Source organism: Pteronotus mesoamericanus, unplaced genomic scaffold (assembly GCF_021234165.1).
Source record: "Pteronotus mesoamericanus isolate MK-2021 breed Mesoamerican mustached bat unplaced genomic scaffold, CSHL_Meso_final scaffold_408, whole genome shotgun sequence".
NCBI lineage: Eukaryota > Metazoa > Chordata > Mammalia > Chiroptera > Mormoopidae > Pteronotus > Pteronotus mesoamericanus.
In genome coordinates this window covers 6,180,004-6,301,899 of record NW_026555315.1, presented here as the reverse complement: position 1 = coordinate 6,301,899, position 121,896 = coordinate 6,180,004, and the positions used below count along the sequence as shown (strand labels likewise).

At 47.6% G+C, this 121,896-nt stretch overlaps 5 protein-coding genes and 2 long non-coding RNA genes across 9 annotated transcripts; 4 read left to right on the top strand and 3 right to left on the bottom strand.

Annotated features, from left to right (window-relative positions):
- Positions 1-1,171: 1,171 nt before the first annotated feature.
- On the bottom strand, positions 1,172-32,496 carry HEATR6 (HEAT repeat containing 6). The gene is made up of 20 exons (XM_054592986.1): positions 32,265-32,496; positions 29,754-29,861; positions 26,895-27,035; positions 26,297-26,412; positions 25,378-25,492; positions 23,576-23,677; positions 22,554-22,691; positions 20,338-20,636; positions 19,422-19,599; positions 15,953-16,159; positions 15,508-15,607; positions 13,218-13,573; positions 11,560-11,682; positions 11,113-11,199; positions 8,525-8,659; positions 7,618-7,740; positions 6,453-6,577; positions 5,538-5,634; positions 4,287-4,491; positions 1,172-2,595 (listed from the first exon to the last, which is right to left on the bottom strand). Exons 1-20 carry the CDS (start codon positions 32,481-32,483, stop codon positions 2,054-2,056), a joined length of 3,516 nt encoding a protein of 1,171 aa, XP_054448961.1. The 5' UTR covers positions 32,484-32,496; the 3' UTR covers positions 1,172-2,053.
- Positions 32,497-34,433: 1,937 nt separating this feature from the next.
- Positions 34,434-38,383, bottom strand: LOC129086488 (uncharacterized). Its single transcript, XR_008530818.1, has 3 exons — positions 38,193-38,383; positions 35,619-35,719; positions 34,434-34,618 (listed from the first exon to the last, which is right to left on the bottom strand). It is a non-coding gene; the product is annotated as an uncharacterized LOC129086488 (long non-coding RNA).
- Positions 38,384-47,141: 8,758 nt separating this feature from the next.
- On the bottom strand, positions 47,142-48,482 carry LOC129086683 (C-C motif chemokine 4). Of its 2 annotated transcripts, none has more exons than XM_054593354.1 (3): positions 48,407-48,482; positions 47,807-47,921; positions 47,142-47,229 (listed from the first exon to the last, which is right to left on the bottom strand). In XM_054593354.1, exons 1-3 carry the CDS (start codon positions 48,480-48,482, stop codon positions 47,142-47,144), a joined length of 279 nt encoding a protein of 92 aa, XP_054449329.1. The 2 variants fall into 2 exon arrangements, with proteins under 2 accessions (XP_054449329.1, XP_054449330.1); XM_054593355.1 differs by having other exon boundaries at positions 47,142-47,214.
- A 12,357-nt stretch (positions 48,483-60,839) lies between these two features.
- Positions 60,840-62,195, top strand: LOC129086598 (C-C motif chemokine 3-like). Its single transcript, XM_054593213.1, has 3 exons — positions 60,840-60,915; positions 61,612-61,726; positions 62,105-62,195. The coding sequence occupies exons 1-3, from the start codon at positions 60,840-60,842 to the stop codon at positions 62,193-62,195; spliced, it is 282 nt and encodes a 93-aa protein (XP_054449188.1).
- Positions 62,196-78,639: 16,444 nt separating this feature from the next.
- Positions 78,640-80,642, top strand: LOC129086597 (C-C motif chemokine 3-like). Its single transcript, XM_054593212.1, has 3 exons — positions 78,640-79,001; positions 79,662-79,779; positions 80,200-80,642. The coding sequence occupies exons 1-3, from the start codon at positions 78,935-78,937 to the stop codon at positions 80,300-80,302; spliced, it is 288 nt and encodes a 95-aa protein (XP_054449187.1). The 5' UTR covers positions 78,640-78,934; the 3' UTR covers positions 80,303-80,642.
- A 13,407-nt stretch (positions 80,643-94,049) lies between these two features.
- Positions 94,050-104,694, top strand: LOC129086648 (C-C motif chemokine 15-like). Of its 2 annotated transcripts, none has more exons than XM_054593298.1 (4): positions 94,050-94,218; positions 96,660-96,704; positions 103,871-103,982; positions 104,377-104,694. In XM_054593298.1, exons 1-4 carry the CDS (start codon positions 94,137-94,139, stop codon positions 104,477-104,479), a joined length of 342 nt encoding a protein of 113 aa, XP_054449273.1. In that variant the 5' UTR covers positions 94,050-94,136; the 3' UTR covers positions 104,480-104,694. The 2 variants fall into 2 exon arrangements, with proteins under 2 accessions (XP_054449273.1, XP_054449272.1); XM_054593297.1 differs by lacking the exons at positions 94,050-94,218; positions 96,660-96,704 and adding exons at positions 100,005-100,184; positions 103,320-103,370.
- A 10,899-nt stretch (positions 104,695-115,593) lies between these two features.
- Positions 115,594-116,943, top strand: LOC129086417 (uncharacterized). Its single transcript, XR_008530812.1, has 3 exons — positions 115,594-115,661; positions 116,149-116,260; positions 116,655-116,943. It is a non-coding gene; the product is annotated as an uncharacterized LOC129086417 (long non-coding RNA).
- Positions 116,944-121,896: the final 4,953 nt, after the last annotated feature.

The window sequence follows — 121,896 nt, the reverse complement described above, 5'->3', positions numbered from 1 at the left end:
TGTTCTAAGAACTTTCCATGTATTTACAAATTTGTTATAACATCCTTAGGAGGTAGATACTATTATTCCCATTTTACTGATGAGAAGACTAAGGCACAAGAGAGGTTAAGTAATGCTCACATACTGCAGCAGAGCCAGGGTTAAGCCTAGACTCAGTCACTATGCCGTGCTAATGAAGTGAGGGCCGAGTGAGCCACAGTGACAACAGCTCACTTAGCTCTTGCTGGAGAGATGGTGAGGTTCCGCTCTGGTCTGGGTTCATGGACAAGGATCAAAATCAAGGACGTCTTGCCCAGGTGTTTGGTGGGACGTTCCTGTCTGCCCTGTAATAACCTTAGGACACCTGCTTTACCACCACCAAAAGAGGTTACAATGTGCACCTTTCTCAAGTTTTATTTTTTTCTTTTTAAGATTTTATTAATTTTTAGAGCGAGGGGAAGCAAGGGAGAAAGAGAGGGAGAGAAATGTCAATATGCGAGAGATACATGGATCGGTTGCCTCTCGCATGCCCCCAACTGGGGACCTGGCCCACAACCCAGGCATGTGCCCTTGACTGGGAACCGAACCAGGGACCTTCTGGTTCGCAGGCTGGCACTCAATCCACTGAGCAGCCAGGGCATCTTTCCCAAGTTCTGAAGGGAAGTGGCGTCTCATAATGCTGCCAGCCTAAGGAATTAGCCATCTGTGCCAGGGTGACCTCTCCACCAGGTTTTTTCTTTTAAATATCAAAAGAAAGTTGGGAATTTGGCATTCTGAGTTAGAATTCTGACTCAGAGCCAGATTCTTTACTGCTACTCATCAAAGTAGCTCTATTTCTTTATTCTCTGCACACTTCCTTCTACAATGGCAGCACTAAGGACGTACCAGCCAGGCATCTGAGAGGAGTTCCTGCCCAGGCGCACGCCCCCGACGCACGCCCCCACTCCCCACGCAGTGAGGAGACCCCAATACTCCATCAGGACTGGAGCCACACTCCACACCCGTGCAATCTGTACTGAAGTTTCTAGGGATGCTTACCCTTGGTCTTTCCCTGAATACAAACATAAACATGTTTTCAGAAACCTGGAAACCTTCACAGAAGCAAAAGGTTTAAAAAGAAAAAAAGTAGATTTTTATTCAAGATAAGCAAAGGATAAGAGTGATTCATCAAATGATACCATCCAAAGCCATTTCACAATTATTTTATCAAGAAACCCACTAGTAAAAGCCCAAAGAACTAGAAATAAGGTCTATATGCCACACTTCTACTTTTACAAAAATGACAAGAAAATAAGCCGCTCTCTTCAGAAGGCGTGGAGGGGCTCCCGGGGCAGCAGGTGTCCACCCTCCCATGAGGAGCTCATGGTGCTTCAGCAACCACGCAGCCGTGCCCGTGCAAACCGGCCGGACGTCCGCACTGCTCGCAGCTTTCCATAAACGCAGCCTTATAAAAACAGGAGGTTACGGGTACACGAGTTCTCACTAGTTTATTACAAAAGAAAAACAGTTCCCACAGGCAAAATTCCTAAATTCTTTTGCTGCTTTTTAAAACGATGAAAAAAAATTTATTGACTTTTAGAGAAAGAGAGGGAAGAACATCGACTTGTTTTTGAAGCTCCGCTTATTTATGGATTTGTTGGGTGATTCTTGCGTGTGCCCTGACAGGGGGCTGAACCTACCGCCTTGGGGCGTTGAGACGACACTAACCCACTGAGTGACCTGGCCAGGGCTGCCTTTTTTTTTTTTTTTAATTCTTCTGAGACTAAACAACCCTCACACCCCCACTCTGCTCAGCCCACACAACCCAACTCCTTGGCTCCTGGCTGCACGGGTCTGAGGTCCCAACAAGCCCGACCACGGCCAATGCCGCAGGACCACTCTCAAAAGTGGCTGAGCCCTGTTAGAAAAACTTACATAGCTGCTAATTTATTCTAAATAACTCGTGGGTGGATTACTTCTGCTCCTGAGATTAAACCACCCATATCTGATGCTCAGGCTTGGGTTTTCCTTTTACCGCTTGACTCCTGAAAAGTATGGTGGAACAGTCACTGATTTACTCAACCGAGGAGGGCACTTAGGACCCAAACGAGTCAAAGTAAATGGTCAGGGTATCTTGCAAGAAGCCCATGACAGCCCTTTTGGCTGCGTCGCCCCCAGGGGCCTGGACACTGCTCACGTGCTCCAGGGCCGTTCTGACCATCTGGTCTCTTTCCAGTGGGCTATGGGGGGCTCCGTTGTCATCGCCCTCTGCTCCCGATTTTAAAAACTGTAGAATATAGGACTGGACCATGTCTCCATTCAATTCCAAGCTTTCTTTGATGCACGGCAGGTCTGGGGCACTGGACAGGCTCAGGAGGTGAATCAGCGCCTGGCAGATTTGGGTCCGGAGGCTGGCACAGTACTTGAACTCCAGGAAGTCCATGGTGTCCTCGCTCTTCTGTAAGGCAGTGACCAGCGCGTTCCAGATCTGTGTGTACTGGCCGACAGGCCCATAGTGCTCTCTCCGGCCGGGCAGGGAGAGGGCGGCGGCAGATCTGATGCGCACTTTGAAGTTCTTGCATGATGTCACAACTGACGTCAGGGCATTGTAGGCCTGGGAGGTCCACGGGGCTATTCCTAGAAAGAATCCGGTCGTTAAAACGTATGAAGGCTTACAAATAAATACAGTGAGAGGGATGGGGCTGGTGGAAGGAAACATATAAATAAGAGCTCAAGTTACTCAGGTTATGTTTTAGTAAAAGGCAAAAGATTTATATGATCTGAAGCGAAACAAGGGCCAGGTTACGTTTTAATCCTCACAATAATCCTATAGCATCAGGGTGGTGAGTGACCGACTGTGGGATCCTAGGTAAGTGGCCAAGCCCTGACTTCCAAACCTCCTTCCTTCCATCGTGAGTCTGCTGCACACTCAGGGCCTCTGCTACCCAGATAAGGACTCTGGTAGTTTTGAAAGAGGCTTCCTCTCTGGGAGGGCACTGTCCTGAGTGGGTGAGGCTTGGTGGGAGGAGCCTGGACGGAACTGTAGCCCCACTGTCCTCTCAGCGGGCTGCTTCTGAGCGCCGCACAAGCTGTACAACTGTATGCCCAGACCTGTTCCTGCTGGAAAGAGTATTCTGTCTCCCAGATGAGCATCCAGACTCTGCTCTGGCCATAGCAGGTCACTCATTTTATCGCAAAATAAAAGAAAGTACTGGAGAACACAGAACTTAACTGAAGGCTCAGTTTTCTAATTCTCAGAAGATGAGGCCCAGGTTTCCCTCCTCTTTCCCTTCCTGTTTCCTGCCTTCCCATTCATCAGAGCCAACAATCCCACTGCCCTTTCCCATTTTGGGGGGTTCTCTCTCCTCCAGATGCGCAGCAGAGGAGAATGCAGCTTTCCCAACTCTCCCAGCCCTTCCAGCTCCTTCGCTGCCTCCAAAGACAGCCAAGTGACACCCTTCGAAAAGTCACCCTTGCCTCGTTCCTCAGAGGACAAAGCCCTAAGACCACTACTTCTCCACCAGCTCCTGGCTGCTTTGGTCTGCCTGGATGCACTGGGCAGTAACGGGGAGCAGAGCCAGGCTCCCCTAACTTGATGCATCCTCTGTTGGTCTGGAATGGGTCTTCCACTCCAGGAACACACCCTTATGTTTCAAATCCTGCCACAGAGACCAATATAGCAGGAAGACACTGGCAACCGAAGTGAATGGGAGTTGGAGGCTACGATCCGTACATCCGAGCAGCTGCTAACCACGGGCGATACATCGAGGTGCGTGGCACGTCATTACGCAGAGACAGACAGCCCCTCCTAGGAAGCACGCCACTTCAGTACCAAGGGCTCTCTATCCCCCAAGCCAGTTTCTTCCTTTATTTTTTCCTGCTTGTTAGAACAGTACCTGCTCGTCAATTAAAACTTAGAAAATGACAGCAGAAAATAACCCTACTCATCATCCCGTCCAGAGGCAGTCACTGTTAATAATGAGGGTGATTTCCTTCCAGTCTTTTTCTACCCATCTACTGAGATCACAGTGTAGAAACAAGGTCACTTCCTCATTTAGTTTGCTTAACATCAGAAATACTTTCCCAGATTATCAATAAAATTTTTGTAAGTGCAATTTTAAATGGCAACAAAATACCCCATTGAATATATATGCCATGATTTATCTCAGACTGTTCCCCTAAACTTGAATGCTCAGTACGTTTCCATCTTTTTCTAATAGTGTGATAAATAATATTGTGATGAACATCTTTAATAACAACGTAGACTGGTGAGTGCTGTCCAAGGAGGGAAACTCTGGACCCCAGAGAGCAGAGGAAAACCTTCTCACCCAGCGGAAGGGCAGGGTTTTTAAATGCGTTTCCCAGCGCGTAACAAGCGTTCCATCGGACCTTCATGGCAGCCTCGGTCAGGACGGCAGAAATTAGGGCCTGGATAGATTCCTCTATGATTTCAGCGAATCGGGGTTTTTCTATGTGAGACGGTTGTAGAAAATGAAGCAAATTTCCAAGGGCCCGGACTGCATTACTTTTTACCTAGAATAAAATGTTAAAGCATTAGAAATCTGTTTTGCCAAAGGCATGGTTCAGAAAGTCTAACTCAGCTTTAAAAAAACCCAGGAGGTCCTAGACGTCTTGAAGCAGAAAGCTAATGAAGAAGTGCAGCCTGTGAAGATGCACGTTTTCAAACCTCTGCAAGGTCGAGTCTGAGCCTGCAGAAAGGGGAGGTTCTACAGAGCTCCTTGCGCTGGTATTTTTAGTGTTCGACTGGACTTCAGAGATACCCATCCTCCTTGAGTTATGGAGATGGCAGGCGACGCCCAGGGGCAACCGGACATGGCTTGTTTGCGGCGCAGCTTGGAGGAGCGGCTGGTTTCATAACCCAGACCAATACTCTTCTGCCAGAGAAAAGCAGTTTTTTTCTTTGTAGCATACCAGAATCACCTGGGGAGCCTTCTTTTTAAAAACCAGTTCCCACACCCTAACCCCACAAACTCTGATTGAGTGAGTTGAAGGCAGGGCCCCCAGGTTCTCAGAGCCACTGCGCCAGATGAAGCCGGTACTGCGCGAGGTGCTTTAAGGTTAGGCACCTCAGCGTTTCATGAGGTATGTGTAACAATGCCCATGCTGAAATGAAGGAACTGACCTTCAGAGGAGTTAAATGATGCACCAAAGGGCACCTACCACCAAAGGGCAAGCCAGGATTTGAACTGTGTCTGCCCAACCGTAAAGCGCAGGGTAATGCTTTGTAAGCTTGTTAGTGTGATAGGGAATATTCAAAACCAGGGGCTGCTTGCTCATCTTTCTCACATGTCAATTCTACTTAAAGATTTTTTGGGAAAAACCCCAACTGATTAATATTAAAACAAACATGGACATATCAGGAGTATTACAAATGGCACTGATGTTTTTTATGAGATAGGAGGTAAGAAACAAACTGTACAAGTACGAATACGGATATGGATACACTTTATACGTTGTGTCCACTCCTACTCTCCGTTGAACAGAGATAAATCTGATGAATAAAACTCTAATATACTTAGCATCTACCTGACAAAGACTAGGTTTTGTTGTGGGTTTACCTTGTCTTTGTCCCTGGATGCTTCTATAGCTGATCGCAGCATCTTCAGGAGCAGGAGACCAGAGAACTCCTCCTGGAAACTGGGGTCTGGTGTATCCCTGTTCCACCAAGGCGGGCAAACACGTGAAAAGGTAATACCCATTGCAATGGATATACATACAAATATATTCGCTCAGTATAACTATGAAAACTTTAGGAAAACAGCTAAACAAATCGTTCAGCTTATACCAAAAACCTATAGTTTATACCGTTTGACCTAGTAGGTCCACATTTAGGAATATAACCAACAGAAACAACTCAAGTGGAGATTTCATGCACAAAAAGTGTTCACTGCACATAAAAGCCTAAAACAACATAGATGCCCAATAATAGGGAGATGATGAAATAATCATTGCATGGTGATGATTGTGGAACAGTAAATAATGACTTATGAGAAGCCAGTAGAATTCAGGAGAATGTTTACGTGTGTTACATGTTAGAGTTAAGCGGCAAAAAGCAGGACACTCGCATACGAGTGACCACAGTTGCCTCCGGGGATGGAAAGCAGGAGACTAAGTAAGAGAAAGGCTTTGCACTGAATTCCCCTTTGTGCTCTTAGGTATTTTCTACCCTGTGAGTATCTTACTCAAACACACGAATGGGATAGAGAAGAAGGGAGGCAACCATTACAAAGGTTTTGGATTTCCACTTTTGTGTTTCCTCATTTTTCTATCATGTGGATGTATTTCTTCTATCAGCATACTATGTTTATACATAAATATTAAGAACAGCTTACTAATCACATCACTTGAAGGAAGAGAAAACAAAACCAACCAGGAAGGCTGAGGACATAATATGGGGGTGTTACTGCCAATTCTTTCAGAGCAGGGACCTCAGCCTCAGAAGTCACCCTAGGGAAACGAGCTGGGTCACCTACATGTTGACAATCAGAGTGTCTGTCAGGTTGCCCAGGGACCAGGCTGCTTTGGCTCGGACGTTCAGAGACTTGTCTTGAAGCGACATCAATATTGCATTTGCTGTGTCCGCAACGAATATGACATCCTGTAAGATAAACAAAACAAAATGATGTAGTTACTTCAGAAATTCACACTGCTACCTGGGAAATTCTCAGTTTTTCAGACAAAGTGACAAGACTTTACCACAAATTTCTATTTGGAAATCAAAATTCATTCAGTCAGTCAATTTCCTGTTTTTATGTATTACAATCTGGACACTCATTAAAACCCCAGGGACAGGCCTCCCATGGTTCTGCTACGTGCCGCACACACCGGAGGAGCCTACAGACGTGCCCTTGTAAACGTCTCCTCCCCTGGCCTGTGGCACCTATCTGTGAAATCTGTGCTTGGACTGATTTCCACCTTGAGCAATGATGTTGACAGTGAATACATTGCTAAAACACATCCTAGTTAGGTACAGAGCTCTCAGTGAGATCGACGTCACAAGTAAGAGCGAAGGAGAAATTTACTTCCTTCTCAGTAAAAACTCCATCAACCTTCTAAACTAAACTATTACTATCGCATGGTAATGCCACATCTCATTTTTTCCATTATTCATTAGACAGACATTGGCACCTAGGGACACTCCCCAGGACCCTACGTGCCCAGTGTATGTTTAATGAATAATTGAAAAAAATTATTTTTTACTAATTAAAAATATTAATTCAAAATAAATACATAAGCCCTGACTGCCGTGGCTCAGTTGGTTGGGTGTCAGCCCACAAAGCAAAAAGTCGCCAGTTCAATTCCCGGTCAGTGCACCTGCTTGGGTTGTGGGTTCAGTCCCTGGTTGGGGCACGTACAGAGGCAACCGATCGATGTTTCTCTTTCACATCAATGTTCTCACCCTTTCTTTCTCCCTCCCTTCCCCTCTCTCTAAAAATAAATAAAATCTTAAAAAAATAATAAATGGACAATAGGCATTACCATAGTTTAGTAGCAATTAAGGAAATCAGATTACAAGCAATTTAATTTACTGTCCAACTCAAGAGCTCTATATCCACCAAAAAAAAAAAAAACCCCCAAAAAACAGGATGGGTAGGGACTAGGAGGAGGCACAAAGGAGCACGGCGGGCTCACTCGGACCTGTCTGAGGCAGGGAAAAAGCACGTAGACCCCAAGCGCCCGCGAGGCCGCAGCTTTCACCAAACGGTTCTTGCTGTCGTTCAGGCCGAGCAGCACCGTGATGCACAGGATCTGCCAGTCACTCTGCAGTGAGAGGGGGCGAGGGAAGGAAATGACTGTGAGTCGGCGTCTTTGACAAGTGACCATGACACATCTGTGTTTGAGTTCACGTGCAGCTCAGACCCTGAGGCTACCCGGACAGAAGACAAAGGTTCCCCTCAGACCCAGCTGCTACCGGGCGCCCCTTGGTGCGGGCACACACGGCGTCCATGGTCATTGACCTTCACAGCTGTGTGAGGGGGGCCGTTTTACTCTCCTCCTTCGGTAAGGCTGCCTTCACTATGAAAGCTGATTTGTTTAAGTAAAAACAGATGTAAATGTCACGGAAAACTGAAGGTAAGGGACAGTTTGGACGCCATATGTGTTGCTAAGTATTTTCATATACTTCACCATATACACCAGCTAAGTATTTTCATGTACTTCATGCTATTATGCACATTGTTCCCATTTTATAGGTGATAAAATACACTTTTAGAGAAGATAATCAAAAAGCCAGAAAGTGGGAGAGCTTGGATTTAAACCCAGGTCTTTCTAACGTCTGGGTTTGAATTCTTTCTGAAATCTCTCTGACTTCAAAGCCTCTACTGCCCCCGCTTCCCCCGCCGCCCTCCAAGCACGGGGAGGAGAGCTCCCCTGAGACCTCGAGATTTGCAGTTTTCCCACTGCCCTCACCCCGCACTCAAGTGGAATAAGCAGCCCCCTGAGAGATGGTGCTGAACACTAGCTCAGAACGAAAAGACTCAGGATCCCACGCGAGCTGTGAGGCTCAGAGACACCCGGGAAGGGGGAGACAGCACGTCGGGGTTACCGGCAGGTTCCGGAAGGCGTCGGGCAAGATGGAAGACAGGGCGTCACACGCGCTCGCCTGCAGAGTCGGGTGCTCCGAGTTCTGCAGGGCTCTGGGTAAAGGGCCGCTCAGCATCATGGTCCAGAACAGCACCACCTGCAACAGGACAGAGTGACGACTGCAGCCCGAGAGCACAGCGGGACCAGGCCGACCCTACGGCCGCCACGCGTGGCCGCAGCCATGAGCTTTTTCCCCTCCAGCGGCGGCTGCTGATAAATGCTCTCACGAGGTCTTCCACAGCGATGAAAGGGCTTTGGAAAACTACTGGGTCAATCCCCCCATTTTATTGATTAGGAAACCAGAGCCTGCTAGAGTTAAGTGACCGCAGAGATGATAACGAGAGGGAGGGTGAAGGTGATGCCAGTGACAAGCCACGGTGCCAGCTCACATTCTCTGGAGGGTTCATGGTGCGGACATTGTCCTGAGTCCTTCACATACACCAACTCATCTAACCCTCAGCACGACTAGACAAAGTATCGTTATCTCCTATTCGCACAAGGCAAGGGACGCACAAAGAGATGATGCATCTCGCTGGCGGGCAGCAGAGCTGGCCCGACCTCCAGGTCGCTGGTGCCCAGCTAGGGCTCCTTCAATCTGGTTCTTCACGGTCGCAGAGCTCAGGGCCCCAGACTGAGCTGGGGCTGAGTCCTTCAGCTGCGGCTTCCTCTCCGTGCAACCCTGGGCGAGTCATGAAACCCAAGCTTCGGTTCCTCATCAGTAAAACAGGGCAAAGACATCTCCTCGGCAGAGTCTGTGTGATAATCAAACATAATGCTGTGTGCGAAGTTCCCAGCGGCGGGCTTGCTGCGCAGTGGATTCTTAAATTGAGTGGTAGGCTCTGTCTTAAGCACTTTGAAGAATCATCTACTTCAAAGCCCCTCAAGGCGGACATCTGAAGGGCACCTCTCTAGTTTCCTGCCCAAGCTTTGTAAAAACCCTGGGATTTCAGTTTGCAAGTCTGTCTGGGGGTTTCAGTGTCTCACTTTCTGCCTCATGGGTAGAGTCCTGAGCATGGCCATGGACCCCCGTGCCAGCTCTGTCCTCCCCACAATCCTAGCTCCTGGAAAGCCGGCTGGGCCCTCCCCACCTGAACCGGAAGCACTTGGGCGCGGTGGCTGCCGACCTCCAAGGTGGCCCACATGGACACCCGCCTCCTAGAGCTTCAGAGGCGACCGCACTGACTGGGGCTGGCCTATGTAACCAGAAGGATGGTGTGGCAATGACACTGGGACACTTCTGAAGCTAGGCCATAAAACCCTGCGTCTCTCCATCTCTCTCTCTCTCAGATTCACTTGCTGTGGGGGAAGCCGGCTTCCACTTCAAAAAAATGCTCAAGCAGCCGCCTGGACAGGTCCGCTGGGGGAGGAAGCGAGGCCAGCTGCCAACAGCGAGTGCCGGCGTGGGAGGCATGGCAGGGGCCGCCTCGCGAGGAGGTCCTCTGAGCCTGTCAGGCTCTGCTGACTGGGGCCCCACGCCACCATCCTGACCGCCAGCTTCAGGACAGGGCCCGAGCCAGAGCCACGCGGCGGAGCTGCTCTCAATTCCTGACCCAGAGAGAATCCATGTATATTGTTTTAAGCTGCTAAATGATTAGAATAATCATTACTCAACAACAGATGATGCAGAAAGTGTATCCCATTTTTACAGATGAAATAATATTTGAGTGTGAACAGTTAAGAGTCTGCCCAAAGTTACTGATGAGCAAGGGGAAAAGTCTGGATTCAATCCCAGGTCTGTTGGACAGCAAAGCTCAACTCAGCTCCCTGCAAACGCTGACATTCTAATTTTCGGAGCAGACGAAGGGAGGGACCGGGGCTAGGCATTCTTAATTCACTGCAAGGATGATGGAAATTGTGAAGGAAAAAGAACAAGCAGGAGGAGGACGGCAGAGGCAGAAAGCTGTTGGTCGGTTTTGCTTCTGGCGCCAAGTAGAAGCCTTTTGTGGCGAGGTCACATGTCCCTCCCCCAAGGAAGCCTGGCACAGGGTGGGGGCGTCACACAGCCTTGGATCACGAGAGCTTAGCAGGAACCACGGGAGGGGGTGCGGCAGTGGGGGGGGTGAGTGGTTAACGTTCACTGGGTGCTGCTGTTTGTCAGTGACGCTACATTTCATTCAGCCTCCCAACGGCCTGTGAGGTAAGGATTTTCGTTCCTCTTGACAATGAAGAAACTATGCTCGCAAGCGTGGAGCATGAGGTGGGGCTCCCGAGACCCGCCCCCTGGCCTTCGGGTTCCAATCTGTGACTCTCGCCCCACCACCCTAGTCCGCCTCTTGGGCAGGCTGAGCAACCTGACTAGGTTTTATGCAAAAGAAATAATTAATTGGTGTTTGCATTGCTGGCTGTATGTTCCATATAATCCTACCACATACTGAACTGCAAATAACTGAAATGTGAATAAAACCTGCAAACTAGTATATCATTATCCAAGATAATAAACCATAATTTTTGACACTGAAAGAAACCATACTGTCGACTCCGCTTTATCACTCAAAATACATTCACTGAAGCACTAAGAAAAGAGACGCCCAGGAACTGACATTTACTCACCAAGGTGACTGGCACCCTCTGATCGGGTGCTAGGGCAGAGTCTGGCTTGTACTGCTGTATCACACCTGTCCCCAGCTCTTCCAGAAGCTGTGAAGATGGAGGAAATAGAGTATCAGAGTAGAGCATTGGAACTATGGAGGGGAGAGACTACTTCAGTTTGGGGATTCCCTCAAATCAAGGGAGAAAATAATTTCCAACTGATTTTCTTTCTTTTCTATATAACTTCCATGTCAAAGGGATTCTTTCCAGGAGCAAAATCACCAGCTATATGCAGTGCTGTTAATTTCTTACTAAATCAGTTCTTTGGGTTTATATGCAGAGCTGAAAATAGAGGAATGCATGACTTCCCCACCTGGAACTTCTTGAAGAAACCTCGGAACTGATGAACATATAATATAAAAGGTGGGAGGGGGTGGGGGAAAGCATGTGGTTTTTAATGAGAATTACCTTTGCTCCATGAAGCTGAATAGATGGATCTGCTTCCCCCATGCACTTGCAAATCACCTCTCCAAGCTCCATCAGGTAGACCTGAGCCACTGAAAAATAGCCCCTTGCCAGATGGGCCAATACCTGCAAAGAGCACAGAGCATTAACCTCATGACCTCAATGCAGGGCTGCAATATCTAGGAAAGTATTTCAGTATTTCAGAAATTTCTCACACTTAACAAAGAGCTGAAATATGATGTTGAATGAAATGAAGAACAAGCATAATCTGTAATTTTATGGCTAAAATCAATTAGCTATAATATAATTTTGTGGTGCCTTATAATTTATGAAATATGTTTCATTAAGATTATCAATAGTATCTCATTTAAGTTAGCCTGGGTACAATTTCTTGAGGTAGGTCTTAATTAAATATTTCAGCCAAAGAAACTAAGGCTCAAAAAATTAAAGGTTAAAGAGGTTAAAGGACACGTTTAATGTTAAGCAGATAATTAGTAGCAGACCCCAGGACCAAACCCATGTCTTAGATAATACTTGAGTACAGAAAAAGCAAATACTTTAATCTAGGGCTGACTTCTTCCTTTGAAGAAACAATTGTATTTTGTTGTCTCTAAGCAGAGAGAAGACCAAAGAAAAGTTTATAGAGAATTAAATTTTTATTTAAGTTGCAGGAATCAAAGATTAACTACACAATTTCTTTCAGAATTACTTGAGGTCTGTCCAGAAATAGCCCAGCCATTGTTAATATAAGGAGAACAGTTTGTGTGACATCAATGTAACCTGGGAGCTAAGGAGAGTGGACTGGAATGCACATGCGTGAACAATGATGACTTCACTGTACTAGTTAGTGGGGGTGGTAGACGCTGTAGAGTGAGCATGTGTACTGTGTGGCTGTTGCATTTAAAATGACTGAGCGAACAGAGCAATGCATCTGCATCAAATTTTGCATTAAGCTTGACCATTCATCTACAGAGAATATTTGGATCGTTCAGAAAGCTACAGCTCTGGGCAAATGGTGACTGGCAGCTTCATCATGACCATGTGCCCGCTTATGCATCACATCTCCTACAGAGTATTTTGGCAAAACATCAAATCACCCAGGTGACTCAGTCCCCAAGAGCCCAGATTTGGCACCCTGCCACTTCTGGCTTTTCCCAAAACTAAAATCACTTTTGAAAGGGAAGAGATTTCAGACCCTCAACAAGGGTCATGAAAATACGATGGCGCAGCTCATGGTGACTGGCAGAACTGTGTGAGGTCCCAAGGTGCCTACTCTGAAGGGGACTGAGGCATCACTGTCCTATGTACACAGTGTATCTTGTATCTTCTTCAAAAAATGTCTCTGCTGTTCATATTACATGGCTGGATACCTTCTGGACAGACCTCGTATAATCATCACACCCACCTGTCATGATAACTGAGGCGAGTAAACTGGCTTGCATGGAAAAGGAATGAACCTGCCATTTCACAACCAAAGCCCCCGCCATCACCAGAAGAAAACAGCAGCGACAAACAAGGCACTCGCACCCACAATACAATGCCCGCTGCACCACTGGCATGTGGCTCACTTTTACATTATTTTCACAGATTCACTCCTCACCAACACCCTGTGAAGGAAGAATGATTTCCTATATCAGAGATGAGGAAGTGAAGCCTGCTACCTGTAAGGCCTCCAGTCGCATGGGGGATGGCACATAGGCGCCGCCTGCCGCACAGCCAGCATCGACGCCTGCGCAGGAATCCTCCCTGGGCAGCACAACCGTGGAGATGCAGAGTCGGATGAGCCAGCAGGGCTCGGAAGGCCCCTTTGGTGAGCCAGCCGATGCTTCTTCCAGGAAAGGTCCCGAGGGGGCTTTCTTCCACCAGTCAGGGTGGCTGAGGTGAGGGGTTGCTGGATTGCTGTTGCTGAGTCCGGAAGAACAGGGCTGTTGCAGAAGCAGCTGCACTTCAGGTAAAGGTGCGTGAGTGGACACTATGGCTCCCAAGAGTGTGAGGCTTGACACACGAACGTTAACATCTGTCAAGGAACCAGTAAAAACCTGTCACCATGGGAAGAGCTGTTAGGGGGACCACAGTTATCCCTGCAGGCATTAAGAATCTGGATCCTGTTAAAATCTGAACCTAATTAAGACTCTAGATCTGTTTTCTAGTTTATAGGAACTTCATGGGACAGAAATATAAGTTAAACAACGTTATGAAGAAAGTATCAGGCAAACTGAGAATGTGAGACATTCTATAGGACAGCTGGCTTGGACTTTTCCAAAACTCAGTCTTGTGAAAGAAAAAAGGGTGCGGGGCTGTTCTAAATTTAAAAAGGCTAAAGTGACATAAAAATTAAATGCAATATGTGAAACTCGAATGAACATAGGTTTTAAAAAAGCCGTAAAAGACTTTCTGGGACACTGGGGAAATACGAATGCAGACAAGATATTAGACAATATTATGGAATTGATATAAATTTCTTAGGTGCAAAAATGGGTTTGTGTTTTTGAGGTCATCTTTATTCTTAGGACATGCGTGCTGAGGTAGTTAGGACAAAATATGCTCTAATTTACTTTCAAATGGTTCAAGGAAAAAAGTCTATATAATTTTAGGCACATACACAAAAATATACATATATACACATATATATATACAAAGATACTCAGACGTAGTGAGACAGAGAAAGCAAATATGACAAATATGAACAACTTAAGTTAAGTCTAAGTAGAGGTATACAGATGCTCAGTTTATTATTCTTTCAGATTTTCTGTGGGCTTGAACATTTTAATAATGAAAAGCTGATGGAGACACTTGAGAGGGACCCCTGAGACATGGCCCAGTCCCCTCAGTGAGCAGATGGAGAAAAGCTGGTGTAGGGACTCAGCGAGGAGCCCTGGGCTGTTTTGATCTTACTTCTGCCCCTAGACAACGGCTTCTACCGCCCCCACTGACTAGTACAGTGAAGGTGTCATTGTTCACACATGTGCATTCCAGTCCACTCTCCCTGGCTGCCAGATTATATCGATTTATGTTTCAGGGTCCCATTTTGCACATTGGTAAAGGGGTAAATTTGTCTTAGTTTCCACATCCTCATCTCAGTTAAGCCTCATGGAAGTCTTATGAGGCCGGCATGATTCCCCCGGTTAGGAGAGGAGAGGTCCATGACCAGAAGACGGCGGAAATTCCAGGACCCCTCCCTCAATGTCACAAGAAACACCCGCACCTCCACCAACTCCTGTAATTCTGAATCAAACACTCGACCTATCAGGATGTGGTGTGATCATAAAGCTTGCAAACAAAAGAAAAACAAATGTTTTAAAGGCAAGTGTTTACGGCACATATACAGGGATGTCCAAAAGTAGGTTTACAGTTGTTTGTATGGAAAAATAATACAGTAATTAATAAATAAATGTTTTGTATACTTACACCTATTAACCTACTTTCCCCCATCTCTGTATATTATATGTGGGAGTAAGTCAGGAAATACCAAGAAATAAGACTCTGGAGTTAGTGGGGATTTGAGGTTCTGAAATTTATCTGATTTTCAGAGGAAATAATGTTAAAGAAGTTAGGTTTTATATTCCATTTTTTCTTTCCAAAAAGATGATGTCTACCTGATTGACCACCCAGCCTCTGCTAGGACTAAAGGGCACAAACTATCATACACTAAAGGGGATCCCTTGCACTGGGCTCCATCTAAAAGGCAACTCTGATTACTGCACAAACTACCAAAGAGGCACTGAACTTTACAATGAATTTTCCAGCTCACTTCCGTCCAATGGGGCTTCAGGGTCAAAAAAAAAAAAAAAAAAAAAAAAGGTGAATTTCTAACAATATCTGATTATCCTGAAAATTTGAGGAGAACAAATAGAGATATTTTAGAGCCATACAAATGCTGTGAACATTTTTTAATTAATAATCTTGATTTGACTGATATAAAGAAGCAAATAGTTTTAAACTACTACCAACCTTTGTGGCGGATATAAGGCTTTATTTGGTTCCAGACTTTGGTCAGCAGGCTGAGTTTCAGACGGTTATAAGGTGAATTGGATACTAAATTTGCAAGGCACTGCAAAGCACAAGAATAGTTTGTCAATGGGCCTAGTTAAGCCATAACATAAAGACAAAATTCTACAGCATTTAATTTAAAATGAAAAGTTTTCACATTTATTTGAAAATCATTCTGCTTTTCTGCCTTTTTTTGTGGGGGGTGCGGGGAGGGCATTTGTTTTTTCATGGTACAACTTTAAAAACAAAGGAGTATTTTTTAGTAAATCTACTAAATCTTTTACGAGTAGGTACAAAAAGGTATCTTTAAATAAAATTACTATTTAGTTATATCCTTCAGTCAAGTTTACCTTTCAACAATGGAAACCATTATCCAAAATTGAAGTAGGCAGCTTGGCACACATACCTTGATGATCTGAGTAAGGGTCTGCGAGGATGACTCAGCCACCAGAGCTAACAAAAGACATCTGTGCAGCTCCCTGATGCTGGACGCGATCATGACAGAGAAAGGGGTAAAAGCCCTTCTGTGGTCACTGGTATCTTCAGCCACAGAAAGAAACTGCTTTGAGCCTTCCAAGATGGCAGACAGAACTTGCAGAGCACAGGCACGTGTCTGGAATTTCAGGATGAGTCACATTCGTTAAAAATCAGGAGTCGAATCCCCTTCTTCCTATACACGTTTTTAATTTTCAAAGGTTTTAGGACCTTTTGTTTTTTTTTAAGATTTTATTTATTCATTTTTAGAGAGAGGGAGAGGGAAGGAGAAAGAGGAGAGAAACATAAATGTGTGAGAGATAAATCGTTCGGTGGCCTCTCACACGCCCTGGCCTGCAGCCCAGGCATGTGCTCTCACTGGGAAGTGAACTGGTGACTTTTTGGTTCACAGGCCAGCACTCAGTACACTGAGCCACACCAGCCAGGACTAGGACCATTTTAATTAGAATAAAAGCAATGGGATTATCTATCAGGTCCTGAAAATAGCCGTGAACTAGGCCACTTGTACCCCACACTTAATTTAAAAATAAAAACCTTGAGTCATACAGGTTTTCTTACAGTGAGGAATAAGCCTAAGCTGCACCGCAGTACACAAACCTGGTCATGTACACAAACCTGGTCATGAGCATGAGAATAACTTAAAAATTAGAGGCTTCGTTTACTCAAGCATAAAACCAACTGAGGAGAACAGCCTATGAGGTAAGAAAAAATACCTATGTCTAGAGTGTTTCACATCCAAGTCCCTGAGGACATTTCTGGTTTACATTCTCTCTGGAAGCATCTTTATGGGTGATTGATGTTGATTAAATAGGGCATTAGGAACTGTGTGAATTCAGTTTGGCAGGCACCATTAGTGATCCAAATTTTTACATACATTCTTAGGTGCAGGAAATAACAATGCCTGCAGTGAGAGTATTTGATAATCAAAGAAAAAAACAAACCCACTGAATATCGCCTCATGGATGGAAGGGACATATGCCCTTGTCAGTGAACTGCTGTGTCTGTTAGGATAAGTGTCATTGCATTAATGTATCTTCTTTAGAAAGCTAGAGGGTTACTTTCAATTGATACTGTGATGATTTTGCAGCATTAAAAATCAGAAAAGAAAAAAAAAAAAGGAAATGAAATCCAATTTAACCAAAATGAAACATTAAGTGAAAAATGCAGGACTAGTAATATGGAATAATACTGTACCCTCCGTGGCCGGCTCACACAAAAATGCCAATTAAACACCTTCTGTCAGATTTCTTAAAAGCTGAGAATCAACATTGTAACTCCAGGATCTAATGTAAGTATTTACTCAATATGAAGTGTGTCTGAATTTGGTGTGAAAAGATTTTCCAGGAAACCTTCCACTCTGTTATCTCCAAGTAACCGAGGACTGCAGGCAGCTTGCAGACGTGTGCGCCTCGCCTCACTGCTGACAACAATCACTCTTACTTACGCCCTTGTAAACTTGCTACCTGCTAAAAACCTATTGCGTATAATCATGCCACTTGTCATCACATTGCACTGATTATTTTTAATCGTTATCTTGATCTTCTAAAAGTCCTCTTCAAGAATGTTGACTGGGCTCCCATTTCTCCAGGACCTCCTGAGGCTTTTGTACTGGACTCACGACGTCTCCCACGGGGAAGTCCCGTGTTTTGCTTACTCATCACATTTCTTGCATTCATTGAAATTAAACAGCAAGACCATATCTAAAAGGTACCCAAATCAAAGAGGTCCACTTTGAAATATGTAAAATTTCTCTTGGCACCCTAAGTCAAATGTCAATTTCTTTTTTAAGAGAGAGGGGAAGGGAGGGAGAGAAACATCGATGTGAGAAACAGCAGCTGGCTGTCTTCTGTACACACCCCGACTAGGGACTGAACCCATAACCCAGGCGTGTGCCTTTCAGTCTCCAGGACAACACCCAACCAACTGAGCCACACCAGGTGGGCTCAAATGTAAATATCTTAAAAATAGAGAGATATAAACATCGTGAAAATTATTTGTCTGCTTTGATCAGATATGACCTCATAACCTCTCTCACATGTCCCATACCCCCTTAGCTCTAGTGCAGGTGGTTTCGTTGGCTTGCTACTTGCTCTGTGGCACCATCTCCTTGGCTACCCATGGCTGCTACCCTCAGCTGGAGGGTCTTTGAAGATAAATTTAAAACATATGTGTGTATGTGTATAATTATAACCTTTATAGCAGTTTCCCTTTCAATTACTAGAATGGCTTCATTACTAATTTATTTGCCACCATTCACTTTCCTTTTTCCCCAGGTTCATTCACTGTTGATTCAGTCAATTTGAACATTTCTACTGGTTTAAATACTTAGGATACTGGGTATTTCAAATATCCTACAAGGCATTTTTTTTTAATGTGTGTATAACAGGGTTAGTTTATTTTTCCTTACACTATAAAAGCTTCTGAAGGATCATTTAGAAATTTTCTTATATGGGAATTTGATATTTAAGGAGATAATCACAGGTAGTTCCAGTGGATTGTGAATTGCTAGCCCTTCTCCTTATTTTAAAGGTAAAATCTTAAAAAATAGGAGAACGGAGTAATAACACTGGCTTAATTAAAGCTCTGCACTTTAAGAGGACAGGTAGTAACCTGACACCCCAATGCCACTCAGCGTGACTTTTAATGTTCATCATTATAAGGGGAATAGAAACAGCAGACTGTATTCCTTAGTTGGGTAAGAGGCTACCTCCTGGTGAGGGGTTAGTATATCCAAGAGAAAGCAAATATGTGATCAGCCACGCACAGCGACGCTGCTGCAGTTACCCATGACTGCCAAGTTACTTTTTCTTCTTTTTAAAAAAATTTAAGTTTTTCTCATTAAACTATGTAAATATTTATTACAGGTGATTTGAAAAATATTGAAAAGTTAAAAGAAATAAAGCCATTTTGGGGATCAGGGAGTTCTATATTCTGTACTTTCATAAAGCATCGCAAGCATTTTTCTAACCCTTACACGGCCTTCATAACCACTGCTCAGGTCAGAACCAGTATGACCTTCCACTGAGCATTTACGGGGTTTTTAATGTTTTCCATGTAATGTTTCACAAATACATGGATCGTGAGCAGCCTTTTCACAAAGGGGAGAAAGCAGAGCTGCTTCGGTGCAGCTCCAGGGCCTGTGGCAGCAGCTCGGGCTCAGGCTCCCGCAGGCCCTGGGGCAGCAGGCGACCTCCGCGGCACCCCTGGCCTGCGGTCACACAAGCCCATTTCCTGACCTCCTGCCACCTCGGGGTCTCAGTCAGGACCTGGGTGGGTGTTAGTGAGGGGTGCGTTGGGATAAGGCTGAGTAGGGCAGGGAAGACAACAAAGACTTTTAAATTTTTCTTCTCTCTGTAACATTAGCATCTACATCCGCCTACCTTTGGGGAAGGGTCTTTTAACGTGAGTGTCATCAAGGAAACAGACTGCGGGCTCCCGAGCTCAGGCGTGTCAGAAACGAAGGCCGACCAGTAGCCATAAAGCACTTTTTTTTCTATTGATTTTATAGTAGAAAGGAAACAAGCTAATGCTCCTTGGCGAACTTTGGCTTGGTAGGACCTTAAATAACAAGCGGAGAAAAAGAAGTCTTTTAATAGTTTTTTCAAAATAAAAACATGAAATACTATTTATTCCAGCTAACGCAAATCATACATTGAGAACTTCAACATTCTAAGTCCTAAAGATGTCAACATGATATTAAAAATTATTTTTCAAAATACAATTAAAACACGTTAAAGTAATTTGTTTCTATAACACGTTAATAAAGTCAACAATTAAAAAAATACAACTAAGTAGAGAATACGAGGGTGGCATTTTGATATTAGGAAACTAGTGTTAAATATGAGACACTGCAGAGTATCCATGCATCCGACAAACCTGCACTCAGCATCCACGTGTTTGTGCCAGATGTAAACTAACCCCCTGCCACCGACCAACTCATTTCTGGCAGAGACACAGTTGAAGAGATAACTATATATCACCCATTGTTATTGACGCTAATGCAGAGATAGGTAAAAGGGTCACACAGCAAAGGTACCTAAGCCAGAACGGGGAAGGGAGGCTCAGGAAAGGCTTCTCAGAGGATATGAGTGCTGGGTAGAGGTTAACAAGAAAAAAAAGCAATGAAAGAAAAAATATTACACATGCAAAGGCCGATCAAGAGAATGAGGAAAAAGCAGAGTAAAGCGAAGTCCCCCACTGAGGAGAATCGTCACGTTAAATCCCATGCAGCAGTGTCTTAAGCAAAGTTATAAAAACTTACATGCAAGGCATAAAAATATAACAACATACTACTACCTCGTTTTACTCTGCATGCCTCCCTCTGCATCCGAGTAGTCCGACTCACTGCTGCTGACCCTTCTCCAGGTGGCAGAGCCGAAGGGCGAGGAGGCTGGATCTTTCCCTGCCGCGCCGCTTCCGTCCAGCGGCGAGCTCTGGGCCCCCAGCGGGGAGGGGCACTGGGCGCTCCCACCGTGCAGGCTCACTCTGCCCGGGCCACTGACCGGGGTCGCTTCCCTTTCACCACTGGACTCTTCCTCCTCCTCCTCTCCTTGCTGGATTTTCTTTGGTTTTATTTTGGACTTTTTCTTTTTATTCTGATAGTAGGAGCAAATGAAAGCATATATACAATAGTGATTTCAAAACAGCTTCTAATTGATCATTGCTAGTTTCTCATTTACTGATTACCAAATATGTTCTCAACATGTAGTTGAAAAAAGAAGAGAGAAAAATGTGGCACTTAGCACCCTATGTGTCATGGTGCAGCACCCTACGCTAAGTGCTCACATGCACCCTATGGGACTGGAAGAAGCGAGGCATGAAAAGTGTGTGGCAGAGCAACACCTGGGGCTGGGTGTAAGTTCCACCTCTGTGACCCTGGGCAAACAAGTGAGCCTCTTTGCATTTGGCCTTCATCACCTCCAAGTGCAAGGCTAATACCACCAACCTTGCACCGTTGGGAAGGCAGTCAGCGCTCTCAAGTGGGGCTCTGCAGGAGAAAGGTCTACAGAAAATGGCCTGAGTGGCTATTTTCTCAGTTCTCCCCAAGAAGATACATAGTAACTCCAGGTTCATAGGAGAGCTGTTAATCCATTAGGTGCAATGCATGTTTTAGGGCATTGGGGCTTTGTAGGTGCAGATATTATGTAAAAGCCAGTTTCTTTTCTCCTACTTTCTTTCTGACACCCAAAAGGCTTCGGAATCTGTGCCCAACTCTGCACTGTCAAAGCCCCTGATGCTGGGGAAGAAGCGCCTCATTGCTCCGCCCTAGATGGTCCATGTGGCTCGACTCACATCCTCCCGCTTGCTGCCGCTGCGGTTTTTCTAAAATGCTGATGTTATAACCTCACTCTGCTACATGCGGTTCTTCAATGAATCTCCACCGCCTCTATGATAAAGTCCAAATTCCTTCGCATACTATATAGAAACCCCTTATGATTTGGCCTCTGCCCCGCCCTTCTGCACACGGGACAGTGCCTACTAGTTAATCCCGGGCTATACTCACTCTCATTGTCTGCATTTATGCGCCTTCGGCCCCTTCAGAATAAAAACTCTCCTTTTCTGTACTACCACACATTCTAGAGTCTCAGTTTAGCCACATCTTCTACGAAGCCTTCTGGCTCCTCAATGTGATTGGGTGCCCTGAATGTGCTCCCAAAGTCCTGTGAATACACTGATGAAAGGAATCACAATATTGCATTGTAGCTGTTTATCTGTCTTGGCCTTCTTCGCCTAAACTCCCAAAAACAGCCCATATCTGTAGTGCTTAGTATAATGTCTGGGCAATCACAGATGTACAGTAAATATTGAACAGGTAGGTGAGAATTAAGGTGGTTTAAGAATTAATTATAAGCATTTTTATCAGGCACTACATTTCTAGACATAATACCCTGGTCATGCATCTGTATATTCTAGGTTCTCCGGCAGAACACGAGGGAGGTGGCAGTGCCCCAGGAAGGCTGGGGAATGTGGGGAACGCAGGGAGTGTGAAGACGTGAGCTGACTGGTGGCTGGGTTCTAATGGTCTGGGGCGCGGCTGGCAAATTACAATCCAGAGGCCAAATCCAGCCCGGCACACAGCCTGCCGCTGTCCAGAAAGCTTCTCTGGAATCAGCCACGTCCATCCGTTAACACAGTGCCTATGGCTACTTTCGCACGAGGACATCAGAGCTGGAAGCTGCAACAGAGACCTGAAATACGTCCCAGCGAGCCTTTCACAGAAAATCCTTGCTGCTCTGGGATCTTGAGCGTTTGAGGGGTGACGATGCTTGGCTTTGAGTGTGAAGTGAATGCCCATTTTTACAGCTGTTACATTGACTGGTATCTCAGGAGAATAAGATGCTCTGAATGGCATTTTTAGCAGCGTGGTGCATTTAACCTTACGCTGTTAAAGCTCCTCAGTTGAATCCAATTCGAGGTGAGTCTTCGACACAGCAGTGATACACATCACAGAAAACGCAGAGCAAGCAATTAAAAACAATCGGCAACTTAAATCTAAACAGACAGAAACATACCGCTGCTGGTCGAGAGGGGCCGGGCTCGGACAGCGGCGGCCTGGCGGGGGGCCGCCCGTCGCACTGAGGGAGCGGGGTGGGGTACAGCACGGTGGGCATCTCTACGTGCACTCCCGGGAGTCCGTGAAACATGGATTTCTGAGGGCGACGGTGGAGAGAACACATACGGAAGCGCGAGTTATTCGTTCTGTTCTGGATCACAGAACGGGTTACCGCGTGGAAGCTTATTAAGGAAATAAAAATGGGACAGAAGGTAGCTGGGACTTAAAGAAGAGTTACTCTCACTCAGTGGGATATGGTTTGGTCAGATCAGGTTAGATTTGATTTTAATTTACTTATTATTTTTAGTTATTAAGTTTTATAATGTACCCAGTTTTATCTAATTATTTTATCTAAATATACTTCTTTAATTTAGCTTATCCACGTCCACACCTGGACATCTGTCTCCCTATCATGTAGGAGTAGGGGAGAGGGCACAGGGGAATAATTAAAACTTTAATCGTGATAAAGCTGAGCTATCACGCACGGCTTTAATCTGAGGCCAGCACAAAGCTTCTCACTATTTTCTGAAGACATCCAGGCCCCAGAGAGGCTGACCTGGTTCCCCCATCCGCCCGGCAGGCTCAGGAGCCGAAGGACGGGGGCCTGCGTACGCGGACCTCGACTGGCCTGCCTGCCTGTGGCGGGGCGAGAGTTGAGGAGAGGCCCTGGGGCCTCCCCCAAACACGAACAGGTTCAAGGTGACCTAAAATTAGATTCGCTGCAGATCATCCCTATTCTTTTCCCAACGTAAAGTACATAGATGAAATTTTATAATTCTGATCCATTTACTAAAACAAGGTTTACTGTTTTCAGTTCTTAATTTTAAGTATGTTTGAATGTGAACATTTTATTCTTCTCTCTTAAAATATAATACCCTTTCGCTAGCCTTGGATTAATAAAGTGGTCCTTATGCCTGGGGTTTAAATAGGAAAGACACCAACCACAGTGAGGATGTGGAATTTAAACAGACAGCACCTTACCTTCAGCACAGCCAGGAGAGCTCCAAGTTCATCAGTCTGTGTCAGCTTCATCTTCCCGCCGTTTAGAAGAGACTGTATACCTTTCAATGCATTTTGTAACAGCTGGGGGGGAGGAAAAGGAGACCAAGTTAAAAGGTAAATGAAATCTGGTTGTCCAGGGATCAACTTTCCAGCACCACTTAGGATGGAGGAGGAAAAGTCTTTAGTGACCTAAGTACTTTCCGGGAGAACAGAGCACTCTTATTGAATAAGAGTGGTCTTATTGTACATGTTCATGAACCAGCAATGTACAAATGGTGAGAAAAAAAAAAAAAAAAGGAGATGTTCAGTGGGAAGAACGCGATAGAAATGAAAACATGGCAGCAGATCAGCAATGGTGAGTCCAGAACGCAGCCACCTCAGCAGCTCTTCAAGGCAAAGCAATGAAACATGGGAGCAGGCTTCTGGGAGGGCAATTCCGACCAAGATTGACTTTTTGACTCAGTAACTCATTTCCGCAATTCTGTCCTTAAGAAACACTCCTCACGTGTAGAGGATATAAACTGCAGCCCTGTTTGAAATAGTAAAAACGCCGAAAAACCTTCCATTTCCATAAATTATGACAATGATTATATAAGAAGCTCACCCTCCGCTACATGTTAAAGTCAACAGTAAGAATGGTAAGCACTTTGCCACTCCCTTTAAATGCTTTATTTCATATCTTCCTCCTAGACCCACTGTCCCATTTCACAGATGAGGAACGTGGAGGCTCAAGAAGTTAAGTACTTTGCCCAATGTCTCCCAGCTAGAGTTAGGAAGCATGAGGTGCAGCAATAGGTATGGAAGAGGTCCAGGAGGTATTAAGCCTAACAAGTGGCAAAACAACATATTTAATATGATAAATTATTTATAGGAAAAAAATTTGGGAGCATGTGGAACATTTGTTCCTAAGTGTTCAGATCTGAGCAGAGGACTATAAGGAACTTCACCATCTAAGATCTGTAATTTTTGAAATGTGCCACTCAGAATTTAAAGTATATTAACAAATTGTCATATTTGCTTCAGATTTTTTAAAAAGTTTTTACTTATTTATTTTTAGAGAGAGAGGAATGGAGGAAGAAAGAAAGGGAGAGAAACATCAATCAGCTGCCTCTTGCACATCCCTAACCAGGGACCTGGCCTGTCAACCAAGGCACGTGCCCTGACCAGGAACTGAAGCAGCGACCTTTTGGTTTGCGGAACGACACCCTTCCCGCTGAGCCACACCAGTCAGGGCTGCATCAGGTTTTAAAAAAAAGAATTAAAATACTGCAGATACTGTGGGATCCACTCTTTTCCTTTTCATCTAAAAGACAGTCACTAGTCTGACACTGGATTGCTTTTATAGTCAGGAGGGGGAAAAAAAATAGTTTTCTTTAAAAACCTAGAACTGCAAAACAAAAACAGCAGCAAACAAAACAAACAAAAGCAATTTCTGGTCATTTAAACCTGAAAGATATGACTTCAGTCTTTTTATTTACTTTAAAAAATTACATTGTCATTCCATTTCAGTTGCCCCCACTTTTCCCCCTTTGCCCTCCCCGGCCCGGCCCCCCAACAGTCCGCCCCCACCCTGCTGTCCATGTCCATGGGTCATTCATGCATGTTCCCTGGCCAGTCCCTTCCCCTTCCCAGTCTTTTTAGGTTTCAACGTTTCGCGAAAGCCTGTAACAGAACTAATGCAGCAACCCACTTAAACTCTTTGGTAACAGCTTCTGATCCCCTGCTGCTTCTAGACACACCTGTTAACATTCACAAGACTAGTTAGTGGTTGTCCCACCTACCATGCAAAACGTGATGTCATCCATATCAGGTGATTTTGGAGACTGTAAGGTGGTCAAGAAAGCGTGGAAGCAGATGCTCTGGTAGGGCTCCTCCAGGTAGGGCTGTCCGGGGACACTGGCGCGCAGAGAGAGCGACTCAGACAGTCTGCTTTGAAGCAGGGCTTGCCAAGGAATACGAGTGAAAAGTAGCAATAACACGGACGGATGGAGGTGGACTACACGCTTGCATGAAACTGCACTGTGGAAGACCTGCATACTTTGGGTAACAACCGCTGTGGGACAGGCACAAGACTAAAGCGGACAGGAAGAAGGAAGGATGGATTCCACAGGGCAAAGTTACAGAAGTCTGCAGTGGAAGAAGTACGGGGACAAGTCTCCTTTAGTTCTGCAAAGGAAACAGGGCAGACAGGTCCTGCCACGTGAGAATCACATGGCCGCTGGCCCTGCGCTCCTCGTCACCGGACTAAAGCCTCACACGTCAGCTCCCGTTTGCACTGCTCATTCCCTACTGCGAGCACGTACTGTGGGCAGCTGGGGTGGCTTCCGTTTTCTTAGAAGAAATTGGCCTTGACAGACAAATCTCATCAAAGCTTCAGTTCATGGGACTATATCCTTCTAAAAGACTGAGTAACGTCAGAATGTATACCAGTAGAAACCAAACCTTGACATACTGCACATATATCACTTTTACTGTAATTAGCGATAAGGTCCTCATCTATTCTTCTTCCTTCATTTCTTTACAAACAATATGAACATTGAAAGTAAACAATAGGAGATATTATTAGCAAGGAACACGGCAAATGCAAAGTAGGTTATTTTTCTAAGTTGGCTCTGGCTTCAGACAGGCTGAACCACCTACGAAGGGCCCACGAGAGGCCGTATATTGTCCCAACGGAGACATGCAATCGGGCCCACACACCTGAGACACAGGTTCGCCATACAGTGTACTGCAGCTCTCCTAACTTCGGGGTCGGACTGAGTCCGGTCACTCAGCTTCACCAGGAGCCCACTCTTGCCTAGTAAGTCTGGGAGGAACTGAAACAAAATAACAGCCAATGCTGAGCAAATACTAGCTTCTGGAAAATATTACCCTTTAGGCAGATTTCATTTTTTTTAACTAAAGGGCAGTTAGGTACCAAAAGACTAGCCGCTAGGTACATCTTTCAGACGGGCACACAGAGATTCGCCGAAAAGACACCCGTGGCAGTGACCCCTCCCAGCCCGGGGAGGTGCTGAAGTGTTTAGTCCTGGCTGCAGGGCTCACGGGGCAGGATAACAGGTAACAATGGCTAATACTTACGAAGTGCCAAGCACTTTACAAGTACCGTCTCCCCTCGCCCTCAGGGGACCTGTTTTACACGTGAAGAGGGGAGCCTCGGCGCGGCTGAGCAAGGCTGCTCGGCACATCTGATGAACGCAGGACAGAGGCCTGAACAAAGGCCTGTCGGTTCAGAACCTGCGCCCCTAACCCTTCAAAACATAAACAAACAAAACCCCCAGAACACCGCTGAAGTTACCTTTTGACACTTGGAGCCATTGCAGTAAACCAGGGCGGCCAGGGCCTGGAGAACTTTCACGTGCGTCCAGGGGCTGCACTGCTGGAGAGCGGAAATCGTATACGCCAACAGGAAACCCAGGTTCTGCTCGTCAACAATCACCTGCAGAGCGAGGAACGATGCGTACGATCTAACTTCAGAACATTTTAAAACCCTTTGCAGACGTGTGTGCTCGTCGGAATTAAGCTGCGTAAGAGACGGAGACTGCGGCGTGCCCATCTTTCTTGCGTCAGAAAGACCAGCTCTGGAGGCCTTGAAAGCCTGATCAAGACAGGGCCTTCTCCTTGCCCAGGGGCCGCTCACTCTTCCCCTTTACTCCCTCCCCTCAAAGAAGAGCCTGGCAAACTCCTTCTAACTCTTCCCTGAACTGCCCAGACAGTGGCAGCTGTAGAGAGACAGATAGGTACAACTCAACAACTGAAATTTCTTAATTCAACTAAACTGCCTTATATGTAGTCAATGCTTAACAAATACATTGGGAAGAAAAGTCTACTCAACAGCTACTACATTTTCACCATAACGTGGTGAATACGACAGGAAGAGATGGCCTATCCCTGTCCTCAAGTCGTTTATACTCTTGTTGGGACAGAGTAGGCTAATCCAAATTTCAACTCCCAGACAACTGAGATCAACTGTCATCAAATGCTAGAAACTTGGTTAAGGGCTGTAGATGCCCGTTGGTAATTAGAAACCATTCCAACTGGCAGTGTGACAAAGATGATGTACCTGAGAACAGTACATACGCGGAAGCTATCGCATCACTTTGACACGTTCTAAGCTTGGAAACAGCCTTACTCCACTTATGAAGTCACGTGCAGCAGACACTGGGGGTAGCCTTCCTACATTCGCTGCCTTTTATTGTTGGCAGAGTAGATTCTGTCTGGGTGCTCACGTCTCCCACGTGGGACCTGAGGGTAAATCCTGATTAGTCTGAGAGACTGGCTCTCTGCCAGGGGCAATCTCGTCCCCATGGAGACATTTGGCAACATCTGTAGACATTTTTGATTGTCACGACCAGAGGCGTCCTACTGGCATCTCATGGGTAGAGGCCAAGGATTCTGCTGAACATCCCACAACGCGCGGAAGAGCCTCTCACAACAAAGAATTATCTAACCCAAAATATCAGTGGTGCCCAGGATGAGAAACCCTGATGTTAGGGCTGAGCTTCACGCTGCAGTCACGCGGGGAGCTTACACCCTCCGGGGGATCCGAACGCACAGCCACGGTTGAAACCGACTTAGGACACTCATGGTCATCCCATTCCCTGATCAAAACAGTGTACAGGGGTTCTCATACATCTCCCCAAACGAGAAACAGGGGAGGTCTGCAGGAGAGTCTGTGGGATAGATTTCCCCGTTCTTTAATAGAAAAAAACACAAAATAAAACAGTTCTTTGCTTCTGCTCAGTGTTACCCACTTTGCAGGGGACGCCTGGAACTGAAGCAGCCATCGCAGGACTGTGAGAGGCGCTGGCGGAGGACGACGCATACACTGCGGGTGGCAGCGGGGAAAGAGGCCAGTGGGCCTCTCGTTTGTCAGCGCCCTTACAGCGGCCTCCCCTGGGGCATCATTAAAGAAGATTGCTGAGCTACTCTGGGTCGGCTTTTCTGTTTCTCACACCCAACAGCGCCTTGAATTACACAATGCTGATGGGTAAGTTTTGTGTGAACTACATCCCTGTACTCATGTGCTATCTTACAATAACAGCCTTAATATTAATATTTTAAGTATTTCTAAAAAGATAATAGATTTACTTAGCAAATTGGAATAGATTCTGGAGAGAAGGGAGCTACAGTACATACCTTGACGTAAGTAACAGGGGCCTTTTTATCTAGCATCCCCTGGCTCCCAAGCCATGTCTCATGTTTTAGGAAGACCAAAAGGAGACCACAGAGTGGTAGTTTTGGGGAAGAGGAAAAAGTATCAGTAGGAAAGGGGCAGAGGAGTACTGCAATTTATTCTTAAATCTGTTGATCAAATACAACTTCCATGAAAATGTCTCAGACCTGGGAGCCTGAATGATACTGGTTTCTTTAGAACACTGCTAATGAAGAAACTTCTGGACTTGTGCAGAAGATTTGTTTTTTTGTCAGAGTTATAATTGTTTTGCTATCATTCTTAGTGGCCATTTCCTTTTTCTTTAGCTTCTCAAAAGACCGCTCTTTCATACCTATCACAGATGTAGTACTGGGTTGGCCAAAAAGATGGGTTTTTCCATAAGATGGGTCTAGTAGCGCTTAGTTGTCTTTAACTTCGTTCAAGACAACTTTGTGAGATTGTACTTTGACAGTTGTCATGTCAGCGTGTATTTTTAAAAAACATATCAAAATTGGTGATTTCGTATAACCATTTTAATTATTATTAAAGATGGAAGGAAATAAGCAACATTTTTCATATATTATACTGTATTATTTCAAGAAAGATAAAAATGCAACTGAAATGCAAAAACAGATTTGTGCAGTGTATGGAGAGAGTGCTGTGACTGATTGAATGTGTCCAAAGTGGTTTGCAAAGTGTCATGCTACAGATTTCTTGCAGGACGATGCTCCATGGCCATATGCTCCACGGCCAGACAAATCAGTCAAAGGTGACAACGATCAAATCAAGACGTTAATTGAGAATAATTAATGTTATACCATGCAGGAGATAGTGGACATACTCAAAATATCCAAATCAGTACAGTTACTGATGAAAATGAAGAATGTATCTTTTATTTTACGGAAAAAACTAAACAGACTTTTTGGACAACCCAATGTTTCAAAGGTACTTAGTTATTCTCAAAGTTCCTAACCTGAATTCTAGAGTTTCATAAATGGTTACCTGTAACGTGTTAAGTAAATGGTGGATAAGCTGAGACACTTTGCTGACGAGATGATTCTGATTCAGAGGCACCAGTTGACAAGCTTGGACAAGCAGAGGGTTGACATCCTACGAAACACAAGAGGACAATGGAAAAGTGACATACCTATTAGTGAAGACCCTCCCTGCCCCCCACCACAAGAGAGGTAAATAGGAAAATAAAAGTGAATGTCAACACTTAAAAGTGGGGCAAGATGAAATTTGAGGCAGAAAGTAGAAAATGAGAGCACAAAAACAGGATGTGCTAAAAAAGGAGAAAAATCAATATGGATTTTGTCAGGCCAAAGACTCCAGAGTCTCTATACAGGTAGAAGCAGTATAATTAAACAAGCACAGCAAGGCTTCCATAGTATAAAAGCAAACACAGAAGTTAAAAGTACCAAAAAGTAGTAAACCAGATTCTCAGTGCCACTGGGAAAATCAGAAATGATGCTCGCATGAATTTAATGTAAAATTAGAGACTTCTAAAAACAGCTGCGCTGTTCGTTCATCCATTAATGTTCACTGAATAAAAAGGCTCCCAGCACCTGCCCTGTGCCAGGCAGTGAGCGAGGTCTTTGTGCTCCAGAGGTAAACAAACATATTTCTGAACCCCCAAAAGTTCACAGTGTAATGAGTGAGACAAAATACTCACAAATACTTAATGGGAACCAAGTGCTAACGGAATTAAGTCCAGACTCTGGGGAAACAGTAATTAGGGAGGTCTTGTGGAAGTGATTTTTAAGCAGAATCTGGAATGATCTGAAGGATGAGTCAAAATCTACAGACAGACAAGGCACTGAAAGACACTGCAAGCAAAGGGAGTGGAATGTGCCCTGGCCAAAGGTCAGGGGGGCTCAGTTGGTAGGAGTGTCGTCCCATAACCGAAAGGTTGAGGGTTTGATTCCTAGTCAGGGCACATGCCCAGGTTGCAGATTCAATCCCTAATTTGGTCATGTACAGGAGGCAACAACTTGGTGCTTCTTTCTCACATGAATGTTGCTCTCTTTCCCTTCCTCTTTTTCTAAATGAGCAATGGGAACAAATGTCCTTGGGTGAGGATAAAAAAAGGATTTTAAAAAAAGGAACAAAGTGCAAAGACTTGGAATACTGGTGGAGTGAAACACCAGTAGGTGCCTGAGAAACACTAAGTTGTTCAGGACTGACACAGGGCACAAAAGGGGGAGGTGCAGAACAGGAAACTGGATATTTTGGTGCAAAAATATCAAATTACACAAATAAAAAGTGCCCAACTACTTCTTAATTCCACTTCATTCCTAGTGACACACACTATTACTCTGTTGTGAACTCTTTGTATCTATAAACACACATGCATTTTAAATCTCCCATTCTATACTGGTCTTGTCCTGTATGAACCGTTCTGTAACTTGCTTTGGCCACTTACCAATATGTACTGAAGATCTTCCCAAATCAAAGTTTTACTATTGTAATCAGATTTCTTCCCCACTAAAGAAAAGATCACTCTGGCAGCAGAGCAAAGAATGGTTTGCAGAAGCGTTGGCCTGGAGGCAGGCAGTGCATTAGAGGAGACCAGTAAACAGTCCAAGAAAGAGTCACCTAGCCTGAGCGCCTAAGGGGTTGGCAATGGGAATACAGAGATGGACTGAGATAGATTTATGAGACAGACTGTAAAGAATCCGGATTGGACAGGATCTAGAGGGGAGGAAAGAGGAAGAAACAGTTTGTGCCTGTGTGACTTGGCAGACTGCTTGTGCCTGGGTGTGTGTCGGGGGACTGGACCAGTTGGGAGATAACACACTCATTCATTTGTAGGAACTGTCAAATTGGAGGTGGCTGTCAACACCAGCGGCAGTGCTATGATGGGGTCAAGAGTTCAGGGGATTTGGAAAGTAGTGTCCAAAACCTGATGTGCGAGAGTATTACTCCAAGTACTTAAGGCAGAGAGGGCAGGGCCTAGCGTGGAGGAACAGAAAAAGGCAGGGACTCTGGGACAGAGTTAGGTTCCAATTCTAGCCCTGCCTTTGCCACCAACAGGACATTGGGTCTTTATGAGCCTCTGCGTTTTTATCAGTAAAATAGACCTAGTTATACCCACACTCTGAAGTTCCTGGAGCTTTGCATGGGAAAACACAATATGTGATCCGTGTACCATGTACTCAATAAATTGTAGCAATGAATTTCATGTACACAATATTCGGGATGCAGGGAGTGGGGTGGGAAAGGGGGGCGCAGGGAGGAACCAGAGATGACACATGAGTTGGTATCAGAGCAGGAGACAGCAAGTTGGGTTTCGGAAGATGCAAGTTTGTGAAGCACTTCAGAGTCTTCCAGATAAAGAGAATGTGTCCCGGTCGGAAGGTGCAAACCAGCCCGGAATTAAGGAATTCGGAGTTGGGGTGCGAAAAGCCCAGAGGGGCAGGCGGAGCTACCAAGTAGGGTCCCTGAGGGGTGGGGCCGGGGCCGGGGCCGGCGGATGCTCCTGGAGTCCCCTCCGCCGGACACCCCGCCTACCTCCGGGGCCACGCCGCCGCCCTCGCTGTAGTTCTCCGAGATGAGCTGGTCTAAGAGCAGGTGGATCTCGGTGCGGGAGGAGCTGCTGTCGTCCGGGCGCAGGGCGCAGAGCCTGGCCGACAGGCGGCGGAACCCGGCGCCCTGCTCTCGGGGAAGCTCCCGCGGCGCCTCCCGCGGCGACCCGCCCAGCACGGAGCTGGCGACTTGCACCGTCGCCATCTTTCCTACGTTGAACAACGGGGGAAATACTTCCGGGACATCCCGGACTCCACACTCCAGTTCCGGAAACAGTTTATTTGGACCAGGACCCAATGCGACTGGGTTCCAAGATTTTGGGGAGCGGCTCCTGAGACTGGTGCCTGGCAAATACCCTTTAGGAATTAGCTTGGAGGCCGTTTCGTCGCCGTCCTCTCCGTTGAGTCCTGCCTGAAAGGCGGAGACTCTGTTTGTCCTCCCAGAAAGTTTGGTCCTGAGCAGGGCCGACATTCCTGTTTAGTACCAGCGTTTCAGATTTGGGCTGTAGTTGGAGAGGCGCCGCCGTGGATGGCAGTGGCAGAAACTGATGGTTGTATTACATTCCTGTACTTAGATAATTTCACAGCCCCTGTTTTTTTCCCCACGCACAAAACCGCTCTGAATAAAGGTTACCTGCCCCTGTGTTCCTTGCAGCAGGCTGTGAATCCATCGTTTTGTGGATCTTGAGAGACCTCACCACACAAGAGGAGTAATTTGGGAGTTCACACAACCACGTAAAAATATAACCTATTTAAGGGTGACCTGGTTGAGGTTGGACACCCTCAAGATTTCCTGAAATCTTAAAAGCAAAATACTGGAAAAGAAAATTGCCATTTAAAAATCTGTGAACAGTTTTTAGTTACCCAAGAAGTGAAGCCTTGACATTTAGGTTTGGGCAGGCTGAGAAAACCTTTGAGTTGTGTAAATATAAAGCAAATTCTCACCGTGGCTCTTAGGGAAAACCTTGAAGTCACCTGAATGTACACGTTTTATCCCGAGAATAAAGTACTTCTGTTCAGCAATGAAAATTGGGCATATGCTTTAGAAGAGCTAATTCTCGGAGGACGTTGGGCTTCTTTGGGGAGAAATAGTTGTTTTTTGTCTGACTTCAGATTTCATTATGCTTGTATATTGTTTATTTTGGGGATGTGTGCATATGCAATGTATGTATATATATATTTTTTATATTTAAGCATTTGCTCAGAGAACATCAGGAGCTGAGACCTAGTCACTGAGGTTTTAGTCTGACTTCTCCTAAAGCAGAAACGCAGATGAGGTTAGCGTGAGTGATTTATTCAGGCATGAACATGGAAGAAAGGAGAATCAATACAAATATGTGCTATTAAGTTGGCTACTGTAGGAGGTGACTGCTCAGTCCTTAGGACTTTCCGAGACTTTTCGAATGCTCCCAGAATCCCCCTCATGAGGAATGGAAAGTGAAACCCACATATCTGTAAGCCTTTGACCTCTGTTGCCAAGTGTTGCCACACCAAGCATAAATTCTTCCATGCTTCTGGGTTGAGATGCATTGGTATGTGATGGTTCCTGAACAAGTCTCTTATTTATAAAAACTATGTATCGTCAAGGAAGTCCTGAGGCAAAAGTGAGTGGTGTGGAGTACTAGGCTACAAGTTTAAGGCAAGGCTGGACAAATTTTCCTGTGCTAAGCTGGTAGATGCCTGAGATAAACTGGTTGCTGTAGCAATTATTACAATAGGAGTGTAAAGCGAAGAGTGTTTGAAAGAGTGCATGCAAGATGTCCAATCCACGGGGCTAGAAGGATGTAAGGCCTAGTTATCGCACAGTGGAGGTGGCATGAAAGAGACAGTGGAAAAGATTTGGGTTTGGTGTAGCTCATCTTAGGTTGCATTGGATTATAGTTAAGACCCTAACACTTACCTGCTCTATGACTTTGAACAAATAACTTAATTTCTCCAAACCTTAGTGTCCTTATATGAAAAATGGTAATGATACTAAACATAGTTACAAGGTTCTTGTAAGGTTAAATTGGATGATGCTTGTGAAGAATATAACACAGTCTTTGTTATACAGCAAGTGCTCAGCAAATGCCATCTGTCCCCCACTTTCCCCTTCTCCCTCTCATCACCCCTGCCCAAATAACTCAAGTAGGGTGGGTACTTTTAACAATGCTGATTTATTAAAAGAAACAGATTTTTTTCCCTTCCCCACCACATCCCTTGTAATTTCCACCCACAGATTTCCATGTTCATCTGTTTTCTTGGGCAAGGAGCTCCAAACAGCCACATCTTTGAAGGTAGGAGCTCCAGGAAGGGGTGAGAAATTAATTGAAAAGGATGACCCTTAAGAAAAGTCTTCATCTGAAAAATGGACAAAAATTATGCATGAGACCTGCTGTTAGGGGGACCCAATGCACTTAATACAATTGAGAGGTGACAGTTCCAGTTGTGGAAATCAATAAGCACCTGCAAAGAGCCAACAAGGCCAAAAAGCATCCCAAGGATCGAGGGTGGATGGGACCAATAATATATTCTGAACACAAATGGGTTATTTTTAAAGTATATGTTGATTCTGTTATATTTAATACATCTTAATTTATAATCAAAACCGAATCACCGTAGCTTTTATGATTTTTTTCCATGTAATTGCTACTGAAAATAAAGAAACAATCATGTGAGGACCCTGAAATATTTTTACAGGGAAGGGCTTTCATAGGTAAATAAAGCAATGTGCATTAAAGGCTTAAAATGATCATATTCTTTGGTCATTAATTACACTTCTTAGAATTTATCACAACAAAAATTAAGGGCACACACACCAATTTAATATTCACTACAGCCATATTAATACTATAAAAATGAGAACTACATAAAATTTGTATTAACTGAAGTTGCTAAGTATATGAACATGTATGATGGATTTCCATAAAGCTATTAAAATTGATGGTATAGAAGCATCAGTACTGATATAAAAATTCACTACCTATTTCTAAGTGAAATAAGAAATCACACATTATCATATTTTTATACAAATATTTCATATTTGTGTGTGTTCAAAGCATTCCCCAAAGTGTTAAGCGGGCATCATTTTGGGATTATGGGTGACTTTTATCTGCTTTTTGATCAAGTAGCCTGATTTCTCTCCAGGGTATACTGGATAACTAAATTATTTTAAGGATTTGGAAACCACTATCCTGTGATAGATGCTTCTTTTAGGGGGAAGGGTGGGTGAAGAGGGAGAGTCCACAGAGAGCCAGACTTCTGTCCCATTCACTTCTGGAAAGTGCCATCGGGGCCAAGTGTAGACCCTGCCTGGCGTGGTCGAGGTTGGAGGCAGCAGGAAAGGGCCTGCCGTTTTTACCTGTGCTCACTTTGTGGCACAGATGTGGCCACACCCATTGCTGACGCAGCGCTCGCCCATGTCGCAGTCCCAGTCGCCTCTGCAGAGTTCAACGCAGGCGCCTGCAGCAGAACAGACCCGCTGGATGCCACCATGCTTTTGCCATGGGGGCCAGAGAGGACAGCCCTTGTTTAAGGAGCCAGTTCCCCCTTTTTTCTTTCAGTTCAATACACAATGTCATTGAAATGATACCTTGCAGAATAGTATTCATTAACATCTTATATATTTTGGTTAAAAACAATCCATTCACAGAATCCCAATAAGGTAAGACCTACTTTAAAGATGTGTGAGGAGGGCACCTGGTGGGATGTCCGCAATGCGTTGGGTTGGCCAAAAAGCCTGTTTAGTTTTTTTCTGTAAAGTAAGACACATTTTTCATTTTCACCAATAACTTGATTGATTTGGACATTTTGAGTATGTCAGCTGTCTCCCACTATTGGCTCCTAGAGGGCAGGGGCCGGGGCGCTGCTAAACATCTGCCAGTGCATAAGACAGCCCCACAGCAGAGGGGTAGTTATTTGGCCAAAATGTCAGCAGTACCAAGCCACTTTTGACACCTTCCACCGGTCACAGCACCTTCTCCATACACTGCACAAATCTTTTTTTTTTTTTTGCATTCCAGTTGTGTTTTTACCTTTCTTGAAATAATAAAGCATAATATGCTGAAAATGCTGTGTATTTTTTCCATCTTCAATATTAAAATGGCTGCACAAAAATCCACCAATTTTGATACATTTTTTAAAAAGTGAATACTGATATGACAACTGTCACCACACAATCTAACAAAATTGTTTTGAAGGAAGTTAAAGACAACTAAGCACAACTAGAGCTGTCATACAAAAAAAAAATCTTTTTTTGGCCAACCCAAGTACTTGCAGACCTCAGGGGAAATTAGCACCGTCCATCCACGGTGCTATTAGCAGTTGTTGATTTATGGTGAGTGGGTTAAAGCCTTCTTGTCTCCACTCACTGCAGCTTGGTTATTCATCGTATCTGTTCGTTCCTTACTTTGTATAAAGCAGAGAGGTAAGTTACTCAGGAGATACAAAGATGTAAGGTAGGGTCATTACCTTGAAGCGCCTTAGGGTTTAACAATGGAAGTAAGACTTATGTTTAAAGCACTGAAAACAAAGCCGTTTGTGACAACTGTCCTTAGGTATATCCAAAGGACTAAAGGGGCTCTGAAGACAAAAGACATCCCTTCCAAGGTGGGTCTTGAAGTACAGGACTTTTAAAAAGGCAGAATCGAGGCGGGCAGCAGAGTGTTGTGAGAAGAGAAAGGAATGACTGGTGAAAGGTCACAAAGGGAAAATGTGACAGGGCCTGGACCTGGGGACAGGCCATAGGGTGGCTGGGGCACAAAATTCAAGGAGGCACTGGCACAACCCGGAGAATGAGCAGCTCCTTCACTTTTGTCTCCTGGGAACCTCACCTGCCTCACCCCTCACCTTGAAACCCAGGGAATACGGGAGGACCTGTAAATGGAAGGCTGGATAAGCATTAGGAAATATTTGGGAGTTAAGCAGGAAAAGCAGGTGGGTGGGGGAGTTACAGAGAAGGATCTTGAGCATTGGAGGAGTTTGGATTTCGTTTGGCAGGCCAAGAGAGGGATACAATTACCATTTACCTAGGAAGGTTATTCTGGTGTCAGCGCACAGAATGAACCCAGATTCAAAAAACAATTAAACTTCAGGAGGAAGAGGGGGCAGGGAGAGCCGCTGAGAAGCTGCTGCACTGGCTCAAGCATGGGGTGCAATCAGGGCTGGAAATACCCTGGCGCAATGGGTGGTGGAAAGGAAGGAACGAATGAAAGAGGCAATTGCAAAGAAGGGACCGGTATTTGGCAACCAGCTGAATGTAACAGGAGGAGAGCAGAGAAGGGAGAGGGGTTAAGTGATGAATCCAATGTCCTCAGGGAGAAGGAAGAGATACAGTGAAAATAAGCCAGGAGAGAAGAAAGTCCGAGGGTGGACGGCAGGGCAAAAACTGTCAGGGGCTGCAGGGGTTAAAGACGTTGGCCACGGAGGAGAGTCAGGGGTTTTGTCAACAGGACCCGGGAGAGGAGTTGGGCAGAAAAGGGAGACTCCAGTCCGTCTTCAAGGGGTTAAGGGATAAAGTGCGGGGAAGTGAGGGCAGAGAATTAAGATCACTTTGAAAATGTCAATGGTAAAAGGAAAAGATGAGAGCGAGGTGATTACTGTTTAACATAATTAAGAAGATACTTTCTCCGGACAATGCAACGTATTTGAAGAAAATAGTAGAAAGAGAGATGCTGGGGGCATGGAGAATGGCTGATGAGGGGACAGAGGAGGGGTGGAAGGGAGTCCGGATGGAGGGGTGACCAGGGAAAGGAGGGGGGGAAGTGGAGGCAGAAAGAGGGATCCCGCAGCCAGGTGGTCCCTGCCGGGACTCCCTGACTAGAATATTTATCCTCTTGTTTCTTCCCCTCCTCCTCCTGCAAATACTGAGCTTCGATGTCCTACTTTCTGGCTCCGCAGTTTGAGAAGAATGAGGCTGCCTTCCACCTGGACTCACCCAAGAGATCCACTGGTAACACTGCAGCCCGGAGCTCCTGCACCTCCAGGCTGAGGGTCATGGCGACCACAAGGAGGAGGAAGCCTGCCAGCTTCATGGTGCGCTTGGAAGTCTTCCGTAAAAATGCAGCCGCAGGGCTGAAAACAGCTGAAATTTATGTCCTCCCGCCCACTGAGCTGAAATGCAAGGCCAGGGGTGGGACTCGGCCCAGCCCTGCCCAGAGGCTGATGTTCCTTCAGAACACACGCCACGTGTACTCTGGGTTATGCCACGTTGTTGCCTAAGCAAGTCTCTGAGCCAGCGGAACACCGTCCTCTGATTGACACATAAAACTCCTAAACCAGGAAAGACAGGAGTAACTGAGAAAGGGGGTGGCGGAGGCACTGACTTTTATGAGGTACTTTTATTCGCACATTCATTTTTCAACACAATTCTCACATGTGTTCTCTGGGTCTGGCATAAGGGATATGTCTGTGGAGAAGTCGCAGCCTCGGAACGGGGTGCTAGGTCTGGAGGTGCGGTCCGTTCTCCTGCCTCTCCGCTCCCTGCTCCAAGCCTAGCGCCTCTGGTGTGGGTGGCAGGGAGACGCTGTGGGGGAGCCAGCAGGGGTGCTCCTAGGTCACCTGCAGGTGGTAAGGAGGTGACCTGAGTCTCCTTCTGGCTGGGCCTTGAGGCAGGATAGTAAGAAGCTAGGAAAGGTCCTGGGCAAATGGAATGGGGAGACTGAGACAAGAAAATTAAAGAAGGCCAAACAATTGGAACAACTTATGCCCAGCTGGTGAATTGCAAGACCTTGTCTTCCCCAACCAAGGACACTTGAGAGCAAATGGTTTATATTTCCCCCTATCCCGAGAACACAAAGACCCCTCAAAGTAAAGAACAGAGACCTAATTAGTGCCATTTGTGCTAAACCCAAAGACAGATGAAATCACAGGAACAAATAATGAAAACCCCGCTAAAGCCTGACAGACGCAAGATAAAGGTAAAACAGTGAAGCAGACCAGAGAATCATCCCAAACCACCCACCATGTGCTCATTCTGATGCATCGGCACATTAAAAACACACCTGGAAAGCTAATGAATGTTCAGCTGAAACCCTCCCTTAGATTCTGACCAGAAGAAGAGAGATAAAAACCCTCAAGACAAAGACCAAGTGTGGCTCCTTCTAGAACACACTCACGTATGTCCCTTCTCGGGTATCAACTTTTTACTTCCTTCTAAATCCTAAGGGTCCCCATGAGATTTGCAAGCAGGGGAGCAACATGGGCCATGGCAGCTCGTCCCGGGAGACATCCTGTCTCCAAGCCCCCCCTTTTCTCTGATGGCCCAGCGAGTGGGCAGCAGCTCCACCATGGCTCACTCCTTTCCTACAGCGTTTCTCGGGAGCTAAAGCAGAGCAGCGCCTAGGCTCTCCCCATTACTTCTTCTATCCTAAGTCCTCCCTCTGTTTCATTGTCCCCAGCTTTAATCAATATATGCTTACAATCACCGGGACTCACCCTGGCCAGTGTGGCTCCGTTGGTTGGGCATCAACCCACAAAGCGAGAGGTCACCGGTTCAATTCCTGGTCAGGCCCGGTTGGGGCGCGTGCAAGAGGCGACCAATCGATGTTCTTCTCACACACTGATGTTTCTCTCCGTCTTTTTTCTCCCTCCTGTCCCGGCTCTCTAAAAATAAATAAATAAATGAATGAATAAATGAACAAACAAACAAATAAATAAATAAACATCTTGTAAAAACTCACCTGGACTCGTGTTGTGAAATCTTCCCCACATGGAGTCAAGAACCCACACACCACAGGCCGGCCTAAGGCAGACCTGCTCTGGGCCAGTCTGTGTCCGGTAACAATAATACATATTAATACTTACATAAATATATAAATAATACATGAAATGTTGAAATGTCTTTTATTCAAAGCATTAAAAATGATGATTAAATGATATCTTATATAATGAGCATATCATAATCATAATATATACACATATATGGGCTCATGACTAGTTTCTGATCTTTATATAATGAGCATTACCTGTTAAGCGGGGGAATGACGAAAGGTCTTTTAAAGGGGTCTCTGTTAATGAGACCCTGGGCTCATGGCAAGGGCAGAGGCGGAGGCAGAGGCCCCAGGCACACCGAGGGGTTCCTGTCCCATTTCTGAGCAGCAGCAGAGTTTTGGAAAGGCCAGGCAGGGCCGACCCGGGGCGCACCTGGCCGGGGGAATCCGGCGCGGATCCCAGCCTCACCTGCGTGGGAGCTCGCAGCTGCCTGTCGCAGCAGACCCACCAAACATTTAAGTCTGGGGAGAGGATGCCAGGAAGGGGCTAAATGTTGCCCTTCCTAAAATGCAGTGTCTGTAATTTGCCACTTCAATGAATTCTATAATTATGTAAATGTCTACTATTGCAAAAACAGAGGTGGCATTATTTTGAGGTGTCCGTCCAGTGCCTCTTTGGTTGCCGATTCCGCCCAGTCTCCGGCTGCCCGGTGACTGTCTTGCTCCCGGAGTCACAGCCGCCCGTGTCTGGTGGGGAGGGTGCACCAGCCTGGAATAAAGGGGCCAGGGCTAGGCGGCTGGTTTCAGAGGAGACTACGTTGAATTAGACAGCAATGGGCTGTGCTGAGAGAGAAAAGTTATTCCTAGATTTCAGAAGTGCCCCTTTACACACAAGAACAAGGCTTAGAGATGTGAGCACGCAGAAAGTGCAGGACATGGTATAGTTCTTGTCCTGGGGAAAAGGGAAAGTCCTTGTGTTAATGAGGAAGAGGGGGTAGACAAGCGTGGGGGGAAGCGGGAGGGAGAGAGAATATCTACGAAAACAAATATTTATAACCTTCGCCCTACAGTTTCACTCCTAGTAATTTATTCGATAGGAAACATTTCCATTGGTGGAAAAAGTATATAAAATCTTGTCCCTTATAGCAACCTACACAAAAACATAAAATGTCAAGTTAATAAATAGCCAAGAAAAGGGTATTGGTTAAGTGAATGGAAATTCACTTATGGAAAGGAAATTCATTCATTAGTAATCATATAATCCAAAAAAAAAGAGAGAGAGATCTACTAGTATTTGTGCTGATATGGAAAGATGTCCACAACTCATGTTAAATTGTAAGGTATGCTATGCACAATAGGATACTTTATATGAGGTAGTATGATATATGCTAATGTATGCAAATGACAGCCACGGTAGAGGGCCTGGGCTCCTTCGTTATACTTCCCAGGCAGACCCGGCTCCCCCTCATCCTCTCTGTGGCCGTGCGTAAGCCATTCACCTGCTGCAGCCTTAGTTTCTTCGCCTGTGCAACTGAGATTTAAAAGCAGTAACCCTAGAACCTGTCTGGCCAATGGCAGGGACTCAGAATTTGGTGCTTCTCCCCAGAGTGACTGTATGTCTTCCAGGGAAGCAGTTAATGCATAAGACTGGTTAATCCTTCTAGACTCCAAATATAGAATAAGTACAAACTACTATTTTTCCAACACATGTGCAACTTGTAGGCAATAAAATACAGAGTAGTTTGACTGGGTCAACAGGATACTACCAGCCGGTGGGTTGCCGCATATTTTTTTTTAACTGTAATGGCCCCCGTGAGCCAATTTGAAAGTGGGAATCAAGAAACTTAAAGGGGTACATGCCATGGGTCTGATTGGAGGCTCCTCAATGTGTCTCCGAACAGTAATAACAGGGTTCAGATTGCAGCCAGGGATTCAATTTGGGATTGGGGGACTCCAGACACCCTGGTTTCTCACTTTGCATGCGGGGGATGCGTCCTCTTGGTGAAGGGCATCTCCAGAAATGGGGTACACCTGGCTCCCACGCTCCCAGGCTTCTTCTCTGCCACTTAGTGAGTGCCGGGTATCACACCAGTTTTAGGGAAGTGGCTCACACCTTGGTCTCGTTTATCTGTCACAGGTCCCTGTGAGTTAGCTATCCTTAATCCCAATTTATAGAAACCGAGGCTCTGGGAACTTGTGTAATCTATGCAAGACTCCAGGGCTAGGAAAAGGTAGGCGTAGAATATAAATTCAGTCTGATTTCCAAAGAAAGATTTGAAAAGACATCTCCTCACTACTGCTGCCAAGTCCCCGTGGGGCCAGCAGCCTTTTCACCCACAAGCCGGGACGGTGACGGCCACCCCGGGAACAGCTGCCCAGGGCAGAGCCCCATGCCCCCTCGGGGTGGGGCTGTGTGGGTGCTGACCAGGGGGATGAGGGGGTTTGCGCAGAAAGCCCGTCAGCCAGCCGGCCCGAGCCAGGGAAACCCCCCTGGGGCGGAGCCCACTCGCTCCCATCGGGCTCTCAGAGAACATGGAAAGATGGGTCGAGGCAGGAAGAAGAGGTCCCAAGTGGGGAGGCGAGCCGTGAATGGGTCAGGGCACTGCCAGGAGCTGCTACACCAGGACACACACGGTGGCCACTCTCTACAAAGATGCTGCGTGCTGTTTTGTTTTGTTTTGTTTTGTGTTTTGTTTTTTGTTATAGTTTGAAGGGTTTGAAGGCAACTCCAGAATGATGTGGATAGTGTTCCTGCACAATTATGTCCCTGAGGGAGGCAGCAGGGTGTGCTAGAAAGTATTTTGACTTTGGAGGTCAAGAGACCTGCCATTTATTAAGTGCCTGATGTGTGAAAAAAGCACATAAGCTCTTTGAAACCCAGTTTCCAAGTACTTGCAGTAAAAGTAATGTTTTCCAAAAGGATGCTATGGAGATTAAATGCAAAAGTGTGAGATTTACAGAGAATTCCACCTGACCTCTAGCTCGTTCTGCCATGCAGGTCATGCACTAGGCAGTAACCGCCAGCAGGGGGCGCAATGAGGTTAATGGGAGCCCACACTTTGCTCCTGAGCCAGGAGCTCAGGCTCTACTGTCCCTGGTGGAAGAGGACACCAATCTTGAGTGGAAATTGGGGACACTGTTGGGTATGACAGCCTCTTGGTGTCACTATTTATGGTGCAACCCAAGTGACTTAAGAAGGAGGGTAGAAAGGAATCAGGGCAAGGTGAGCAAAAGAAAACAAAGCATCTGATTCACTCCTCAGCTTCCTCATCTGTAAAACAGGGGTCTCAAAACTAAAGCTCTCAAAGTTAAATAAAGTAATATACTTGAAAACAACTGGCACAGAGAGGTTGCCAAATACGTATTTTTCACCCTCCTCCCTCTTTCGGGGGATGCCAGCTCATGGCAAAGGGCAATTGAAACGTTTCCTAAAAACAAGTAAATATTTCATAAACACAACTGAAATTGTTTTTAAAATGTATGTGATTTAAAATAAAATAAGCAAAAAAGAAAATGCATGTGACTTGAAAGTAAAAACTCAAATAAAAGCATTATTGTTGTCAAATAATTAAAAATTAAAATATATTCAGCATGTTGAGGTTCATCAAACTTTTTGTGTATAAAGTACATTCTCTCACAAGAGCAAATTGGCAACGTATCTTTGGATAAAAAAAATGCATAACCTTTGAGCCAGCAGTAATGTTTCTCCGAACATTTCCTAAGGAAATAATCGAGGGTGCGTGGAGATACTTAGTTCCCAGGGAATCCTTTGATAGCAACATATTAGAGACACTTAAATGTCCATCAGTCAAAAATTAGTAAGCAAAATGTGGTATATCCACAATGAATATGCTTTGGAGTTGTAGCAGTACCTACATTGTCATGAAGAACTGTTTACTACTTATTATTGAGTGTCAAAAAAAAAAGGAGAAAAGTTTTTAAAATGTTTGTGGAGTGTGCTGCAGTGATTATTTTGTACCACACTCCCTGAAGAGATATAACATAGGTATATGTATATATATGAACACACATGTAATTATGTGTATTTCCTGGTGATGAGATGAAGGGCACATTTTGCCATCAATTTGTTCTGCAGTTTCTGACTTTTCTAAAATGAGTATATGTTCCTCTAAAAAGATGCAACATTTTTTCAGGATTCTCATGCTTGGAAGTGTTGGGATAAAGGGCCTCATGACCAGCCTTGCCCTCGGGAGGGCAGGAGCCGGGAGACCGCAGACACGCAGGTTGTGTGCCTGCCGCCTTCCTGGGCGGGAGTTCAGACGGCGCCCAACTCTCCTTCTCCCTGGAAGGAAACGCGGAAGGAGTTCGAGACCTACCTCCCCGGAGGATGGGCTGTGGGGACCAGGTGAAAGAGGTGAAGGGATTAAGTGCCAGTTGGTAGTTACAGAACGAACGTGGGGACGTGACATACAGCACAGGAAGAACAGTCAGTAATATTGTAGTAACCACATCTGGTGCCAAGTGGGCCCTGGAAATACCAGGGTGAACACTTTGTGTGTAACATATACGATTGTCTCATCACTGTGCTGTACACTTGAAAGCAATACAAAGTCATTCTGAAAGTAAACTGTAATTGAAAAATTTAAAAATAAGTCAATTTCACATTTTAAAAAAAGAGTTAGAAAGACCTATTTGAACAATGGGGGAGCCGACGTGCCCACAGCCCTGCCCGACGCACTGGTTGCCCTGCCCGGGCCCTGCCCGCTCGGCACCGGCGCTCACAGCTGCCGGTGAGAAGGCAGACCCGTTAAACGCTGTGAAGTCCTACAATTACAGAATAAATTTTAAAAGTGCCTTTATGGTATTATCAAAAACCATCAATTACTTAAGTATAAATCTAACAAATTAGGTTCAGAAAACTACAGTATTGCTACGAAACGCTTTGAAAATATCTTAATAAACAGTTATTGCTGTATACTGGGAGGCGAGGGTAGGAAGGGACAAAATGATAATGGGGAAAAAACACCATAATGATTAAAATTAAAAAATTAAAAAGAAAACAGAGTGATATGCCAAGTTCCTGCATTAGAAGACTCATGATCATGGAAATGTCCGTTTTCCCCAAATTGAACTTTAATATAATTCCAATTAAAATCTTAAGGATTTTTAATGAAATTTTATAAACTGATTCTAAAACTTACACAAAAGTTCCAAAAATTAAGGTAATCAAGACAATCTTATTTTTTCTGTTTTTTAAAATTACAGTTGACATACCATATTATATTAGTTTCAGATGCAGAACACAGTGATTAAACATTTATATGACTTACAAAGTGTTCACCCCAAATCAAGACAATCTAAAACAAAGTTATTAGGGGTTTAGGGTGGGGAGGGGGGAAAAAAGAAAAGAAGGAAATTAGCTAATTTTATGATTATTACTTATAGTAGGACGCAAAGGTAATAACCCAAAAAGAGAATGGCGCAAGGGTAGTACTGAAAGGTCACAGTATAAAATAACTAGCAGAACAAAAATGCAGACCTTTCCAAATACAAAACATATAGTAAGAGAGAGAAAGGGAGGCAGATTACACAAATAAAACAGGTTACATAGTGAAAGATTATATACCTAATAAAGAGGAAATGTAATAGTAAATAAAATAACAAAAAGGTAGGATGGGTTGTCCTTTTTGGCACCACAGAGGCAAGTCATAAGGAGCACAGAAAAGGGGACTATCCTGGGACTTGGCTCTGGCTGGAGTCCTGCTGTCACACACTTGCTGGGTGGCAAGTCACTCCTCAGTCCTTGGCCCTCAGTTTTCAGACCGCGAGGGGGCTGGGCCAGATGGCCTGCGAGGGTCTTCCCAGCTTTGACAGACTGCAGTTCTGCGTTCTGTGGGTTGAAGCCTGGCTGCGCATGTAGTTCTATCTCAGAGCCCTGTTCTGACTCATGGAACAAGGTCGCACCCAACACACTCCAGGGCCAAATCTGACTTCTCTTCTGTCCTCATGATGATGTGCCGTCTTTGCTTTGGGCTTCAGAGACCTGACCCGCTAACTAATCTCATCCACACGACGCTGCTAGGAAAAGAGACACTATGCCCATTGTAAGTGAAAAAGCTGAGGCTCAGAGAAAGAAAGAGAATCTTCCAGGTGTCAGACCCTGTGACCTCTGAAGAGCCCTTCTAAGTGGATAGTACTGCCCCCACTTTACAGATGTGAACACTGAGGTCCATAGGGCAAGATGAGCTTCCTAATGATACACTGGCAATGAGCGGCAGGGCCCCTTTTCTGGCTCGGAACTACCCCATCTTCCCTCTACATGGTGCTGCTGCTGCTATTTACAGCTTCTCTACAGGATGTGAAATGAGAGCCCTAGCATGACGCAGTCCTTCTGGCTCACCCTCTCACAGTGCTCTCCAAACAGACCGAGAGGCCTGAGCAAGTCACCTCACCTCCCTGTCTCTGTTTCTTCGCCTGTAAAATCGGAGGTAAGAGTCCCTATTTCTTTTTCTTTTTTCAAAAGATTTTTATTTACTTATTCATTTGTAGGCAGAGGGGGAGGGAAGGGAGAAAGAGTGGCAGAGAAACATCAATGTGGGGTTGCCTCTTGTGTGCCCCCTAGTGGGCACCTGGCCCACAGCCCAGGCATGTGCCCCCCACTGGGAATACACCCAGTGACCCTTTGCTTCGCAGGCAGCTGAGCCACACCAGCCAGGGCAGAGTCCCTATTTCATGAGGGTGTTAAAATCCTTGTTGAAAGAGTTAAGTGAGATCTTGTCTTTAGAGCATTGCGCCCACATGAAGTCCTCAGCAACTGCTCATTCTGACTGTGTTTGGAAACAGTAGTGCGTCCCTGTGAATAACACCAAGCAGGCCCCATCCTACCACATCAAGTGAAAACACAAAGAAACTGTATTTTTTTTTTTTTTAGTTTTATTTTGAAAACACAGGATCAATTGCATCACCCACATATCTGCAAGAGCAGAGACACAGTGGAGGCAGACCATCCCCACAGGAGACATGTGTCCTTTGGTAAAACCAACATAAATTATGGAAATAACACCAAATACTATAGCAGAGCACATGATGAAGATTAAGTTAAGAGAAGGAACAGGGACTGCTGGGAGCAGCGGTGAACACGGAGAAGGTGCATCGTGCTGAGAAGCGCGGGGCTCCGGGACTTCCCTGAAGACCTGGCCCCGCACTGGGGCGGCTCAGTTCAGTTCGAGGTCGTTTATGTACTCCTGGACCCAGGAGTCACTGGGGTTGGAGCACACCTGTCTGCCCCTTTTGGTTTGGAATCTGTGGAAAGAGGAGCGGATAGATTAGAATCGCACGGGACCTTGTTGGTGGTAGATGTCTCCCTCTGCGTGACCACAGTTCACGTGGGACAGCTCCAGTGGGCAGCAAGACCCTTCCGGGGCCGTACTGGAAACGGACTCCTTGTAACTCCCCCCCTGGATTTAGCTGTGGCCTCAAGGTTGCCCAGATTAGGAACCAATTAGTTTTACAATCAACATGGCTGTGTCTCCCCATTCATCTTCTAGTGCCCCAGCAATAAATTTTCCATGTGTTTTTCTAAGCATGGTTTAAGAAATCAGCCCACACGTCCTGTGATCTTTTTGACTCTCTCTGGTTCCCTTGCCTCTGGCTAATTTTTTTCCAGAACCCCAGCATCTTGTCCCTCGACTCCTTCCCAGCTCCTTCCAGGACTCAACAGGTGACTTCATGACTTTGTTCCTTACTGCTTTCTGGGAGGGCTTCAGCCCTGAGACCTGCCACCCTACTGTTAGAGCCTCTCTCCCTGCCCTAAATAGGCCCCTAATCTAACCCTGCCCTCGCCCTTGCCTCCCAGAGCAGCCCAGAGGTCTGTACTTACACGACAGCTGGCTGGGAGCAAAGGCTGCTGGTCTCGTAGTAATCTACCACGAAGTCGCGAGGAAGCTGCCGCGTGGTGAAGCTGAAGCAGCAGGCGGTGGGAGGGTCTGAGCCCACTGGAAAGAAAGGCCCAGGTGAGATCAAAGCTCCATGAGGAGTTCTTGCTTTGGTTTTTAGTAAAAGATACTCAAGCGGCATCTCTGTGGAGTTACCAGATCCCCAAGTACGGTCCCTTGTACCCAACTCCACCTGCCCCAGGTAGGAGTCTTTTCCTGAATACAGGATCCCAAGTGAAGGTCCCAGAGCTGGATTGGGTCTCAGAGTGCACGTCTAGCTCCATTTGACAGATGAGGAAACCAAGACACACAGAGAGACGGGGACTTTCTTAAACAAGTCTGCTGGCTACTATTTCTTAATAAAATAGGAACTCGACTATAACCGAATGTCTAGTAGACACTACATTTAACAGCAGGCTACTTAAAAATCTTCCCAGCTCCCTTCTGTGCCATCCCCAGATGCCACTGTTGGATCAGCCCCAACTGGAAAAGCGGGCTGTGCCTACACATGGCCCCAGAAGTAGTAGCTGGATGGACACACTTACTCGGTGCCGAGAGCGCTGGAGAACAGAGGGCAGCGCCCAGAACGAGGAGAGAGAGGACGGTCACGCAGAGCTTCATGGTCTTGGCGGAGAAGAGGCTTTCTCGGAGCGGAGGCTTACAGACCCCAGAAGCTTCAGAACCCGACTGTGTTCTGTGCTGACACTGAGTTGGGACCCCCTCTTTATAGGACCTCTGAGGACTGGAACAGAGGTGGGAGGCCAATGGAATTTCCAGGCTGAAGATGATGTCATGGTGCCGATAAGGAAACCGAAGCTAGCTGACAGTGGGGAGCTCGTCGCAGCTCCTCTTCCCCAGGGCGTGGTCATCATGGTGGAAAGGAGGGGGAGGTGGAAGGGAAGGGGGCTGTACCCTGGAGGGAAGTGGTAGGCCAAAGGCAATGACCGAGGAGAGAATTGTAAACCCGAGAGGAAGGATGAAACATTCACACCTGCTAGGCGAGGCTTGTAGACAAGAACCCCGCTGCTCTCGGCGGCTGGCACCCCCAGAAGTTGGAGGCTTCGTGTCAGTCTTTCCAGGGTTGCCACAAGCCGGGCCTCAAGAAGGAAGGGGGAGCCAGGACTTGAGGTCACATCCCTGGGCCTCCTTCTGCCGGGCTGAGTGACCTTAGTGCCCTGTATGCTTCCCTGGGCATGAAGAGTCCAGCACTGAATGTGCAGAAGGACAATGGTCTACTTACTGAACACTCGCTATGTGCCAGACTCTGGGCGAGCTGCCTTAGGACACGACGTCAAATCCCACCCCCACCCTGAGCAGGGGTGCGACTGTTCTTGGGGGGCCGTAAAGGTCGCAGAACAGAGGGGAGCTCACTGACGCCCTCAAGGCCACAGTTAAGTTGCTGTGCCCAGATTGGAAACGAGAGTCTTCTGACTATAAAATCCATTTGCTTTCCACCCTGTTGCTGCAAATACAGAATGTGGCCACAGAGCAACTGTTGCTCGCTAGGGGCTTTGCACCGCACAAAGGACCATCTCACTAGGGCTGAATGCAGGAGTTTGGGCCAGTCTATTCTAGAACAAGAAGGAAACAGAAGGGGAATTCAGGAGTTTGGGCCAATCTATTCTAGAACAAGAAGGAAACAGAAGGGGAATTCAGGAGTTTGGGCCAATCTATTCTAGAACAAGAAGGAAACAGAAGGGGAATTCAGGAGTTTGGGCCAGTCTCTTCTAGAACAAGGAAGGAACAGAAGGGGAAAGAAATAAAAGTTTCAGTATGTTCACTGGGACCCATAATAGAAAAGGGGAAAGAAACCAGTAAGAATCAAGCTTGGAAGACCCAGACAAAGCACGTTCTTCCATAATTGACCTGTAATTTACAAAGCGATCCCCTCAGTGAACCCAACACTCATCTGACACAATGTGCAGCCATCACAATAGTATTGACTATATTCCCTAGGCTGTGCTTTACATGCCCCTGACTGTTTTGTAACTGCCAGTTTGTACTTCTTAATCCCTTCACCTTTTTTACGTTCATAAATTATGTCTAACCGCTATGCCGTACACCTGAAACTAACATAAAATGATATTGAATGTCAGCCTTAATTTAAAACATAAAAAAAGATGTCTCTCTAGTATAAAAATGGGGTTGGATATACCCAGCAATGAGTTTCCCTACGTTATGGATCAAACATGTAACCCAAGCATGTGGGTGTTTCCCAGCCATCGAAAGGGAATTCCTTGTGTTCCTATAAAGCCCCACCTGGTTCGGCAGCTGGGTTCTGGGAGGCTTCAGCCCTGAGGCCTGACGCTGCCATGAAGGTGACCCGGTGAGGCTCACAAGGCCAGGAATACCGCGGTACGTGCCGCGGGCCAGAGGGTCCGGTTAGGATGGCTGGATTAAGATCTCTGCCCACCTTCAGCTCAACTGTTCTCTGACCCACCTGCTCACACCCAGCCACCATTGCTACCTGCCTCTGCCATGAGAAAAAAAGAGTAAAGTGTGAAAACAGGAAACCAGGCGCACCGGGTGCTGTAGAGACAGGGGATAGAAGGGGGCAGAGCAGCATCGTGGGGTGCTTTAGGGTCCCCAAATACAGAACAGTGTCATTTTACTGCCTCTGCCACCACCTACACACACACCCCCCCCACACACACTTGTACAGATTGTACTTCTTTCTGCCACCCCCGGTCCTCACCCTTCTCCTTGTGTGAGTCTTGTTTCACATGCTCTGATCTTCACCAAGACCCTGTCCCCAGTTCTACTGTTCTGTGATCCCTGATATCGCGATGCTAGTACCTCTCATGGTACCTCCTGGTCTGTGGAAGACCTTACTTGAAGGGAAAGAGGATGTGACTTGTGTTCCCTGGGATTTACACAGACTTTGTTACCCATGCCTTTTCCGCTCAATCCAATTTAGAAGTCATCGCCCTTTGTCAGGGAAGGTAGAACAGAATGAGGCCCCATCCCTCACGTCAAAGACTTCTTACTCTAGCGATGGTGTTGATAGTGACAGAAATAACTACCCCAGCCCTGGCTGGTGTGGCTCAGTGGATTGAGCACCGGCCTGCCAACCAAAAGGTCACCGGTTCGATTCCCAGTCAGGGCACACACCTGGGTTGTGAGCCAGATCCCCAGGTTGGGGGTATGCTAGAGGCAACCGATTGATATTTCTCCCCCTCTCTTTCTCTCTTCTCCTCTCTCTATAAATAAATAAATAAAAATTTTTAAAAAGAACTAACTATCCCATGAGTCTCATAAAGTATCATAGCAGAGGTAGAAACAAAATGTCAGCACATCCCTCAGCTGTAGACAATAGTTCCACGTCAAGTCTAAATTTCACCGTGTGCTCAGGAGGAGCCTTTACAGAGAGGCCTCCGTGTAAACGAGAGGCGTGTGCTGGCTGTCCAGCTGGGGTCGGGGGGCGGTTTGGGAGATTCCTGCTCTGGGGCATAAGGAGCAGGAGGACGGAGAGGAATGGGCAATGAGTCTGCACGGAGCTGTGCTCTGAGCCAGACTGTAGCTTCCTAGCCTTGGTTTCGTCTTTGGCTCATGGGGGAAACGTTTTGTTCATGAAGTCCCAGCAGTAACGTTGTGTTCACACTAGCAAACTTCAACACCAAGAGTACAAAGGGCTTGTGTGCCAATATGTTTAGCTAAGGTTTCTACAATGAGGCCATTTCTAAGTAATAGGTAATGGAGAATGATAAGAAATGCTTCTTGGATACACAGCAAAAAGATCACAAAAAGGGGGCTCATCTCTATGGAAGCTTCCCTAACCTCTTCTCCAGCTGGATTCTGCATCGCCCTCTGTGCTTCTGCAGATCTGGAGCTGCCTCCTGCCTGTAACATCTCCACCTATTTGATTGCGTCCCACAGGGGGACAGAGAGCTCCTTGATGCAGAAAATGTGTTATGCCTATCTCTGTGCACACAGTAGGTGTTCAATAAATACTTGTTTAGTAATCATCTGGAGGCAGCCCAAACTACCAGTTTTAAGGGAAGTGGGTATGACAGGTAACAGGAGGCAAACTCCACTTGAGTTGAGTGACGTAAGAGCAAACTGGGCATTCTTACACTGTTCGAAATGTGATTCCCCAGCCCTGATGAGTTAATAATTCCCCTCCTCCCCCTCTCCTCAGCCCGCGTACTCAGTGGCTTTATTGTAAGGGATACTATTTTAGGACTCGGTCTTTTCAGCTCAGGAGTCTGAGAAACGAGAGAGAAACTTGACACGGTTTTAGGGACCTCCAGATGCACGCCAGGCCTCCCCCTGCCCTGCCCTCCTGCTCCAGGGAAACTGTTCACTTCCCCTCGCTCGTGGTAACACAGAGATTTCCCCTTCTATGCCAGCACTGTGCTCATAACTCTGTTCTGGGCACTTTCACATCTGTTTTGTCACTTTGTCCTCCCAGCCTCTGTAAGCCGCACGTATGACTGGCAACCCAGAAGTGACAGGCTTTGCGAAGGCCCCGGGACTTTTGATTTCTGCCAGCATATCCCTGTCCACGGTTTTATCTGACCCCAATCTGTTTTGCTCTTATAGCAGAACCTAGAGAAGTTAAAAGACTTGATTGATGTCACACAGGAGACACAAGGTCTTCCAACTCCTGGTTCAGAGATAACCAAACTTCCTTTACAGGCGTGGCCCTCTGAGATGCAAACATAGGGGATCTCTGAAGATACCAAACCCTCAGGGGGATGCCAAAGTGGATAAGGAGCAGGAGACAGAGGTGACCGGTCTTGATATTCTGTGTTCTAGAACGAGAGTGCTGAGATGCGTGAGTGTGGGGGAGACCGCTGGGTGCTGGAGCCGAGAGCACTGGCCCCAAGGAGGTGGAATGCCCAGAACTGGCGACGTGCTTGCAAGCGACTTCTGCTGTTGGAAATCCAAGGTGAGCCGCAACACCTGCGAACCAAAGGGTCGCCTGTTCACGTCCCTGGCAGGGCACGTGCCTGGGCTGCGGGCCAGGTCCCCAGTTGGGGATGTGCGAGTGGCAGCCACACACTGATGTTTCTCTCCCTCTCTTTCTCCTTCCCTTCCTTGCTTTCTAAAAATAAATAGAATATTTTTAAAAAAGAAATCAAGAAGAAGGTAAATCCCTTGGTTTTGCCAGTATGGTAACCAAGTCCCTTGGGGGAAACAGGATTGCAGATTAAAGAAATGAGCCCACAATTATCCAAAGTGAGGGGTTCAGGACGGAGCCCGGGGGAGGATGGACTGGTTAACTGGTTGAAGCAGTTCCCCAGGGCGGCCACACTCCCCCCGCAGCCAGTCGGCCCCACTCTTCTTAAAGGGGAAGGACCTTGACTCCCACCACAGCCTGATCTGTGCCAGTCAAGGGCGGAGGGCAGGGACACAGCGGGTGTTAAATCCTGAGAGAAGCTCAACGGCTCGCCAGTGTCCAACAGGTGCAAGGGAACCTTCAGCGTTCTCTATGAAGCACCTTCCTCCCTTCCTTCAAACAGGGCTTTTATGCTTGTTTCTAGCTCTCTTCTGGAATATCCAGCAGGAGAGGACGATACTTCAGTAAAACGTAACTAAGTACCTACTATACGACAGGCACCAAGTCAGGCATTGAGGACACACGCTTTGGAAAGTGGCAGTGAAGTGTTAAAAAAGGCTTCCCAAAACCATGATGTCTGATTTTTGTAAAAATTTATATTAATTTGCTTTGTTCTCAATAGAAAATACTCATAGTTACTGCATAAAATTTAGAAAATATAGACAATCATAAGAAAACAATAATTATCCAGCATTCCGCACAGTTTTGCCCTTTACTGTTGTTACTTAGCAATTTTGTTACTTCCTTGAGCTGGTATATCTTATTATTGCTACTTTATATTCCTCCTTTTCATTAACAACTTAAAAGTTATTAAAAAAATTAGCATGCATATTTTATTGCATGGATATACCAAAATTTTACACCAAAATTTATCTTCAACCATTATGTTGCTTAGGTCAGTCCATTCAGATTGTTCTCATTGTTTTTCTACTATAAATTGAATTGAGACTTGAAGGATGGTTAGCCATGAAAAGAGTGTGTGGGTAGGGTTATTCAGGCACAGAACAAGAAGGCTGCACTTTTTTAAATACATGAAATAGATTAATTGAAATATTCAGCAATAATAATAATAGCAACTAACAATGTCATCTGTGGAAAATGCGTTCTTGTGGCGTTTAACGGAGAATTTCCTGAGACCTGCATGGGAGGATGTGGCTCTGCGGTGAACTTGATCAGTGATGTAAAATTAAGGGGGTTCCCCTCCTGCCTTCCCAGTGTCCCGTCTCTGTTCATCTCACCATGGAAAAAGTCCAGCTGTGTCCTCAGCAAGAACAAGTCAAAAGCCAGTGCCCAGAGTGTCTGCTCCATATTGAAGTCCAGTCCAGGGCAGCATCTGGCTGGCTTAGCGTGTGTTCCTAGCCGCAGTGCATGGCTGCGCTGTTGTGTTCAGGCCCCCTCCTGCAGTCTGCATGTGGAGTCCCCATGGCCACAGGCCCCTTGGCTGCTGAGGCCACTTGGCTATAGAGACAACAGGTGTGTGCACGGTACACGTGCAGGTCATGGAGAGAGAGTAAGGAAGAGAGAGGAGAGAGAGAGGCCAGGGAGGAAGAGAGAGAGAGATTAGTCCTTTTAGAGCCCAGGCTGTCTGCTGCAGGCCCCGGTAGCTGCGAGACCCCCACGGCCGTGGCCCCCGTGATAGGGTGCATGAAGGAATGGGGTGAGTGCGTCACTGGGTGGGCAAGAGGGAGCAAGTCCTTGGTTCCCCTGGGGTTATAACCAGGAGCTTAGGTTTGGAAAGGACCAGATGCTTTTCCAAAATGACCGACCAACTTCCCAAGCTTTCCCAGGCTCTGGACAGGTCTCCACCCCCTAGCTATACTGACAGGCTCTATGGCCCGGCAGCGCCCCCAGTGCCCCCCCACAATCCAGTCCTGGAAGGGGGAGGGAGGAGTGTCACCCCCTTGGCAGAGCACAGTGCTGTGGTGCCCTGGGGTGTGAGGCTGGGGCTTCCTGGCTAAGCAAGCAGGCTCATGCGCCCCAGTGTACTCAGTCCAACATCTAGTTCCCTTCACTCCCTCTTTCTAGCTCAATGCCCATGGCCACAGGAACACTTGCTATGAGCCAGTTCTAATTCTATTATAGGTGCTAAGGAATTTATTTTATGTTTTAGAAAGATTTTACTTATTTATTTTTAGAGGGAGGGAGAAAGAGAGGGAGACATCGATGCGTGGTTGCCTCTTGTGCGCCCCCTACTGGGGACCTGACCAGGAACCCAGGCATGTGCCCTGACTGGGAATCGAACTGCCAACCTTTTGGTTCACAGTTCGGCACTCAATCCACTGAGCCACAGAAGCCAGGGCATATAGATGCTAATGTATTTAATTCTACTATTATTGTCCCCTGTCTCACATTAGGAAACTGAAGCACAGACAGATACGTAGCCTACGGAAGAACGCAACTCATCATGATAGATTTGGAAATGACACCAAAGAGGTCTGGCTCTAGATCATAAGTAAATCAGAAAAAGAAAATGTGCTCATTATACATGTACGTTACAAGCTTAACAGCCAAAGTTTTGTGATTATGATGTAAAATGTCTTTTAGTTTTACATATTGCATGCCTTTAAACAGTGGAACCCATGCGTTTCTCTCTTTTCCCTAGCAAAGTTAGAGAATTAGAGAGTAGTTTTCCTTGTTTGTTCTGAACGTCAATCCCTGCAGCTGCTGTGGGATGCAGCCACGCGTGGAGCGCTTCGCTCTGCCCTGTGATTTACCGGAAGGGGAAGTTGGGCCTGGCCGAGTGGACACCGCATTCATAAAAAGCAGAAAGGAGACCTGCGCTTTCCAGGGATTACGCGGAGTCAGAGGGCTGAGGCTCGGTTTCCAGGAAGTCTGAAGGTAGCAAGCAGCGTGGACACAGAGGGAAGCAGAGATCCGGTCACAGAGGAGAGGCTCCCATTTAGTGCCGGAAACAATAGCGAGTATTTGAACAGAAAGGGGCAGAGACTGATTTGCACTTTAACAAAATCACTTTGGATGCTGTGTGAGAGAGGCAAGCCGGAGGAAGGGCCGGTTGAGAGGACCCTCTTACAGCTGGTTGTCCTGGTAAGAAATGGTGAGGGTTTGACCTCAGACAGCGGCAGTGGGAATGGGGAGAAGCAGATCCACTTCATTTCAAAATGCAACAGAGTCGGTGATTGGATGCAGCAGTTCCCCTTTTCTCAGAGAACACGTTCCAAGACCCCCAGTGGTTGCGTAACACCTTAGTACTACCCAGCATATCCAACAAAAGTAGGTTTACACAGTTGTTTGTATGGATAATGGATATATAACCCCAGAATATATACTAATAGAAGAATACACTGTTTTGCTCACTCACAAATGTAAACCTCCTTCTGCCAACCCCTGTGTGCCTTTCTTATGCTGCATGCACACCTTTGCCCTAACAGGAAGCATCCGTGGCTCCTCTGTGGCACATCCCAATTGCCAGCATTGCTACTCTTGCGCTCTGAAGCCATGGTTAAGTAAAATAAGTGTTACTTGAACTCAAGCCCTGTGATATCCACAATCAACCCGATAACTGAGACAGCTACTAAGTGATTAACTGGCAGGTCGTATATACCGTTGGGGCTACACTAGACCAACAGATGATTCACATCCCCACTGGGATGGGGCAGGACAACACACAATTTAAAACTTATGAATTGTTTAAATCTGAATTTTTAGTAAATATTTTGGACCATAACTGACCACAGGTAACTGAAACCAAGGAAAGGGAAACCGTGGGTAAGGCGGGCTACTATAGGTTGACGGGGGTGAACGAGAGGGACGAGCCAAGGGGGACACAGGTCTGGCTTGGAAGCTGGGCAAGAGGGGATGCCTTCTACTGAGCAGAGAATGCAGAAGGAGCAGCAGAGAGACGGGAAGGATGTGGTGCAACGTCAGCACGTGTGCCTTGATCTACTGCACACATGCAGACCCTTGGCCAGAGGAGCATGACAAAGAACTCAAGACAGGACAGCAGAGGGAAGGGCTACATGGGAACACAGTCTCTCTAGGAGGCTGGACAGGGCCCCCAGGACATTGCTTCTACCTACAGGAAGGGGGGGCCAAGCCTGCTGCAGCCTGACTCTGGGCCACGCCTGAAAGAAGAAGGCCAAGGCCAGACCGAACAAGCGCATTGTTATCAGTGAACCCATCCGCGGAGCCACAGCTGGTGAAACAGGAGAGCTGAGACCGACCCCTGGGCAGGTGGAATTGCGGGGCCAGAAACGGAAAGGAAGCCAGCACAGCAGGGCCAGGGCTTGGGAGCAACGAGGTGGGGACCAGAGCAGGACAAGGCGGTGACGTTGCAGAATTCCCTGAACTCATGGCTGGCGCACTCTCCTGGCCTGAGGCGGGGCCTCGAGGAGGCTGGAAGGGGCTGGAAGTTGGGCTGCAAAGGAAGCGCCCCCATGCTGACGGGGCCCCGTGCTCGCTGCCGGCTACTTACTGCCACCACTGCCCGAGAGATCTCGGGGGTCCCCAAATGTCAGCACCTTGACTCCATGGCCTTTCTGACCCTTTCCTTCCTCTTAGTATTTCAGCTCTACCGTGGGACTTCGTCCCAACGCATACTGTTAATTAAATCCGTAATTAAAAATTGAGGTGGGAATATCAGTTTACCACCTAGGACATTTCTAAGACCCGTCATAAGCAACGCACGCACCCTAAGGCTCCCTCACAGTGAATATATCCTGAGTAAGCACTGACTTTACATGCAAGCATGTTATTTTCCTATTCCAGTAAAAACACATCAAGACAAAGGGGGATTTCCTGGTTCTAGGATTAATATGGAAAGCCTTACGTATATAAATACTAAGATGAAATTTTATATTCAATAAATCACCTTTATTAAACCCACCCTCAAGACATGGCATGAATTTGGTGTAAGTCAACAGGACCTGGTCTTCATTTTTTGAAGAGAAAATTAGGTAAATAATGCATTAGAACCCTATGTGGCAAGTGCTGCCATCACGGAGGTAGATAACAGGGTCTACGACCAGAAAGCGGCTGACTCGGCAGTTTTCCATTTCCTCCTTCGTGCCCTGCCGGACCCGAGACGCCGGCCTCAGGAACTGAAGCGGAGCGCGAGGCCAGGACGGACGGACGCAGCCCAGGGTGTCCGCGGAGCGCGGGGCGGGCGGAGGAGGCGCGGCGCGGGGGCGGCGGCGGCGCTGTGGTCCCGAGTTTCCCATGAAACAGGTGATAGACTCCACTCTTGGAACGGGCAGTAATGAGGGAAAGCACCGGATGCTGGAGCCTGGGTGAGCCGGGCTATGGCCCCTGACCTTGCCTTTGCCTCGCCTCCCTCAAAGCCAGCACCAGCCGTCACAGGGATGGGACAGGAACGCAGCCCACGCGTTTGCAGAGACGGGAGCTCTGAAGACACAGGAAGGACGGAGTTCCTAAGGAGTGGCCGCACTTCACTATGTCTTGTTTCCTCCATGGCTCTAGCCCCTTGCGGGGCGTGGGGGGGTGGGGGGCGGGATCGAAGTCCTCCGGTCCGGCCCCAGTGTAGCTTCATCATCCGCATTTGCTCCGCCACCCGCACTCGTGGACGGGTCTCTCCTCCTTCTGAGCCGGCAGTTTTGCGCCTGCGACTCTGCGACAGCGGGACCTCTGCCGCCACCCCACCGACGTGTGCCCGAGCCCTGCGTGGGTCTCGGGACCCAGCCCAAGTGCCAGCCCTGCTGCGGAGCCTTCTTCAGCCCTCCCAGGGGGCGTCACTGCTCTCTGCTCCTGGCGTTCTGAGCCTTCGGTCACCTTTCTCCTGGGCAACTTAGCGCTTTCTGCTCAGCGCTGTGGGGACCCGATTGCATATTCTCCCTGTTCCTGCGAGACCCGGGCGTCTAGACGGCAAAGCCCAGTGCCAAGAGCTAAATCTATTTCTCATTATGAAATGTGATTTATGCTTATTAATCATGTAACAGTAAAATAATAAAGAATGGAGGAGGAAAAAAACACCATACAGACCTGACTGAGAAAGTGGGCCTTTTTCCACCACTGAAATTATGAATTGAAAAGAATATTGCTTTATTTATTTATTAAAACTTTTTTTTTGCACATCCCTCCTTTGGATCTACCAGGTTTAAGACAATCACGGACCGCTGTATTCCCATTATTCTGAAATTCTTGTCACAGTTTATACATTTAAGATCTTAAAAACTGAAAGGTTTAGAAACCATTGTTAACATGTAAAAATAATTTAGAAAAAAATGTGTGTAATAAACTAGTGTATTTTCGTTTTAAGTTGATTTATTACATAACTTTATTTTGAGAAATTCTCAAACTTATAAAATACTAGTTGCAAATATAGCACAAAGGTTTTTTCCTGAACCATTTGACAGTGTCATTTACCTGATACTATCACTAAAAACCCTTTTCTTAAAAAAAATTTTTTTTTATTGTTCAAATACATTTGTCTCCATTTTCCTGCCACCACTTTTTCCTGCCCCACCCACCCCCACTTCCCACCCTCAATGCTTCCTCTCTGGCTTTGTCCATGGAAGAAAACGGCTTTAAATTTGGCATTATTTATGTAAATATCTACAGGTTCCTTAAATATAGTCCAGAGAAGTGGAAATCAAAGCTTTATTTTAGCAAAGTCCATTGGGCAGAAACTTCAGTGTATTTCTCAAGAATTTCTTGCAAGTTAATATTAACTGACAACAATCTCCTTCCCAACCAGTGTTGTTGTAAATGTTTTAAAACAAAATGTGTCTGTCGATGTGTGAGACGGCTAGGAAGGCAATACAGTCTCACTTCAAAAAAAAATTAAGAAAACTCCAGAAAAAGAGAAAAACAAGAAAATCATTCACCCATAGGTCTTTCACACATATGGACGTACTATTGCTGCAATAGGACACTTTTCTCCAATGCTTTTTGTTTTTTCTATGTCTAGCATTTATGTGTGTAAGCTATATATGTATGTATATAGTTACAATATTTGTCCTATGTGTGTGTATATGTGTACAACTCTTCATCTTGTACAATTTGTATGATTTTTCATCTTACTTTTTTATAACTGATATTATATTTATTCTGCTACATTTTATTCAGTTTAAAGGTGTCATAATAAACAATTGGGTGCATCCTAACTTACTTTATCATTCCTGGTGGCGGAGAAGGTTTCCTTATTTTAGATGCGGGGTCAGAAATACCTTTATGTTTGAAGTCGCTTCTGTACTTGGGTTTATTTCTTTAGAACTCTTTCCAGGAAATGCGTCCTTTAGGTTAATAGGTATTAACGTTTTTAGGCTCCTGATATATTAACACCCACATCTAATGTGCCTTTATGGTCCTCAACTAGTGTTTAACCCAGCGAACCTAGTCATTCAGTGACTGTTAGATGAATAGACAAATGACCTCATGCTTCCTAGTCCTCTAGTGGGGACTCCTTCATTCAGTTTCGTCCTCCAAGGGAGGGTGTGCCACCCTCCACGACACCCCCACATCTACCCCATCCGAGTGGCCAGGGCAGCTGAGGACGCGCAGAAGGGTCAGCTCTGCTGGGGAGGACGGAGAGGGGGGCTTCGTGCCTCGATCAGTCTCTACAGAAAGGGACCAGTGAAGACAAGCCCTGAGCCTAGAAACACTTCTCTCCTCCTGCTCTCAGGGGAAACCATTTCCTCGTGAGAAACCAGAACAAGCTGACATGAGTTGTGGTCTCCGACTTCTGGCTCTGAGAAGCTATTCTTGGTTATGCCGAGACCCTGTGGTCGCCCGGGACCTGAGTTGCGCAACACTCAGCCTGACACCACCACTGTGCTTAAAAATTTCCAGCTCACCCCCGGATTCCATTTCCCCATCCGCCAGGGGGCCTATAAAGAGCAGGGGCGATGGCTCCGCACGGCGGCAGAGGGACGCAGCCAGCAGTGAGCGCCCGCTTCCGTCTCTGCTCTCCCTTCTCTGCGCCCCCACCGTCCCTCGGCACCATGCAGGCCTCCGGGGCCGCCCTGGCCGTCCTTCTCTGCGCCACCGCCCTCTGCAGCCAGGGCTTCGCCGCACCACGTGAGTCTGTGCTGTGGCTGTAGGTACCCTCGACTCTCTGGCCACAGTCCGACCACAGCCATCTTTTCTTGTGGCCTTGAGGGCCCACAAGAGAAAATAGAGGACTTCTTAAAAGGGTTATAAAGCACCTTTGCTTTTTCTGCAAGACTTGTATTTTCATCTTACAGAAGGGTGTTAGGAGCCTAGTCTCCGCATCTGAGAGCCGGGGGTCTGGGGTGGGGGCGTACCAGTCCCATTTTCCAGATGGCAACAGAAGGACCTAAGCAAATGAGTTTGCAAGAGGCAAACCCAAGTGGTGTTGCTCTTCCACTAACTCATCCTGGTCCCCGTCCCCACGCCCCAGAGCTCTGTCCCTTGGATGTTTTAGGAGATATGTCTGAGGCTTCTGTTTTGCGGGGGATATGGCTTCTTGAAGGGAGATCAGAAAACAGTGGCTGGGGTGTCTGTCGCAGAGAGAGACAGCGCCCGCGAGGAAGACTCAGAGAGAAACAAGGGTACAGGCAGAACCAAGGACCAAGACAGGGAAAGTTCGGGCAAAAACGCCCACTGCCTCCTAGAGACCTTGCCTCCCAGCCCCCGCCCGGGGCAAGGCTGCTGTCTGGCTCCGTGCCTTCCTCACCCACTCAGGGTCAGACCTCGGGTCTTGCCTTTTCTCCTGCACTGTGACTCAGGCTCATTCGGTCTCTTCCTCTCCAGTTGGCGCCGACACCCCGACCGCCTGCTGCTTCTCCTACACCTCCCGGCAGATTCCGCGTAAATTCATAGCCGACTATTTTGAGACCAGCAGCCAGTGCTCCCAGCCCGGTGTCATGTAAGTGCCAGCCTGGGGAGATGGAGAGGGTGTGGGGTGGGGGCACAGGCAGGCCAGGGGGCCATCCTGGGAAGGCCCTGTCCTCCAGGACGTCCTATCAGCTATGCACGACCCAGTCTCCGAGGTGTGGCCCGACCTGGCCAGAGGCTTGCGGAGTCAGGGTGGGGGCTGGTTCAGCCAGAGGGAAGGGAGGGGGAGAGGGAGGCGGTAGCAGGGTCCTCGGAGGGGCTCCCTGAGTCGGTGAGAGCAGCTCCCTGGCCTGAGAGAGGGAGCAGGCCCTGAGCTGCCAGGACAGAGCGTGGGTGCCAGGGCCACGGGGGACCCCGGGCCGCCCCTGCCGGATGGCTCGGCGTGTAACCCTCCCCCTCCTCTCCACAGCTTCCTCACCAAAAGAAGCCGGCAGGTCTGTGCCGACCCCAGTCAGACCTGGGTCCAGGAGTACATCACTGACCTGGAGCTGAATGCCTGAGTGGCCTGGAAGCTTTGAGGAGCCCAGTGACCTCGGTGGGCCAACAGGAAGCAGGGGCCCGAGCCTCGGAAACACCCCGTGACCTGCACAGCTACCTCTCCTGTGGGCTGGTTGTTGCCAAACACCCACACTCTGGGACCCTTCCTAACTTAACTTTCAACTTATTTATACTATTTAATTGTCGTAATCTATTTTCAATGTCACACTGTGTTGGGGACTGTTTGCTCCAAGAGATCTCAGGACACATTCGTCACCACCCTCCCCTCTCCTTCGCTTGCACTATGATCGGCAACAATTGAGTGATGGTCATCCGTTCGTTCTGGGCGGAGGTGGCCCAGAGCATGAAACGTTTCTGTTTGGTTCTGTGTTCAGCCTGGAGAAATAATAAAGATGCTCTTTTAAAAAGTAAACTGGTAATGAGTTTGCTTTTGTTTATCTGGCAGATCAGAGCCACTGGTTGAAAGGAACAACAGCAAAGGGTAGGAAGATGCGACATGGCGGGGAACCAGGAGAGGAGGAAGGGGGGCTATCATAGAGACGCTCTGCTGTGCGCCGGAACTGTGCCTCCGGCACGTTGAAATTATGAAGCTTATAAATCGAATTATAATATATGTGCTCTAGGAGAATTCACTACTCGAATGGATACCATTAAGCAGGGCATTTGTAAGTACATATTTATATAAATCATGCTTTTTAAAGAACAATTACTAACATCTTTGAGACTTAGTCTAGACCAAGTGTGTTTTCTGCAGTGTCTCCTTGGTCCTCACAAGGAGGTGGTAGAGCTTTGGGACTATTAATAGCCTCATTTGACAGAAGAGTCAACTGGGGCTGGGGCTCAGAGAGGTTAAGCAACTTGGCCAAGGTCACACAGCAAATGGTACAAGTGGGTCCCCGAACTAGACTCTGATACAACCACAGGTTATCTTCTTAACCAGCAGCCAAGTTATTTCCCAAAATGCAATCCACCTGTACTCAAATCACAAGCAATGACTGTTTAAACCACTCATATCCGAATTTTTAGATGTGGACCTGAAAACTGATATTTCTAGCAAGTGTATCAGGATTTCCACATGCACAGTAACAGCTAAGAGCCACTGAAATAGTCACACAGGATTCACCGCTTTTCCAAAGGCGGCGCGTACCTGCCGTGTGGTCCTGTTGTCTGCTTCCGGTGAACCCACGCACCGCAAAATGCCCGGCTAATGTTACAGGGAAGGGTAGCCGCCTGCGTGTGAGTTCCGCCTACAAGCAGGACTCTGTTTGTAGGTTTCCTGAGGAAGCTGAGCTGTGTAACAGATGGATTGTCTAGGTTATAGTTACAACGATAAGAAATGCACACTGAGCTAGGGTCCTTTTTGCTAAAGAAGAAGTTCAAAAGAGTTGCGAGAAACTCAAAAAGTATTCACTTTTATAAGCCATGATTATTTCATTTTGTTTAAAATACTCTAACTTTTATACCCAAAATTAGTTTAGAATTGTAATGATGAAACGTTTTGGAGTACAATTGTATCATGAGGGCAATGCAACAAAGAAGTCCATTTGCCCACAGCTTTCATATCACACACACACACTCCCACACACGCCTGCCGGGCAACACTGCACAACCCCCTTCAGGGACGAGGGCCCCGTCCCCTAACGACACGGCCACCCACGCCTGTGAGAAGTGTGCAGGCACTCACTCAGGAAAGTGGGAGGAACGGACCTTGTCTCCGGGGAAGCAGCGGGGGTGTGCCTGGTCCCTCTTCGCTAGCCTCCAGCATCGCGGGACGCACAGAGCCTGCGCGCTTACACTGAACTGCTTCTAGAGGTGCGACAACCCAAAGTCAAGGAAGAAGCTTAACTAGCTCAACATTCCCTAAACACAGGTGTGAGCAGAGTCATAGAACTAGGACCCCCGTGCCGTAAAAGGGGCTGTGGGGGCTGCATCGTTGATCTGTCCATAGGGCCTTTCAGAGCCTAGATGTGACTGAGATCCTTGGTCAGCCCCCTGGCTGACCTCCCTGGGGAATGTCCTCTGTGGACACATGCATGTGCTGGGGAAGACCCTTTTCTGGGGGTGCTTACCTTCTGTTCATGCGAGTTAGGAGCCTGGGCTTTGCCTTAGGTATTGAGTAATCCGTGGCCATTTGTAGCTGGTCCTGGGGTTTCTTGGGCAATGCAACACCCTTCTGATGATAGCAGGATTCTGATCCCTTTACTTCTGATCAATTCTATGGGCTGAATAACCAGAAGTGGAGAGCCTGTTCAGTTGCATACCTTGCCTTTTAACTGGGCCTGGGAATGTGTGCTTCCCAGCGCGGGCCCAATGATACAGCCACCCCTAAGGTCCTACCTCCTGGCCCCCTGGTGAGAGGCCTCGACCTCCATCTTGGCCCCTGCGGAGGTGGCGCAATGTGCAGAAGTGATAGATATTTGACGCCTAGCATAGGTACTTACGCACCTTCACAAGGAGCTGGTTGCCCAGTTTCAGTAAGACAAACATTTCATAGGAGAAGGTGGGGAGGAGGAGTTAGGGCCACAGCTGGACGCCAGCTTTTTCTCCTGTTAGGTCTCCTGCGTCCCTGCCTCTGCTCACACTGGCCTCAGCCTGGAGAGAGATGTCTGCAAGCACGGCCCTTCTAGGCTCCATGTTACTGGTGAAAGTCGACAGGTTGGAAAGGCATCTCTTAGCAAAGCTGCCTTGTCATTTTTTGAAATGAGCCCATTTCAAAGTAGCCTAAATTCTTTCTTACAGGACCTTACTGATGGATGCAAGACGTAGCTATGATGTTCCAATATGTGGGATCTTACGTATCAAATTCCTTAACGCTGCAGCCTTCATATGTGGCACAGGACCTTAGCACCAGCCGGACGGACGGCAGACCACAGCAGCGAAGCCAGGTAAGAGCGGTTCCCAGGGGCAGTGCCAGAGCACGGCTGGGGCTACGCCGGGAGCTCGTTGGGAATGCAAATTCCAAGCGCTCCCTCCGCTTCAGAAGGCGGAGCACAGCGACCTGTGTTTTAACAAACCTCTGGGTAATTCCCATGCACGACAAAATTTAAAAACCGCTCTTATTTAACAAGGTGTTTGCCAAATTCCCTCCGGCTTTTCTAGTACAACCAATCGCACACTTCAGCCGGGGCCATGACTTCCAACAGATGCTGCATCTCCACACAGGAGATGCTTCTCAGAACCTGGGTAGTTTCAAGGAGAAAAACAAACAAGCAAACAGGCCCAGCTCTAAGAAGCTCAAATAATAAATCCTGTGGCTTCAAGACTGAGGGGTACAGGGGGCCTCTGGCTTCAGGCAGAACCTCGGATGCTATTGTTCTTCTCTTTCTGATCCTTCTGTGTGGGAGTCCCAGGTACCTCATAGTGTTACATGAATCCTTCCTCTTTTTCTTTTCTTTCTCTTTTTCAGAGAACAGAGAGGTTGGATCTTCACTGGAAAAAAACAATCACTAGTTTCTCTTGGATTTGACTGACTTAAGGTCAGAATCCCAATTCCTACCAATTCCTAACCAATCACTGTGGCTATGGGGATGGGTTTCACTGATTGGCTTAGGCGAATCAGGGCACATTCCTGGAATGTGGGTTGGATGAATTTCACATAAACTTAAAGTCTGAGGATTATGAGGAAGAGTGACTCCTCAAAGAACTGTGGGTTTCTGGCACTGGGAAGGAAGTAGAATAGATGCTGGTCAGAAAAAAAAAAATCTATTCCATTATGTGTTTTCCTGAGGACTTTTTCCCTTGTTGGGTGAACGGCACTAACACATTGTATGTGATGAACATTTATTTTTCTTTTTTTAAAAAAATATTTTCTTCTAAGTAATTTATTTTTTAAAAAAGATTTTATTTATTTATTTATAGAGAGAGGGGAAGGGAGGGAGAAAGGGAGGGAGAGAAACATCAATGTGTGGGTGCCTCTCAAGCACCCCCCACTGGGGACCTGGCCTGGAACCCAGGCATGTGCCCTGACTGGGAATCATACTGGTAACCCTTTGATTCACAGGCCAGCACTCAATCCACTGAGCCACACCAGCCAGGGCATGATGAACATTTCTTCTCCTATGCTCCCTAGATTAGAAACCCTTAGTCTCCCACCTTCCGTAATTATTTTTACAAAAATGCTGACTTGTGTATTTCCCGTTGTCCTATAAACAGCTCTTGCCCAAATCTAAGGCCGAAGACACCACACTCTTTTTGGTGCCAAGGTAACCACCAGAAAATGAAACTACGCGTCGGCTCCAGGACATACCAGTTAGGGCTGAACTGGCCCTGCTGTGGTCACCCCCTACCCGGCTTCACAAAAGCAGAGGGTGGGGATGGGGGAAATAAAGGAATCCTCAGAATAATGAGCCATCATTACTGAGATCACCCACATTCAGGAAGAGAAGAGACTCCTTTAATATTGGGTGGCGAAAAGGGTAGAAGTTTTCTAGTCTCCTTCTTTCCTGAGACTCACATCCACAGAAAGATACTACCTGGGGCTGACCACATTGCCTGGGTAGGTCCCGAAGAAAACAAGCCAATTTGTAATAGAAAGAGGCTCATAGATACGGAGAACAGATTCACAGCCGTCAGAGGGGAAGGGTGGGGGATGGGTGAGAAAGGTGAAGGGATTGTGCAAAAAAAAAAAGAATTCATAGACACAGACAACGGTATGGTGATTACCAGAGGGAACGGGGCCTTTGGGAGGTAGAAGAGGGTAACAGGGGATAAATGGAGATGAAAGGAGACGGGGCGGTGGACACACCGTACAATATGCCGTTGATGTGTTACAGAACCGTACACCTGAAACCTGTGTCATTTTATTAACCAATGTCACCACAATAAATTCCATTAAAATACATAAATAATTTAAAATAGTCTAAAAAAAATACCATATCAGCAGCACCTAAAATAAATAAATAAATAATTGAGCAAACAAACTAAAATAAAATAAGCCACTTTGCATCTTAGGTTTGTTAAAACGTGTCTTTGTAACATAAGGGTTTCCCATGTCATCGCGCCGTTTGTAAAGGTTCCCTTAACGGCCAGCCGAGTGAAGGTGTCACAGTTTTCTTTGCCATTTCCATATTTAAATCATGGAGATGATTTAAATTGTGTTCAATTTTAAATTACTCTCCCTGTGCTGGGGACCAACTGTTCTTATGCATAAACCTTTTTTCCATATTTGAAGTTATTTACCTAGGAAACAGATCCCTAAACATGGATGACCTTGGTCAACCTCTAAGACCGTCCTCAGGTTCTCACGCACGTGAGCGCCCGTGTCTAACATGCCCGCGTGCCCTTCCCGTCGTGCGTGTTGTGGCCCTTGATGGACCTCTCTTGAAGGGGCAGGCGTCTGGGCAGGCACCTGGGCGGCCGCCTGCTCTCATGGCTCCTGAAGCCTGCGCTTCGTGAACACGGCTCCGTCCCTGGATGTGGTTCCGGCTGGGTTTGCCGCTCAGAACTCATGGCATCCCTGCGCTTGTCACGTCCATGCAGTTTGAACAGCTGTGGAAGAACAGAGAAGTTTCTGGTGCGTCGAGGGAAACTATGACTAGAGAGCATTGGTGAGAAGAAACCAGCGAAGTGCTGCTGTTCCAGGGTAATACCAACATCTCACCCCTCTCGCTGTGGAAACCACTTCCCCATAACCAGCTGTGGGCAAGTGAGAACTTGGAACTATTCTTGCAAATACCCTGAGCTGTGTGGTTACCCATGACCCCCTTGCATGTACAAGTCAACATGCACCACTGTACTTAAAAACTTCCTGTCTCATGCCCCCAGCACCACATCGCCTCGGCAGGCCCTGATGAAAACAAGCCAATTTGTAAAGAGAGAGGCTTGTTTTTTCCATCCCCCCCACGGTTCCGGGCTTAGCTGTTATGTGTAGGGGACATGGCTTGGGTGCCAGAAGGAGGCTGGCACCAGCGAGTCTTGGGCCTTCACGGTCCCCCTCACAATGGCCCCCCGTTTCCAGACCTCTTCTGGCAAGTGTCTTCCTGCTGTCATTTGCTGTCGTCCCCCCATTTTCTGGCTTCGGTCAGACCATATCACCAAAGTCCTACGGGTAAAGGCACCCTAGTGAAATCAAGAACTTCCCAGGGGGTTTTCAACGCCCCCACCGCCAGACTATCTGGTCAGGGGGGTTTCTTTCCAAAGGAGTTTTGGCTTTCTGCTCCACACACCGGGCGGGCAGGGTGGGGGCCTGTCTTATGTGGGGAAAGGTTCACTGGAGCAGCTTCACCAAGAGACAGAATCCAGTTCACGGGCTACATAGCAATCGGCCGGGTAACAAATTCACCTCGGTCCCACTTTATAGGTGGTTCACAAAGATGGCCTCTTGCAGGAAAAGTCTCTTTCTAGACCAGATTAAGGTCTCCAACTAGAAATGGAACAAAAGGCAGGCTATTCAATTATCTGCATGCCCTGCAGAGAGAGAGACCAAAGCTAAGATTAGACCAAAAATAAGCGACAGAGGAGGTGGTGCAAGGCTGCGCCAAAGAAAGAGCCTGATTCACCTCCTCCTGTGGCCGCGCTGGATCTACAGCTCCATGTGGAACAATGTCTGCGGGGCGGGAGGGCGGTGCAGGGAGGGACCCTGAAAATTAGCTGAGCAGCAGCTCCACAGATGTAAATGAGGAAAAAAAAGCCTCTCCTGTCCACCTTGCTAGGGGCAGCAGAGACACGGTTCCATCATCCATAACTGCAAAGGAATGCACAACCTCAGGGCTTCTCCCTGGGAAGTGAAGGGTGGGTGCCCCCCATCTGTCAGCCAGCTTTTAAGACACGCACTTGAGAGACAAGCTCCCCAAACACCTGGCTTTGACGACCAACGGGCTGTGCCCACGAGACCCAAAGGCCCTGCGCAGAAGCAGCCTTCTGAAAAGCACCCAGACTTGACTCCAGAGAGATTCTCCTGCTGATTTCAGAGCCTTGGCCTGAGGGGCGGGCCTGCTGGGACTCTCTTCGGGACAGAGGCCCTGGTGGGAACCGTTGTCACACTCTCCCCAGACTTACTAACGCGGGCAGGTGCCATGTTTTTCCTTTCTCTGTGGTTTTTTTTAAACTCAGCTTTTTTTTCCTCAGCAGGCACCATCTTTGGCCTCCAAGGGGCGGGCCCCATCTTTGCGCCCTCCCTCTGCCCTGGTCCACAGGGCCTCCCAGAGGGGCGCTTTGAGGCACGTCCAGGGCCTGGTTTTCAGGGCTGCCACCCAAAGGCTGTCCCCTGAACACCTGGCCCTGGTGGCCGAGGGACAGTGACAGCTTGAGTTCCTGGGTCCCACGGGACTGCAACAATCAGAGAGACCCTAATAATGGGCTACCACCCTTACCTTTATTAAGAAATAAACCATTCTTAATTTTTTAATTTTATCAGTATATGTGAGTCTATAGAATCATCAACAGTGGTTACATTGGGTTTTTTGTGACAAAGTCAGGATCTCTGGTTGAAAAAAAAAATGATGGGGAGACAAAGATTAGGAAAATCTCAAAAGGGAAATGACAGTAATACCTGTACCTACATTTTCCTGAAAGTTAAAAATAAAATATTATTTTCTAAAACAATGATTATTTTATAGAATATTATGTACCTATTATATAATGTATATGTACTAGGTAAATATATTTTTTTAGGGAAATATATTCTTGATACATATTCATGCACTTAAGTTTATTTTTCTCATAAATCAAGCTTCCTTAAGAATTACACATTGTCCTTTAAATGCTGACGATTTCACATGGGCTAAGTACTATCACTAGCCCCATTTGATAGAAGAGAAAAGGTTGGCTTGGAGAGTTAAAACAACTTGGCCACGGTCATGCAGCTAATAAATAACATAACTAAGATGCAAACCTGTGCCACTGTTTCTCAGAGCATCCCAGAACCACCTGGGATGGTGGTTTAAAATGCTCACAGTAGAATTTCTTGGGCTTGGATCTGGGGATCTAGATTTTTACCAAACCACCACGTGCTCTACATGCAGACAGAAGACCAAAAACCACTGATTTAATCAGTAAGGGTTTACCCCTCTCTCTTTAATAAGGTGTGTATGGTAATATCATTTTTGATAAGCCCTACTTTGTTTTGCTTTAAATGATCTATTGTTTAGTTTCAAAAAGTGGAATCTGGTAGTAAGGGTTTTTGAAGTAACAAGACACAGTCTCCAGCAAATTTTCTAATTTACATACTCTTCAATCTAGCTACGTTATTCCTTAGAAATGTATTTCAAGAAACTGTCTAAAGACACAAAAGTATAGGCACATCAATGTTCTTTGTAGCCCTGCTTGCAAAAGCAATGAAAGAGAAACAAGTTCATAGAAAGAGAATCGTTTAAAACGTCATAGTATAGCCACGTAACTATGAATCCACTGAACAGGATGAAGTACATATGGATGGTATTAATGGGACACTGCGTATATAGAATATACATTCCATATGTGTATCAATAATCATATCGGTATGCATGTTACAACCTTCGTTAGCCTGAGCGCTCTAAGGAAAGACACCCTCTTGGAGAGCCCAGCCCTGCACTAGGTTCAGGGCTCTACAGGCGAAGGGTAGACTGGACTCCGGCGCCCTCTGTCCACGCAGCCAGGGGCCTGTGGACATCAGCCCTGAGACCATCCCACCAGTTCCTGCTGTTAGAGCCCTTTGAGCAGGGATCTCCTGTGGGAAGGATGAGCCCATTCTGAGAGGCAAAGGGGATACTATTAGTGATTATGCTGCCCCAGGTGATATCAACTGGATTTTCCCCCAGAAAAGTGGGATATATGATTCCCCAATCTGTGTGCGGTGTCATTGGGAAGACGGCTGAAGTCCAGCTACCGGTCACACGGCCACTTGACCAACAGGAAACTCACTCCATGCAGTGGAGTCCAACAAACCACCAAGCGCATACGTAAATACAAAAAACCCAGACAGACCAACAGACTCTCCAGACTATTGCATCTGCTTTTGGGGCCGAGAGCTCATTTCTTGTCCTCTTGAAGCCCAATGAAAGGGCCTTGAGAGGGTAATGTAAAAACTGGAGGTGTCTGCAAGCAAGTGATTCCCTCTACAGCGGGATGTCATAGGATGAAGGACAAATGGAAGGAAGATCAGAAATTCAGAACGAAACATGGTGTGTGAGGATACGGCTTGCTGGGCCAAACTCTGAGGCCCACACTACTTCTCCAAGTTTCGGTTACATGAGCTAATGAGTTCCCTCTGCTGTTTAAGCCACATTGAGTCAGCTTTTCTGATCCTCTACCTCAAACCACCCCTAACTGATAGAGACCACAGCGCTGTGAGCAGCAGACCCCGAAAGCTGAAACTGGCTGCGGCAGGAGCTGAGGTCTAAGTCGGTGAGAATACGCACCACAAGCTGGCGGAGCAGCTGGTTACCCAATGGCCGGTAGAAGAGCGTCACCAAGGCCAGCTGCATCCCACGGCTGCATCCGAAAGGAAAATTCACGATCTTGGAGACTGGTTAGTTTTTGCATAAATCAGTAAAGCCCATTTAAAAAAGAGATTAGTTTACTTTGAATTCGGCGTCTCTGAGAGCAGAGGAGAAAAAACATCGTTTGCTCATCAGAAGCCCTTTCCTCTCGCTGTCTGCAAACCCCGCTGCAAGAGCGGCGTTGTGCGCCCCAAACTGACGTTAGTATAAGCAGAAAGGGGAAGATGGGAGGTGAGGAAGGACAAAGATAGTGCGGCCCATAAACAGCTCAGCCCTCACCCTCCGCACACCCCTCTTTTAAATATTTATCTTGCGAAGAAAACGAACAATCCCGTTCCTTGCGAAGGCATAGCTGGGATGCAGTCAGAGGCCGGGAGCTCTTTGCGCCCACCTCCTTGCTGTAGCACTGTTTCATCAGCAGGGGGCAGTGTGGAGCTAGAAGTCAGTGAAATGGGGGAAGGGTGGGGCCGGGAAGGAATTAGCCAGAGCTCCCGGGCTGAGCTGCCAGAGGTTTTCCGAAACGGGGTTCCAGAAGTGACCCTTGCTGACAGATTTTTGAATTTTAATTAGCCAACCAGTGGAATTGACCAAAAACAGACCAGAAGCGTTGACAGATTGAAAGGGAGTTGTGCTGCTTTTGAAACCAGCAGACTGCGACTGCTTCCCAGCAGTGGTTCTCAGACCCGCTGTGCATCAGCAAGACCGCGGGAGTTCTCAAACTGCTGATGCCCAGGCCCTGGCCAATTAAATGCACAAACCTTCAACCGTTCCCCACGTTGGTCCTAATGCGATCTCCACCTCCAACAGGAAACAGACTTTATAAGGGGTATTCACCCCAAGTAGGGTTATCAGATAAAATACTGATTCCTAGTTAAATTTGCATTTCAGACACACAACAAATCATTTTTGCACAAGTGGGTCCCACATATTACATGGGACATGCTTTTATTTAAAAATGATTCATACTGTAATTTTATTTGCCAGCTCTGCCTACGCTAAGCTCTAGGCTGGTGACATATTCCTAGACCCAGGTTTCACTGGGTTGGGCACTGGCTGGCCGGCCTCTTTTAGCTCGGCAGCTGTGGAGAGAAGGGGCAGGGTCGCTGGCTGAGCCACCCAGCAGGGGCGCCCTGGGCCTGCCGTGGCCTCTCCATCCTTCTCTGCTCCCGACGCCTCAGCACAGAGCCCAGAGCTCACTCGGTAAATTTCCCCTTCACCGTAGGGTTCACTGGCCTTCCCTGTGTCTCGAAGCCTATCCCTCCCCCCCTCTCTTCCCTTTGCCCAGGGGCAGGTCCTCCAGACTCTGTGCAGGACCCAGACCAGGTCAGAAAGCACAGCAGGTGGCCTGCACCCTGATGGGTCTCAGAGCCCCGAGTCATCTGATGGGGGCCTCACCCCGGACCCCCCGGCCTCCTTCCCCAGGGGTGGGCAGGGCGACTGGCCCTTGGACAACACCAGGCGAGGCGCCCTGGCTGTCAGCTTCATGGTGGTCGTTGGAAACTTCGCACGGAATCTTCCAGGGGATGGTATAAAAGGAGAAGCGGACAGTCAGAGTGTCAGCGTGAGCTGCGAGAGAGGGAAGGAGGATCCTCAGTCAAGCTCAGAAGGAAAGGTGAGCCAGCTGCTCCTGTGGGGCGGGGGCCGGGGGGGGAGGTGGAAGGGGACGGCACTGCCCGGGGGTGGGGAGGTGGGGACAGAGGCAGCTGGGGGGAAGCTGGCATTTCTTCCTCTCCTTGATTTTTATTTCTGCGTCTCTCTTTCTTTCAGTGTTTCTCATTCTCTGCTTTGGGTCTCTCTGTACCTACAGGGAATTCAGCTTTCTGAACAAACTGTTTCTTTGTCCCATCTCTTGCCGGGAACTTCCATCTGGAGGTGGTGAGGAGAGCCGAGGCCGCCCCACTGGGAGCCAGTTGAACACAGATGCCGCCTCTTGTCAAAACCCCAGTTGGGCCTCCATTTTTCCACCCATGACATCAGTTTCACTCACACTCTGACCCACCTCGGAAGGAAAATTCTTCTCAGGAAATCACCGCCGAAATCCCTCTGACGTTCTCTGCTCAGAGGGTCTCAGGCACGAGATTTGGTGCTGTGATTCACACCATGGCCAGGGAGTGGAGGGCCCGGGGCAAAAGGAAGAAAGGAGGACAGGCTCGCGAGAGGCAGAGCGGGCCAAGGGGCCAGACAGCGAGGGCAGCCACGGGGAGCTCCCTGATGCTGGGCTGCAGAGTGTGAGCTCAAGTGGAGGCCAGGGAGAGCGGGGACTGGGGGAACTGCAGCCTCTGGGGTCTAAGCCATGTCTTCTCTTCATTGTCAGTGTTGAGGGGAAATTTTTAATCATGATGTGGGTTGTTCAGCTGGGAGTCGCATGAGCCAGGAGAGCTTTGGGTCGCCGCAGGGGTTCAGGCTGTTGGCAGAAATGGTTGAGCTGATGACTCGGTTAGGATATGGTTTCCACAGTGGGAGGCGGCGAGATGCTGGTGTGACCCGGAGACCAGGCTCGCGGGTGCCTTCTCACGAGAGCAGGTCTGTAGCTCAGGCAGCTCTCGCAAAGAGCTGAACCTACTGACTTCCACCCGAGCTGTTCCCATGGCACAGATGTGACAGAGATGACGGTGCCTTGGAGTCTGGAGAAGCACCACCCGAGCTAAAAGCGAAAGCCACACACTGAGCACCAGGGAAGTTTCTGCCACAGAAGGGACAAGACGGAGCTAGCCTCTCAGGGTGTGGTCATTCACCAAACGTTTGCTGCATCTCACCGTCTCCCTGTAGGCCGGTGGAGCAGCGTGAGTGCCTGACAATTGTCTTTTTTGATTGTAATGTAAGGGTCTGACATTAAGCTTTTTGATTGCTGAGGTATCCATTGCAAAGATCTCCATCCAGAATACACATATTGCCAGCTACCCAACTAGATAAAGACCCAGGCTGCCCCGCTTGTGAATTTCACCTTTTAGGGCGCCCTGGGTGGCCTAGACAATGACCACTTGATTGGCCCTGTTTTTCCTTTTCTGAGCTTTCATTCCCACTCCTGTGTTTAAAATTCAGCAATAAAGAGTGAGTCCACGCAACCTTAGGCACCCTCCTTTGACCCCAATACAGGCAGAACCCCAGGTCTACGTGCTCTGGCTCTGGTCACGCCCTTGGTGTGTAGCTCCAGGCTTGCTGTGTGCCCTCCAGGACTTGGGAGTCACGAACGTCACCTTTTCAAAGTCCCCCATTGGTGGTCACTGAGGTGTGTCTTGCAATCATTAGGAGACTCACAAAGGCTGATCCAGCCATACACTGGCCCCAGTCTGGGAAATGCATTAGTGCCCCGCCCCCCGGGCATTTCTATGGCTACAATAGAATCGCTATGGATACAGGCTAAGACTGACACAAAACAGCTGGGCCCTGGGTTGGCTGGTGAGGCAGCCTCCCAGGGATCTCTACTATAAACATAAACACAAAGATGAAGAAAGTTGTACACATAACGGTGTTAGTTACAGGGTTAGTTACATTAAAAGATGGCCTACAATTAAATAAATTGTAGTATATTCAACTCTTATAATAATAATTAGTCCTTAAAAACTGAGAAAGTAAATAAATTTTAAAAGGAAGTCCTTGTTCCTCAAAAATCCTAGAATATTTTGTTTTCTTATTAAAAAGCCACAGTGGTATTCCCAGGGTTAGTCTGAAAGCTCAATGATATCATTAAAGACTCTTTCCTTAAAACATCTCCCCTTCCCTGCTTAGTTTTGTTGGGTTTTCTTCCTTGGGCTTGTTACCTCATGGTTACAAAATGGCTGCGACTGCTCAGGCATCATATCTTCATAAAATCTCACCAACAGACATAGAAGGGAATCATTTAGGAACAGGAAAAAAAGCAATGTTACTAGTGTTTTCATTCAATATTTTTATATGATTTGAAATATGAACTGTAGATTGCTCCCCAAAGTGGTAAAAGCCAATTTTAAATATATGTAAAGTACAGAAAAGAATAAAAACTTACTTTGTTTCTGCAAGCTGGGTATACAGCAAGGCAAATGCCAGTAAGGATGTGGAAGGTTTTCCTCTACACTCTTCCTGTCTTATTGTGGCATCTATGAAGTCTATCTTACTGAGGTATAACCTGAGTAAAATTTCTTTCCTTGAAGGTAAAAAAAATTATTACCCAAATCTAACCACTACAAAATTTTGGTTTATTTCTTTCAAATGCATCTTTTTTTCCCTAGGCTATGATACTTGTGTTTTCCCTTTTTTTTTTTTTTTTTTTTTTTTTTACTTCTTTTTACTATGGGCTGGGGGGCACTATTGTAGTCACAATATGGAGGTCATTTTGTATTTTTCTTATTTATACTTGGCATCATAAGACTTTTCCCAAACCATTCCAATATTTGTAGGGGCTGCCTAATTTATTCGATCATGATCCTAGTGCGTTAGTATTATCATACACTATTGTAGCACATTGGGCTGGTTCCAACTTGTAGTTGTTATAAATAAACTGTACCAAACATCTATAGGCACAAAACTTTCTCTACAAATTATGTTATTTCCATAGTATATTTTCCTAGCCGTAGAATTTCTGGGTCAAAAAATAAGGACAGGTAAGTCTTCTAATCTATATAGACAGCCCACAGCTAATGCATGCTCATTTCTTTTCCCCACTGTTGAACACACTGATGGTACACGGCAGGGACTTATGAATGCTGGGTGAATGAGACAGCGATGAAAGGGCTGGCCTCAGCACACCTGTCAAGCCTGGAGCCCAGGATTCTCCAGGTCCATCCTGTCCACCTGGGGCTGGATCAAACATGGCTCAGGCTACTTAAGACTGTGACCTCAGATACATGTCGCACCTGTGAAGAACATTAGACGTCTGTGCTCTGTGGAAGAGAAAAGGGAATGGTATAGTTCATCGATAGATCTGCTCATGGTAGAAGAAACCAGCTAAGCTGGGTATCCTGGTGATAACTCCTGGCTTCCTCCTCATTGGTTAATCAGTTCCTTAGCAGCACTCCAATCAACATGATGCTATGGTCCTTTTCACCCCGGGTGTGGTTTAAGTGTGACTTGTGTGCCCCGGATGCTGTGGCATCACTACAGATGTCACCCTACGTGATCAGAAGAGCTGTAGCAATCGTCACGTCTGCCCTGTGGGAGGAACTGTTAATTTGTGGCTCTCTCTCTCCATGTACTTACAGCTTGAACACCAACATCTCACCTCCTCTCACTGTCCAAAACATTTCCACACAATCGGTCCCAACAAGTGAGCAATGGAGCTGTTCTTGTAACCCTGAACCTCCATGTGACCCAGGTACTCCAGCACGTGCAGCTCATGACATGACACCATGCAACAACTTACCCTCTGGTATCCCCAGCCTCCAGCTCATAACGGTCTGGAGTTGCCTATAAATAGGCGGGGACATGGATTGGACACCAAATGGATGTAGGCAGCCACAAATGTCCAGTCCCAGCTTGGCTTTGCCCACACTCCTCTGCCCGCCCAACATCGTTCAGCTTCCCATGGTTGCCCTCGGCTTACAGGTGCTATCTGCACTGCAAAGTTCTCCTGGCCCTCATCCTTTCTTCCTTTTAGAGTTCTGTCCAACACTCTGGGATGTCTAAACCGTACCATTTAAGTCCTATGGCTTGAGATTCCCTAAGTAAAAGCAAAGAACTTTACATAAGATTTCAAAATGTCCTGGGCTATATCCCAAGGAGTTTTGTCCAGCCTAGTCTCTGGATCTGAAGGGCAGAGGGGGGCTAGGGCCCATTTTCACTTGGCCATGGAGGCCTAACTCAGTCATGAACAAGGTGCAAAGGCAAGGTCCAGCTGATTCCTAGGACGAGCCAAATGGCAGATTCCCCTCCGCTCCCCCAAGGACCTCCTCCCTTTGGAGGCTCTACAGAACTATCTGTAGACCAGATGACGTTCCGCAAAAGAGAGGGAACATGGGTCAACTGTTCCAATAGCTATACTCCCTGAAGACAGAGAAAGACAGAGGCAGAGATTCAAAACAAAAACTCAAGGCAAAGAAGAAGTGCTTCCCTTTCTTAGTTCCCCTTGTGCCCCGCTCTGCAGCCCTGAGCAGTGACAGCTCCGTCATCTTTTTGCTGGTTCTCCTCAGGGAGTGGGAGAAGTCAACTTGGCTTTTCTCAGGCTCTTGATTGCTACTTCCTCATGGTTTGGGCCCACGCTCCATGCCTTCGCTTGCCTCTCTCCAGGTCTGTCACAAATTTGTTGATCATAGTGACACTAACAGCCAGTGTTCCCGCCCTCGTGTAATGTCAGTACCCTGTCTCCGTCCTGGGGAGAGGCAGGGCTTGTGGAGGAGAGACAGCCCATCGGACAAGGAGCGGCATAGGTAGGAGGCTCTATTTCTTTCTGGGGTTTTTTTTTCTTCCCAGGATTTTTGAAATAAAATTACATATGACATTTTGCATCTTGCCTATTAATATTTAATATTAAATATCAAGTATTTTCATGTCACTCTATTTGTTTAAGAGGCTGCCTAATTAATGGTCCATCAGTGGGTTTGCTTTATCATTCCAAGACTGTAGAGTTTGTAGCTTGCTGCCAGTTACTTGAGAATAGATAAGCTGCATTAAACAACGTGGTCCCTAATATGTTCTACATTTGTGGGGTCGTTTCCATAGGATAGATTATGAGAAGTAAGGTTTCCAGTTCAAAGAGTAGGGACATTTTTAAGACTGTTGACCACACCCGGTGTTATATCCAGACCTCATTGCAGGTCTATGATAAACATTTGATAAATAGACCAGTTATTGGAAGGCTAATCCTCACTTTGATCATTCTTGTACCTCTAGGCTTTTCCAGTCTGTATCTTCCATTTATGGTGTGGCTTATACTGCTCGAGATCCATTGGCATTATTACACAGGGCACATTTACATGGTCTGAACAACTGTGGAAGTCCATCAGAGCACCCTGTTCCACGGACAGAGGCTGTGACTCCTCCCTTCAGAGAGAGAACTGTCATGTGAAGAGGAAACAGCTAAGTGTGATTCCTGAACGATGCCAATTCTCTGTCACACATCTGGAGAAACAACTTCCTCATAAGTGCCTCAATCAAATCAGCAACTCAACCATTCTTGTGCATGCCCCAAACCTCTGTCGTAACCTAGGCAACCCTGGGTTGTCCACGTCACATGACACCACCATATGTCAAATTTCTTGCCTATAGGCACCTCTAATTTCTATGCTCCCACTGCCCGGGGCTGCCTATAAAAGAAGGGCAGAGAGTGCAGATCCCAGCAGGGGGCCAGCAGGCGTGGCTTCCAAAGCCCCATCTCAGCCCCGCCCACACTCCTCCGCCCGCTTGCCACCGTCATGAAGGTCCTTGGGGCGGCTGTCCTTGTCCTCCTCTGTACCAGGGCCCTCTGCGCCTATCAGAAAGGTGAGTTTGTCATCCACGTTCCTTTAATGACAGTTGCTCCCCACCCTCCAGCCACCAGTGAGATCCCATCTTCCAAGACTCTGGCCTGAGAAGCCCCGTGGGAAATTAGAGAAACTTGAATAGAGTTTCAAAATAACACTGTTGTTTTCTTCAGGAGGGTTCAAATGAAGCTTCCTGAGCTGGGTTGCAGGGTGGGAGTTAGGGGCTTTATACTGTTTTTTGGATGAGATCATTAAAGTTTCATTTATTGGGCTAATTATTAGCTTGAGGCAGCATCGAGGTCTGTTTAGATCCTGTGGGGGCTGGTAAGTTGTAGAATCACTTTAGCTGTTCCCAAGAGTTGTAAGAATGGTCCCTACTCTCACCTAGCTAGTTTATGATTTCATGGATTAAAAAAGACATTTCCCTGAAAGAGATTTAGGAAAAGGGAATAGACCATCTAGAGCCGGGTATCCTGTAGAGTAAGATAGAGACTGAAATGAAGAGACAAAATGAAAAGACAAGACTGAGGAAGTTAATGAGAAACAAAAAAATCCAAACTCTCTCCAGTTTCCTTGCCCCTATGCCTCATCGCTGAGCCGCGCATCTCTCTGCTTCTTTCCGGTCCTCTCGGGCTTGCCTGTCCTCCTGAGCGGCCCCCGTTGTCCTTGTTCCCCACAGAAAGGACTTACGTCATCGCTCCCACCTGCTGCATGTCCTACACGCCCAGGCAGATGCCCCGCAAACTTGTGGTTTCCTATTTTAAGACCAGCGGCCAGTGCTCCAACCTTGGTGTTGTGTAAGTGTCAGCCCTCGCCCATCCCTGGGACAACGCAGGACATAGGAGTCTGAGTGGGGAGCAGCTCACAGGCTCACGAGCGGTGGATAAGGAGCCATCCTGGGAAAGCCTGGCCCTCTGGGGGTCTCCTGTGCATGCAGGACAAAGAAAGAGACCCCTGGGGCGGCTTTCTGTCGTGAAATGGGGCCTGCTGGGAGCCAGCGACGTGTGCCCAGGAGTAGAGGGAAGAGAGGCGAGAAAGAGGCAGCAGGAAGGAGGTGACCTGAGGTTGTCTCTGTAAATAGCTCAGAGGTCCCTGAGGTTTGGGGAATGACTCTGGGACAAGGCCCTGAGCTGCCCACAGGGCTGAAGACCAAGGGGCCCCAGGTGGCCAAGCACATCTTTGCTTGTCCTCTCTGTAACACTCTCCCTTCCCTACAGCTTTCTCACCAAAAAGGGCCGGCATATCTGTGCCAATCCCAGCGATGCCTGGGTGCAAGACTACATCACCAACATGAAGGAGACCCCCCAAGGGGACATGTGACTCAGTGTGCCCATGGGCAGCAAGGACGCGAACTAGGGGAATGTCCCTGCCACCTCTGAAGTTCCCTGTCCTGTGAGTCCTTCCCCCTCCACTAACCACATTCTGAAACCCTTCTTTAACTTAGTAAGGAATTTAAACGTAAATTGTTTCATTCACTTGAGGCTCCCTCTGAGAAATCATCTAACACCCGCTCCCGCCCCGGTCCTCCCCCAGTCACACAGTGGTCTCTTCACGTTCAGGGTGACAGCGAATGACGGTGTGCCCGTGTCTGGGTGCGCTGGACCGAACTTAGCCATGGACGCTTATTGAGTTTGTGTGAGTCCTTTACTCTGTTAAATTTGCTAGAATAATAAAGATTTTTTTTCTTGCTTTCTCGAGTAAATAAATACTGGATTTCTGGCTATTCTTTATTTTGTTTTGTTTCCCCTAATAAATCAGTTTCATCGGCTGGAAGGAATGGGATGGAGTGACTAGGGACATCTGAGTAGGAAGGGAAGGCAAGAGAAAGGGGGTGACTGTTGTTGCAATGACACCAGACTTTATGCCAGGGACACATTGCTCAAAGGCTGCAGGAGAAGCAAAGCATTAAAAACAAATGCAAATTTATATGCACCAGGGAAATCCACCACTTAAGTAAACACGAAAGCAAGGCATTCTATCATGCACATTTGTGCATTTTCATAAATTCAACTTTCTTAAGAATGCAGACAGCTCTGGCAAGTGTGGCTCAGTTGGCTGGCGCATCATCCCGTAAACCAAAAGATTGCCAGTTCGATTCCTGGTCAGGGCACATACCTGGGTTGCGGGTTCTATCCTGTTCGGGCGTGTATGAGAGACAACTGATCAAAGTTTCTCTCTCACATCGATATTTCTCTCCCTATTTCCTTCCCTTTCCCCTCTCTAAAATCAATAAGCATCGGGTGAGGATTAAAAAAAAAAAAATGAGGACTAACCATTTTTGAGGACTTAATATGAACCACAGCCTGTACGAAGGGATTCACATGCATTGCCCAATCATCAAAACATCATTGTGCTGCACATTTTCTGATTATCCCTCTTTGACACACAAGGAAACAGGTTCAGTAAGCTTAAGAAACTTGCCCCAGGCCACAGCTAGTAATGTTGGCATCAAAACTGCAGACCAAAGCAAGTCCCAAACTCTCAATGAACCACTAGGAAGCAGTCCCTCAATGTGCCCATGTTCCACTTGAAACAGATTTACTAGAAATGCAGTTCCCTGATAAGAGAGAGCATTGTCAGGCAAGCAAGGAGTGAGGAATTATTGGTTTGAGACCCCAAAGAGGACGTATCCACCGACGTGAGCCTGGCCTTAGAGGCCTTTCTAGACTGTTTGCCATTCGGAAGACGTGGCCGAGCTGAACCTTTCACAGTCTCGATGGGCTGGAGGGAAACGAAAAGTCCAGGGCTGCCCGAGCGAAGGGGCCTGAAGAAATCAGCCTCTGTCGGGCCCGATGCTTTGGGATAAAGGTCGATGGGAAGCGAAGCAGCCCTGGAAGCTGGCGTCGGACCCTTGAGGGGTCCAGAAAACCTCATACTCTGAAGGGTTTTCTTCACATGACCCCAGATGCTAATGCAACAAATGTCTGACCAAAGAAGCTTGACCTTGTTGGCAAGGAACGGAAAACTATAATGAGTATCATGACAGGTTTAGAAGCGTCAGAAATAAATTCCAGAATGGAAAAATGCAGTAACTGAAATAAAAACCTCACAGCAGATTAAACACAAAGTTGGTAAAATTAAAACCTATCAAAATGAAGCACAAGGAAGTAGAAGAAGAGAGACTACTAAAGAGAGAATAGGCGAATGCAGGGGATAGAGTAGGGTACCTGTCATGGAGTTCCCTGGAAACCCAAATGAGAGGAGGGAATGAGACAGAGGACGTATCTGAAGAGATAATGGCTAAAACTTTTACAAAACTGACGACAGATGGGGTTTTGAAGATTCAAGGAGGGAGGGCACCATCCTATCAATAGGCCACGTTCTGTGACAGCCAATCCTGTCATCAGCCCTACTCTACACAGGCAAGATGCCACTGAGCATCCTAGGGATGCGTGTGCCGCTCTTCCCGATGAACCCTGTTGGCTTTGGTGAACAGCGTGTCCTCTGGGCCTCCCGGGGAGCATGGTCTGGTGGGGCTTCCAGCCTCACGTAGTGTATCCTTTCCAGCGCGCCCACTTCCACGGACCCTTTCACCCCTTCCTCCTCCATCTGTCACGGCAATCCCGGAAGTTTGCCTTCACTCAGCATGAGCAGCTGCTTTCTCTGGGCTTCTGAGCTCTCCTGGCAGCGAGTTTACACCGTCCCCTGGGATCCTTGTTAGGAAGTTATGGCCCTCATCCAAGCAGAGTGTCCTCAGGTCAATAAGTTCCCCCTTATCCAGTCCTACGTTCTAGCTTCCTTGATCAAGCACACTCAACATCCAAACCCAAGGCACACCCCCAGGTCAGGCTGGCAAATGCTAAATTTTGCTCTTCCTTTGAAGTAGAGTTCCTTTTCTCCATGATCAGGAATGTAATTTACTGAAACAGAAGACTATGGGACAAGAAGATATGGAAAATATGCATGGTCCAATTTCTACTAAGGAATTAAAATTCTTTGCAAAAGAAAATCTCCGTACTCTGCTGGTTTCATAAGCAAATTCTACCAAACATTTGTGGGAGAAATAATGGAGAAAGAATAGTCTTTTTTAACCAATGGTGCTGGAGCAATTGAACATCCATAAACAAACGAACAAACAAAAACCCCTGACCTTAACTTCACATCTTACACAGCAATTAACTCAGAATGGACCATGGAATTAAATGTGAAACATAAAACTACAATGCTTTTAGAAAAAAAATCATGGGAGAAAATCTTTGGGACCTAGAGTTCTCAGATTTGACACCAAAAGCATAAGCTATAAAAAGGAAAAATTGATAAATTGGACTTCATAAAAATTTAAAAGTTTAGCTTTTCAAAATACCCTGTCAGGAAGATGAAAAGCCAAGATACAGAATGGGAGAAAATATGTGCAAATCACATATTTGACAGAGGATTTGTATTTGGAATATATAAAGAACTCTCAATACTCAGCAGAGAAAACAAATAAAAAAACCAATTTGAAAATGGGCAAAAGTCATGAACAGACAGGTCACTGAAGAGGACAGACAGATGGAAAGCAAGCAATGGTGTTGTGACTGTGGTTTTTCGATCCTTGTTTTTGAGATACAGACTAAAATATTGTGGTAGGCAGAATAATGACCACCCCACCCCTGACAACGATGCCCACGTGCAAACCCCTCGGGCCTGTGAGCGTGTTGCACGGCAGGGAGAAATGAAGATGGCTAATCGATCGATTTTGATATGGAGAGGCCCTTCTGGATTATCTGTGTGGGTCCAATGCCACCATAAGGTCGGTGCAACCAAGGAATGTGGGCAGCCTCTAGAAGCTCCCCCCACCCACCGCTCCCCGCCCAACCCGCAAACAAAAAAGACTGGGAAATATATTCTGCCTTAGAGCCTCCAAAAAGCAATGCAGTTCAGCAGACACCTTGGGTCTATTAACCCACGGAGACCCATGGCAGCCTTCTGACCTTTAGAACCATAAGGAAATAAATCTATGTTGTTTTAAGACACTGCATTTGTGGCAATTTGTTACAGCAGCAATTAGAAACTAATACAAACACTTACAGATAAAATGCTACTACAGTGATTTTAAAACATGGCCAGTTTCTTTAGCACGCCTCGCATGGAGAGGTATGATCTAGGCCCCCTCCGCTTGAATGCAGACAGGCTCGTGGCTGCTTTGCTTAATAGGTTATGATGGAAAAGCAGTGATATGACTTTTGTGTCTAGGCCATAAAAGGCCATGCAGCTTCCATCTTGTTCACCAGGAACACTCCCCCACCTTTGAGCCCCGAGACTGCCATCCCAGGAGGCCCACACGTAGATCACTCCAGCTGACAACTTCAGCTGAGTCAGCCTTCAGCCATCCCAGCTCAAGTGCCAGACATACGACTGAGGAAGCCATCTCAGAGGTGGACCTTCCAGCCACATGATGAGGGTGGTTCATGACTTGAACTGCATGTGACATCATCATGTAGGGCACATCTGTGTGGTCAGAGAAGCTGTGCAGAGACATCAGCATCTTCTGCTCTGTGGTGGGGAGTCAGCCCAGAGCTCATAGTCCAGATACTGCTGTCCGTGCACAGAGGCCTATGGCTACGCCAACTCCTGATCGCCCGCTAACTAGGGAAATAATTTCTTCACAGCAACCACAATGAGCTCAGAAGATGGTTTCCTCATAAGGGCCCCATACCCATGGAGAAATTGAGCTCTTCTTGCAGATACCACTCTGAACCCCCAGGTTAACCAGAGGGCCTGGATAGCCCCTGGGCTATGCAACCCACAGCTTGTCACGAACACTGCAATTAAAATTGTCCCCTACCATCACTCTCCCTCTCCACCCCCACTTCTGTCCTCCAAAACCATGGGATTCTCTGTAAAGAGAAGAAGTAGTGGCTTGAACCCAAGAAGGAGGTGCCAGTTGCAAGGGTGCAAGTCTTGTCTTAGCTGTGCCGATGTTCAAGCCCAGGACCCCCTGGCTGCCCAGCACAGAGGCACTGGACACTCACCATGTGCCTCTCTCCCAGGCCTCTTCAAGACCACGGGAGCCTGTGGTTTGTTGCCTTTTCTAGATGTCACCTTCTCTGGTCCCTGGTGAAATTCTATCGAACATGCCCCAATGACAAAGATCGCCTGAGTGAAAATACAGAGCCCAACAGGGGAATTTGAATTGCTCTTGTCTCTTTCAAAAGAGTCTAGACTATCATATTCTACCAAGTAGTTCAGAGAGAGAGCAGAAGAGGTTAGTTCTGCTTTATAGATACAACAATTGAGGCCAAATTCATGAAATATTTGGCACAGGGCATACTCTGGGTCTGTTTATTTCCCATTGCTGCAGGTAAATTTAGATTTATGTTAGTTATTTTCAAAATCCCTGTTGTTTTGGTGAGTAAGAGATATCCCAGCTTGATCTCTGTTGAATTGTGCCATCGTGGGGTAGATGAATTTCCCTCCCAAAAAAGATGGGGGCCAGATAAGGCGTTTTAGTGAGTTAAGTTCTTTAAAGAGTAAGAATAAAATCAGAGACAGAGAGAGAGGATTTCTAGGAAAATAGCACATGTCCCAGTTCATCTGAGTTCCCCAACTTTATGAACTCTTAAGTCCTTCTAAGTCCTTCTGATCTTTGGAGGGCAGAGAGAAGTTGATTTTTCTTTGGCTTTGAATGACTCAGTCTCTTGCTATGTCTTCTCCTACAGTTGGTGTTGACTCGTTGACTCCCTAGCCTCTTGCTGCATCTCTCACACCCCTCAGAGGACCTGTCAAGATTTTTTAGCAGACTCTTATGAGGCCAGTAGCCTATGCTCTGAGCCTAGTGTTATATAAAGGCCATGCCTCCTGCCCATTCCTGGATGAGAAACGCCAGGAGGGGAGCAGCCCCCATGGGTATAGGGAGGTGGACTGGGAACCATCCTGGGAATACCCAGATCTCTGGATCCATCAAAGGTACAGAAGAGACCTTCAGGTGTCTTCTGAGCCAGTCCAGAGCCGGCAAGGAGTCAGGAGAAGCTGGACAAGTACAGAAGAAGAGCGGGGAGGAAGTGACAACAGGTGGGAAGTTGTATGAGGTGATCCCCATGAGACATTAGGGGAAATGGGGGCTCTGACATGGGTTCTGATTCCTGAGAAAGCAACACACGCTGAGATGTCAAGTCAGACAGAGAGATGGAGGGGTCACCATGGCTCCTTTTTATTTATAGAGTAACTGAATGACTAAAGACTGAACTAATGAATGAAGAGAATGTTAACTGAACAGGTGGAAGAACACTTGGTCTCCAATTTATATTTGTCCCTTCTCCGTCCATTACAGTCTACAAAGGGGATAATTCCCATTTTCTTAAGAAGAAAATGAAGCCCAAGATGGGAAAGTAGATCGTATGGCATTTCATTCCTTGCTTGAACGGAGTCATTTCTAGCAGCTGAGGCGATGTACAATTAGAGGCTGATAGTCCTGGATTCTCGGGAAGCAGAGAGATTACAGAATATTGAAGACAAGCACAGAGCAACCAGCTTTCAAGAAAAGGAAGGGGAAACAAAATGGATTCCATAAACCTAAAAGTGGTCAGCCACCTCTGTTCTGGGCAAGATTCTCCACCTAGGCAACTCTTAGTAGGAAGCCCTTGGTCGGCACTTTAAAAGGGAAGTGTGCACTGCAAGTCAGCATGAGTATAGCTAGGGCGTGTCAGGATGGATGGACCTACTTCCCTCTTGGCAGCACAAACAACTGAGGAAGGCTGGGCTAGGAAAGAACTATAGACAAACAATTCCACAGAAAACTGTTATATAATCCTTCATGAACCAGCACCATTGTTGTATGTGCTAATGTGCAAAAACAGAAACAAACTTTGAGCCTTAATCTTCTCCAAGCCCCCCTCCCCCACTCCAGCCCTTCTCCATCGAATAGGGGAAGTAGAGTCAGTCAAGCAAGACTGAAGCTTCACATAGGGGTGCCAGAAGGAGAGAGAAAGAGCAAGAATTTGGAAATCTATTTGAAAAAATAATGAAGGAAAACTTCCCTAATTTGGTGATGGAAATAAACATGGAAGTCCAGGAAGCACAGAGAGTCCCAAACAAGATGGACACAAAGAAGCCCACCCAAAGACACATCATAATTAAAATGCCAAAGTTTAAAGATAAAGAGATGGGAGGAAGGGTGTGGGAGAATGGGTGAGAGGTGAGGGGATTAAAAATTACAAACAGGTAGTTACAGAATAGTGATGGGGATGTAAAGTACAGTGTAGGGAAGGGAGTAGCCAAAGAACTTGCATGCATGACCTGTGCACGGGAACAAGGGTGGGGGAACTGCCTGAGGGAGTGGGGGCTGCTGGGTGGAGGGGAGCAAAGGGGAAAAATCAGGACAACTGTGATAGCATAATCAATAAAATAAAATAAAATAAAATAAAATAAAATAAAATAAAATAAAATAAAATAAAATAAAATAAAATAAAATAAAATAAAATAACCTGAAAGCTCCAGAAGGAGAGTGCATGTTGCCTTCCAAAGCTTAGAAGTCAGATGAGTCAGTGTCATCAGTAAGTTGGATCTGGGGGCCCAGAGAGACCCAAACAATGGTACAAGTCAGCTTCTTCCATCCTCTTGCCCATGCGTGTCTCCTGCATCCCCCACATCTGCTGTTCTGCTAAGCCAGCCAAGGGGACAAAGGCCACTGTGTGCCACATCCCCACACACACACAGTAGCCCACGGTCTGCAGGGAGGAGAAAAGCAGCCATCAGAGACATCCATCTAGCTGTCAATTTCTCTCCCTTCTTATGCTTTTAATGTGTTGGAAGAAAGCAGGCAGCGCAGCCCCTCCCCACCCACCCAGGGGAGAGGGAGAACGGAGTCTCAGGATGATGGAACCCATGGTCTTTTCTTCCTTGTGTTTCCTTAAAGCAACTGAAAATAGTTCATACTAAATTTGCCCATCTACTCCCCAGGACATGCTCCCCAGGGTCCCACTGGAATATGAGCCACACTGGCTTGCATTGTCACCACCTGCAGTGCCCACGTGAATGAGATGGTGATGAAACCAGAGGCAAACTCTTGAGCCGTTGGGCCCAAAGGGCCTGGACCACAGACCTCATGTCTCCTCACTCTCACCCTCACTCCCTTCTCTCCAGGCTCCCACTCTTCTGTCGGTTCCTCAAAAGCTCCAAGCCCGTTTTCTCCTCTGGGCCTTTGCCTTTGCTCTTCCCTCTGCCCAGACATGCTTCCACCCATCTGCGCAAGTCTGGCTCCTTCTCCACAAGCAGGTTCTAGCTGAAGGGATACCCTCTCCCAATGGGCTCCCCGGACCAGCTTGTTAAGCAACTTCCTCCCAACCCCCAGGCACACTCTGTGATGTCACCCTGGGTTGTTTTCTTCCTGGCTTTTAACTCCGTCTCCTACTACCTTGTTTGTCTGTCTCCCCCACTGGAATTTGAGCACCTGAAGAACAGGTGTCCTGCCTTTCTGGCCTGTCTCTGTATCCCTGGGGCCTAGAAAGCAGCTGGCCTACAGTAAAAGGTCGATGAACATCTACTGAATGAATGAGCAGCGGCCCTGAGTAAGGTCTCGATATGGGCAGAGAAGGAAGGTTTCACTCCTCATTCACTCATCGGATCGTTTATGTTACATATCCCTTTCAGTAACCATGCGTCCCTTGAAAAGCTTAATCATATTACTCAAATGTTCCCATAGCTCATAAGTGGTGGGTTTCAGGACGGAAGACAATACCTCTCACAAACTCAAAAGTTTCAGCTCTTTCCATTAAAACAGGGGTTTCAATTTTTCTTTCTGTGGAAAAACAGTTTCTTTGCAAATAAACTTACCCGGAACCCCATATATAAAAATGATAAAAACACAGATGCCTAAATCAAAACCACAATGAGATACCACCTCACACTCATTAGTATAGCTACTAAAAAAAAAAAAAAAACAAACAAAAAAACACACACAAAAAACAAGCAAACAAAAACCCCCAGAAAATAACAAGTGTTGGCAAGGATGTGGAGAAACTGGAATTCTTGTGCACTCTTCGTGGGCATGTAAAATGGTACAACTGCTGTGGAAAACAGTATGATAGCTCCTCAAAAAATTAAAAATAGATTTGCCATATGACCCAGCAATCCCACCTCTAGGTATATACCCAAAAGAACTGGAAACAGGGTCTCAAAAAAAATATTCGTACAGCCTTGTTCATAACAGCATTACTCACAATAGCTGAAATGGGGAAGCAACCCAAGTGTCCATCAACAGAGGAGTGGATAAAGAAAATAGGTATGTAAGAGGGTATACATGCAATGGAATATTACTCAGTCTTAAGAAGTAAAGACATTATGACATATGCCACAAAAGGAAAGAAACTTGAGGACATTAAGCTAAGTGAAATAAGCCAGTAACCAAAAGGCAAATAGTGTATGATTCCACTCATATATGAGGCACCTAGAATAGTCAATTTCACAGAGACAGAAAATGGAATGGTGATTTCTAACAGCTGGGAGGAGTAGGGAATGGGGAGTTATGTTTAATGGATATAGAGTTTCAGCTTGCAAGACGAAAAAAATTCTGTGGATGAAATGATGATGATCACACAATATACAAATGCACTTCATCCCACTGAACTGTACACTTAAAAATGATTACAATGGTAAATTTTATATTATGTGTATTTACCACAATGAAAGATATCAGGGGGGGACACCCACAATTGCTTAATCTGAACCTGGTGGGGGTGGAGGTGGCAGACAGCCACACCTGCCCAACCTCCCAGGAGGGTGACCGACTCCTCTCTCTGTCAGCACTGAAAGTCCTTCCACTGAAGGGAGAAGCCTGGCCCCTGGCCACCCTTGCTCAAGGCTCCTCCTCTGCCATGAGAACATGGCCCTAATAAACTGTGCTTGCACGCTAAGAGCCTTGTTGATCTGTAATTCCTTACTGTGTTGGCAAGAAGAGCCAGGTTTCTCTGTTAACACCACAATGCAGGAACCCCCTTCACTGCAGGCAAACGAGGATGGCTGGTCACACTACCTCCCTGCCCAGTCACTAAACCATTGTGTCACTGGGCAGGGGCCCTGCAGCCCAAACTTGAGAGTGACAAGATACGATTGTATTCTATGGAATTGTGTTCTGAGGGCACAGATCTGATCGCTGCCTGTGAATGATGCCCCCAGGAGCTGGGCCAGTGGGTACTGCCCCTGAGTCACCTTCAGAGAAGGGAAGGAATGAAATCACCTGTAACCTGTCTTGGCCCAACCCATAGGCCACAGCCTCCTTGCTCGGTCTCTGGCCCCCCCCAGCTTGACCCAGAGGGAACTCATCCCTCAGCCAGCAGCCCCAAAGCAATGCTGATGGAGCAGAGAGCCCGGTGCACCTTCCCTGGTTGCTAAGGATCTGACCAAGCTCCCTGTGCGGGGCAGGGGGCAGGGGCCTTCAGCTTAGCTTACATGAAGGGTTCCAGTCCAACCCTGGCTGGTGAGGCCATCCATCCTAGGATCCCCCTGCAGATCCTTCTCCCTGCTCCCAGCCCGCGTCAGACCTGAGTCCACATCCCTATCCCATTAAGGCCTGCAGTTGCTAAGCCTGAGATAGTGGCCCAGGCCTCTGAACCCATGGTCCACACCTGCAGATGGGCTCATGGCAGAGGCTTCACCAGGTTCTCTGGGGAGGGGCAGGAGTGGAGGGCACTTTCTGCCACAAAGCCCTTGGTCTCTGGGCTTCCCCCATTTCCACCCTCAAGATGTAAACCAAATGTGAAACCTAGGGTCATTCTCTGCCTCCCACTGTTCTTTGATTAAACCGATATTAGATATGTCAAACGTGACAGTTCTTTTTAGTTTGCAGGCTGACACTCAGTCCATTGAGCCATACCAGTCTACGGCCACAATTCTCAAGAAACGAAACTCTCATTCAGTCATGGATGTTTCTATCGTGTGACTTCCTGAACAGCAACCTCTTGCATAAAGGAGGCTCAAAGCCTCGAAGGAGTCAGAGAACCCAGGAGCCTTTGGCCCAGTCCTGTTCCTGCAGCTGGTCACCCGCCAGAAGGGCGAGGGTCAGCCTGGCTCGCCTAGTGCGGCCATCCCTGGAGAACAGACAGCGCCGTTCCCAGGGGCCTCACCCCATTCCTGGGCAGGACTCATCTATCTACTCGATTGGGGGGAGAGTCTGCCCCCTTGCAGAGCCTCTGTGGCCCTTGGGGTCCCCGTGGAGAGCAGCTAATCCAGAGGCTTCTGGTATCTGCTCAGCGCCGTCCTGGGGGTGCACAGGAGCCACCTGTCAGCGTGGACTAGGGAGAGGAAACCGCAAAGGATCAAGCTGTCTTTGAGTCTCAGATGGGGTTTTACAATATTTGAGTCGGTTGCCAATCTTTACAAATTGGAAACATTTAAAAATCTATATTGCCTCTTCCTTTTGCAAATATGGAAGAGCAAGCAGGCCTGAGGCAGAGTTACCAAAAGATAACCTTTCACTAGGGTGGAGAGCTCTGTTCCTTTAGACAGGGGTCCCGCCCCCAGGTCCCAGGAGTCCCTGCTGCCAGGTCGCACCCCGCTGCTGTCCGCCTGGCCTGGGGGGCATGTGAGCCTAAGGCCCGCGCTTTAGCCTCCCATCTTTCCCTCTAAGACCTGTCCAGTTGTGAATACGGCACAGTTCCCCCCTCAGCAGGTAGCAAGTCTCAGCAAGTATCTGTGGGACACAAGACAAGGAAGCAGCAGGCGACTCTGAGAGAGTCAGGGGTTGACCCCCAGATGCCAGATGTCCCGACCCCCAGCTCATGGCCCTTGCCACCCTAAACAGGCCTGGTTGCCTCTCTGCTGGGGGCTGGGGTCAGGGGAGAAAGTGGCACAGCGGGATTTCCTGAGCCTCAACTCTCCTGAGTTGAATTTCAGCCAAATTCAGAGACAGAAAATTCTGGGTCCTGGGCCTCTCCTTGCACATCCCTGCTGGTCCAAAGAGTGAGAGCTGTTCCCTAGCAATTTTGACGTGACTAGCTACAGAACTCCCTAATGCTCTCCCATAATTCCAGGTACCACTGTACAACTTCTCTGCAAATAGGGTAACAGATACTTTCTCAGAGGCTTGTTGTGAGGAACAGAGATCAGTTGGGAAGGAAGCCACGCACCAGGCCTATGGCAGAGACCTAACAAATGGAATCGTTTTTTTCCTCCAGAGAACGGCCAAACGAAACCGAGAAATAATGGGCTTTTCAGTCAGAAAGACATACACCCAACGTGAATTCACTCATTCATTCAACAAATCCATGTTGGAAGCCCACTCAGTGCCACCCATGCAGTGAGCGGGCTGGAATCCAGGGTGGGCGGGACGAGGCACTGGGGCGGCCGGGGCGGCCGGGGCGGCCCTGCCTGGAGGCTGCGCGCTGGCCAGCTGCGGCCCCCTGTGGCCTGCCAGGCCTGTGCAGGCTTCCTGAGCTGCGGCTTCTGCATCTGTTACAGGGGGAATAAGGCCTTCATTGCACAAAACAATCACAGGCTTATCAATCGGCGTGCACGGTATTTGCCCCATCAATACTATTGGCCATTTTAAGGACACAGGTTCAAGAAGGCTGAGTGTCCTGTCTGGAGTCACACAGCTTCCTGGAGCAGAAACAAGGACAAGTCCAGTGTCCCCTTTTCATAGGCAGAGGCTCTGCTCCCCTGGGCACAGCGACTGGCCCCTTCTAGCCTCCCCCTAGGCCGGGAGGGGACCATGGCTCCCTGGGCATCCACTAGCATTTCCATGTAGAATTACTTCCCAGCAGTAATTAGAAAATTAGACGTTTTCCCAAATCTCAAGTCTCAAGAAAATTCAGTAGAGAAACTAGGAAAATGGGGGAAAGTGTTACAATTCTCCTGAAGGAATTAAGATTTTACAATCAACATAAAGATGATACTGATTTAAAGTAACCCACTGACGACAAGAGCCAGAGCTGGAAACATTTGACATATGGAGTTCAGAGTTAAGATCAGCACTTCAGGGAATCGGGACGGGAGGATGCGGGAGATCAGCGGGCGCGGTCTGTCAGCGTGAACCCCTGGACACATTGAAGTGCGAGTCCATGGTCTCATCTCATGCCCAGTAAATATTAGTAAATTAGTCTATATAGCACATTTTACACAGCTCATATTAATGTTTCAAGAAATACATTGTGGAAGTAAAGTAGGTCCTTACATGGGCAATTTGACCTTGCTAGGAGATGTGAGTATTATGTTATTTGAACAATAGTGTTCATAACATTGTCCAGTGTTGGAGTAACTGTATGGGCTATAAGTCTTCACAAATGATTTAACAGAAGAAATACTGAGAGCAAGTATGTAAATGTCATGGAATGCTGGGAGATGAAACCAGAAATATTCACTAATTTGTATATAAAGTCTAAATTAGTAAAAGCAATATTAATGCGAACAGAAACCAGAGTCAGAACAAGAGCACAATATATGTCCACCGTTAAAAACACAAATTGCGCCCAGCCCTGCCTGGAGGCTCAGTTGGTGGGAGAGCCGTCCCAAACCCCCAAAGGCCGCTGTTCGATTCCTGGTAGGGACATGTAAGCTAGACAATTGATTGAAGTTTCTCTCTCACATAAATGCTTCTCGCTCCCTCTCCCTCTCTCCTCTCTCTCTCTCAAATCAGCGAACATATCCTCAGGTGAGACTTAAAAGAATACACTAAAATAAAACAAGGTCACGCCTGTCTACCATCAACAAAAAGCTGACTAGGTCTTCCCTCCACAAAAAGATTTATGTGGGGAGAAGCAAGGCTTGCGATCCGGCACCTGCAGGCAGGACACTTACAAAGAGACAGCAAGGAGGAGGACGTAGCTCTGTCCCAGAGGGGAGGAAGGGGCTGACCGTGCAGCTCCGCTGTAGCCTGGAGTTCTTCCCGGGGGGGCTTTCGTGACCCACATCGGAGGGGAGAGCTCCTTCCACAGAGTCTCGGGCTCCTCTCTTGGCGAAGGTCTCTGCCTGACAGTTTGACACTTTTGCTTCTATCCATTCAGCAGCTGGAAAAACCCAGTCATCATCATCCTCAACTTCCTGTTGCATTCCAAGGGTTGTTCCCTTTCTAGAAATACCATGTCGTCAAGTGTACAGCCAAAGAGCATTCCGTTGATCCTGCCCTCTGACTTCCTGATTCTCCTCTTCTTTAAATAGGAGGGCAGAGCTGGGGTCCCAGGGAGTCAGGGAGCAGAGAGCCCGGGAGCCCTCAGGCCAGCCCTGCCCGCACACCTGGAAGATGAAGATCCCCGCAGCCGCCCTCTCCATCCTCATCCTTGCTGCTGCCCTTGGACCCCCGGCCCGGGCGGCCCCGGCCGTTGGTAAGTAGAGTGAGCCTTCCCCCCGGTCGCCATTCGATGGTAACCTGAAGTGCGGGGAGGAGACACGGGGGCGGGGGGTCATCGGCGAGAACTTGGCGCTTGTTTAAAAGCAGCACCCGCAGGGTGTCGGCCTTTCCCCGTAGCCTTCGGTCACTGGGGAAAACCGTACAGATGATGTGGAAAACAGTCCTCTTCCCTTTCATGGCCAGAATCCTCTGATACCTTCTCTTAGCTGGTATACGGCCAGTTTGTGCTTGATCGAAAGATTGCAGTAAAATTGTAAATCTGGAAGAAGAAACACAGTCGCCTACGGTGTTAGAACTATTACATCCCATGTGGTACAAAACTGTCATGTTGAGGAGGAAATGGGACAAGCCAAGCAAGCGACTCGCCTGAGTCCACCGAACCATTCTGTGGGTTTACGTAGCAAATGAATATCTAATACTGCCGATGAGCAAACAGAGGACATTCTAACTCTCTTACAGGTAATTGAGTCCCCGAAACAGCCCCGCGGAAGAGCCGACCAGCAACCTACATGGTTTTGCGTATTGTTACGATAGTCTCATTTAGAAATGAGGAGACTGCGGCACAGAGGCCTTAGGCAGCCGGCTCCAGACCCTCAGCCAGAAGTGAGGAGACAGGGTGTGATCTAGGTGTGCGGCTGTTATTAGAAACCACAGGCTCACTCGGGACTTTACGGTGCAAGCCCCACACACCCCACATCAAGCCTGTTGAAGTGTGCGCTCAAGCCTCGTTAAATATGATTCCTATGTAAGTATATAGGAAACGAGCTACATTTTCAGTTGCGTTTGCCGAACTAGCATAATGCAGGTCTACAACCCCCTGCCCAAAACGCTGGGGCTAGATGTATTTTGGAATGAAGAATCTTTCAGGTTTAGAAAAGGTGGTACACAGTCATCCAGCAACTCCATTTCTGGTTGAATACCCGAAAGAACAGGAAGCAGGTGCCTGAAGAGACGCCTGTACAGCCGTGCTAATAGAGCCGCATATTTCACAGTAACAGAAGGTAGAGGCCACCCAAGCGCCCATCAGCAAACAAGTGGGTAAAACCATGGGGTATGTATTGTACATACAATAGACTATCACTCAGCTTGAAAGGACTGAAATTCGGACACATGCTACGGCATGCATGAACAATGAAGAGACATCTACACCCTACATGGCGATAAACGAGATAAGCCAGCGAGGAGGGAGAAACACTGTAGGGTTCCACTGAGGAGAGGCACCTAGAGTAGTCAAATGTTAGAGACAGAAAGGAGAATGGTGGTGGCCCGTGGGATGGCGGAGCAGGGGAGGGGAGGGAAGAGGGGAGTTACGGTCTAACTGCACAGAGTTTCAATCTGGCAAAATGAAAAACGTGCCCTGGATGGACCGTGGGTATGGTTGTACAATATGGGAATGTCCTTCACGTTAGTAAACTGTACATTTGAAAACGGTTACCCTCGGATCAGGCGGGTGTGACGAGCGCATCCCCTGCTCTGCCTCTGGGCCCGGCGGCGTCGCGGCTGTCCTTGCGCGCTGCGGGCGTTCTGCTCCCCTCGTCTGCGGCCTGAGCTCCCTCCCAGTCCCCGCCGGCCTGCTTTCTATCCACTCAGCTGCTACATGCAGGCTGGGAGGAGAGGGGATTTACGGTTGTGAGCAGGCCACACAGAGTTTATTCGGGGTTATTAATTCTTACTTATTGTATTGTTTTCCGTACAAATGACGGTAAACGTGCTTTTGCCCCTCCCTGTATGCATTTAGCAGGCCTAGATCACAGTGTGTGTAGGGCACTGAGTCAGAGCTCATGACAAAAAGGGCAGGTGAAGATTATCAACTTTATATTATGTATATTTTACCACGTGCTCCCCAATAACATAAATATTTTCTAAAAGAGAACACATAACTGGACATCGCTTAACATTCCAGGCAGAGTCTGAAAGTTCACTTAAGTCAAACTCGAGTATTTCTGCAGCAAACACGTACAAAGATTGTTCCTAATGGGATAAAGAGTATAAATACCCTCACTTCACTTTGGGGGGCCTTGTGCCACCGAATCACTTAACAATCGGTTACTGTTTCCAGGGCCCTGTGGATTCCACAAGTGTACGGACAGCATCGCGGACAGTATCACATGATGTGGCCATTCAATTGATCATTCATGTTGCATTTGCAGAGTCTGATTTGTATTAAACTCAATTAAATGAAAAATGAAGGCAATAGAATGTCTCCATGTCTCAAACATGTAGAAAAGTCGCAGGGCACCAACGGAGACCACGGGCCCGGCGGCAGGCCTGCGACCCAGACGGGCGTCCGGCGTCCAGCATGCATGCCCCCCAACGGGGCTGGGCTGGGCACTGAGATGGGCAGAGATACCGAGACACTCCTGCCTCCCAGCCATCAGTGATTTCTCTTCCCTTCTCCTTCTTTCCCCCCAATAGATCTTGGTGTGGCGATACCCGATATTCAGCATTCATTACAAGGAGGTAAACGTCTGGTTATGGCATGTATTTAAAAGCAGCTGGTGGGTACAGATCTGCCCTGTAGCTTCAGCCACCTTGCTTACAAGGGCATGGGACAAGGGGGAGGGGACATCTCCAAGGAAGAGCATGATACATTGGGGTCCCTCTTCCATACAGGACGTCCCTCTCACCGGGCTGCCCTGGGGCCCACACTCCATAGGGAAGAGTTGCTCTCGGGCGCCCCCCACCAACAACAGGCCCTCCCATTTTTGGAAGAAATGGACCTGGCCCCGCGTGAGTGCCCTCAGACACACAGCTCTGCCCTGGGCAGGGTGGAGCAGGGAGATGCCAGTGGGTGCTTCTTGCACGAGAGCAGGGAGGGAGGAGGGCAGGGAACACCCTTTCAGAGAACTTCCCCTTCGCACCCTCCGCAGTGCTTTGGAGGAAAGGGGGAAAGGGTCGAGTTTTCCTCTGAATGAGGCCCCACCCTTAAATGCCCTTCTCCTTCCACAGGGGTGCACCATCCCCCTGACTGCTGCCACTCCTACACCCCACGGAAGATCCAATGCGGAGTCATGGTTGGTTATTTTCTAACAACGAGTGAGTGCCATATGCCTGCTGTCATGTAAGTGCCAAGCTACCGGCCGTGTCTTGGGATTGGGATCTGATGACAGATGGAGGTCAGGAGAGTCTCACCCTCTGGGTCCTGTGATGTCGGGGGAGGCCTGTGTCGTCATTAGGGTCCCGCAGAGCATCAGACATGAGATGCTCCCCGTGAAGGGGGAGGCCCGAGAGGGGCGGGGAGAGCAGCAGCAAGGCCGCCCAGGACACTCCCGTGAGTCACTGAGGGAGTGTCTGACGCAGGGTCTGCGAGAGGAGACACCCTGACATGCTGAGGCAGAGAAAGGGAGCAACAGGGTGGGCTGAGTGGGGAACCGCCGGGCCGGGCGGATGCGGCTCCCCGTCCTTATTTGCAGAACCCTCTTCACTGTATGACCTCTCTGCCCCTCGTTCCCCAGCTTTCGCACCAAGCGGGGTAAGCAAGTCTGCACAGACCCCAGGAGAATCGAAGTTCAGGATTGCATGGAAACACTGGGCTCAGCCGAAGGAGCTGTACATCTTCTCGCGTGAAACGAGATGCGATGCACCCACCTGCATTCTCTCACCTCCTGGGAGTTTCTTGGCCTGAATTCTTCCTTCAAAAGCAACAAATATTGTTCTGCTCAAATTATAAACACTGTGTACCAATAAAAAGTATACAGTGTAAGTGTACTTGAACTTTAAGAGGAGAAAGAAATGTAGGAATTGCTGGACTTTGGACTTGTCTTTTTTTTTCTACATCACATATCATAGGATCACTTTTAAGAAGGTAAAGACAAAACTCTTTCAAACACAGATTGAGTATGTGTCAAAGATGTACTACTTACCCCATTAATGAGGGAACCATACAACTGACTCTAAGATCACCAGGGCGAGGGGATCAGACAGTTGGGGGGGCGGCACATTCTGAACCTGAGGGAAAGACAGAGCGATGTCCAATACCGCAATATAACTGTCGCGGTTGGGGTTGTCTGTTAGGCAGGGCAAAAACCCCTCACATCTGAGCTAGACAAAAATTTATAAGTTAACGTGTATTCTCACCAAATCTGGGGCCGGATCAAGAGTAATAGAACGTCAATCAAAAGTGCCTTTTCCGAGTGCAGATGAAGGGCTTCCCAGAGAAGGTTAAAGGAGCCCCTCTGCACCCAGCCCTGAGTAGCTGAACTGTTAAAGGGACTTACGAAAACAAACTAAGCAAACAACTAGTACAGGAACAGAATCACAGAAATGGACGTCACGTGGAGGTTTATGAGTGAGGAGGAAAAGCTGGGAAATGGGGGAAAGGTACAGGAAATAAGAAGCATAAGTGCTAAGTACAAAATAAACAGGAGCAGGTTAAGAACAGTAAGCAAAATGGAGAAGCCAAAGAACTTACATACACCACTCATGGACAGGAACTAAGGGGATGGGCATGCTGCTGGGAGGGTTGTTCTGGGTGGACGGGGATAAAGGGAAGACAAAAATGGGACACCTGCAATAGCATAATCAATAAAATATACTTAAAAAGTAAAAAAGGAACCCAATGACATCAAGAGCAAGAGCCGGAAACTATCGACACATGGAGTTCAAAGTTAGATCGGCATTTTGGGGAATCGGGACGGGAGGATGCGGGAGATCAGCGGGCGCGGTCCCTCAGCGTGAAGCCCTGGACACATTCAAGTGCGAGTTTCATGGTCACGCCTCCTGCCGGGTATACAATAGTGAGTTGGCGTGTATAGCACATTTTACACACACCATACGTGTGCCTCAACAAACAGGGTCAGGGGGTAAACTCAGTCCTTACACGCACAAACCCACCAGCGAGGAGCTGTGAGGGTTCTGTTGTTGGAACCACAGTGCTCATGACATTGCCCGGTGTTTGCGTCACTGCTGTGGGTCGTAGCTCTACAGAAAGGGCTTAACGAAGAAATACTGAGAGCAAATAGGTAAACGTCACGGGGTCCTGCGAGATGAAACCAGAAACACGCACTAATATGTACAAGAAGTCTGAACTAGTAAAAGCAATGCTAACTGGGAGGGAAACCAAACTCATAACAAGCACAAAATATATGTCCATCATTGAAAAACAAAATGCGCCCCGCCGCCTGCCACGAAGACCAGGAGGTGGGAGAGCCGTCCGAACAGCAAAAGGTTGCATCTTCGATCCCGGGGTGGCATGCCCGAGGTGGGCAATCGAATGAAGTTTCTCACATCAATATTTCTCTCTCTCTCTCAAATCAGCGAACATATCCTCAGGTGAGACTTAAAAGAATACACTAAAATAAAACACGGTCACGCCTGTCTACCATCAACAAAAAGCTGACTAGGTCTTCCCTCCACAAAAGGATTTATGTGGGGAGAAGCAAGGCTTGCGATCCGGCACCTGCAGGCAGGACACTTACAAAGAGACAGCAAGGAGGAGGACGTAGCTCTGTCCCAGAGGGGAGGAAGGGGCTGACCGTGCAGCTCCGCTGTAGCCTGGAGTTCTTCCCGGGGGGCTTTCGTGACCCACATCGGAGGGGAGAGCTCCTTCCACAGAGTCTCGGGCTCCTCTCTTGGCGAAGGTCTCTGCCTGACAGTTTGACACTTTTGCTTCTATCCATTCAGCAGCTGGAAAAACCCATTCATCATCATCCTCAACTTCCTGTTGCATTCCAAGGGTTGTTCCCTTTCTAGAAATACCATGTCGTCAAGTGTACAGCCAAAGAGCATTCCGTTGATCCTGCCCTCTGACTTCCTGATTCTCCTCTTCTTTAAATAGGAGGGCAGAGCTGGGGTCCCAGGGAGTCAGGGAGCAGAGAGCCCGGGAGCCCTCAGGCCAGCCCTGCCCACACACCTGGAAGATGAAGATCCCCACAGCCGCCCTCTCCCTCCTCATCCTTGCTGCTGCCCTTGGACCCCCGGCGTGTGGATCCCTGGCCCGTGGTGAGTTCAGTGAGCCTTCTCATGGTGGCCAATTTGATGGTAACCTGAAGTGCGGCGAGGAGACACGGGGGGTCATCGGCGAGAACTTGGCACCTGTTTAAAAGTAGCAGCAGTAGGGTATAGACCTTTCCTTGTTGCCTTCGGTCACTGGGGATAGCAGGTGCCTGATGAGATGTCTGTACAGCCGTGCTAATAGAGCTACATTTTTCACAATAACAGAAGGTAGAAGCCACCTAAGTGTCCATCAACAAACAAATGGATTAAAACATAGTGTATATGTTGAACATACAATAGAATATTATTCAGCCTAAAAGGACCAAAATTTGGACACATGCTACAACATGGATGAACAATTAAGAGAGGTCTATACCCTACATGATGATAAATGACATAAGTCAGCAATGAAGGATAAACTCTGTAGGGTTCCACTGAGGAGAGGTACCTGAAATAATCAAGTTATAGAGACAGAAAGTAGAATGGTGGTGGCCCGCCTATGTGTTGGCGGAGGGGGGAGAGGGGAGTTATGGTTTAATTGGTATAGGGTTTTAATTTGGCAAGATGAAAAATGGTCCGTGGATAGACCGTGGGAATGGCTGCACAATATGTGAATGTCCTTAATGCTACTAAACTGTACATTTGAAAATGGTTAATATTTGATCAGGCAGGTCTGCACTGCACTCCTTGTGCTCTCCCTCTGGGTCTGGCTGCATCGCGGCTGCCCTTGCGCGCTGAGGGCGTTCTGCTCTCCTTGTCTGGGGCCTGAGCTCCCTGACATTCCCTGCCGGACTGTCTTCTATCCACTCACCTGATACATACAGGGTGTGATGAGAGGGTATTTACAGTTGTAAGCACATGAAACATAGAGTTCATTCTTGTGTTATTATTTCTTAATTATTGTATTATTTTCCATACAAACAATGATAAACGTGCTTTTGCCCCTCCGTGTATGCATTTAGCTGGCCTAGATCACTGTGTGTGTAGGGCACAAAGTCAGAGCTCCAAGGCCAAAAAAAAGGTTAAAATTGTAAATTTTATATTATGTATGTTCTACCACATGTTCAAGAAATATAAACAATTTTAAAAAGTTAACACATAACTCTACATTACTTAATATTCCTACCACACTTCTGGCCAAAATGGAGGTATAGGTAGATATGTTTTGCTTCCTCGCACAACCAACAGGACAATGACCAATTTAGAAACAAAACGCAGCCAGAACTGCCAGAATTGAACTGCATGGAAGTCCAACAACAAGGAGTTTAAGAAGAAACATTCATCCAAACTGTGCCACAACGCAGCAGTGGGTTCCCCCACCCTGGTGAATACCTAAGTCTCCACCCCTCACGATATAACAGGTGCGCTGAGACAAAGAGATATGGCCCAAGTGAAAGAACAGGTCAAAACTCCAAAAAGAAGTAAGCGATGAGGAGGTAGCCACCTATCAGATGCAGAGTTCAAAACACTGGTAATCAGGAGGCTCACAGAAATGATTGAGTACGGATGCAAAATAAAGAAAGAAGTGAAGCCTGTGCAAAATGAAATAAAGGAAAATAGACAGGGAACCAACAGTGAAGAGAAGGAAGCTGGGACTCAAATTAACGATTTGGAGCAGAGGAAGAAATAAACATTCAACCAGAACAGAATGAAGAAACAAGAATTCAGAAAAATGAGGAGAGGCTTAGGACCTCAAGAACAAGTTTAAATGTTCCAACATCTGAATCATGGGGTTGCCAGAGGTTAAAGAGGAAGAGCAAGAAACTGAAAATTTATTGAAAAAATAATGGAGAACTTCCCCAGTCTGTCAAAGGAAAGAGACTTCCAGGAAGTCCAGGAAGCTCAGAGAATCCCGAACAAGTTGGACCCAAAGAGGAACACACTAAGACACATCATAATCAAATTACCCAAGATTAATGATAAGGAGAGAATCTTAAAAACAGCAAGAGAAAAGGAGAGAGTTACCTACAAAGGAGTTCCCATAGGACTATCAGCTGATTTCTCCAAAGAATCTTATAGGCAAGAAGGGGCTGGAAAGAAGTGCTCCAAGTCATGAAAGGTAAGGATTTACATCCAAGATGACTCTGTCCAGCAAAGCCGTCGTTTAGAATGGAAGGGCAGATAAAGGGCTTTCCAGAAAAGGTAAAGTTAAAGCAGCTCATCATCGCCAAGCCCTTATTATATGAAATGTTAAAGGGGACTTACCTAAGAAAAAGAAGAAGTTCAAAACTAGGAACAGTACAATGACAACAAATTCACAACTATCAACAACTGAACCTAAAAGACAAAAACTAAGCATTAGAACAGGAGAAGAATCACAGAAATGGAGGTCACATGGAGGGTTATCAGTGCAGAGGGAGAAGGGGGAGAATGGGGACAAGGTACAGGGAATAAGAAGTGTAAATGGTAGGTACAAAATAGACAGGGGGAAGTTAAGAATAGTACAGGAAATGGAGAAGCCAAAGAACTTACACGTGCGACCCATGGACATGAACTAAGGGTGGGGAATGCCGGTGCGAAGTAGGGTGCAGGATAGAGGGGGAGAATGGGGAGAAAAATAATGAGGCAACTGTAATAGCATAATCAGTAAAATATACTAAAAAACATTCCTAGCAGAGTCTCAGAAGTATACTTTCATCAAACAGTAATATTCCTGCAGCAAACACATACAAATATTTATACTGATGGGATGAAGACTGCAAATAGCCTCACTTCACTTTGGGCAACAATATGCCACCAATTCTGTTAATGAAACATATTTCTGTTTCTAGAGCTCTTTGGATTCCAAGAGCGTACAGAAAGCATTGTGGACAGTATCACATGATGTGGCTATTGAGTTGATTCATTCATGTAGCATTTGCAGTTTCCGTTTTGCATTTAAACTCAATTAAATGAAAAATGAAGGCAATAGAATGTTTTTGTGTCTCCAACATTTTGAAAAGTCCCCTGAAAAGACTCAGGGCACCAACGGAGACCACGGGCCCGGCGGCAGGCCTGGGACCCAGACGGCGTCTGGCGTCCAGTATCCATGCCCCCCAACGGGGCTGGGCTGGGCACTGAGATGGGTAGAGATACCGAGACACTCCTGCCTCCCAGCCATCAGTGATTTCTCTTCCCTTCTCCTCTCTTTCTCCCCAATAGATGTCGGTATGGCGATACATGAGTTGGATGAACCCATAATAGTGTATTCTGGTAAACGTCTGGTTATGGAATGTATTTAAAAGCAGCTGGTGCGTACAGATCTGCCCTGTGGCTTCAGTCACTTTGCTTACAGGGCTTGGGCAAGGGGGAGGGGACATCTCCATGGGAGAGCAGGGTGCACAGGGTCCCTCCTCCATACAGGACATCCCTCCCACCAGGCGGTCCTGGGGCCCCGCTCACCTCGGGGATGAGATGCTCTCTGGTGCCGCTCCAGGCATCAGGCCCTCCCACCTCTGGGAGGAATAGCTCTGGCCCCGCGTGAGTGCCCTCAGACACACAGCTCTGCCCTGGGCAGGGTGGAGCAGGGAGATGCCAGTGGGTGCTTCTTGCACGAGAGCAGGGAGGGAGGAGGGCAGGGAACACCCTTTCAGAGAACTTCCCCTTCGCACCCTCCCCAGTGCTTTGGAGGAAAGGGGGAAAGGGTCGAGTTTTCCTCTGAATGAGGCCCCACCCTTAAATGGCCCTTCTCCTTCCATCCCTCACACCCACAGGGGTGCACCATCCCCCTGACTGCTGCTTCTCCTACACCCCACGGAAGATCCGATGCAGATTCATGAAATGTTTTTTTCCAACAACCAGTGAGTGCCACCTGCCTGCTGTCACGTAAGTGCCAAGCTACCGGCCGTGTCTTGGGATTGGGATCTGATGACAGATGGAGGTCAGGAGAGTCTCACCCTCTGGGTCCTGTGATGTCGGGGGAGGCCTGTGTCGTCATTAGGGTCCCGCAGAGCATCAGACATGAGATGCTCCCCGTGAAGGGGGAGGCCCGGGAGGGGCGGGGAGAGCAGCAGCAAGGCCGCCCAGGACACTCCCGTGAGTCACTGAGGGAGTGTCTGACGCAGGGTCTGCGAGAGGAGACACCCTGACATGCTGAGGCAGAGAAGGGGAGCAACAGGGTGGGCTGAGTGGGGAACCGCCGGGCCGGGCGGATGCGGCTCCCCGTCCTTATTTGCAGAACCCTCTTCACTGTATAATCTTTCTCCATCTTGCTCCCCAGGTTCATCACCAAGAGGGAGAAGCATGTCTGTGCCAACCCCAGCGGCCAGGGGGTTCAGGACTGCGTGACAAAGCTTAGACGCTGCAGCAGGATGGGGGGCTGAGATGAAGCGATGGCATATGCCACGCACCCACCTGCATCCTCTCACCTTCTGGGAGTTTCTTGGCCTGAATTCTTCCTTCAAAAGCAACAAATATTGTTCTGTTGTGCTTATAAACACTGGGCACCGATAAAAAAAAAAATCCAATATACCTTTACTTGAACTTTAAGAGGAGAAAGAAATGTAGGAATTGCTGGACTTTGGACTTGTCTTTTTTTTTCTTTCTACATGACATATCATAGGATTATTTTTTAAGAAGGTAAAAACAAAACTCTTTCAAACACAGATTGAGTATGTGTCAAAGATGTACTTATCCCATTAATCAGGGAACCATACAACTGACTCTAAGATCACCAGGGCGAGGGGATCAGACAGTTAGTGTGGGGGGGGCGGCACATTCTGAACCTGAGGGAAAGACAGAGCGATGTCCAATATCGCAATATAACTGTCGCGGTTGGGGTTGTCTGTTAGGCAGGGCAAAAACCCCTCACATCTGAGCTAGACAAAAATTTATAAGTTAACGTGTATTCTCACCAAATCTGGGGCCGGATCAAGAGTAATAGAACGTCAATCAAAAGTGCCTTTTCCGAGGGCAGATGAAGGGCTTCCCAGAGAAGGTTAAAGGAGCTCCTCTGCACCCAGCCCTGAGTAGCTGAACTGTTAAAGGGACTTATCTAAGAAAAGGAAGATCAAAACTATGCACAGTGAAAGGACAACAAACTGACACCTATCAACACCTATACCTAAAAAAAAACAAACAAAGACAAAAACAGCCCTGGCTAGTGTGGCTCACTGGATAGAGCACCGGCCTGTGAGCCACAGTGTCACCTGTTGGATTCCCGGTGTGGGCACAGGCCTGGGTTGCAGGCCAGGTCTCCAGTAGGGAGCGTGTGAGATGCAACCACACACTGATGTTTCTCTCTCTCTTTCTCTCTCCCTTCCCATCTCCAAAAATAAATAAATAAAATCTTTTTAAAAACAAAACCAAAGGAAACTAAGAAAACAACTAGAAGAGGAACAGAATCACAGAAATGGAGATCACACAGACGGTTATCAGGAAGGAGGGAGAGCGGGGAGAAAGGAGGGAAAAGGTACAAGGAATAAGAAGCAAAACTGGTAGGTAGAAAAGGGGGAGGTTAAGATTAGTGTAGGAAATGGAGAAGCCAAGGAACTTATATGTACAACCCACGGACAGGGACTAAGGGGGGAACTGCGGGTGTGAGGTGGGGTCAGGAAGGAGGCGATAAAGAGGAGAAACAATGGGACAACTGTAATAGTAATCAATTAAATGTACTTAAATATAATAAAGTAACCCAATAACATGAAGAGCAGGAGCCGAAAACATTCCACACATGAAGTTCAGAGTTAAGGTCAGCACTTTCGAGAATCGGGACGGGAGGATGCGGGAGATCAGCGGGCGCGGTCCCTCAGCGTGAAGCCCTGGACACATTCAAGTGTGAGTTTCATGGTCACGCCTCCTGCCAGGTATATAATATAGTGAGTTGGCGTGTATAGCACATTTTACACACATCATACGTGTGCCTCAACAAACGGGGTCAGGGGGTAAACTCAGTCCTTACACGCACAAACCCACCAGCGAGGAGCTGTGAGGGTTCTGTTGTTGGAACCACAGTGCTCATGACATTGCCCGGTGTTTGCGTCACTGCTGTGGGTCGTAGCTCTACAGAAAGGGCTTAACGAAGAAATACTGAGAGCAAATAGGTAAACGTCACGGGGTCCTGCGAGATGAAACCAGAAACACTCACTAATATGTACAAGAAGTCTGAACTAGTAAAAGCAATGCTAATGGGAGCGAAACCAGAGTCATAACAAGCGCACAATATATGTCCACCGTTGAAAAACACAAATGCGCTCACCCCTGCCCGAAGACTCAGTTGGTGGGAGAGCCGTCCCAAACACCAAAAGGCTGCATGTTCGATTCCTGGGGGACATGTCCGAGGTAGGCAATTGAATAATGTTTCTCTCTCACATCAATGCTTCTCTCCCTCTTCTCTCTCAAATCCGCGAACATATCCTCAGGTGAGACTTAAAAGAATACACTAAAATAAAACACAGTCACCCTGTCTACCATCAACAAAAAGCTGACTAGGTCTTCCTCCACAAAAGGATTTATGTGGGGAGAAGCAAGGCTTGCGATCCGGCACCTGCAGGCAGGACACTTACAAAGAGACAGCAAGGAGGAGGACGTAGCTCTGTCCCAGAGGGGAGGAAGGGGCTGACCGTGCAGCTCCGCTGTAGCCTGGAGTTCTTCCCGGGGGGCTTTCGTGACCCACATCGGAGGGGAGAGCTGCTTCCACAGAGTCTCGGACTCCTCTCTTGGCGAAGGTCTCTGCCTGACAGTTTGACACTTTTGCTTCTATCCACTAAGCAGCTGGAAAAACCCAGTCATCATCATCCTCAACTTCCTGTTGCATTCCAAGGATTGGACCCTTCCTAGAAATACAATGTCGTCAAGTGTACAAAGAACATCCGTTGACCTCTGCCCTCTGACTTCCTGATTCTCCGCTTCTTTAAATAGGAGGGCAGAGCTGGGGTCCCAGGGAGTCAGGGAGCAGAGAGCCCGGGAGCCCTCAGGCCAGCCCTGCCCGCACACCTGGAAGATGAAGATCCCCGCAGCCGCCCTCTCCCTCCTCATCCTTGCTGCTGCCCTTGGACCCCCGGCCCGGGCGGCCCCGGCCGTTGGTAAGTAGAGTGAGCCTTCCCCACCCCCGGTCGCCATTCGATGGTAACCTGAAGTGCGGGGAGGAGACACGGGGGCGGGGGGTCATCGGCGAGAACTTGGCGCTTGTTTAAAAGCAGCACCCGCAGGGTGTCGGCCTTTCCCCGTAGCCTTCGGTCACTGGGGAAAACCGTACAGATGATGTGGAAAACAGTCCTCTTCCCTTTCATGGCCAGAATCCTCTGATACCTTCTCTTAGCTGGTATACGGCCAGTTTGTGCTTGATCGAAAGATTGCAGTAAAATTGTAAATCTGGAAGAAGAAACACGGTCGCCTACGGTGTTAGAACTATTACATCCCATGTGGTACAAAACTGTCATGTTGAGGAGGAAATGACACAAGCCAAGCAAGCGACTCGCCTGAGTCCACCGAACCATTCTGTGGGTTTACGTAGCAAATGAATATCTAATACTGCCGATGAGCAAACAGAGGACATTCTAACTCTCTTACAGGTTAGTCCCCGAAACAGCCCCGCGGAAAAGCCGACCAGCAACCTACATGGTTTTGCGTATTGTTACGATCAGTCTCATTTAGAAATGAGGAGACTGCGGCACAGAGGCCTTAGGCAGCCGGCTCCAGACCCTCAGCCAGAAGTGAGGAGACAGGGTGTGATCTAGGTGTGCGGCTGTTATTAGAAACCACAGGCTCACTCGGGACTTTACGGTGCAAGCCCCACACACCCCACATCAAGCATGTTGAAGTGTGCTCTCAAGCCTCGTTAAATATTGATTCCTATGTAACTATATAGGAAACGAGCTACATTTTCAATTGCGTTTGCCGAACTAGCATAATGCAGGTCTACAACCCCCTGCCCAAAACGCTGGGGCTAGATGTATTTTGGAATGAAGAATCTTTCAGGTTTAGAAAAGGTGGTACACAGTCATCCAGCAACTCCATTTCTGATTAAATACCCAAAAGAAGAGGAAGCAGGTGCCTGAAGAGACGCCTGTACAGCCATGCTAATAGAGCCGCATATTTCACAGTAACAGAAGGTAGAGGCCACCCAAGCGCCCATCAGCAAACAAGTGGGTAAAACCATGGGGTATGTATTGTACATACAATAGACTATCACTCAGCTTGAAAGGACTGAAATTCGGACACATGCTACGGCATGCATGAACAATGAAGAGACATCTACACCCTACGTGGTGATAAACGAGATAAGCCAGCGAGGAGGGAGAAACACTGTAGGGTTCCACTGAGGAGAGGCACCTAGAGTAGTCAAATGTTAGGGACAGAAAGGAGAATGGTGGTGGCCCGTGGGTTGGCGGAGCAGGGGAGGGGAGGGAAGAGGGGAGTTACGGTCTAACTGCACAGAGTTTCAATCTGGCAAAATGAAAAACGTGCCCTGGATGGACCGTGGGTATGGTTGTACAATATGGGAATGTCCTTCACGTTAGTAAACTGTACATTTGAAAACGGTTACCCTCGGATCAGGCGGGTGTGACGAGCGCCTCCCCTGCTCTGCCTCTGGGCCCGGCGGCGTCGCGGCTGTCCTTGCGCGCTGCGGGCGTTCTGCTCCCCTCGTCTGCGGCCTGAGCTCCCTCCCAGTCCCCGCCGGCCTGCTTTCTATCCACTCAGCTGCTACATGCAGGCTGGGAGGAGAGGGGATTTACGGTTGTGAGCAGGCCACACAGAGTTTATTCGGGGTTATTAATTCTTACTTATTGTATTGTTTTCCGTACAAATGACGGTAAACGTGCTTTTGCCCCTCCCTGTGTGCATTTAGCAGGCCTAGATCGCAGTGTGTGTAGGGCACTGAGTCAGAGCTCAAGACAAAAGGGCAGGTGAAGATTATCAACTTTATATTATGTATATTTTACCACGTGCTCCCCAATAACATAAATATTTTCTAAAAGAGAACACATAACTGGACATCGCTTAACATTCCAGGCAGAGTCTGGAAGTTCACTTAAGTCAAACTCGAGTATTTCTGCAGCAAACACGTACAAAGATTGTTCCTAATGGGATAAAGAGTATAAATACCCTCACTTCACTTTGGGGGGCCTTGTGCCACCGAATCACTTAACAATCGGTTACTGTTTCCAGGGCCCTGTGGATTCCACAAGTATACGGACAGCATCGCGGACAGTATCACATGATGTGGCCATTCAATTGATCATTCATGTTGCATTTGCAGAGTCTGATTTGTATTAAACTCAATTAAATGAAAAATGAAGGCAATAGAATGTCTCCATGTCTCAAACATTTAGAAAAGTCTCAGGGCACCAACGGAGACCACGGGCCCGGCGGCAGGCCTGCGACCCAGACGGGCGTCCGGCGTCCAGCATGCATGCCCCCCAACGGGGCTGGGCTGGGCACTGAGATGGGCAGAGATACCGAGACACTCCTGCCTCCCAGCCATCAGTGATTTCTCTTCCCTTCTCCTCTCTTTCTCCCCAATAGATGTCGGTATGGCGATACATGAGTTGGATGAACCCATAATAGTGTATTCTGGTAAACGTCTGGTTATGGCATGTATTTAAAAGCAGCTGGTGGGTACAGATCTGCCCTGTGGCTTCAGTCACTTTGCTTACAGGGCTTGGGCAAGGGGGAGGGGACATCTCCATGGGAGAGCAGGGTGCACAGGGTCCCTCCTCCATCCAGGACATCCCTCCCACCAGGCGGTCCTGGGGCCCCGCTCACCTCGGGGATGAGATGCTCTCTGGTGCCGCTCCAGGCATCAGGCCCTCCCACATCTGGGAGAAATGGCCCTGGTCCCCGTGAGTGCCCTCAGACACACAGCTCTGCCCTGGGCAGGGTGGAGCAGGGAGATGCCAGTGGGTGCTTCTTGCATGAGAGGAGGGAGGGAGGAGGGCAGGGAACACCCTTTCAGAGAACTTCCCCTTCGCACCCTCCCCAGTGCTTTGGAGGAAAGGAGGAAAGGGTCGAGTTTTCCTCTGAATGAGGCCCCACCCCTAAATGCCCTTCTCCTTCCACAGGGGTGCACCATCCCCCTGACTGCTGCCACTCCTACACCCCACGGAAGATCCAATGCGGAGTCATGGATGATTATTATGTAACAACCAGTGGGTGCCCCAAGCCTGCTGTCATGTAAGTGCCAAGCTACCGGCCGTGTCTTGGGATTGGGATCTGATGACAGATGGAGGTCAGGAGAGTCTCACCCTCTGGGTCCTGTGATGTCGGGGGAGGCCTGTGTCGTCATTAGGGACCCGCAGAGCATCAGACATGAGATGCTCCCCGTGAAGGGGGAGGCCCGGGAGGGGCGGGGAGAGCAGCAGCAAGGCCGCCCAGGACACTCCCGTGAGTCACTGAGGGAGTGTCTGACGCAGGGTCTGCGAGAGGAGACACCCTGACATGCTGAGGCAGAGAAAGGGAGCAACAGGGTGGGCTGAGTGGGGAACCGCCGGGCCGGGCGGATGCGGCTCCCCGTCCTCATTTGCAGAACCCTCTTCACTGTATGACCTCTCTGCCCCTTGTTCCCCAGCTTTCGCACCAAGCGGGGTAAGCAAGTCTGCACAGACCCCAGGAGAATCGAAGTTCAGGATTGCATGGAAACACTGGGCTCAGCCGAAGGAGCTGTACGTCTTTTCGCGTGAAACGAGATGCGATGCACCCACCTGCATTCTCTCACCTTCTGGGAGTTTCTTGGCCTGAATTCTTCCTTCAAAAGCAACAAATATTGTTCTGCTCACATTATCAACACTGTGTACCAATAAAAAGTATACAGTGTAACTGTACTTGAACTTTAAGAGGAGAAAGAAATGTAGGAATTGCTGGACTTTGGACTTGTCTTTTTTTTTCTACATCACATATCATAGGATCACTTTTAAGAAGGTAAAGACAAAACTCTTTCAAACACAGATTGAGTATGTGTCAAAGATGTACTACTTACCCCATTAATGAGGGAACCATACAACTGACTCTAAGATCACCAGGGCGAGGGGATCAGACAGTTGCGGGGGCGGCACATTCTGAACTGAGGGAAAGACAGAGCGATGTCCAATATCGCAATATAACTGTCGCGGTTGGGGTTGTCTGTTAGGCAGGGCAAAAACCCCTCACATCTGAGCTAGACAAAAATTTATAAGTTAACGTGTATTCTCACCAAATCTGGGGCCCGATCAAGAGTAATAGAACGTCAATCAAAAGTGCCTTTTCCGAGGGCAGATGAAGGGCTTCCCAGAGAAGGTTAAAGGAGCTCCTCTGCACCAAGCCCTGAGTAGCTGAGCTGTTAAAGGGACTTACGAAAACAAACTAAGCAAACAACTAGTACAGGAACAGAATCACAGAAATGGACGTCACGTGGAGGTTTATGAGTGAGGAGGACAAGCTGGGAAATGGGGGAAAGGTACAGGAAATAAGAAGCATAAGTGCTAAGTACAAAATAAACAGGAGCAGGTTAAGAACAGTAAGCAAAATGGAGAAGCCAAAGAACTTACATACACCACTCATGGACAGGAACTAAGGGGATGGGCATGCTGCTGGGAGGGTTGTTCTGGGTGGACGGGGATAAAGGGAAGACAAAAATGGGACACCTGCAATAGCATAATCAATAAAATATACTTAAAAAGTAAAAAAGGAACCCAATGACATCAAGAGCAAGAGCCGGAAACTATCGACACATGGAGTTCAAAGTTAGATCGGCATTTTGGGGAATCGGGACGGGAGGATGCGGGAGATCAGCGGGCGCGGTCCCTCAGCGTGAAGCCCTGGACATTTTCAAGTGCGAGTTTCATGGTCACGCCTCCTGCCAGGTATATAATATAGTGAGTTGGCGTGTATAGCACATTTTACACACATCATACGTGTGCCTCAACAAACAGGGTCAGGGGGTAAACTCAGTCCTTACACACACAAACCCACCAGCGAGGAGCTGTGAGGGTTCTGTTGTTGGAACCACAGTGCTCATGACATTGCCCGGTGTTTGCGTCACTGCTGTGGGTCGTAGCTCTACAGAAAGGCCTTAACGAACAAATACTGAGAGCAAATAGGTAAACGTCACGGGGTCCTGCGAGATGAAACCAGAAACACTCACTAAATGTACAAGAAGTCTGAACTAGTAAAAGCAATATTAATGCGAACAGAAACCAGAGTCAGAACAAGCGCACAATATATGTCCATTGTAAAAAACACAAATTGCGCTCAACCCTGCCTGGAGGCTCAGTTGGTGGGAGAGCCATCCCAAACCCCCAAAGGCTGCTGTTCAATTCCTGGTCGGGACATGTAAGCTAGACAATTGATTAAAGTTTCTCTCTCACATAAATGCTTCTCTCGCCCTCTCCCTCTCTCCTCTCTCTCTCTCAAATCAGCGAACATATCCTCAGGTGAGACTTAAAAGAATACACTAAAATAAAACACGGTCACGCCTGTCTACCATCAACAAAAAGCTGACTAGGTCTTCCCTCCACAAATGGATTTATGTGGGGAGAAGCAAGGCTTGCGATCCGGCACCTGCAGACAGGACACTTACAAAGAGACAGCAAGGAGGAGGACGTAGCTCTGTCCCAGAGGGGAGGAAGGGGCTGACCGTGCAGCTCCGCTGTAGCCTGGAGTTCTTCCCGGGGGGCTTTCGTGAACCACATCGGAGGGGAGAGCTCCTTCCACAGAGTCTCGGGCTCCTCTCTTGGCGAAGGTCTCTGCCTGACAGTTTGACACTTTTGCTTCTATCCATTCAGCAGCTGGAAAAACCCAGTCATCATCATCCTCAACTTCCTGTTGCTGTCCAAGGGTTGTTCCCTTTCTAGAAATACCATGTCGTCAAGTGTACAAAGAACATCCGTTGACCTCTGCCCTCTGACTTCCTGATTCTCCTCTTCTTTAAATAGGAGGGCAGAGCTGGGGTCCCAGGGATCAGTGAGCAGAGAGCCCGGGAACCCTCAGGCCAGCCCTGCCCGCACACCTGGAAGATGAAGATCCCCGCAGCCGCCCTCTCCCTCCTCATCCTTGCTGCTGCCCTTGGACCCCCGGCCCGGGCGGCCCCGGCCGTTGGTAAGTAGAGTGAGCCTTCCCCACCCCCGGTCGCCATTCGATGGTAACCTGAAGTGCGGGGAGGAGACACGGGGGGTCTTCGGCGAGAACTTGGCGCTTGTTTAAAAGCAGCACCCGCAGGGTGTCGGCCTTTCCCCGTAGCCTTCGGTCACTGAGGAAAACCGTACAGATGACGTGGAAAACAGTCCTCTTCCCTTTCATGGCCAGAATCCTCTGATACCTTCTCTTAGCTGGTATACGGCCAGTTTGTGCTTGATCGAAAGATTGCAGTAAAATTGTAAATCTGGAAGAAGAAACACAGTCGCCTACTGTGTTAGAACTATTACATCCCATGTGGTACAAAACTGTCATGTTGAGGAGGAAATGGGACAAGCCAGGCAAGCGACGCGCCTGAGTCCACCGAACCATTCTGTGGGTTTACGTAGCAAATGAATATCTAATACTGCCGATGAGCAAACAGAGGACATTCTAACTCTCTTACAGGTATTAATACATTGAGTCCCCGAAACAGCCCCGCGGAAGAGCCTACCAGCAACCTACATGGTTTTGCGTATTGTTACGATCAGTCTCATTTAGAAATGAGGAGACTGCGGCACAGAGGCCTTAGGCAGCCGGCTCCAGACCCTCACCCAGAAGTGAGGAGACAGGGTGTGATCGAGGTGTGCGGCTGTTATTAGAAACCACAGGCTCACTCGGGACTTCACGGTGCAAGCCCCACACACCCCACATCAAGCATGTTGAAGTGTGCGCTCAAGCCTCGTTAAATATATGATTCCTATGTAACTATATAGGAAATGAGCTACATTTTCAGTTGCGTTTGCCGAACTAGCATAATGCAGGTCTACAACCCCCTGCCCAAAACGCTGGGGCTAGATGTATTTTGGAATGAAGAATCTTTCAGGTTTAGAAAAGGTGGTACACAGTCATCCAGCAACTCCATCTCTGGTTAAATACCCAAAAGAAGAGAAAGCAGGTGCCTGAAGAGACGCCTGTACAACCGTGCTAATAGAGCCGCATATTTCACAGTAACAGAAGGTAGAGGCCACCCAAGCGCCCATCAGCAAACAAGTGGGTAAAACCATGGGGTATGTATTGTACATACAATAGACTATCACTCAGCTTGAAAGGACTGAAATTCGGACACATGCTACGGCATGCATGAACAATGAAGAGACATCTACACCCTACGTGGTGATAAACGAGATAAGCCAGCCATGAGGGAGAAACACTGTAGGGTTCCACTGAGGAGAGGCACCTAGAGTAGTCAAATGTTAGAGACAGAAAGGAGAATGGTGGTGGCCCGTGGGATGGCGGAGCAGGGGAGGGGAGGGAAGAGGGGAGTTACGGTCTAACTGCACAGAGTTTCAATCTGGCAAAATGAAAAACGTGCCCTGGATGGACCGTGGGTATGGTTGTACAATATGGGAATGTCCTTCACGTTAGTAAACTGTACATTTGAAAACGGTTACCCTCGGATCAGGCGGGTGTGACGAGCGCCTCCCCTGCTCTGCCTCTGGGCCCGGCGGCGTCGCCGCTGTCCTTGCGCGCTGCGGGCGTTCTGCTCCCCTCGTCTGCGGCCTGAGCTCCCTCCCAGTCCCCGCCGGCCTGCTTTCTATCCACTCAGCTGCTACATGCAGGCTGGGAGGAGAGGGGATTTACGGTTGTGAGCAGGCCACACAGAGTTTATTCGGGGTTATTAATTCTTACTTATTGTATTGTTTTCCGTACAAATGACGGTAAACGTGCTTTTGCCGCTCCCTGTATGCATTTAGCAGGCCTAGATCGCAGTGTGTGTAGGGCACTGAGTCAGAGCTCAAGACAAAAGGGCAGGTGAAGATTATCAACTTTATATTATGTATATTTTACCACGTGCTCCCCAATAACATAAATATTTTCTAAAAGAGAACACATAACTGGACATCGCTTAACATTCCAGGCAGAGTCTGGAAGTTCACTTAAGTCAAACTCGAGTATTTCTGCAGCAAACACGTACAAATATTATTCCTAATGGGATAAAGAGTATAAATACCCTCACTTCACTTTGGGCGGCCTTGTGCCACCGAATCAGTTAACAATCGGTTACTGTTTCCAGGGCCCTGTGGATTCCACAAGTGTACGGACAGCATCGCGGACAGTATCACATGATGTGGCCATTCAATTGATCATTCATGTTGCATTTGCAGAGTCTGATTTGTATTAAACTCAATTAAATGAAAAATGAAGGCAATAGAATGTCTCCATGTCTCAAACATGTAGAAAAGTCGCAGGGCACCAACGGAGACCACGGGCCCGGCGGCAGGCCTGCGACCCAGACGGGCGTCCGGCGTCCAGCATCCATGCCCCCCAACGGGGCTGGGCTGGGCACTGAGATGGGCAGAGATACCGAGACACTCCTGCCTCCCAGCCATCAGTGATTTCTCTTCCCTTCTCCTTCTTTCCCCCCAATAGATCTTGGTTTGGCGATACCCGATATTCACCATTCATTACAAGGAGGTAAACGTCTGGTTATGGCATGTATTTAAAAGCAGCTGGTGGGTACAGATCTGCCCTGTGGTTTCAGCCACCTCGCTTACAAGGGCTAGAGCAAGGGGGAGGGGACATCTCCATGGGAGAGCAGGGTGCACGGGGTCCCTCTTCCGTACGGGGCATCCCTCTCACCGGGCTGCCCTGGGGCCCGCTCTCCATAGGGAAGAGGTGCTCTCGGGCGCCCCCCACCGACAACAGGCCCTCCCACCTCTGGGAGGAATAGCTCTGGCCCCGCGTGAGTGCCCTCAGACACACAGCTCTGCCCTGGGCAGGGTGGAGCAGGGAGATGCCAGTGGGTGCTTTTTGCACGAGAGCAGGGAGGGAGGAGGGCAGGGAACACCCTTTGAGAGAACTTCCCCTTCGCACCCTCCCCAGTGCTTTGGAGGAAAGGGGGAAAGGGTCGAGTTTTCCTCTGAATGAGGCCCCACCCTTAAATGCCCTTCTCCTTCCACAGGGGTGCACCATCCCCCTGACTGCTGCTTCTCCTACACCCCACGGAAGATCCGATGCGGAGTCATGGATGATTATTATGTAACAACCAGTGGGTGCCCCATGCCTGCTGTCATGTAAGTGCCAAGCTACCGGCCGTGTCTTGGGATTGGGATCTGATGACAGATGGAGGTCAGGAGAGTCTCACCCTCTGGGTCCTGTGATGTCGGGGGAGGCCTGTGTCGTCATTAGGGTCCCGCAGAGCATCAGACATGAGATGCTCCCCGTGAAGGGGGAGGCCCGGGAGGGGCGGGGAGAGCAGCAGCAAGGCCGCCCAGGACACTCCCGTGAGTCACTGAGGGAGTGTCTGACGCAGGGTCTGCGAGAGGAGACACCCTGACATGCTGAGGCAGAGAAAGGGAGCAACAGGGTGGGCTGAGTGGGGAACCGCCGGGCCGGGCGGATGCGGCTCCCCGTCCTCATTTGCAGAACCCTCTTCACTGTATGACCTCTCTGCCCCTCGTTCCCCAGCTTTCGCACCAAGCGGGGTAAGCAAGTCTGCGCAGACCCCATGAGAATCGAAGTTCAGGATTGCATGGAAACACTGGGCTCAGCCGAAGGAGCTGTACGTCTTTTCGCGTGAAACGAGATGCGATGCACCCACCTGCATTCTCTCACCTCCTGGGAGTTTCTTGGCCTGAATTCTTCCTTCAAAAGCAACAAATATTGTTCTGCTCACATTATAAACACTGTGTACCAATAAAAAGTATACAGTGTAACTGTACTTGACCTTTAAGAGGAGAAAGAAATGTAGGAATTGCTGGACTTTGGACTTGTCTTTTTTTTTCTACATCACATATCATAGGATCACTTTTAAGAAGGTAAAGACAAAACTCTTTCAAACACAGATTGAGTATGTGTCAAAGATGTACTACTTATCCCATTAATGAGGGAACCATACAACTGACTCTAAGATCACCAGGGCGAGGGGATCAGACAGCTGGGGGGGCGGCACATTCTGAACCTGAGGGAAAGACAGAGCGATGTCCAATATCGCAATATAACTGTCGCGGTTGGGGTTGTCTGTTTGACAGGGCAAAAACCCCTCACATCTGAGCTAGACAAAAATTTATAAGTTAACGTGTATTCTCACCAAATCTGGGGCCGGATCAAGAGTAATAGAACGTCAATCAAAAGTGCCTTTTCCGAGGGCAGATGAAGGGCTTCCCAGAGAAGGTTAAAGGAGCTCCTCTGCACCCAGCCCTGAGTAGCTGAACTGTTAAAGGGACTTATCTAAGAAAAGGAAGATCAAAACTATGCACAGTGAAAGGACAACAAACTGACACCTATCAACACCTATACCTAAAAAAAAACAAACAAAGACAAAAACAGCCCTGGCTAGTGTGGCTCACTGGATAGAGCACCGGCCTGTGAGCCACAGTGTCACCTGTTGGATTCCCGGTGTGGGCACAGGCCTGGGTTGCAGGCCAGGTCTCCAGTAGGGAGCGTGTGAGAGGCAACCACACACTGATGTTTCTCTCTCTCTTTCTCTCTCCCTTCCCATCTCCAAAAATAAATAAATAAAATCTTTTTAAAAACAAAACCAAAGGAAACTAAGAAAACAACTAGAAGAGGAACAGAATCACAGAAATGGAGATCACACAGTCGGTTATCGGGAAGGAGGGAGAGCGGGGAGAAAGGAGGGAAAAGGTACAAGGAATAAGAAGCAAAACTGGTAGGTAGAAAAGGGGGAGGTTAAGATTAGTGTAGGAAATGGAGAAGCCAAGGAACTTATATGTACAACCCACGGACAGGAACTAAGAGAGTGGGGATTTGTTTGGGAGGAGGGGTGCCAGGTGAAGGGGGATAAAAGAGACAAAAATAGGACAGTGATCAATATAATCAATATAATATACATTTTAAAAAAGTGCATTTCCCCGCAGCTGTAAGGAGTCCTGGGTGGGGCTTTTGGACCCTGTTCCAAGGCACGCGGCCCCCCTGATGTCTTCTTTCTGTGTGGAAGGCTTTCTCTTTATACATATAACTTCCTAAAAAGATGTCCTTCTGAAAGGTAAAGGACAGAGAGAAAAACGTTTAAAGTTGGAGTTAATATCAACTTTACATTCCTATCTATTAAAGCCTATACATTTATCTTTATAATTAATAAATCTTGGTCAGTGTCTCATAAAACTCAGCAGAAAGCACTGAATTCTAAACAACAAAGGTTGTTTTGTTTTGGTTTTGGTTTTTGGTTTTTGTGGTCTAAATAAAGGAAGGAATTTATTGGCTCACATAACTGAGATGTCCAGGGTCAAGTCCTGGGAACGCCATGGACAGCAATAATGTTGTCAGGGACCCGTCTTTCAATCTTTGTGTTTTTGTTTTGTTTTTTTTTGCTACAGCCTTTCTCCATTGCTCTCCAGCTGCACATTTTTCCACCTGCAAAACGGGGCCTGCTCTCCAGGAACGGCGGGAGCAGAGTGGGCTGGAGACGCCCAAGGAGAGGCTGGGGAAGGAGGCTTTGGGGAGAGAACTGAGAGAGCAGCTGGTGGGATCCCGGTGCTGACTCATCCCCCATGGAGCAGCAGCCATCCTGCTCAGCCAAACAATAAAGCTTTTTCATTTAAAAAAAAAAAAGGTTTAAAACCTACGCTTACTTTTTTGAGTGACTGCGCATAAGAAATCAATAGGGAAAAAACTGATCAATAACCAATGAATAAAGCTAGAAATTACTCTTAACACCAAGAGATTAAACACAAATTCACAATATATCCCAATCTCCCTATTAAAATAGCTGACCTTTGAAGATTTGACCACAGTGTTGAAAAGTTCCTTTTACTCCATCACTTGGGAGTGGAGGGGTGGGCAGGAAACGGTTGCAGATCAGGGAGGAAGCTCAGCTGTGTCCAGTTTAAATAAGCATCCCAGGTGATTTTCACGCAGGACGTCCTAGCCCCTCGCTTGGACGCGCCCCTTCAGGAGGTGCGGGTGAACAGGCGGGCCGGCTGGCGGCGGAGTGGTGACGGGAAGAGCACCTTGGGGTATTTCGGCCTTGGTGGGCGCCTTCCTCCTCTCACAGCGTAAGTGCAAGGCCCCGGCTCCTGGGGTGTGACTGCAGATTCTGACTGCAGGGGTCTGGCAGGTGAAGGAGGAGGGGGGGTGGAACTGGTCCAGGCTCTCACTGAGATGATCAGAGAGCTTTGTTTCTCGGGGGTGGAGGGACGTGGGCCTTCTCGCCCCCGACCAGAAGTTGGCCGGGGTGCCGCCCCATTCTCTGTCTGGTGCATCGTGCCCTCTGGAAGTTTCCCACCACAGATACCCTTCTGTATACAGAGAACTGTGCTTGTAGGTTGACCCTGGGGCTGACCCTGCTCCTGAGGTCCTGGAGCCTGGCAAGGTTGTAGCTTCTCTCAGCGGCAGCTTCTTTTCCCCGCCCTGACTCCCCACTGACTCTGACCAGCGTGCTACCCAGGATCCCGCTGAGAGCGTGCTTTTCAATAATCTTCTCCTTCAGTTTCATACGAGGATATCAGTTTTTTTCAGCTTCCTTGTGTTTTGCTATCACGCTGGCACCTGTCCTTGATATAGAACAGAAATTTCTTGCTTTGTGGTCAGCTGATATCACCTCTTCGGACCCCCCACTGCTCCTAGGTATTCATTTTTGTTTCCATGTTTATTCTGTTATTGCAATGGGATTTGGGGACAGGAAAAGCCAAACCCGGGTGCTCAGGGTTCCGGCCTCCATTTTGGCTCATGTGCCATCTTTCCTGCTGCTCTCATTATTCACCTGTATTCTGCTGAATTCACAAGCGCGGAGTTCACAGCAGCCCCCTGAGCCCTGGAACATGTGCGGAGGGATGGCAACTGTAGCTTTTGGCTCCTCGGCAGTGATTTTGTTTCAGAGCCTTGGGGAAAATATTCGCGCATTGGGTTAAAACTGCACGAGCCCTAAGGGGAATGCGGGTGGTTGCATTGGGTTCTCTGGCGGGTCAAGTGGTCAGCTTAGCAGAAGGAAACGGGGCGCGCAGACCACCAGAGCGCTGCGGAGAGCGGAGAGCCCGCTGCTTCCTAGTCAAGGACTTGGGTCATGACAATGGCAGCTGACCAGGAACAAAGGGTGGGAAGCGGGACTCTCTTTCCTGACCAAGCCTCTATCAATCAAGATCTTGGAGGAGATTACAGCATGTTACATCTGGGGCGATTGCCTAAGACTCACACACTGTATTTTTCCAGTTCCTCAAAAACAGCCTGTTCTTTTTTGCTTCCTTGTTTCTGTGGTCCCTTTGCCAGAAACGCCCCTCCTCTCAATTCTGAGCAGAACCCGGCCCGTCCTGCCGGACTCAGTTCAGGCGCTGCCCTAAGACCCGCCCTCGCTGTCCCAGCCGGAGCCCCATCTCCCTTCTTCTGGAACCCCGAAGCAGGTACTCACTGTCGCTCAGATAGCCACTGAGTGACTACCTTATGTTATACTTTGTAGGCATTAGAAAAACTATCCAAGCAAAACAAACTAGACTCCTGTTCTTCAAGAATATTTCGGTGTATAGAGAAGAATGAAAATAATAAGATACGACATCTGTGTGTAAGAATCATCTCTAATTCATTTCTAAGTGGCTCAGAGGGTTGAGCGTCATCCCTCAAACCAAAAGGTTACTGGTTTGATTCTTGGTCGGGGCACATGCCTGGGTTGCGGGCCAGGCCCCTGGTTGGGGCTGTTCAAGAGGCAACCCATCAATGTTTCTCCCCTCTCTTTCTCCCGCCCTTCCCATCTCTCTAAAAGCAAATAAATGTCTTTTTAAAAAATAAAATAAAATGATGAAGCTTGTGTTGAGGGGAGCCAGCCTGGGGCTCAGGCCTCCCCAGGCCTGGTCAGGCTGCCAAGGGCCGCAGAGTCCAGTGCATTGAAGCACACCAGTTGAGGTACAGGCATACCTCGCAGCAGCCAGACGACAGCAGTGCTGGTGGAGGGCCCTGCCTGCAATTTTTAACAAGCACAGCAGCTGGGTGGTGCCATAAAATGAGGCACGCCCCTAGGTAGATGGCGGGGCGGGGGGTGGGGGTGGGGGCTTTTGCAACTTTAGCCTAGGAATCACCTGGAGGCCAGTTAAACTAGATCACTGGGTCGCAGCCCCAGGAATTCTGATTCAGTGCGACTGAGTGGGGCCGAAGAATCAGCATCTCTAACAAGTTCCCAGGTGATGCTGATGCTACATAGTGAAGTGGCAGTTTGATGAGGAAATGTCACTCTTGACTTTGCAACTTCAGTCTGGCTTGCAACGTCTATAAAAAGCACCTATTTTTTAGTAACCAAAAAATTAATGCAAATAGTTTTTTCAAAATGAACCTTCATTGTCTTTTCAAGGACAAACAACAAAATAGGGCAGTTCCTGACTTGTGTTGGTATTCGATTTTTTTATGATGCAATTTATTTATCCAAGTTGCTTCATTATAAAATAAATATACAACTGGGGGCAGTATAAATATGGTTAAATAAATCTGGTAACCACATTTGAATTTTTCAAAGTAAAAATCTTGGAAGCTGGGAGAAATGGCTAGGCAAACAATGTGCTTAAAAGTTGTATAAAAAATACTAATTAGAGCTGCATAGAACTCATCAAGGCATGAAAGAGTGAATGGAAACATCATATTTTTACTCTTTCACTTTTAGAACCACAAACAAGATTTTAAAACTCATGTAGCTTATTCCCTTTTTTCCTGGTGGGACCAGGGTCCTCATCTGAGGACTCAGCAAGGGCTGGGCCGGAGGGCACGACCC

What these genes read in the sequence shown, in the direction of transcription:
- HEATR6 (XM_054592986.1), bottom strand. Translation starts at nt 32,483, where the DNA reads ATGGCGACGGTGCAAGTCGCCAGCTCCGTGCTGGGCGGGTCGCCGCGG. An exon ending in ATGGCGAACCTGTGTCTCAG is followed by an intron (nt 25,493 to 26,296) that starts GTGTGTGGGCCC and finishes TCTGCGCGCCAG; the next exon opens with TGTCCCCGGACAGCCCTACC. An exon ending in TAAAAGACCCTTCCCCAAAG is followed by an intron (nt 16,160 to 19,421) that starts GTAGGCGGATGT and finishes CTGAAATTCCAG; the next exon opens with ACACGTGCCTGTGCTCTGCA.
- LOC129086683 (XM_054593354.1), bottom strand. Translation starts at nt 48,482, where the DNA reads ATGAAGCTCTGCGTGACCGTCCTCTCTCTCCTCGTTCTGGGCGCTGCC. An exon ending in TCCAGCGCTCTCGGCACCGA is followed by an intron (nt 47,922 to 48,406) that starts GTAAGTGTGTCC and finishes CTTTCTTTCCAG; the next exon opens with TGGGCTCAGACCCTCCCACC. An exon ending in TGCTCCCAGCCAGCTGTCGT is followed by an intron (nt 47,230 to 47,806) that starts GTAAGTACAGAC and finishes CTCTTTCCACAG; the next exon opens with ATTCCAAACCAAAAGGGGCA.
- LOC129086598 (XM_054593213.1), top strand. Translation starts at nt 60,840, where the DNA reads ATGCAGGCCTCCGGGGCCGCCCTGGCCGTCCTTCTCTGCGCCACCGCC. An exon ending in CCAGGGCTTCGCCGCACCAC is followed by an intron (nt 60,916 to 61,611) that starts GTGAGTCTGTGC and finishes CTTCCTCTCCAG; the next exon opens with TTGGCGCCGACACCCCGACC. An exon ending in TGCTCCCAGCCCGGTGTCAT is followed by an intron (nt 61,727 to 62,104) that starts GTAAGTGCCAGC and finishes TCCTCTCCACAG; the next exon opens with CTTCCTCACCAAAAGAAGCC.
- LOC129086597 (XM_054593212.1), top strand. Translation starts at nt 78,935, where the DNA reads ATGAAGGTCCTTGGGGCGGCTGTCCTTGTCCTCCTCTGTACCAGGGCC. An exon ending in CCTCTGCGCCTATCAGAAAG is followed by an intron (nt 79,002 to 79,661) that starts GTGAGTTTGTCA and finishes TGTTCCCCACAG; the next exon opens with AAAGGACTTACGTCATCGCT. An exon ending in TGCTCCAACCTTGGTGTTGT is followed by an intron (nt 79,780 to 80,199) that starts GTAAGTGTCAGC and finishes CCTTCCCTACAG; the next exon opens with CTTTCTCACCAAAAAGGGCC.
- LOC129086648 (XM_054593297.1), top strand. Translation starts at nt 100,103, where the DNA reads ATGAAGATCCCCACAGCCGCCCTCTCCCTCCTCATCCTTGCTGCTGCC. An exon ending in GTGTGGATCCCTGGCCCGTG is followed by an intron (nt 100,185 to 103,319) that starts GTGAGTTCAGTG and finishes TCTCCCCAATAG; the next exon opens with ATGTCGGTATGGCGATACAT. An exon ending in ACCCATAATAGTGTATTCTG is followed by an intron (nt 103,371 to 103,870) that starts GTAAACGTCTGG and finishes TCACACCCACAG; the next exon opens with GGGTGCACCATCCCCCTGAC.